This window comes from Hippopotamus amphibius, chromosome 12 (assembly GCF_030028045.1).
Source record: "Hippopotamus amphibius kiboko isolate mHipAmp2 chromosome 12, mHipAmp2.hap2, whole genome shotgun sequence".
Classification (NCBI taxonomy): Eukaryota; Metazoa; Chordata; class Mammalia; order Artiodactyla; family Hippopotamidae; genus Hippopotamus; species Hippopotamus amphibius.
Window position 1 is genome coordinate 13,862,054 of NC_080197.1, and position 144,179 is coordinate 14,006,232.

Genomic DNA, 144,179 nt, shown 5'->3' on the forward strand with positions numbered 1-144,179 from the left:
AATGGCCTCTGCTGGCATGGAGAGGGAGAGGGAGGTACCGGAGACTGGGGAAACTTCATACGTGTTCCCAGTAGGAGTGTTTCCTGTCTTCATACTCAGCCTGTGGCCGGGGCACAGAAATGAGGATTAACAAGCCTTCCTAGGGAAGCCATGGATTCCTCTCCTAGTTCAGTGTCTCACAAAGGGCTAAGGAGCGCCCTGCGACCCCAGAGCCCTCAAAGTCCACAGGGGACAGCCTGTGCTTTGCATCATTGAGCCAGTGGCACCAGCAGCAATGTGTGAATTCCCACCGGTTATAACAAGGGTTATAACTCGCATTGTACAGATGAGGAAACACTCTTAGCAATTCAAAGTATGGTGTGCTACGGTCACAGTAAGTGACAGTGGTGGGATTCAAACGCACATATTTAGTAACAGTTAACTTCATTGAGCAGTTACTAAGTTCTTTGCGTGCATTATCCCATCCTACAGAGGAGGCAGCTGAGGCACAGAGAAATTCAGTCTCGCTCAAGGTCACACAGCTAATGAATGGCCGAGCCAGGAAAATGTGATGTGACACAGATGTGTCCAACACTGAAAAGGACACAGGCCCACATCTCCTGGAAAGCTGTGACCAGTCCACGGGCCACAGAATGGAGTGACCTGAGCCTGGCCTAGTGAGTGCCCTGTACAGGCGTGCTCTTGTTAAATGAGCTGAGCTGGCCGAGGGGAGGTGGGAGCACCGGCTCTAGTGAGGCTGTAATCTCTGCTGTAACTGAGGACGTCAGGCTGAATCCTGATCCTGGTTCCAGTACAATTTCCTTTACAAAAACAGGCAGCTGGTTTGTGGGCCACGGTTTGCCAGTTTGATTTTTTTTGTAATATTACATTAAAATATTTGTGTTAGTTACTGAGTTTCAGGGGCCCCCTGGAGTTTGTGCCCTAGGCAAGTGCTTCTCTTGCTTCGCCTAACCTTGCCATCACTGACTGACAGAGCCCCTGACTGTGAGCACCCTCATCCTTACTAGGGCCTTACCCCACCCTCTTTTTGGGACCTGGGTATCTCCTCTCCTGTCCTGAATTCAGGGCCCTGCAACTCCCCAGGACTGAATTCCCCTTTCCCTGAACCCAGTGGAGTGGCTCTACTTCGCCACCAGAGGTCGTAAGTTACCATCAATCTCAGTGCAAGGAAGTCAAAAAAGTTCCCTCTTCTTCCATCCTCTCCTCCACTTCCCTCCTCCCCTTCCCCTCCTCTGTCCTCCTCTCCTCCCCCTTCCTTGTTCTCCTTCCTCTCCTTCCCTCTTTTCTTTCTGTCTCCCTCCTTCCCTACTCCCTTGAACTTGTTCATTTATTCACTCAACACCTTAGCTGAGTGTTCATGTGTGGTGGGCACCATACCTATCACTCAGGATCCTAGTGAGCAAGACACACCAGATGTGGGGACGTCTGGTTCCCTCAGGCCTTGATTTTGTCATCTGTTCCCTCACTCATTCACTAGGCATTTACCAAGCACGTAGGCTGTGTCTGGCTCTGTGCCGGATCCTGAAGAAGCTACAGTGACAAGGAAGTCCCTGTACCACCCTGGAGCCCCCCTCACCTCTCCCAGTACCGCTCATCAGTGGTTTCCCCATTGCTCCCCCTTTTCTGCCCTGGCCCCCAGCATTCTTCCTCACTCAGCAGCCAGAGACACCCTTGTAAAGCCAGAGGATGCGACTTCCCTCTTGAGAAGTGTGATGGCTTCCATCCCGTGTCTCCTTGCTCACCAGCTGTATGGCTTGGGACCCCCTTACTGCACCTCTGAGCCTCAGTGTCCTCATCTGTAATATGGGCTAACAATAGTGCCTACCTCATGGAGCTGCTGAGAGCACTCGCCTGGGTCAGAATCCCCAGGAAGCACACTCAGTGATGCAGTTTAGCCTGTACGGTAATTCCTAAGGTGTCAGCCTCCACAGAAGGGAAGGGAAGGAAGTGAGGGAGAGCAGAGGCAGAAGTGGGGCTGAGAGGCAGACCAGACAACAGCCTCAGCTGGCCCCGCCAGGTTGCGGGGTGTGGCGTATGTGTCTGCAGCTACAGTGGCTCCACAGAGATGTCCCAAGGTGGGCCTAGATGGCCAGGCCTTCATAATCCCACATCACCCAGATATGAGCAGGCTACACCTGAAAGGGTTTGGGCTTGAATGAGGCCTCTCTGCTCATAACTCAGTCCCTGAAGGGGAGACAGATGGAGGCTGCCTGCTGACCACACCTGGTCTAAGCAGTCGCTCCTTGAAGGGAAACTGGGTCGCACATCAACACTCCCATAAGCATTAATGAAATAATGCACATAGAGTGCTACCACAGTGCTTGGCACATCATAACAATTAGCTGTGTTGTTGTTATACAATTTATATTGCTACTATTTTTAGAGATCAACAAACAGGCGATTGTAATATAGCATCATTTGTTCCAGTTTATAAGGTGAGGGTACACAGGTACAGATTGTCTGGCCTCAACCCTAATCTATCTGAATCAGAATGTTTGGGGCCAGGCTGAGAATTTTCATTTCTAACAAGTTCCCAGGTGATGCTGAGCCTGCTGTACTGAGACCACTGCCCTAAGGGAAATCAAGGTGTTTCATGGGAAGATCAGGAAATGGATGCTGGGAGGGCAGACTCAATAGTTATTTGCTCTACCCCTTTTACAGATGAGGAAGCCGAGGCTCATAGATGCTAAGCACCTGCCCAGAGTCATCAGCCTGTGTGGTAGGGACTGTGCCAGACATTGTCTGTTGCCTACTAAAAGCCACCCCCACCCCGCTTCCTTTTGGACAGAGCCTCAGTTTGTCCAGGTATTTATTAAGTGCAGATGGCTTCATCTCAGGGAAGCTCAGGTTGGTCCCTGATATAGGGTGGGCATGTGACATTTCTCTGGCCAATAAGACAAGAAAAAAATCTGGAAAGTTTGATTTTGGAGAAGATATTGCTTCTTGTGGAAGGTGAGAGCGGTATGAGAATTCTCTCTAAGCTCTGACTCCAACACACCCCCATCAACAATGCCTGCTTTTAAATGCAGTGGTGATAACTGGAGGTTCAGCAGCCATCTTGAGACCATGAGGCCACCCTTGAGGCAAAGAGTCAATAAAAGGGAGACAATGGAGTAGAGAGAAGGGCAGAGTGTGAGTCCATCTTTGGTGACATCAGACCTCAAACCTCTTTTTCTTGACTTATACATGCATAAATAAACATCTTTAAAGCTGAAGCTGCAGTTAATCAGGTTTTCTATCATTTGAAGCCAAAAACATTCCTAACCAAAAGATGCAGATCCCAGTCCCTCAAAGCCCTACGTGTTTCATGGCATCTTGTGCCTTTCTGGGTCAGGTTGGGGCATAGGGGGCAGCACAGGCCTCTCTATTTAGATCAAAGGGAGGGAGTAATGACAGACGGACTCCAGCCCCTTCTCTCCAGGAACCACGGGTAAGACCCCTAGACTGAGATTCAGTCTACTCAAGGCCTGCCCAGTCACTACCAGCAACTTCCTCTTTGAATTTGGGAAAAATCCCAGACATCTCTGGTCCTCAGTTTCCCCATCTGTAAAAGGAAGGATCTGATCTGGATCGGACTGATTGCTGTACCTGTAGACGTGTTTGTTGGTTCCATGTGGTGTTTGTTTTTTGGTTGGCAGTATTAAACAGTTGGAATGGTTTCATACAAACATCCAGATATCTGACTTCCAACACTTTCCCTTTTGGGGGCGGGGGTGCTTGTACTCGCCAATTCACCCCAGTCCCCACCCTGCCCTATTGCCCCTTGGAAGAGGCCGGCCTCTGGTCACCATTTATCATCCTGCTCCTCTTCTCATGTTACAGTTAAGAGGAGAGTGAAATATTTCTTACTCTCAGACCTTCTCACCCTCATGCTACTCATCCCTATAGACATTTAATTTGCAAGCCCCAGAGAAGATGGTTGGTATCTTTTCCAGGGTTGCACAAACATCTCAAAATGCAGCCTGTCCAAAACCAAACTTCTGGTTCCAACCCTCTCTTCCCACCCAGCTTCCCCATCATAGGAAATGACTCCCTTTGACTCCTCTCACCCCCACCCCAACCCCCCAAACCCAGTGGCAAATCCTGTTAGCGTTACTTCCAAAATATAGTCAGGAAGCTGGGAGAGTGGCCTCCCTTGGGGGAGGAATAGAGACTTGGAACGGGCTTCTGGGAGGAGGGCTAAGTTCCATTTCTCGAGCTTGGCACTGGTTACTTGGGTGGATTTGTTGTAAAACTTCATCCAACTGCATGCACACTTGTGATAAATGAATCTTTCTGTATGTCTGTTACATGTAATAAAGAGCTTATGATACAGGATTAGAACCTACCGTTAGGTACCCCTCACAGCCAGCCCTCTGGCTTAGGCCATGTGATCTCTGGCTTGAACCATTCCAGCTGTCTCCTCACCAGACTCCCTGCTCCTGCCTCATCCCCCGTGGTCTGTTGGTCTGTTGGTCTGTTTTCCACACAGCCGCCTGGGGAATCCTGTTTGAGATCAGTTCAGATCATATCACTCATTCCTCTGTCCAGAACACTCCAGCGTTGCCACCTCCCGCAGGGCCAACTCCCCACCTGCCCCCACCCTAACACTGGTACCACCTGACCCCCTTTTCTGACTTTGGGTCAGCTACATGGTTCTTCCAATAGGCAGTCATGCTCCCATCTCAGGGCCATTGTACTTGCTCTTCCCTTTGTCTGTCACTGTTCCTCACACATCCTCACGTGGCTACCGCTTTTACTTCCTTCAAGCCTCTGCCAAACACCACTTTGTCTTCCATGAGGACCCTGTGTAGAAGCTAACACTCCCAGCCCAGCCCTCCCCATCGCCTCGCCAGCTTTGTCTCCATCCCATTCATGAGCACCTGCTACCACTTATGTGCACTTGCTCATTTGCCTCTTGTCTGCTCTGGGGGCAGAGGGTCTTGTTTGCTCTGCTGCCTCAGCCCTCATTTCTGTATGGTGCTTGGAAGGTAGTGGGTGCTCAGTAAACATTTACTGAATTGAATTGAATTCCCTCATACAAGCCCAGCCTGCTTGTTGGGAAAAGAAAAAAATCAAGGAGCCACGTGAGCTTTCCTCCCACTATGCCAAGCACATGCGTGTGCGCGCGCGCACACACACACACACACACAAACACACACACACACACACACACACGCGCGCGCCACCTACCCACAGTCTTCCCTGCTGGAGGCAAAGCAGAGTAGGGTCCTGGCCGGCAACTTGGAACGAAAAACAGTCAGAACCCTGGGGGTTTGGTGCTGATCAAAGGCCTCCTGATGTTCGTAAACCTTTGCTTTCTGCCCGAGATAGAGGGGGTTAGGGGATGGCCCAGAATCCAGAGTGAGTTGTAGCTCCAGGCCAGGGGAGTCCAGGGCCTGCCCCTTTCCCTGTAGTGAGGAAAGGCCCTGAGAGGTCAAGTTGCTTGACCCCCTCCTTCCAGGGTATCTCAAGGGGTGACTTATCCCAACCCCAGCCTCAGCCCCACCTGCTGGGACTTGCTCCAAAGCCAATATTGCTCTTGGAACTGCAGAGGCCTCGACCAAGATGTCACACTGAAAGATGCTGACCGTGGTACAGGGCTCAGTGAGGAGAGTGGGGGAGGCACTGAGAGTCCCTTCTGTGCAGGCGAAGTGGAAAACTGGTGCCCATACTCCCCTCAGACTCTCTCCCCCTCCCTGCTTTATGTTTCTCCATAGTGCTAAACTCCATGTGACATGCTATATGTTTCACTCATGCATCTTGTTATAGAGCTGCCAAAATAAAAGCTCTATGAGAACAGAGACTTTTGTTTCATATGATCACCACTGTAGCCCCAGCACCCAGAAAGTTGCCTGGTACGTGATATACACTCAATTCATATTCATTGAATAAATGATATGCATGATTTTGGTCAATGTTCATAGTAATAAAATACAATGATTTAAAGCATGTTCAACTGTTCAGTAGTTGATTGAACCCCTGCTATGTCCCAGGCACTGGGACTGTGGCAGGATACAATCTGGAATCCTTGTTCTCATGGGGCTTCATCGAGGAGGGCATGATTTCAAATGGTGAATCATGCTGTGAAGGAAACAACTCGGGATTTTATACAAAGGGAGTGTTGTCGAGTTGAGGAAGCCTACCTTTCCTTGGATTAGGTAGTCACAGAGGCCCCTCTGAGGAGGTGACGTCGGAATTGAGACCTGAGTGAGGAGAAGGAACTGACCACTATGAAGGGATGGCAGGGAAGGAGGGGGAGGAGAGATCCAGGCAGAGGGAGCAGTCAGTGCAAGAATTTGGCATGTTCAAGAAGCAGGAAGAAGGTCACAGAGAGGGTGGCACCCAGTGGTTTAGGGGAAGGCGGGTAGGACGTGGAGTTGAAGTACCAGGCAGGACTCAACCATTCATGTAAGTGCCCAGCTTAGTGCGTGACACATAACAAGCCCCTTAGGAACTTAGCTGATGGCTATAATCAGTATGTACACACACACACACACTTTACAGAGGTTGTTATTTGCCTATTAAAAAGGAGTGTAATGATGTGTATCATTAGAATTTCAGCTCTGTTGTGCACTGGCTCTGGGACCTTGGACAAATGTCTTACTTTTGCTGAGCCTTAGTTTTCTCATCTGTCCAATGGGCATACCAACGGGAATGAAAATAAATGGTAGTCAAACCATCCTCTGACTGTGGAAGTTCCTTAAGAATTCCCTCCCGCACACACACACACACACACACACACACAAAAGATAAAACACACAAGAGAAAAAAGAAAAAGAGAATTCCCTCCCATACTCTACTTTCTTTTCAGTGTGAAAGGGGGAAGAAACAAAGGCAGGAAGCTATTATTGGGTCCAGCCTTGGAGCCCCCTTGCCCCCTGTAGAGTTCTAAGTTGTCTGGCTAGAGGCCTCATGTCTGCAGACTCTCCTTCCTATAAGAAGCTCTTCTCCAGGTGAGAAAAGTAATAGTGGTGGTAACAGTTACCTATTGCTGTGTGACAAACTGCTCCAAAACGTAATGGCATAAAACAAACATTTATTATGTTTGCAGATTATGTGGGTCAGAACTTTGGACAGGGCAACCCAGGGATGTTTTTGATCTACCACGTCTGGAGCCTCAGCTGAAGGGCGAGGGGCTGTTATTATCTGAAGGCTCCTTCACTTATATGCTAGTTATTGCTGGCGGCTTCTTGGAAACCTTGGTTTCTCTCCATGTGGTTTTTCTGTCTGGTTTAGTTTGAACTCACATATGGCAGCTGGGTTTCAAGGGTGAGAGTCCCAAAGAGCGAGGGAACCAGGCAGAAGCTGTACCCACTTTATGGCTTAACCTTGGAAATCACATCACATCCATTCTGCCATGTTTTATTGGTTGGTGTATTACAAGCCCCCACCCACTTTCCAGAGGTGGGGACATAGACCCCAACTCTCAGTGGGATGTGTTAATCACATTGTAAGAGGAGCATATGGGATGCACACATAGGATGGAAGATATATATTGGTGCTGTCCTTGGAAAATCTGCCACAAGCAGAATACTAATGGCCAATTGTTGAACACTTACTGTGTGCAAGCACTGTGCTATAGCCTTGCCTATTAATTCTCCCAACATGCCTGTGAGTTATATACAATTTTTGTCCTCATTTCAGATAAGGAAACTGAGGCCCAGTGGAATTAAACGTCTTGCCCAGGGTTGCACAACATGCAAGTGGTACAGCCAGAATTTGAATATAGCTTTGTTTAAAGCAGGGTGACAGACTCAATAAGGTAATGAAAACGGATTATTGTTAGGATTAAATAAATTAATACATATAAAGCACTGCAAACAGTGCCTTGCACATAGTAAATACAGTATATGTGCTTGCTGATATTAATGCTGTTATTATTACTACATTTGAATTACCAGATTGAAACCTCTGCTCTAATAGAAAATATTTGTACTTTTAATCTCTCATCTGGTTCCAGAAACAAGGGGCCAGTCCAGGGGTGCTGGGTGCAATATACCTTGGTCCCAGCTGCCTCCATTCAGGCTTTGAGGAATGGACTTGAGTTTCTATGATGTCGGCTGGTCCAAATCCCCAGGACTAGTTTTTCCAGTTTAGAGCACCCCATCCTCCCACACCCAGGCCTCAAATGTCAAAAGTGCTCCCTGCAGGGCCTCACCGTCCATCCAAGGCTGTCTGACACTAGCCTGGCTATAACCTTTGATGAAGCCGACTATTGGGCTGGCTGAAGGTCAGGTCTCCAACCTGAAAGGACATGGGAGAAAGTTTCATCACAGCCTGCAAAGGGTCCGTTGGGAAATAACTTGCCCTAGGGGTTTATGGGAATCATGGCAGCATGACCTGGATGAGAAGTGAGCACTGCATCTTTTCCTGGGCCTTTCTCTTGCCATCTCTTGGCTTCCCAAATTTCAGATCTTTGCATCCAATTTTTGGAATTTTGCCATAACCGTGCACTCTCTTTACTAAGGTTACTTAGTATTTTCCTTTGAGTTGCTTCACATTGTAAACTTCAATAGATTTAGCTTAAACGGAGGCCTGTTGTAAAATCATGGGCTTTAGTTAAAAAAAAAAAAAAAAAAGAAATCACTTGCCCCGAGTCAAAAGTAATTAGAAGAATAAATAAAATAAAAAGAAACCAACGCTGTTAAATCTCAGCAAGATGTCGAAGTCTCTGGCCCTGAAGTCTTCTCTGGCAGTTACAAAGGGAATTACCAAGTGATGAGGTGATAAAGGGACACTGACACCTAGCTGAGACCCTCTCCATGGTATAATGAAGAGTTAAAGAAGACTGACACAGGGAATAACTTTCACTCTGTGGGATTAAGTGTTATTTAAATACTGTCTAGTACAACATAAAACAATCGATCTGTGTTTCCTCATGGGTCTGCCTCTCACGTGTTGAGAAATATTCCACCATCTCATTCGGTCTCAACAGCTCCTTTCTGTCCCTCCCTCAGAGATCTGAAGACACGTCCACACAAAAACCTGCACACAAATGTTCATAGCAGTGTTATTCATAATAGCCCCAAAGTGGAAGCAACTCACATATCCAGCAAGTGATGCATGGATAAATACAATGTGGTATATTCACACAATGGAACATTATTTGCCCATAAAAAGGAGAGAAGTACTGATGCATGCTACAATGTGGGTGAACTTTGAACAAAATCATCTAAGTGAAAGAAACCAGACACAAGGGACCACATATTGTATGATTCCATTTATACAAAATGTCCAGAATAGGCAAATCTAGAGAGACAGAAATTAGATCAGTGGTTATCTAGGGCTTTGGAGGTCGGGGGGAGATTGGGTGTTGATTGAGGCTGTTAATGGGTGTGGGGTTTCTTTTCAGGATGATGAAAAATTTCTGTAATCGATTATAGTAATGATTGCACAACTTTGTGAGTATAGTAAAAACTATTGACCTGCTGGCTTTAAATGGATGAATTGTGTGCTATGTGTCAGTTATATCTAAGTAAATCTGTTATTAACATAATGAAAGCAGACTGTCACTCTGCTTAAATCCCTGCAATGGCTGCCCTTGTCATTCAGTGTAGAATGCAACGTCCTTGCTCAGCCTTTCAAGATCCTGTGTCTTCTAGTTGCTGGCTGCCCTCCTGATTGCACCTCTGCACCCAGCTCCTTGATGACTCTAAGCCAGGTCTTGCTTGCCCTTGCCTCGGAGCCATTGCACTTGGCTTTTCCTTCCTCTTGGAATGCTTCCTTCACATACCCAGAGGGTCCACTTGCTCACTTGCCTTGGGTCTCTGCTTTACTTAAGGCATTTGGTCACCTGGCCATCCAGGGCTTCTCTGACCACCTTATCTGACATGGTACCCCCCGCCCCAATCACAGTGCAGCGCCCTCTCCTGCTTCATTTTCCTCCATAGCACTTGTCATCGTCTCATCTTTATGCTGTAATACATTTTACTCATTTGTTTATCACTTGTCTCCTCCAGCTCCACCCCCACCCTGACCATGTAGGCAGAGGTTTTAAATTTTTGGTCTTATTCGTGATTGTGTGCATAGCCTGGTATGTAGTTGCCATGCAGTCAATATTCATCAAATAAAAGGAATAATGAAAGGTATGTATGATTAGCCTCAAGTTTACTGGTGAGGAAAACCAGGTCTGGTATTCAAATATTAATTTAGTAAACACTGACAGAGCACCTACCACAGACCATGTCTGGGACCTGGAGATATTAAGTGGCAAAATTTGGTAGAACTCAGGAGGGCCATGAGAAACGGATTGAAGTCTCTAGATGTGAAGTGATAGAAGCCAACTCAGATTTTGCATAAGGGAAATGATTCCACTAGAATCTGAGAAAAGATGGATTAGCTTTTAGGGATGTGGGGAGTTGGAAAGCAGTGGAGTTGTTCCAAAAGTGACTCTCAGCCCCAGCTGCTGAGAGCTCTTAAAAATCCTGATGTTCAGGCTATATCCCAGACACTTAAATCAGACTCTCTAAGGGCAGTGCCTGGACATCAGCATTTTTAAAGCTTCCCAGGTGATTCCAAGTGCAGCCAAGGTTGAGAACCACTGTGTTAGATGGTTAGAGGAGTGTTGATGGCCCTTGTTATCTGATGGTACTGAGTATTAGGAAACAGCTTCTTGAGGGAATACACTCAAATTGTTGACAAGTCATAATATTTGAAGAGATTAGGTGCTATTTTACTTTAGTGTTCACTGTAAAAGTCATATTTCTCATATCTAATAAACACAGGTAGCAAAACATATCTAATAAAATGTATACTCTGAGACATTACTATGTCATGGTTAGGCATGGAGACTCTGGAGCTAGACTGCTGGGATTTGAATCCTCCTTAATAGCCACATGTCCTTGGATAAGTTGTTCAAGCTCTCTGTACCTCAGTTTCCTCCTCTGAAAAATGGGAATATATTAGGATCTACCTCATAAGGTCATTTGTATGTTCAATGAGTTAAATCATATAACGTTTTTAGAACAAGGCATGGCACATATTAAGTACGCAATGAATGTTGGCTGTTATTATTCATTAATAAATAAGATAGGAAGCCAACATTCCTTTGAGAATTTGATTTAATTCTCTTGAACCATATAAACTGCAATTATAAATTTTAGTAAATCTGATTCTTTTGAATGGTTCAAGTGTATTAAACAGTAGACCGAGTATATACAAATTCATTGTGGATGAAACTAATGAATACTCTTATACCAAGATAGTTTACACATGTGCTGACCCCATGGAATTTACTTTATTTCTAATTCATATTTTTAGAAAGTCACAGTTTTTAAAAATTCATAGATAGAACTATAGAAATTACATAATCTGAACACCAGAGAGAAAATGGACTGAAAAAATGAACAGAATCTGTGGGATTATAACAAATGGTCTAACACTTGTGTCATTGGAGTTCTGAGAAGAGAGGAAAAAGAAGGAACATAAAAAGTATTCAAAGAAACAACGGCTGAAAACTTTCTCAAATTTGGCAAAAGAATAAACCTACAGGCTCAAGAGGCTGAGTTAATTCCAAACAAGATAACTAAAAGACCAAGGCATACTGTCAATCTTCTGGAAACTAAAGACAACGAAAGCAGTGAGAGAGAAATGACATCTTACCTCTAGAGGAAAAACAATTCAGATGATAGTGAATTCCTCACCAAAATTCATGAAGTCCAGAAAAAAGTGGCATAACATTTTTCAAGTGCTGAAAGAAAAGAACTGTCAGCTCAGAATCCTATATCCAGTGAAAATATCCTTTAGGAATGAAGGGCAAGTCAAGACCTTCTCAGATGAAGAAAAACTAAGGCAGTTCGTTGCTATTGGACCTACTCTAAAGGGATGACTAAAGAAAGTTCTCTAAACTGAAAGGAGATGATAAACAAAGGAATATTTGAATATCAGGAAGGAAGAAAGAACACAGCAAGCAAAAATATAGGTAACTGCAATAAACTCTTTTTCCTCTTGGGTTTTCTAAATTATGTTTAATGGTTGAGGCCAAACTTATGACATTGTCTGATGTGGTTCTAAATGTATGAGGAGGAAATACAAGACAATAATATTATAAGAGGGTAAAATAAAGGAACATAAAAGGAGATAAGGTTTCTATACTTTACTGAAATTGGTACCAGTAGACTGTGCTGTTATGTACATACAATGTAATACCTAGAATAAGCACTAAAAAATCCATACTAATAAATGCACTCAAAATCACTGTATGAAAATCAAAATGGAATTCTAAAAAATGTTCAAATAATCCAGAGAAAGACAGGAAAAAGAAAACAGAGAAATAAGAGAGATAGAAGTAGGGATAGAGAAATGGATAAAGAACATGTAGAAAACAGAACGGCAGGTTTAAGCCCTAATATATCAACAATTATGTAAATGGTCTAAAAACACTAATTAAAAGACAGAGCCTAGCAGAGCAGAGTTTTTTAAAAGCATGACCCAACTGTATGCTATCTATAAGAAATTCTTCAAATATAATCATATATGCATATTTAAAGTAAAAGAATAGAAAAAATCTATATGGCAAATGTTAGTCAAAAGAAATCTTAAGTGTCTATATTGATATCAAATAAGGTAGACTTCAGAACAAAGAAAGTTACGAGAGACATGGAGGAACATAATATAATAATGAAGGAGTCAATACACGAAAAGGTTTAGCAATCTTAAATGTGTATATGCCAAACAACAGAGCTACAAAATATATAAAGCAAAAACTGACAGAACTGAAAAGAGAAATAGACAAACCTACATTTTTAGTTTACTTCAACGCTCTTGTCTCAATAATTGATAGAACAACTAAACAGAGAATCAGCAAGGCTATAGAAGAACATGACAATACCATCAAACAACAGAATCTAGTTGACGTAGAACAGTCTACCCAGCAACAGTAAAATACACATTCTTCCAAGTAACCGTGGAACACATAGAAAGATAGTTATGCTGGACCATAATGCAGGCCTCAACAAAGTTAAGAGAATTGAAATCATACAGAGTTATGGTTCTTTGACTATAGTGGAATCAAATAAGAAATCAATAACAGAAAGATCATAGGAAAATCTCCAAACACTTAGAAACTAAACACCTCACTTCTAAATAATCCATGGGTCAAAGAAGACATCTCAAGGGAAAATAAAAAATACATTGAACTGAATGATAATGAAAATTCACCACATAAAATTTGTGGGGCACAGCTAAACCAGTGCAGAGAGGGAGAATTTTTATCATTAAATGTATATATTTGAAAAGATGAAAAAATCTCAAATTAATAATCTCAGCTCCCACTTCAGTGTCCTAGAAAAAGAAGAGTGAGCCGAAGGATGGAAAAAAGAAAGATAAGACTAGAAATTAATGAAACTGAAAACAGAAAAACAACCTCCAAAAATTGGTTCTTTGAAAAGAGGACTAAATTTAAATATCTCTAGTAAGACTGACAAAAAGAGAGAGAAAAGACACAAGTTGCCAAATGAATGAATCAGTAATAGATGACTGAATCAAGGATTTCACCATAGAACCTGCAGACATCAAAAGGGAGTACTAGAAACTCTACATGCAAACTTTTAACAATTTAGATGAAATAGACTAACTCTTCAGAAAATATAAACTATCACAATGCACTCAATATAAAGTAGATAATTCAAATAGCCCTGTAACTGTTAAGAAAATTGAATATAAAATCTTCAAAAAAAAATCTCTAGGCCTCGATAGTTTTACTGGGAAAAAATACCAAACGCTTAAACAAGAATTGACACCAATTCCATACAATCTCTTCTAGAAAATAGAAGGGAACAATTGCCAATTCATTTATGAGGCTAGTATCATCCAGACACCAAAACCAGACAAAGGCAATAAAAAAAGAAAAACTACAGACAATATCCCTCGTGATTATAGATGTAAAAATCTTGAATAAAATACTAGCAAATAGAATTTAACAAAATATAAAAATAATTATACATCATGATGAAGTGGCATATTCCCCAGGGATACAAAGCTGGTTCATTACTTGCATACCAGTCACTGTAATCCATCATATTAACAGGCTAAAGAAGAAAAATCACTTGATCATATTAATCAATGCCCCCCCAAAAGCATTTGATAAAATTCAACACTCATCCATGATAAAAACTCTCAGAAAAATAAAAATAGATGGAAAATTTCTCAATTTGATAAGGCGCATTTACAAAACACCTACAGCTAACATTATAGTTAATAGTGAAAGACTGAATGCTTTCTCCCTGAGATTGTGAGTCATGCAGGAATGTCCATTCTCAAACTCTTATTCAGCCATAGTGCTCAAAGTTCCAGCCAGTGCAATAAGGCAAAAAGAGTATAAAAGACATACAGATCTGAAAGGAAGAAATAGACCAGTTCTTATTTGTAGATGACATGATTGTCTATATAGAAAGTCTCAGGATTTGACAAAACAAAACAAAACAAAGCAAAACTCGAACTAATAAATGAATTGAGCAAGATTTTAGGATAAAAGATAAACATACAAAATTCAATTTTATTTCTGTATACTAGCAGTGAACATATGGATCCTGAAAAAAATAAAATAGCTCCTACATTGCTCAAAAATGCAATACTTATGTACAAATCTAACAAAACATGTATAGGACTTTTAGGCTGAAAACTATAAAATGCTGATCAAAGAAATCAAAGAAGATCTAACTAAATGGAGAGACATACCATGTTCACGGATTAGAAGAGCCAACAAAGTAAATATGTCAATTATCTCCAACTCGATATGCAGGTTTAATTTTTGTAGATATAGATAAGATTATTCTAAAAATTAACATAGAAATGCAACGAAACTAGAATAGCTGAAACAATTTTGAAAAAGAATAAAATGGGAGGAATCACTCTCCCTATTTTCAAGACTTATTATACAGTTACAGTCATCAAGACTGTGTGGTATTGGTAGAGGGAGAGACAATTAGATCAACAGAACAGAATAGAGAACCCAGAGACAGATCCACCAAATATGCCCAATTGACTTTTGACAAAAGTGCAAAAGCAATTCAATGGAATAAAGATAACTTTTTAAACAAATGATGCTACAGCAATTGGTCCATGATAGGCCAAAAAAAAAAAAAAAAAAAGGAACCTCAATCTAAGCCTTGTACTTGATATAAAAATTAACTCATGGACTTAAATATAAAGCATAAAACTATAAACTGTCAAACTTCTAGAAAAAAATGTGAGAAAATCTTCAGGATATAGGGCTGTGCAAAGACTTTGACACCAAAAGCATGATGCAAAAAAGGGAAAGTTTGATAAAATTGACTCCACCAAAATTACAAATGTTTGCTCTTTGAAAGGTCTGTTAGGAGGATGAAAAGCCAAGCTATAAACTGGGAGAAAATTTTTGCAAACAACGTTCTGTCAGAGGACTGGTATCTAGATTATATAAACTACTCTCAAAACTCAACAGCAGAAAAAACAGTCCAATGAGAAAATGGGCAAACAACAGGAAGAGAAAATTTCCCCCAAAGAGGATATACAGATGGCAAAGAAGCACGTGAAAAGATGGTAAACATCATTAACAATTAAGAAAATGCAAATTAAAATTACGAGATCTCTACACCCCTATCAGAATGGCTGTAATAAAATGTTGGCAGATGTTGGCGAGGACGTGGAGAAACTGGTTCCCTCATACACTGCTAACAGATATGTAAAATAGGGCTAACACTTTGGAAAATCACTTGGGGAGTTTCTTAACAAACTAAGGGTGCAACTACCATACAACCCAGGATTGTACTCCTGTGCATTTATCCAAGAGGAATAAAAAGATGCCTCCAGGCTCCGACCTACAGATGACTGACCCACGATGGGAGAAAATAAGGAAAACAATATCAACAGCAATAACTGCCAACAGACCTCTTGTCTAGTAGAGACCATTATTATCATCACCCCCACTTTGTGGATGAGAAAACCGAGATCCAGAGGCAGTTGTCAAGGCCACACAGCTAGTATGTGGCAGAGCCAGTATCTGAACCCAGTTAATACCATTGAGTGTTTTAATGCTCAGGTTGTCAGCGTGGCCCTTTTCACAGGTAAGGAAAGGTTAGGCCAGTTGTCGCAGACTACATAGCTGGAAAGTCAGGAGGTTTAAACTCCAGGCTACTCTGCCTTCTGGGCTGAAGTCCGGCTCCGTAGTTATTGTGTCGAACTTTTCCTAACTTTCCTGGGGCTCTTTCGCCAAGTCCCAGGGAGCGGGCACCACCCTTTTCTTCTGGGAGGCGTAGGGAGAGGGCGGGTCGCCAAGCGCAGTCCCCTCCCCAGACCCTCCCGCAGGCTATAAGCCGGAGCCTGGGGCCAGGCGCGGGCAGTCCCGGGCTGGTCCGCTCCGCGGGGCGATCGCGCAGATGGCGGCGCTGGCGACAGTGGCCAAGAAGGTGTGGAGCGCGCGGCGGCTGCTGGTGCTGCTGTTCACGCCGCTCGCGCTGCTACCGGTGGTCTTCGCCCTCCCGCCCAAGGTAACGCCTCCTCTGCCTGTGCGGCCCCCATTCCGCGCCACGGGCAGGATCTCCTCCCGAGCGTCTGAGGCGGGACACTGCTGAGGTCCCAGTCTAGACAGATTCCACCAGACCCCCCTCGACCGTTCCCCCTTTACCCTGCCTTGCACTGCTGCGAACGCCCCTTACCGCAGTTCCCCTTTCCCAGCCGCTCCTTGGAGCCCAGGTCCCACCTAGCCTTCTGGATTTTCTCACGTCTACGGGAGTGATTTCTCCTTGCTGAGCTCTAACTATGCGCTTGGCGCCGTGTTGCACATTTCACTTGATAATCACAAGGAACACGTGATGAATGCCAAGCTGTGTAACATGGGGCAAGTCACTTAACCTCTCTGAACTCATTTGGAAACATGGGGGAAATGATAATGCCAATCCACTGGTTCATGGTGAATATTAAATGAGGCAATGTATATAAATCTCTTAGAACTGAGCCCGGTACACAGTAAGTGCCTAGGAACGCACAGGCTGGTCTTATTTCCAGGTGCCTTATATGATGGAGATGGCCAAGATTTAATAAATGCTTGCTGGGAGCAAGGTGCAGTGCTAGACTTTGCCTTATGTGCATCGTCTTGTTTAATCCAGGCTGAAAGTGCCCCTCGGGGGGAAGGATTATTCACCCCACTTTCCAGAGGAGAAAAATGAGGCTCAGAGAGAAGTGACTTGCTCACAGTCACACAGCAGGCAGCTGACTGCGATTCAGTCCCTGGCTTACAGAATCCAGAACGTGGCCTGTTTCTAGGCTCTCAAAGAAAGTAATGCCTAGAAGATCGAAGGCTGCAGATTGAGATCGAGAGTGTCATGACAGAAGTCACCACCAATGGGAACTGCAAAGAGATGGTACCACAGGTCCCCATTGGGTCCCTCACCTGTGCCCAAACCATTTGCGGCATTATGGGAGGGCACTTGGCAGGAAGTTGTTTCACTATCCGTCAATGAGATATTAAATTTTCATAAAAGTGAAAGTAAAGAGAATGTGTAATTTAGTGGTGGATTACTCAGCACCGCCAGCAGAGACCAGGGGATGTGGGAGAGGTGTTCAGAGAGGGCTGCCTGGAGGAAGGAGCCCTCCTTGGGCCCGGGGGAGTGAGGAAGTGATACCAAGAAGATGGTGTCAGAAGACCAAGGGCAAGTTCTTTGGTGTGGAATTATCCAAGGAATTAGACTTTCTTGACATGCAAGAGAAAAACAATAAGTGTAAGGATTAGGTTGCTTATTCAAAAACCAGCCCACCCCAGGCCACTTGCTGACTTCAGGACCTTGGACCAGTCTCCTTTCTTCTTTGGGTCTCCATTTCCTTGTCTATAAAATGGGGCAATCGCCATGGTAGCTTCTGAGATTTGATGTGAGGAGCTGAGCTAGGAAGTTGCCTTGCTTTGTGAAGCATCACTGGTGGAAAGCTGGATGGGTCTGGGAGGTCCCAGGCAGAGCTCTGGGGAAGAAGTGATGAAACATGTAGGGTCTCTCTCCTTAGCAGGGGTTTCTGAAAGCTGCTCTCCGCTCTAGCAAGATTTGTGAACTCAGGGCAGGTCCAAGCGTTATGGGACCTGAAGCATGTACTGTCTGAGGGGCTCTCTTTAAGAAAAAGCATACCAATTTACAAATACAAAATTCAGTACAGAGCTTGGGAGTGGCTCTGAAGTCTAAACTTCATTAGCGTCACAGCGAATCCACCTCCACATGATCCCCAGTGTGCACAGGTAACAGAGAATGCCTGACCCCCTGCGATGGTGGTGAGCCTGATAAACAAGGCGTTTCATTGAGTGCTTCACTTTTCTTACGTGGCCAGGCGCCATGCTAAGAGTTTCTCGGGCATTGTCGTATATAATGTCCACATAATAATGGAGGCAGCTGCTATTAGCATCCCTATGGTACACGTGAGGAAATGGAAGCTCATCAAGGTTAGGTGACTTGCCCAAGGTCACACAGCCTGTACAAAGCCAGAAGGCAGTGTCTGTACTTCTAACCACTGCACTTTATACTCTTTCTTTCATTGTAATTGAATTAGAACCTCCCCTGTCTCCCTGCAGATCCCCGGTGGGGACTCTTGGTGCGGCCCTAGATATCACTGTCTTTTAAAGTGGCTGATAAACCAGGGCCTCCTCCCAGGAGGCAGGTCTGACTTCTTGGGACATCTTATCCTCCCTCCAAATCTCTATCAGCACACGCAAAGCCCCCTCCTCCATGTAATATTCATATATGTATCATAGTATATTACTATATACTTGGATACTAATAACTGAGGTGTTTCTTAATCTAATGTACAGTGTACAAAGCATCCTTAGAGAATAGTGAACAGAGAAAATTGCTGTTTTTATTGATCTGTGTCATACATTTAAAGCAGAGTGGGTGTGCTCTGCACACAGTTTCAAGACAATTCCTGTAATCTTAACCAGTTTTAATCCTGTGATAACCTCCCCAAACAAAGGCTGACAATCTAAAAAACATTGTGCTTTCTGTGCAAATGAAACTTCAGGACAGGTGTCCTCTGTGTCCACCCCCACTCCCAACATCAAATTGCTGCTTCTAAGTCGCTCTCACCTAGAAATTCTGGAACCAATAATGCCGGTCATAGGGTACATGTGGGTTCCCAAAAACTCTTGCAAAATTGTAGATATCAGAAAAGATGTTTGAGATCCTTGGCATTCATCATTTGCCCCTCGTTGGGTTCTGGTTTTCCAGCTTGATAAGATTTCCAGGCCATTGCTGCTCTGATGTTCTAGAAGTCCGTGTGGTCGAAAGGGTTGGTTCTCATGCACCTGTCCCCTGGCGACTGGTGAGGGAGGCTGCAGGGAGGCTGGGGTTAATCTGAAGGGTAGAGCCAGGGGGTAGGGGGTGGCGGGGGATGGGAACAATTCTTACATTATGTCCTCCTGGCTTGGAACTCTGTGAGCAGGGGAGAAAAGGAGTGGGATGCCTTTCTGGAATGCAGTGGCTGCAATTTCCAGGGCCACTGGGGATCATGGCTCTTGCAACAAAGAGTGCCAGAGACTGAGGAAGTCAGGACACTGCCAGAGGGACCACCTCAAAGTTTTCTAAGAATGGCCATCCTGGGAGGTGGATGTTAGAGGACTGGCCTTGGGTAGCTGGGGGGACAGATGAGACTATTAAATCAGGCTTGCAAATAAGCGCCAGCCCCATGTGTTTGCAGAGAAATCTTGCCTCCTTCCCCTCCTTACACCCACTGAAAGCAAATTTAGCTGGACTGACCATCTTGTCAAGATGAATTCTTACTGTGGGTACTCACAGGTGACTCTTTCTAAGGATGTTTTGAGGAGGAGGAGTTTGGGGGAGGGGGTGCTCTGGGCAGGACTGCTACAGAGTGTTGTGCAGGCTGTGCACTACACAAGGAGACCTGAGGAGGCAAAATGAGACTGAACCTACCTGCACGCCACATGCTGAATCGTGCACCCTGGTGCAGTGCTGGATCCACCTGAGGAAGAGCCCCTTTTCCCAGTTTGCACAAAGGCGTTAGGTCTGGCTTGCAGCAGACTTGGTCTGGGTGATAGTACCTGTTAGGTCAGAGGCCCACTTTTTTTGCATTTGCCTAATTCTAGGATGGGGGAAATTCAGGTGGGTGACCAGGAAAATGGTCATTTCATTCCCAGTTTTGAGGCTTTGGAATCAGAACTGGATTCTCATTCCACATCCTTGTTCTGTGACCTTGGGCAAGTCATTTGACTTCTCTGGGCCTCAGTTTCTTCGTTGATAACATACCCATAATATCACCTTCCTCCCTGGTTATTATTTGGGCTCAGTGAAATCATATATTGTACTTACATTTTTATTCAATGCTCAACGTATGTTTTAACTCTCCTATTTTGCAGATGAGGAAACTGAGACTCAGAAGTAAGATGATTGAAACAGCATGGGCCTTGGAGCTGGGAAGACCTGGGTTTGGGTCTTGGTTTGAAACTGTGAGACAGGGAGCTTGGGTTGGAGACTTCACATTTCTGAGCCTTGGTTTCCTCATTTATGAAGTGGGGAGGACTCATGTGCTCCTAAAGGACTACTATGGAACTTAATTAAGAGAAGATACAGAAATTGTCCAGTGCTGTGTCAAACATGGTGGGAGTTTATAATAATTGCTAAAATTTTTTTCCCATTTGTCCCACACTGTTTTACATGCCTTTCACATTTTAGTTCGTTTACTCTTCACATCAGCCTTAAGAAGTAGGAATAATGATTATCCCCATTTCTACAAATGAGGAAAGTGAGGTCCAGAGAAGGAAGTGAGTTGCCTGAAGCCTCACAGTGAGCTTGAGTGGCAGGGCAGGGGTGAGTGCCTCCATCTCCCTCTTCTTGTCCAGTGATTCCCCCATCTCAGGCTCCCAGTCATCAATGTTTTATTCTATTGGCATTTCATTTAATCTCTGAAGCCTAACTTCTAGATTAGGGATGTGGGGAAGCAGAGGTCAAGCTCCCTTATTTCTGTTCAGATTATAGTAAGCCCTCAAGAAAAGATAAGAACAGCTAATATTTATTGATTACTCACAGAAGCTCTGGCCCCCTCTCTCCCTCTGTGCCAGCCACACTGGCCTTCTTGGTATTCCTTAAATAATCCCAAGATTGCTCTCACCCCAGGGCCTTTGCACTCACTGTTCCCTCTGTCTGAATTGCTCTTCCCCCAGATGTCTGCAAACCTTGCTCCCTTACTTCATTCATCTTAGTTCAAAGATGAACCTCCTCAAAGGCCTTCCCTGGCCACCCTATCTAACATAGAAAATGAAAAATCCTTTATACTCTCTTCCCTGCCTTATCTTGCTTCGTGGTCTTTATTGCTATCTGGCAATATATTATGTATTTAAGGAATGGGCAAGTCAGAGTAAACAGAGTTAGGACTAGCTAGTTCAAATAATTTCAGTGGGCTCTTGCACATAGGGGCTGTTCCTAGTTGTCGGGTCCCTGGCCCTGGATGATTAGGGCAGGCAGATAGTGGCCTGGAGTCAGAGAGCCCAATAAAGGAGGTGATTGGGGTGTGCGCTCCAGATTGGCTGGTTTACATTTGAAAAACTGATGCACAGGTGAGTTGTTTACTATCTCGAGGAATTAGCTAGCCCTGGGAGAGGCAGACCCTTCAGGGTTAGCAAGGCCCCAAGATGCCAGAGCATCAAATTCAGAAACTAGAAAACATGGTTGTTACAATCTCCCATACTCTTCTCTCTCTCTCTTTTTTAATGCTCAAATCACATAGTTTATTAAAGGAATTTTTTTAAATAAATTTATTTATTTATTTATTGTTGGCTGCATTGGGTTTTCGTTGCTGCACACAGACTCCTCATTGCAGTGGCTTCTCTTGTTGCAGAGCATGGGCTCTAGGTGTGTGGGCTTCAGTAATCGTGGCTTGCGGGCTCTAGAGCACAGGCTCAGTAATTGTGGCGCGTGGCCTTAGTTGCTCTGCAGCATGTGGAATCTTCCCGGACCAGGGATCAAACCCATGTCGCCTGCATTGGCAGATGGATTCTTAACCACTACACCACTTGGGAAGTACCTCCCATGCTCTTATCTTCTCTCACTGTGGTCCAGCCTCATAGGCCTTCTTTTGGTTCTTTAAACCTGCCAAACTTGTTCCTGCCTCAGGGCCTCCGCACTTGCTATTTTCTCTGCCTGGAGTGCTCTTACCCCTGATCTTCCACAGCTGGATCTGTCTGGTCATTCAGGTCTTGGCCCCAAAGGCACCTCCTCCAAGGAGTCCTCCTTGATTACCCTTTCTCAAGAACATTTGCCCTCCTCACCATACAAAACACTCTCTAAAACAGCTTCCCATTTTATTTCCTTCATGGCATTCATCCCAATCTGAAGTGTTCATTCTTTGCTCACTGTCTACCTCCCCTACTGGGCTGTGAGTGATGTAAGGGTGAGGCCTGTGTCTGTCCTGTTCCCCACAGCATCCCCAGTGCCTAGGACAGTGTCTGACACATAGTAGGTACTCAGTAAACACGTGAATGAATGAATTTACATTTGAACCCAGGTATCTCTGATTTCAAAAGATGTGCGCTTTCTAAAACCCCAGACTGCTACTAATTTGTGGAAGATTTGAGCTGAAATCAGTGTTTCCAGCCCTTTCATTTTTCAATTGGAAAGACTGAGGCTCAGAGGGCACATGGAGGGACTTCCCAGTCCCTCCCAGCCAGGCGGTCCCAGAACCCTCATCTGTGCCCCCACCCCCCATGCTCTCCCACCAGGTTTGACCTGTTGCCCACACAGACCCCTTGGCCTCGGAACCGCTCCTCTGAGGCCCAGCCAACTTTCCACTTTCCCGGAGTTCCTGCCAGGTGTGTAAACAGGCCGATATGATTCCTGGTGATGCGGCAGCGAGCAAGATCGTGTTTCCTGACCCAGCTCGGCAGGACAACGCCCTCTGGACTGATGAGCAGCATTTTCAGACACCCCTAGACCTTGAAGACATAAAGTCAGCACCCTAGCTAGGCTGGACCTGGCTGGGGCCTTGGAACAAGTGCCCGAACCGCTCTCTTCAGCTGAGATGCACCAGGGATGACAGAGATACACAAGGCTGTGCCATCTCTGGCAAGCCTTGATTTTCTCGTCTGAGAAGTGGGCATAAAGAAACCCACCTCCATGGAAGACTTGACAGTGCCTGATGCGTAGTAGGTACTTGATAAAGAATTGCGGCTGTTGCTATTATCTGCAAAATAGGGATTTTTTCAGGCTCTCAGCTCTATCTACTTGTCCGTGAAATTCACAGGGGGAAGGACAGCCAATGGGAAGGAGCCCGTGCTGGGCAAGGGGTGGGGGCAGGCAGGAGGACTGATACACAGGACAGAACAGTGATCCCCAGCCTGATAAAGACATTGAAAAAGGGCTGGGGAGGCCAGCATGCCCCTGCCAGCCAGCCCAGTGGCCCCCCTGCCCAGTCCCTTTTACTCTACTCTCCTGCTGGGTCCTCTCTCAGTCTGGGCTGAGAGAAGGATTTGATTTCAGCCGTGTTAAGCTCTCCTACAGGCATGTGCTGGTCCCTGGGAGCTCAGGAAGTGAATTCAAGTTTGTCGATGTCCTGGGCCACATGGCTTATTCATGCCCTCTCCTCTGTCCCCCAAGAGGCCTCCTAAGAGCCATAGCCAACACCTCTCTAGCATTTATGAAGTGCCAGGCACAGTTCAAAGCACTCAAGAGATGCTTGCTAGCTTCTTTATGCTCACCCTGGCTCTGTGGCACAGGTGCTCTCATTATCCACATTCACAGGTGAGGAAACTGAGGCACAGAATGGTTTAGTCACTTGCCCAAGCTTCTAAGGTTTGGAAGTGGCAGAGCTGGGATTGCAACACTGGCATTCAAGCTCCAGAATCTGTGCTTTTAGCTGCTGTGTGATGCAAGGACGATGGACCCATTTTACAGATGAGGCTAAGGCTCAGAGAGGTGAAGATACTTGCCACCTCACAGCCATGGAATGAGTAGTAAGGCTGGCATTCATGCCTACATCTGCCTGCATGGTTCAGCGGAGGAAAGGGGGGAAGCAGTGATTGTGCTGGGTAGGGTGAGGGACATTAAGAAAGGTTTCCCAGAGGAGAGACCTGTCATTCTGACACTGGAGTGGAAGTTTGGAGGTCTCGGAGGGCTCTGAAGACAGGAACTAACGTGGCTGGTCAAACATGATAGGTAGGAGCCTGGGTTTGGGTGCTTGGGTTCAAATCCTGGCTTTTTAATATTCTGTATGACCTTGGTCCAGTTACTTAACTTCTCTGTGCTCAGTTTCCTCATCTGTGAACAGGTATGACAGTAATTGGTGATGCTTATAAAGGGCTCAACAAATGTTGGCTGCCTTCATGGATAAGTCACTTCCTGTGTCCTGGGCTCTGGGAAATCCTTTAAATCAGGGTTCTCAAGCATTTTGCTCCCCTGGAGACATTTGGCAAGGCCTAGAGACATTTCTGATTGTCACAACTTGATGGAGATGCTACCAGCATTTAGGGATGCTACTAAACATTCTACAATGCACAGGATGGCCCCCACAACAAAGAGTTCTCCAGCTCCAGATGTCAGTGGTGCTGAGATTGGGAACCCCTGCCTTCAATGCGTTAGTTAGTTTGATCCCCAGCAGGCCTGTGAGGCAGGCACAGTTATAGGCCCAGTTTCCGTCTGGGACACTGAGGCCCAGAGAGGGGTAGTACTTGCCTGTGGGGCACACAGCCTGGCTGCAGAAGGCCTCCCAGGGTGGAGGGGATTTGGAAATGGAGGGCATTCCGGGCAAGACAAAAACCCCCCGCTTCCCACCACCCCAGTCCGGCTCCGGGCCCTGCTGTGTGGAACTGACCGGTCCCCTCTGCCCTCTGGGCTCTCAGCAGGCGGGAACAGCCTCCTTTCCCTTGGTCGGGAGAAATAACAAGAGAGGCCCTTGTTTACTGCCACCCACAGCCCCGATTGTCCCCTCGATTTCACATGCCGCTCGCACCTTTCTCTCATGACAAGCCACTTTTCTGGCTGGCTCGGAGGCCTAGAGGCGAGCAGGAGAAGGAAGGAAAAGTCTTCCTGCTCCTTGTAGTCACTTCCTGCCCCTGTTTGGAGCCCCCTTGGATTTCTCTGGAAAGGGCTGGGACTCAGCAGAACGTCTCCTGGTGGCTGAGCAGGGCATTTTATAGCACAGAGCCCCCAAACCAGAAGTGTAGGCACTTTCCTGAGACATGAGTCCTGGGAATGTGGTGTGCCGACATCTGGGACTGGAATGTGGGGTCCAGGCCCAGGGGAGCCAGCAGAGGCCTGATGCAGGGCTCTGCCCGCAGCTCAGCTCCCAGCTCTGTTTGGGGAAACTGAGGCTGTCCTGAGAGGCCCTTCTTACCCCCGCCAAACTGACCATCAGCCTGGGAGACCTGGCTTCCTTTCCTACTCCTGAGCTGTTTCTTCTGTGGGATCTGGACCTCCTCCAGACCTTGGCTTTCCTCCTCTGGACAAGGGGCCTGCCCAGAATCACTGGGCTGATTTGTCCCCCAGAATCACTTTCTGAGAGGGAGGGGGCAAAATCATGAGAGCATGAACTCTAGCACCAGATTTCCTGGACTCCATGCTGGTTCCCCCACTTCCTGGCTTTGTGACCTTGGGCAAGTTACTTAGCCTCTCTCTGCCTCAGTTTCCTCCTCTGTGAAATGAGGACACTAATAGGACCTATCTCAGAGGGGTGTTGTGACAACTAGTTCAGATACCTAAAATACTCTGGGCTGCTCCTGATCAGAAGAGGTACTAGATGAATACCTGCTGTTACTATGGTTAGTAGTAGTAGTGGTATTGTTATTTGCGTTACGAAGGAGCCTGTGGATCCCATGGAAGTGCTTTCAGGGGATGCGACTTGCTTCTGCATTCTGTTGGCTTCTTCCCTTTACTCTCTGTGTAGGTTCTCTGAGCCTTCATTTCCTCCACTGTAAAATGGAGTAAAGCTCATCTCCTAGAGCTGCTGGGAAGATTAAATGAGATAGCGCTTATTCTGAGAAAGAGCCCAGTGAAATGTCCCTTGCCATTCTTATTCTTGCCCTGAAGCCCAGAGCCCCAGAGGCCTAAGAAGTGAGGGATGATGGGCAGTGGAGGGTCATTGTCAAGAGGGGCTTGGAAACTCCGCAGGTCAGGCCTCAACAGCACGGGTCAGCTTTCCCATCACCCGCTGCGTCGGCTCCCACGATGCCGGGGGCAGGGTCAGCTGGGCCAGGGTGGAGGTGGGATGATGGTAAACGGTAGAGAATTGAAAATGTCAGGGGCAGGGAAGACCTCAGTGCCCAGGAGAAGTTGCGCTAAGTGGTGGGCACACAGGTTGTGGCCTCAGATGATCCAGGACAGATCCCTTGCTCTGTGGGGGAGAGCCAGGCACTTCCCTTGCCAGCCTCAGTTTCCTCATCTGTGTCATGCACCGCTTGCCTCATGGGGCCCTGGGGAGGAGCCAGGGAAACCAAGCACTTTGTAAACAGTGAAGTAGCCTGCAAATAGCGAAGTGCATGCAGGGATCCTGCCCATCTTGTTCACCAGTGTACCCCTCGCACTTGGCAAACAGGGTGCTTGATAAATATGTCCAGAATGAATGTGGAATCAAAACAAATATTTCTTTAGTGTTTCCTGTGTGCCAGGCACTGTCCACAAGTGATTATTACATTTAGTTTAAAAGTATTCATTGGGTGCCTACTATACGCCAGCTACTATTCTATGGGAACGTGGCAATGAACCAAATAGTCACAAATTCTTATACTTACGGAGCTGACATTCTAGAGGGATAGACATTAAACAAACGAACAAAAAGCAAACAGGTAAATAAGATCTATAGTACGTCAGATGATGGTAAGTGCTATGGAGAATAAAATCAGACGGCAGGGAGCCTGGAATGAGGGTAAGTACAGTTTTAGACTCAGGAAGATATCAAGAAGGGAACATTTAAACAAATACCTGAAGGAGAGGACGTTGGAGCAAGACTTGAAGGAGATGAAGGAATGAGCCCTGAGTGCATATAAAGGAAGAGCATTCCAGGTGAGGGGACAGCAAGTGCAGAGTTCATGGGGTGGGAGCATGGCGAGTGTTCAAGAAACATCAGATGATCTTCCTGGGGCCTCGTGACAGCACTGCCAGGAGACTGACCCCTGACCCCCGGATCACAGAGAAACTAAGTTGAAGAGCTTCGATGGGATTTAAAGGCAGATCCCCCCATAATGCCTTCAAGCTGGATTTCGCTTCAACCAGAGATAGGCTTCCTGTTAGTACAGGTCTCCAAAGGTGTGGAACGGGCTGTCAGGAGCAGGGGATAAGCCCTGAGGGGGCTTTAAATACACCCCAACCCATGTTGGCAATTGAAGGGCCCTTTGGACAGATGGGGAGACTGAGGCCCACAGAGAGGAAGGAGCTGCCCAAGGTCACACAGTCAGTTGGCCTCTTTTTCGGAAGAACCTGTTCTGCCCTCCTCTGGCTGAGCCAGGCTGCTAGGGGCTCCTGGGTCCCATGCAGCTGCCACCCCACCCCCACCCGCCTGTCTGGCTCATGAATGATTAGTGAGGCCTGGGCAGCAGTGGGGTGTGAGCTGCCCCAGGAACTCTTTTAATGAATGGCTCAAAGAACTTGAACTTGTGACAACACCTGCTAATAAGTCCAGGGGTCTAACACAGTCCTTTCCAGGGGAAGGGGTAGGAGGATAGGGTGGCTGCCTCAGAGGTCTCTTGGGGCAAATCACTCCCTCCGCTCTCTCCTCTATCCCCCATTGAATCTTGGGCCCAGATGGACACAGGTGGCTCCTAACTGCTTTCTCAGGATGTTTTCAGGCTGAGGAGAAGTAGGAGGCAGCGCTGGCTGGAAACCAGAGACCGGACCTCTGGGCTGTCTCAACTGTTTCCTCCAGGTCACCCTCAGCTAGTTTCAGGCTTAACCCTCCATGTCTCAGTCTCCTCCTCCAGAAGGTGGGCACTCTAGGATCAGCCGCACTTTCCCCAAGACTGAACAGACCCAGAGAGGATGTGGAAGGGCCTGTAAAGTGCTTTTCTGTTGAATATCTGTCCTTCCGTTTCCAGAAACTACTGGAGTGCGGGAGGGGCAAAAGTCACACTCAATGTGAAGGGCTTAGCCCAGTACGTGCACATGGTGAGTCTCAGCAAACGCTGGCTGTTACCGTCACTACTGTGACTCTCCTCACTGAGCCCAGGACTAGGGCCCAGGGGATCAGGACCAGGACCCTGGGCTCAGACCACCCCTTGCTAGTGATGCACACACAGAGGAAGAAGTTGCTGAACCTCTGTGTGCCTCCAGTTTCTCATTTCTAAACGGGGTTGTGAAATGAGCAGGTGAACTCATTCTGGCAAGGCTTGGTGCCTGGTCATCGTAAGCCCTCCATGAACAGTAGCTTTACTTCACACCTGCTGTTCACACTGAGGCAGTGTGAACTCGGGCCAGTCACTCAAGCTCTCTGCACCACACATTAACCGGGAACAGCAGTTGTAGCTTCCTTGTGGGGCTGTGGGTAGAGTTGAACGAGGGAGTCCACAGGAACCGTGCCTGGCACGTAGAAGGTGCTCAATGCGGGCAGCCATCTTGAGTAGCAGTGCTGCTGCTCTGAGACCACAAGGGACGTTGCTCCGGAGACCTCAGAGAGAGATGCTGCCAGCATTGCAGGGCTTCCAAAGAATGGCCATGTCCACCCATGTTCCCTTTGATCTTCTTCCCAGCTCTCTCAAGATAATGCAATAAGCATCATGATTTACAGATGAGGACATGGAGGCTCAAAAAGGCCACTGGTCCATCCAAAGCTTGAAGCTTGTAGTTGGTAGACCAGGATTTGCACCCAGAACTCTGTGAATCCCGGTGGCCTTGCCACCCTGAGCCTCAGCTGGCCTTACTTATCTCCCTCTTTTCAAGTGGAGGCTCATGCCTCGGTGCCTCTTGGCCTCAGCAGAGAGGGTTTCTCCTGGGTTGTCTCTCATCTTGCTGGGTCCTTTGCCTGGGCCTGCTGTGTGTGCTCCAAACCCCTTTCCTTTTGGGGTCAATATCTACCTAGCATCATTGCCTTCATCACCACATGTCAGACTAGAAGTACCTTAGGGATCATTGAGATGAAACTTCTAATATAAAGAGGGCAAGGAATGTGCAAAAGTAACAGATGGCATCAGTAGGAGGTAACATTTTAAATATATATATATATTACTTACTCTGCCATGCACTGCTTCTGGTACTCAACCTACATTCACTTTATTTACTCCTCATTGTAATAACTCTATGAGGTTGAAATTCTTATCACCATCATCATCATCCCCATTTTACAGATAAGGAAACTGAGGCACAGAGTTAAGTCACTAGTTCTAGGAAGCGGTGGAGGCAGGATTTGAGCCCAGGCATTCTGGCACTGAAAGCCAAGCTCATGACTCAGGTTCCTCTGCTTGGCACTGGGTCCTGACTTAAGCCCCCATCTCCTAGCTCCCTGTCCACTGCTCCTTCTGCTAACCCCAAAGGCTCCTACTTCTCAGGGACTGGCCATTTTCCCGGTGCTGTACCACTGTGACTCTGTGATGCCATCGTTCCTATGTTATCTGTGAGCAAACTGAGCTCCGAGACTGCCCAAGGTCACTCACGCCAGTCATGGGTGCCTGAGCCGCCCTGTTTCAAGCCCTGAGGTTCCAGGGGTTTTGACCATTGTGTAGGCCCAGCCTTGGGCTAGGGGTGATGAGGGAATACTGAGAGGTTTAAGACATGGCCTTGGCCTTTCTAGAGTTCATTGTTCAGGGCTTCCCACAGCCCTGGCCCTGGACACTCCTGGGGAATGGGCCTCTAGTGGGTAGCAGGAGGGCACCACTGTAGGCAGCTGGCCCTGGTCCTGCTCCCCAAAGGGCCTGGCATGGAGCCTTTGGTGCCCGCTGAGAGCCTGATCACAGCCCAGTGCCTTGACAAAAATGCAACCCAGCAGGGAGATGGGGCGCAGGAGGGAGGGTGGTGGTGGACGCGGTTTCCGGACAGCTCCTGCCCTGGGCTTGGAGAACACACCATTTCTCTTTCTTTCTTTTCTTGAGTGAGGAGGGCAGACTTGGGGGCAATGGGGGAAAAGTTGCCTTGTGTCTGCCTGGAAATCATTCCCCAGCTCAAAAATTAACCGCCTGACATGGCATTTTTTTCTTTCTCTCCTGTCACCTCTGCGTGTTTTGCATGCAGACTTTAATCCCTGTGGTTATGGATTGGCTGAGCCTGAGAAGCTGGGATTTCTTTGGCGGGGGGGATTATAAGGCTTCCTGTAAGAATTGTCTGGGTTGAGTTGGTATGAATCAGGCTGCTCAGGGACTATGCGGACCCCTGGCCCAATTCTTGCTCCCAGTTAGGGCCAGGACTAGGGAGAGCCAGGCGAGGCACCCAGGGAACAAAGTTGAAGGAGGGACTCACTGTCACAGTCATGCACCTGCCTCACCCTGGTCCAAGCCTGGATCCCAGCTCCTGCTGCCTGAGAAATCTCAGGGCACAATGGTCTTTCCATGAAACAAGGTAAAATAAGTCCTTATCTCTGACTGGCTGTGTGACCTCAGGCAAGCCACTTTCCTTCTCTGGGCTGTCATTACACTAGGGGTTAAATTAGACCAGAGTTTCTCAGCCTCAGCAATGATGACATTGATCCTGTTGGGAACAAATAATTTTATGTTGTGGGAGGCTGCCCTGGGCACTGGAGGACATTCAGCAGCATCCCTTGGCTCTACCCACTAGCACCATCCCCTTCAATCACCCAAAAATGTCCCCTTTGTCCCCTGAAAGTCAAAATCATCCCCTATTGAGAACCACTAGATTAAGTAATCTCAGGTTCATTCTGGCTCTGATTATTTTAGGATTTATTTAAAGGTTTAAAAACAGTATATTTGAAGCTCAGCTTTAAGAAATTAAACTTGTATTAAGAATAAAGTGACATTAATATATGATTTTAATAACTATTACAACATAACAATAGCTCATATTTATTGAGCATTCCCATGTATCTGTCACTCAGTCAGTGGCTATTTGATATGAAATAAATCACTCTCCGAGGTAGGTACTATTATTATGTGCCTGTAGCACACAAGGAAACTGAGGGTGAGGGCAGTTAAATAACTAGATCACACAGCTAGAGTATGGAAGGATTGCGTTGATAGTTCAGGCTTATCTAATTCCAAAGCCCACACTATTTCTACTGTGTATGTTTATTGTAGGAAGATTAGAAAATACAGATTATAAAAAGGAAATATAGTGCTTTCTGATGACAAAATTAGTAGGCGGAAGGCACTTCAGGTTTAAGTTGGTGGAGTCCGGAGTTTTCTATTCCATTCACCTTTCTGAAGCAGACTGAAAACAGTAACGAAAAGCAACAAACGTAGAAGAAAATGCATCTCTGATGAAAGAAGGGCAACCACAACCCCACCCTTGGTTTGTGAAGAAGAGCTGCCAATGATGGTGGGTTTTGGACCAAACTGCAGAAGGGAGTAAAGAGCTTCTGGAGCTCGTGGGTGGGAAGCAGACTTCTCCAGGAATATTCTTCAACTTTATGAGCCCTTCCTAATCCTGGCAAAGCCTAAAGCATGTACAGGGGAAGGGAGAGTTGCTGAGATGTATGTGACAGTTCAGAGTTCAGATGAACTGGATGAAGAGGCTCGAAGACCCTTGGCAGGAAGCAGGATTTAAAGTGGCAGATGAGAGAAAGGATGGATAACGATCAGCCATGTGGCTGTAAGGGCTCTAATTTTCTCTCCCAGTAAGTCAAAGAGACTTACTCAAGGAGATACGGAAGAACTGTGACATTCTTGGGTCCTTACACCTAATCTCCACACTAAGTCTATTGCTTAGAGTAGAGATATATTTCAGGGCAGTGCTAATGAGAAAGGGTTCTGGGATAATCCACAGGGCTTCTGCGTAGACACACCTGATGCTCCAACTTCCTCCCAGCCCCTCTCCACACTTTCCTTTAACAAAGAACTGTGATAAGTAGCCAACATGGGACCTACAAAAAGACAGTGTGAGAAATAAGAAGAAAGGGAACATCAAATGAAAAGTAAACAAAGAATAAATACGGGAAGAGTTGTGTAATGAAGTAGGAGAAACTACTGAAGAGACATTTCTCTGTGAAGTACATAAAAAAATTAAAGAAATGATGGCCTTCCTAAAATCTCAAGATAAGAAATAAAATGGTCAAAGAAGAGAGAATAAAAAGTAGACAGAGATTTAAAAAGCAGTGTTCTGGAAGTGGGTAGAAAAGTGAAGCCACGCTCATGTGACCGAGAAACTGGAATTCTAAATTTCATTTAATTTTAATGAATTCAAACTTGCATAGCCACAGGTAGCCCCAAACTACTATATTTGGACAGCCCAGTTCTAGAGATTTCCTTGGCATTCTTTTCCCTTCTGAAAAAGAAAGCTGACCACTTTCCATTTTAGCCATCCCCCAATCACATCCACATCAAGTTCTTCCAAATTCTGGCCTCTGGGATCAATCAGCCTTCATAGTTGGGACAGCCTTCTGGCTTCTGGCCCCTGTCTTCTCGGGCTGCAGTCTCCTTCGGGCTTGTCCACCCCTGGAGGTTTTAGCTGAGTCACTCCAGCTTCTGCTAGGAGAGGGCACAGGCTGGGGATGTGAGAGATGTTTCACCTGGAGCCATGACTCCATCTACCTTGGGCCACCTCAGCAAGATTCCCCTTCCTGGAGCGGTGCCTCTGGATGGAACAAAGTGGCAAACGGGCAGACTGCTGGGCTTTTGAGATGACCCATAAAGTGAGCCTGTAAGGTCAGACACCTCCCCCACCTCTGCACTCCAAAAGTTAAAATTCAGAGAAACAGGGCCTTGGGATCATGTGACTCTAGGCTTCTACCCTAATCTGCCCTCAAGGAATCAAAGGAAGATTCCATTCTGCAGACACGCAGACTGACTCTCCATGTGGCCAGGTGGCTGGTCTGAGTTCACCAAACAGAGGTAGAGGTGGGTCAGATGTGCTGTGCGCTAGAGTAAACTCATGGCTTCACTGGACCCCACTCCCTGATCCACTATTCAGACCGGGAACCATGAGATCTGCCCTTGTGTTCTATGTGGTCCTGAAGAGATCATTCCTCCTGTGACCTCAGTTTCTGTACCTGTAAAGTGGGGATTTTAAAACGGAGCAGGGATTTTTCACAGAGCATCCTGATTCCTAGTAATCCATGAACAACTTGGCATTAGATTCAGAATTGTGTATGTGTGAGCACTTTTCTAGGACTTTCCACAATTAAAACCATTTAGATGAGAGGTCATAAATTGGTGACCATGGATCTGATGCCTTTTGCAGATGTGTTTTTGGCCCACACTTTCCTTTTAATGAGGAAATCATTCAAAATGGTGAGATTTCACATAAAAGCACAATTTTAAGCTTCTCTTGAAAAAGGAGATCTGGCCTCACAGGCCCCACGTTTCCCCATGGCAACAGTCAGGAGCTGAGCAGCAGTTGCTGTTTTCAAGGGGCCTATATTCCCCATTTCACCACAGTCCCCACTCCTCCCTATTGCACCTATGACACTAAAGCCCAGTGCCAGCTGCAATTTATCATCAAACTTGGGCTTTTTTCTCCTGCTAAAAGAATGGTTTTCTGTACCCACAGCACTGTCAGAAGTGCAAATCAGACTCGAGAAAACAATGTGATTTTTCTTATGCCAGCCCACTTCACTCATTAAATTGTCCTTGCATTTGAGTTTGTCATGCCTGATTTAGAGCACTTAATTATTCATTTAACAAATGTCCATTGAAGCCCTGATGATAGAGGTGAACAAACACAGACAAGGGCCCTGTTTGCATGGAGCTTACAGTCTGGTGGGAAGAGGGCTAATGATAAGTGAACAAACAAATACTTCGGCCATTGGTAAGTGCTTGACAAGAACAAGACTGGATGGTGGAGATCAGACCATAGACAATAACGTGGTCAGTGAAGAGACGACCTTTGAGATGAGGCTGAACAACAAGAAAGAGCAAGCTGGGCAGAGATCAAGGTTGAGGGTCAGGCAGAGGAAACAGCAGGTGCAAGGACCTGGAGGTGGGAATGGGCTTGGTGTGCTGGATCTCTGAGAGCCCACTGCTTAGTGTCCGTAGGCCAGCTCTCTAGTCCCTGCCTCCATGCCTCCTGGGAGGCTTTTGCTCTCCGAAAGTCAGTTCTGTCCTCGAGGCCTGCAGGGGTGGAGGGGTGGGGCCAAGCGGCAGCAGTACTTATTAATTCCTCACCAGATGTCTGGCATCTGGCTGGCAGTTCTGAATCCAGGTTGCCCACAGGAAGCTCAGCTGGGGTAGGGAAGCTATTTGGGGTCACCTTGGCCCTGCTCCAATCCCTAACCAGCAAGGTAATGAAACACTCTCGACCCACCCACTGCCCAAGCCCTGTGGAGGCCAAGGATCGACTTCCCAAGTCCTGCCATTTCCCTCGGGTCACCTCCCTGGCTGACACGTGCTGTATCTGGAATCATTCCTCGACAAAGGATTGATGCTGACATCCTGGCAAGAGCGCCCAGAGAGGGAGGAGAAAGCGGGAGGGAGTGAGAGAAACAGAGAGAAAGAGGGGAAAGAGGGAGAGGGAGAATCCAGGCCTGGGACTCAGAGCCTTTGAAAGGCCACCCTTGCAGCCAGAATTTACCAACACTTCTCCTCCACACCCACCCCATCCCTGGTATTTAATGTTCAGAATTAATACATTGGACTAAAGGACTGGCAGGATGTCACCCCCGAAGCAGAAGTACTCAAATATTTACAGCAGCTTTACTCATAATAATGCCAACGGGAAACACTTGTTTCCATCAGCAAGACGATTTACAAAGAAAGAGGGGTATATTGACAGAATGCAATACTACACAGCAATAAAAAAGAATGAACTGATGATACATGTGACCTCATGGATGAAACCACAGGCATTATACTGAGCAGAAAATACAAAAGTATACCCTGTATGATTCCATTTAAGTAGCATCCAAGAACAGGAGAAACCAATCTAGAGCAATGGAAATCACAGCAGTGTTTTGAAGAGGGCATGAGGATTGACCTGAAAGGGGTTTAGGGGAACATTTGGGGGGATGGAAATGTTCTATATCTTTTTTATTTTGAACTATAGTTGATTTACAGTGTTGTGTTAGTCTCTGGTGTACAGCAAAGTGATTCAGTTATACATATACTTGTATATTCTTTTTCAGGTTCTTCTCCATTATAGTTTGTTGTAAGATATTGACTATAGCTCCCTGTGCTATACGGTAGGGCCTCTATTTTATATATAAGAGTTTGTATCTGTTAATCCCAAACTCCTAATTTATCCCTCCCCACCTTTCCCCTTTGGTAACAGTAAGTTTGTTTTCTGTCTGTGAGTCTGTTTTGTAAATAAGTTCATTTGTATCATTCTTTTAGATTCCCCATATGTGATATTGTATGCTATTTGTCTTTCTCTGTCTGACTTTCTTCACTTAGTATGATAATCTCTAGTCCATTCATGTTGCTGCAGATGGCATTACTTCATTCTTTTTTATGGCTGAGTAATATTCCATTGTATATATATACCACATTTCTTTATTGGAAATGTTCTATATCTTGGTTGGTATGGTGGTTGTATCAGTACCTACATTTGTTGAAACACAAACTGTACACATACAATGGATGCATTTTATTGTATGTAAACTATAGCTCATAAAGCTATTTTTTTAAAGTCAGGTTTATTTTTCTTTCCAGCTATTGCTCTAAAACATATTCAATAGGAGACACTCTTCCTCTATAACCTGGACTAAAACTCCTGCAGACCATGACTTTCCCTGTCACTCCTGAAAAGTAATTAAAATCCTCCAGTTACTTGAATATAGAAACATGATCTCTATTCAGAAAGTAGAATGGTCAGTTCCAGGCAAGGATCAAAACGTGGAACATAGTTTGATGTGACGTCTTTTCCCCTCCCCTACCTGGGTGCTCCACAAGCTGGGAGCCAGAGAGGGAGAGTCTTCTCTCCCAGGCTCCCCCTTAGATTTCTCCTCTTCCTCATGTTCAAGAGCGAGGTATCTGACATCCATTATGAGAGAAGCCAGGAGGGCAAGAGGAGGCTGAGGAGCAGGCGAGTGCTTGCTGGCTCCTCTGCTCGGCTGGCTTCCTCCTCCGGGTGTCTGGCATGTCCTCTGACATGTTCTCTTGTGAGCATCACAGGAGGTGGGGGATTAGAGGGACCCTGCTCCAGGAACACTTCCCTTGTGGGATACATTTTCTCTGATAGGCTGCGCCCATCCGGTGTCTGGTTTTCCGTTGGTCTGCTGCATATGAAGTTTTTGGGGGGTCCTAAGCAGACCTCTTAGACAAGATTTAAAGTGGCCTTGGTGACCCACATCTGGTCCTCAAGGAACACTTGGGATTTTCCTTCTCACATCTTTAGAGTATTGGTCCAGCTAGGGTTACCAGATAAAATACAGGGTGCCCAGTTCACTTTGAATTTCAAATGAACAATGAATAATTTTTTTAGTATAAATATGTCCCAAATGTTACATGGGATATACTTACACTAAAAAATTTATTTATTCACTGCTATTCATCTGGATGCTGATTGGGCATTTGCAAGTAGCCTGCTTAGCTTCTCCCCGTCTCCTGCTTCTGTACTGACATGATGCTAAGCGGAGGCACAGGAGCCAACATGCCTGTTTTATCCATGAGGCTGCCCTGTGACCTTGGCCAGGTTACTCAATCACTTTGTGCTTCAGTTTCCTTATCTGTTAAATGGAGATAATCCCGGGACCCACTTCATAGGGCTGTTGTGACAATCACAACTAAACTGAGATAATGCAGGGACAGTAGTTGGAATGACATCTGACACATAGCACATTCTCAGTAAATGTCGATTCTTAGTCTTACTATTGTGGTGGTGCTGGTGGTTGCTATCATATGAAGAGAGGGAGGACTGTAGCTTCCAGTTAGATTATTCTCTAGAGAAAAAGAGCCAGAGTGGAAGGAAGGATGAGGCTCCTGGATGGGGAAATTGGGAGGGGACATGGTGATTATTAAAAGCGTGCACTTTGGGGACAATGGGGCACAGATGAGAAGTGATGGAGGTACAGAGATAGCAAGGCCAGGCCAGCGAGCTTGAGAGGGCTTCTTTTAGTCTAGGAATGGGAGAGATTCCAGGGATGTTAAAGAATTAGAGGATGCAGGAATTTGCAAGGGCAGCCATGGATCACGAGGAGATGCAGAGTGGTACAGTGCAAACTGTGGAGTCAGACTTCCATGGGTTCAAATCCTGGCTCTGCCCCAGCAACCTTGGGGCAGACTTACCTGACTTACCCTCTTTGCCTCAGTTGTCCCATCAGTAAAATGGAGATAATAATGCCTGCCTCCAAGCATGGCTGTGGAACGGAATGAGTTAATGCATATAAATTACTAGGAAAAGTACCTGGCCAGTAGTAAGCACTTGTTCATTGTTAGCTTTCATTATACTCGGAGCCCTTTAAATGTGTAGGGGAAGAGAGTTTAAAAATTAGAATTTCTGTTTAGATATGCAGTTCATGATCTGCAACTTTACCCTGGGACCAAATTACCTGGGTCACAGCTTTACATGCATGACTAAATAGAGGTCATTTATAATCCCCTCTGAAAAATAATAGGGCCTCTCATTAAATGAATTAATATGTGTAAAATATCTGAAACTTAAGGAAAACTCAAAACATGTTGGTGGCTGTGGTTGTCATTATTACTGTGATTATTCTCCTGCATAGGGATATGAGGCAGGATGGAAAAGGCAACTCTGAACAAGCTTCTCAGAGTTCAGATTTTCCAGGTGGCTTTTCATGCCACTGATCTCAACCATTATAATATTCTCTTTTCTCTTCTTTTCATGCCCTTGTCAGGACAACCCAGGTAGTAGGGTTACCCTGGCCTCACAAAATGAATTGGAAAATGCTCCTTTTTCCTCTGTTCTCTGGAGGGGTTTGTGTAAGATGGGTATTGTTTAGTCCTTCAACGTTTGGTGAATTACCATTGAAGTCAGCAGGGCTTAGAGGTTTTTTGTTGTTGTTGTTTGTGGGGAGTTTTTTTAATGATTGATTCTCTTTAATAGACAATGAAATATTCAGCTTTTCTTTTTCCGATGGTTGAATAAGTTATGTTTTTCAGGAAGTTTTTCCATTTCCTCTGAGTTATCAAATTTATTGGTATAAAGTGATTCATACTATCCATTTAGTGTCCTTTTAGAGCTGTAAGGGTAGATTAGTTCATGCAGGCGGGGCCCCCATGATGGAATTATAGCCTTTATAAGAAGAGAGCTTTTCTCAGCATGCCTGGCACCAAGGAAGGACCAAGTGAGGACATAAGGAGAAGACAGCCATCTGCAAGCCAGGAAGAGTGCTCTCCCCACAACCCAAATCTGCTGGCACCTGGATCTTAGATCTTCCAGTCTCCAGAACTGTGAGAAATAAATATCTGTTGTTTAAGCCACCCAGCCTACGGTATTTGCTTGTAGCAATCTGAGCTGAATAAGACAGACATATATTTTCCAAATGGGAATACCTCTTGGTCTGTCAGGTGGTGTACAAAACAGGGTAGATGTGGCATGACTTCCAAAGCCAGCAGCAAGCTTTGACAGCAAATAATTGTGTGTTTTTAAACAATGGATGCCTTATGGAGCATGGTACCACACATGGTTTGAAGAATGTCAAGTTTGTACCAGAATGTGACCCAGATTCCTTGGGGGCTTTCCATAGATGTCCTTCTGCCTGGAGGCCCACCGCAGTGACAGGAGCCCGTTTACTGGATCACAAGACCTAATGGTTAAATTTTCATGAATTTTGCTAGCTAGTTGTTAAACATAAGTACTATTTAAAATAAAACTTTATTAATTGGGATTAAAAAATTATATCAAAACAAAGGTAATAGATAGTCAAAGCCATCACTTCCTAATTGTTTTACTATTATCTACGGTCTTGAGGTTATTTACATCTCCTGTTATTCACATCTACACGTGCAGTGGAAATACTACAGAGTGTTGTGACACTGCCCATCTCTTTCTAACACTGCTCAGTGATGTAACTTGGTGGCTCGAAATCAGCCATGTGGGGGTATTTACACCAGAAAGCCAGTAAGCACTACAAATTAGGGTTTAGCTTGTTGTTTGGTTGCTTGTCTAGACTTAAGAAGGTGATGGGAAGAGTTAGTCGTGCAGACCACACTTCAAATGTGCTGTCTGGAGCTGTTACATCGTGAACGGCATAAAAAACGAGGAACTCTTCGTCCGGTATTTGAAAACCACCATTTGATTCAGTCAAGAAGACGCTCACACCGTTGGTAAACAAGTGGTGTTCTGACATATTCCTTCATTGAGTCCGTTTTGTCTTAATAATTAATGGGCATGAAAATATAACTAACATTCATAGTGGAACTAAACTCATTGGTCAATGACATGAGTGGCTTCTTCGCTGAACTGGATAGGAATCAAGAATTTTTACACACACACACGCAAACATACACACCCACAATTTTTCAGAGAGCTAGTTGTTAAAAATTTACCAGCACACCACTTGAGGGATATTTGGTGGGTAGAGTCTGATAAGGTCATTTGAGTTTGAGAAGAACTAGCCATTGAGAAGGTCCTATGATTGGCACGGTCAGATTTGCTGGTAGAAGTGCTGTGACTATGTCTCAGTCATTTTCCTAGTCTCCACTCCCAGTCGTGTTCTTAGCACGTGGTCAGGAATAGTGTTTGCTGAATGGATGATAGTGAGCATGTTGTAAGCTCTGTCTCCGAGTTGCAGAAGCATGTATTAGTCATTCAACAAATATTTTGGGTTCCTACAACGTGCCAGGCACTGTTCCTGGCTTCAGGGATACAACCCCTGCCCTCCTGGAGCTTACATTCTAGTGGAGGAGAAAACCAATAAGATATGAAATCTGCTTTCAGGTTAATTTTATGTCTCCTTGACTAGACTAAGAGATGCCTGGTTAGTTGGTGAAACATTATTTCTGAGTGTGTCTTGTGTGGATGCCTCTGGAAGAGATTGCATTTGAATCAGTAGACTGAGATCTGCCCTCACCAAAGTGGTGGGCATCACCCATCAGCTGAGGGCTTGAATAGAACAAAGGGTGGAGGGAGGGCACATTCCCCTCTGCTTGATCTGAGCCATCCATTTTCTCCTGCCCTCAGACATCAGTGGTCCTGGTTCCTGGGCTTTTGGACTTAGATTGGAACTTACACCATCAGCCCCCTGCTTCTCAAGGCTTTGACCTTGGACTGAATTACACCACCAGCTCTCCTGGTTCTCCTGCTCACAGATGGAAGATCGTGAGACTTCCTGGCCTCCATAACCGCAGGAGCCAAATCCTGTCATAAGTCTCCTCTTATATGTATCTAGATATGTCCTATCCATTCTCTTTCTCTGGAGAACACTGACCAATACAGGTGGTAGAAACTGGGCATATGAAGAAAACTGAAACATGATAAGGGGATGGAGACAAGGGGTATCACGCCTCTGCCATACAAGGAGCCAAGATATGGGCTTCTGCTTAAAACCTGGCCCTATCTCTGGGAAGCAGTGTGTCTTGAGAAAGGTCACTTGACCTCTCTGAGCTATGAAAACTGTCTCTAGCTGATATTCAGGTCCATTGCAGACTCTCAAGTTTCCAGCACTAAGAAGACCTTGTTGCCAAATTTGCTTTTTTGTGGTCTGACCTTTGGATACATCCATTCCCCAGGTGGTCTCTGAAACTCCATGAGCAGAATGTGGACATTCCAGAAGCTTCTGTAAACAGGGTGCTGTTTATTGTGCTGCCACTTTCCTGCATCTTTTTTCTGTACTGGGAGTACCTGGGATGGGTCTGCCCCTCTGTTTGCCTCTGTGGAACCCTGTGATGATGCTCTTTGGCTCCAAGCACCCATTGAGGCAAAGAAGGCCTTTTCTATAATGAACCAGTACAGGGTCTCAGCTGCCTGCAGGACCCCATACTGGGGTTCTAGAAACATGTCTGACACCTATCTGTCGTCTGACCTTTATCCTTCCTGGTCTCAGTGTTCACATCCGTAAAGCTGGGGGCTTGGCGATTGCCTGACTGTCCTCCATTGAATTCTTGAATCAGGGAAGTATTAGGGTCTGCCAGGGTGGGTGGGAGGGAGGGAGGGAACAGTGGGGCCCAGTGGAGAGTTCCTCATCCCACTTCTTCCAGAAAAACTCCTTTTTAAGTGAATTTTTCTTTCAGGGTTTGTCTGTTTGATGTTGTGATTCAGTATACAATTTTGCTTGGACAAAGGGCTGAAAGTTAAAAATACTTATAAATCTGTGATTATCTAAGTTCTCTCACCCCTGATATGTAGGGATCTGCCTGGTGTAGAAACCAAAAATATGTTAAGAAGTCAAAACTTAGGTAATTTTTAGTCGTTGGATTTGATTCGATATTATTGCTTTTACTTTTGATTTTTAAAGTGTGTGTCCAATAATCTAACCTCTTGGAATATTCATTTCAAGTGGTGTTGATTTGTTTTACAATGATTCTTCCCTGACTCCAGCAACTCAAAAGTGTGAGAACTAATAAATGAATTCAGCAAAATAGCAGGATACAAAAGACAACACACAAAAATCAGCTGCATTTCTATACACTAATAATGAACAATCTAAAAAGGAAATTAAGAACATAATTCATTTACAATAGCATCAGGATAAAATACTTAGGAGTTATCCAAGGAGGTGAAAGACATGGAAAATATAAAACATTACTAAAAGAAATTAAATAAGACAGAAATACAGATCTTCCTCGACTTGCGATGGGGTTACATCCCAATTAACCCACTGTAAATTGAAAATATCGTTAAGTCGAAAATACCTTTGACACACCTAACCTACTCATCATCGTAGTTTAGCCTAGCCTACCTTAAATATGCTCACTTACATTAGCCTACATTGGGCAAAATCATCTAACACAAAGCCTATTTTATAATAAAGTGTTGAATATCTCATGTAATTTATTGAATGCTGTACTGAAAGTGAGGAGCGGAATGGTTGTCTGGGTACAGAATGGTTGTAAGTGAATCGGTTGTTTGCCCTCGTGGTGGTGTGGTTGACTGGGAGCTGAGGCTTGCTGCCACTGCCCAGCATCGGGAGACAGGATCAGACCGCATATTGCTGGCTTGGAAAAAGATCAAAATTCAAGATTCTATTGAGCGCATATCACTTTTGCACCATTGTAAAGTTTAAAAAATTGTGGAGCTGAACCATCATAAGTAGGGGACTGACTGTAGATGGATATATATCTTGTGTTCATAGATTGGAAAACTTAATATTGTTAAGATATTGATGCTACCCAAAGTGATCTAAAGAGTTGATGCAATCCCTATCAAAATCCAATGGCTTTTTTTTTGCAGAAATAGAAAAACCCATCTTAAAATTCATGTGGAATCTCAGGGGACCCCAGATAGCCAGAACAATCTAGAAAAAGCACAAAGCTGGAGGACTCACACTTCCTGATTTCAAAACTTACTACAAAGCGGCAGTAATCAAAACAGTGTGATACTGGCATAAAGACAGACATAGACCAATGGAACAGAATAGAAAGCCCAGAAATAAACCCTCATATGTATGGTCAAATGATTTTTGACAAGGGTTCCAAGGACCATTCAATAGGGGAAAGGATAATCTTTTCACCAAATCGTGCTGGGAAAACTGGATATTCGTAGTAGAAGAATGAAGTTAGACCTTTACCTAGCATCACATACAAAAATTAACTCAAAATGTATTCATGATGTAAATGTAAGACCTAAAACTATAAAAATCTAATAAGGAAGCAGAGGACAAAAACTTCAGGACATTGGATTTGGCAATGACTCCTTGGATGTGACCCCAAAGGTACCAGGCAACAACAGCAGCAAAAAGACAAATTGGAAAATAGGATTTGTTGTACAAAAATTCCCTCTGCAAGAGAGTTTTTGTAGGTCTGTAAATTGCATGAGAGAATGTAAGCACTGGTACAAAGGCTAAGGCACTTGGGAAATAGAAATTCTTTAATGTCGTGCATGTTAAGCAGAGTCTCAGGATGTGTTTTCAAGGTTTAGAAATGGACATGGGTGTGTCTCACAGTCTTCCCTCTCTCCGTAAATGACAACCTCATTCTTCCTACTGCTGAGGCCAACAACTGGAATTACCTTTGGCTTCTCTCTTTGCCTTACACATAACAGATCCTTGGCAAAGATGTGACATTATACCTTAGAAATAGATCCAGAATTTGACCACTTCTCATTACCTGCACTGCTCCCAGCAGGCCCTACCCACAAGTATCTTTTGCCTGGATTATTGCCAAAGCCATCTCATTGGTCTCCCTGGACCATTTGGCCCTGCCCCATCTAAAGATGGATTAGCTAATCGTAGTGTCCGCACATAGCTTGATGCCCATCCTGTGTAGCTGAGGACACATTCTATTAGGATGGTGGTTGTTAGGATGGAATTCAGTTCCGTGTCCTATGGACACTGAATAAAGTCAACAAAACCTACTCCGAGTAAGAAGGAAGAAGAAGAAAATGGCACCAGACAGCACCAAATCCAAAACGTGGCCTGTGTGCGCTGGAACATGTGAGATCATTGCCTTGAGAGAACATAAGAAAGCAAGGTCAGGGCAGTGGGCACCTTCATTCTAACACTGACTACGTGAATGAGACACTATTTATCATGGATCCTGCGGGACACTGGTGTATCAGAAGTTGTCGCCATTATTGCCCTCTTGTTTCATGAGCAGATGAACAATTTCATGGGTTTCAGCAAATGTGCAAACCCATGTAACCACCACCCCAGTCGAGGTCTAGAACATTTCTGTCACCCAAATAGTTTCCTCTGTGCTCCTTTGCAGCTCCCCACCCCCCAACGCACAAACTTCCTAACCCCAGCCTCGATCTGCTTTGTTTTGAATCTTTGAAATTGCACTGTCAACCTGTCCCAGGTTCCAGTAATCAGCTGATAACAGCTGTGGGGTACTTGGTTAAGAGAGTTGACTCTGGAGGCAGATTGCCTTGTTTGTACAACCATCACCTTGCTAGCGACCTCCTGGCATCTCAGTTTCCTAATCCATCAAGTGGTCGTAATATTTGTACCTACTTCACTGGGATTTTGTGAGGAATAAACAATACCTGGTACCTAATGGCCCAATAAATTATTATTACTATTTATAGAGTGTGTACCAGGTGTTGGACATTGTGCTAAATGCTGTGATTGGATGTGGCAGTTGCTACTGGTGCGCCGTCCACATCCCTGTTGGCACTTACCGTTCTGCACATGCCAGTAGCTGCTTACTGAACCCTGGATGCTCTGCATGAGCGTGTTCTCTGACTGCTGCCCAGGGCAGGCCGAAGTTCTGGGCAGCTAATGCTCCCGCCGTCAGCCCTCAACCAGCGATGACCAAGAGCTGGCAGATAAATAGCCAGCTTCCTTGCCTCCCAGGGGGCTACTCTGAAGCATGATCTACACTGTCTTCTGGGGTCCCCATCAAGACTGAGCCCCACCTGCCCACAGAGTAACCTTCTTGTTAATACACTGTGTTGGCTTTCTTCTCTGTTTCACTTTCTCACTGCCCTTCCAGAACTTCCTGGGATTCCCTGGCAAGCAAACTACTTTCACTCACATGCTCATCCCAGGGTCTGCTTCTAAGACAATAAGGTTTTTCATTTGATCCTCAAACAGTCCTATAAAATGGACAGATACAGCTTCCCCACTTTATAGTTGAGTAAAATGAGGCTCAGATAGGTGACACCACCTGCTCGAGGTCTGAGCCTTGGGCACTTACCCTCTCCACTGCCTCCCCGAGGAACATCCCTGATGGGCCCTGCTCCAGGACCTCTTCTCCCTCTGCCACCCAAGCTCTGCTGACCCTCCGGGGCCTGCATCTCCCCCCTGCAGGAAGGTCGCTGCCTGTTTGTCATCCTGCTCATGGCGGTATACTGGTGCACGGAGGCTCTGCCCCTCTCGGTGACGGCCCTGCTGCCCATCATCCTCTTCCCCTTCTTGGGCATCCTGCCCTCCAACAAAGTCTGTTCCCAGTACTTCCTGGACACCAACTTCCTCTTCCTCAGCGGTCTGATCATGGCCAGCGCCATCGAGGAGTGGAACTTGCACCGGAGAATTGCCCTCAAGGTCCTGATGCTCACTGGAGTCCAGCCAGCCAGGTAAGGCCAGGTAATGGGTCCAGCTCAGAGGTGGGGAGGCAGACGGACCACATCTCTTGGGGCCCAAACCCACTCTTCCTGCTCTGGTCATCCAGGGCAGCAAACTCATCATGTCCCACCATCCACTTATTTATTCATTTCTCAAATATTTAGTGAGCCCCCTCTGTGTGCCAAACACGGTGCTAGGCTTTTGGGCAGTTCTCAAAAGTACGTAAGAATCACATGGGAATCAGTTGAAATGTTTATTCCCAGACCTCACCCCCAGGGTTTCGTGTCCAGTAGTTTTAGTAGGGGGCTGTGTTAGCGGTTTGATTCAGACTGCTTGGGGCTGAATTGCACCTTTCCTGCTCTGGGGAGTGACTTACCCTCTCTCTGCCTGTAAAATGATGATACAATAGCTTGTGCCTGCACAGTAAATGCTGGCTGTTATCATCCTGGTTTTCAATTTACCAGCCAAGGTGAAAGGGTGGGTGGGGAGTGGATGGAAAGATGGCCTTGGAGAGACAGGAGGTGGGGTCCATTCCTACAGGGCCTCGGGACCCCGGCTAGAATTCAAACTTTTATTTTAAGAGAATTGAATGGCCTTTAAAATAAGGTTATTGTTCTTTTTTCTTCAATTTGTTCAATCTTAAGAGGTCCTTCCTGGTAACGTTTTTTAAAATAAAGCACAACACATAGGATTTAAAACAAAAACGAAAACAAAAACAAAAACCTCAACAATTACAGCAAAATGCACTTACCTAAATAATTTTTTAAAACCGCACAAACTTGTGAGAGAATACTGTATGTGCTTCTTTGTTAACACAATAAATGATGAGATCTAGAGACAGCCTGATAACTGCAGTCTTGAGGCAGTTCTGAGTATCAGTGATATTCCAGAATGTCTCAACTATTATAATGTGATATGAAGGTGTCTGTGCTCTTAATAGGTGACTAAGTCCCCTTCTAATAATACTGAACTTTGTTGCCTATGTTTATCACTGAGGGAAATATTTAATTTCTATTAGATGTTAGTAAAATAGAGAAGCATTTCCCCCCATCATTTCCACCCTGAATTATATCCATGGCCCCCTGGTTATTTTTTTTAATTAAATTTAATTATTATTAATTAATTAATTTTTATTTTTGACTGTGTTGGATCTTCACTGCTACACGCAGGCTTTCTCTAGTTGCTACGAGCAGGGGCTACTCTTCATTGTGGTGCACGGGCTCCTCGCTGTGGTGGCTTCTCTTGTTGTGGAGCATGGGCTCTAGGTGCACAGGCTTCAGTAGTTGTGGCACATGGGCTCAGCAGTTGTGGCACACGGGCTTAGTTGCTCCGTGGCATGTGGGATCTTCCTGGACCAGGGCTCAACCCCGTGTCCCCTGCATTGGTAGGTGGATTCTTAACCACCTGCCCCCCAGTTGTGAATGTCTGCTTTAAAGAGTTCTAAGTTGGAGAGTGACATGATGAGATTTGTATTTTTAAAAAATTCCTCTTGGCTGTGGGGAGTAGATGAGGGTGAGAAGCTGGATGCAGCCTAGTAGGAGACTGTTCTGGGGGTGCAGACGAGAGATGATGACAGCTTGGACTAGGGTGGTGGCAGTGGAGATAGACAGAATGGATAGGTTTGAGGGCTCTTATGTGATGGAGATTGGGGTGGCAATGAGGGAGAGGAAGGTTCTGAATAACTCGTGATTTTCTAACATCTGCTCTGGGCCAGGCATTCTGCTAGGCTCTGTAGCTGTCTCCTCATGGAGGAACTGTCCTGTGGGAGAGATTCCGTCTGTAGAACTGATCCCAACACAAAGCAGAATTTGATACCCAAAGGACACATGATGCTATAGGAGCCCACATGAGAGGTATGAGGTAACTTCTTCTTGGAGGAGGTTACATTTGACCTTAAAGAATGGATGAGGCTGCTATCAAACATGTTTTAAATTTATGACAATGAAAATAGTATGACACTAGTTCAGAAATGGATTTTTTAAACACAGAATAAATAATCTGGAAGAAATCTAAATCAATGGGGGAGGGAAGGATTCAAGAAATGGTGGGTGTTGGAATAATCAGTGTATTCTTTAGGAAAAAAATCAACTTAGTTCTGACTTTGTTCTATACAACTAAGTAAATTCCAGGTGGATTAAGAGTTCAATGCAAAGAAAAAAAATCACTAAGCTTAGATTCCTGTTGGTGGGAGGGACCAACCAATGGCAGGCAGGCAGGACATCAAGGTGTGTTTGGGAGCTGGCAAGAAATTCAGCAGAGCCTGAGCAGAGGTACCTGGGAGGAGTGGGAAGAGAAGGGGGAGAAGAAGCTGGGGAGGCCGTTTACGGTAAAATAGTGGAGAGTCTTGGTGCCAAACCAAGGCACCTTTATCCTGCAACAGGAACCATCACGGATTTGGGGGCAAAGGAGAGAAAATTTTAGGGTTGGTGTGTCTTCAGAACTATTTTACCTTGGGCACCTGAGGTCAGTTCACTTGTATACATTGAGTCTGTTTCCCTAGATCTAGAATAAGCACGGTGAATGGATTTGTTTTCCGCTTGGTCACTAGCTCGTCCTCTCTGGGCCTTAACTTTCCATGTGTAAACAAGTGGGATGCAAATGGGGACCAGAGGCCCTGGTTCTCGGTCTGCCTCTAACTCCCTCTGTGCCCAGGCTCATCCTGGGGATGATGGTGACCACCTCCTTTCTGTCCATGTGGCTGAGCAACACCGCCTCCACCGCCATGATGCTGCCCATTGCCAGCGCCATCCTGAAGAGTCTCTTTGGCCACGAGGCTCATAAGGACCTCAACTGGGAGAGTGAAGAGAATGCAGGTGAGCCTGGGAGGGGACTGGGAGCAACTCCACCAAGGTGGAGGAGTGGGAATGGGGACATCCAAGGAGTGTCGGGGAAGGCCAAGGGGATGCACTTATTGAGTACCTACTGTGTGCCACGTTTAATAATAATAATAGCTAAGAATTAACTAAGTCAAACCATGGTACCTTTTTAAAACATCTGTGTTTATTGAGCATATACTATGTACTAAGCAATGAGTTAAACACTTCACATACATTAACTCCTTGGCCTCTCAAAACAGCCTTATGAAGTAGGTAGTATGCAAACTGAAACAACGATGAGATTTATTTCAATGAGATTGGCAAAAATAAGAAAGCTGGATAGTGCCCAGTGTTGACAGGTATGGGAGCCATTAGAACTCTGTGCAATGCTAGGCAGTGCAGACAGTCAGCCTTTCTTAAGGGCATTCTGCAAATATTTAATCAAATCAAGTGTGCATATCCCCTGGAACCCAGAAGTTTGGCCCTGAATGCAAGTACTAAAGGCCTTCTGACACAGGTCCATGAGGAGACGTGTGTGACCATGATTATGCAGCATCCCCTGTGGAATGCTGGTTAGGGTTAGGTTTGTGGTGTGGCCACCATCGCCAGGAAAGGAGGAGATACTGTGTGGCGGGTGCACATAACTGAGCACCATGCTGCTTTTAGGAGCAAAGAATTAGAGGGACATATAGTTATATGAATAAATCCCATAAGACCTAGTTGTGATTGGAAATGCCAGAATGAGATATAGAACACAATACCATCATGTAAATTAAAAATACTCACAAAAGACAAAATGTTTTGCAAGAACATAAACAAAAGAAAAGCTACACATTAAATGCATCAGAATGGTTGCTCTGGGAAGGATGGGATTGGGAAATGGGAATAAAAGGGACCAAATTAATAAATAAATAAAACAAAAGAGTGGCCTCATGCAAAAGATAGTGAGAATGTGCCGTGAACTGAGGGACTGGCTTCACTCAAATGTCTGAAGTTGTGTTCTAAAGAAAACAAAACACAAGTAGCTGCCATGTTTTTAAAATGACTAAATGAGGGCTCAGAGAGGGGAACTGACTTCCCCAAGTCACACAGCACACAAATGGCAGAGCCCGACTTTGCACCCAGGCAGTCTGGCTGCAGACCTCACTCTCTTGCCCATGAAATCAACTGCATCAGTGAGAATTCTTTTGGCTGCAGGTAAAAGGATGCCTATCTGCAAGTGACTTAAAGAACAAGGGTTTATTTTCCTCGAATGTCAAAAAGTGAGAGAAGGGCAGTCCCAGGGTCATTTCAGAGGCACAAGGATGTCAGAACAGTTCACTGGCATCTCTGTGATTCCCTTGGTCTTTCCCTCATGGTTGCAAAATGGCTGCCACATCCTGTCTGCTTTAAATGTCTTTCTTTTTATTTACACACATGTATTTTAAATGGAAGTTATAATTGGTATATATGTGGGCAGAGATTGCAGTATTGATTATCCCTTTGATCTTTTAGTAACAGAACCTCCACCTGGGCACATGACTATGCAGAGAAAAGGCTGAATGTCTCAACTTCCCTTGCAAGTAGATGTGGTCATGTGACCAAGATTACCCAATGGGGTATGAGTGGGAACAGTGTGTGCAGCTTCCGGGTCCTGCCTTTCCCTCTACCTACTTCTGCTGGTTGAGATGTGAATAGGATGGTGTGGATGAGAGATGCTACCTAGGACCCAAAGATGGAAAGTGTGTGCTGAGAGATGGGATGGTGGATCTGTTCCAGTAACTTTGGATCATTTACTTCAATGAACACAGCTTTTTCCATGAAACCATGGGCTTTGTGTGCTAGTTATATTTTTTCAAATATGCATTAAAATAAATATATATCTGTTAAAAATCTAAATATTGATCCATGTACCAAGTTAATCTCACTTACTGTGGTATGGGTATTTTCCCATCGTGCAGTAAAGGGTCTTGCTTATTTTGTTTCCACGACAGCCCTGAAAGCTAGAAATGATTAAAAGTAATTTACAGGTGAGGTTCAAAGAGGTATGTCCAGAATCAATCACGTTGTTGGTAAAGTAGCAGAGCTAGGATCTGTGCAAGATCAAAGTCTTCCCTGTGGAAGAGAAGAGAGCTTCTACAGCAGGGGTGGGCAAGTTTTTCTGTAAATGACAGGACAGTGAAGTATTTTATGTTTTTATGGTCATTTGCACACAACTACTCAAACTCTGCCCTTGCAGGGAGAAAGCGTCTGCAGAGAGTATGTAACTGAGTGGGTGTGGCTGTGTGCCAATGAAATTTTACTTGTGGGTACTGAAATTAAAATTTTATATAATTTTTACATCACAAAATTTTATTCTTCTACTGATTTTTTCCATCCATTTAAAAATGTTAAAACCATAGCTGGCAGGCAGCAGGCTGGATTCAGCCTATGGACCACAGTCTGCAGATTCCTAGTATTCCCTAGTAGAAGCCTAATATTTGCTTTGTCAGTTTTCATACTGTTTCCCCTGAGTCTTGGGGCTCCAAGAGAATGCCTCATAGTCACCTTGGGGTGGCAGCAAGCAGTTAACTCTGCTCTGGCTCTCATTTCAACCCAGCTGCCCCCACTTTATGTACTTTATACCCTGAGCTTCAAAGCAACAATCACCGATGTTTACTGAGCACTTACTTTATGCAAGGTCTCATCTTAGGGCCTTACATCTGAATGACGTGGAGCTAGCACTGACCTTATGTAGCGGAACGGAAATGAAGGAAGAAATTTAAAAAGTGGTTAAAGTAGTCCCCAAGGTCACGTAGTTTCAAAACAGCAGCTCTGGTATTTCAAATCCAGGCTAGTTGACTTTAGAGCCTGTACTCTTAACCTTGTGGTTCTGCCTCCCACAGAAGATTTTTTTCTAAGAGTTTAGTGGCAAAAAAGAAAAGTGTGAAAGCCAATTCCCTCATTACATGAAACAAGATGAAAAGCCTGAGACTCGGGAAGGGGAAGGAACTTGCCCAAGGTCACACACAGCATCCGATGCATAGGCAGAATCCAAAGTCTTTTCGCTTCCATCGCAGGATGGCAGGAGGCAGGAGACCCTGGGGGCTGGGGCTGACACCTACTTTCATAGGCGGCAGGATCAGAGAGCGGGGATTGGTTAATGATCAGCCCTAAGACCTAAAACAGGCAATTCCCCTGCAAAGAGAGATGTTCCCTTTCATCCAGTTTCTATGCTCTGTCCTGGTGGCAGGAGGTGAGGACAGGGGTGGAGAGCGTGGAGACTGTTCATGGGCCAGAACAGGGGCGAGGAGGCTCCTGGAGTCTTTAAGTCTCTGAGGGACACCCAGAGCAACAACAATAAGGATGATGTGACCTATCATTTCCTGAAGACCTGCCCTGTGCCGGACCCTGTGCTAAATGTTTCATACCCATCAGCTCATTTAATCTTCATAGCAGTACTATGAAGGAGACGATTCCTATTCTACAGATGAGACTGAGGGTCAGAGAGGCAAAATGTTTTGCCCAAAGCAACATGGTGGGTTAGTTTCTTGAGCTTTGTCTGAATCTGAAATCTGTGTTTATAAGCCAGAACGAGATAGAGCCTGGGGCAGGGCAGGGCTCATTGGACAAAACCCTGGGTGTCCTCAGCCTTGGAGGGCAGCCCTGCTGCTTCTCTTCAGCTCTTTTACACACTCTGCTCCTGCACTGCCTGGGGAACCAGGGCCACATGGGTGGTGGCTTCTCCAGCATCCTTCTGTGTGCATGTTCTCATTAGATCCTCCACTTCAGCCCTGCAGGGGTGGCCCTAACATCATGCCCATTTTACAGAGGAGGAAACTGACACACAGAGTGGTGAAGTATTTGCCCAAAGTACCTCAGCCAGGAAGGGGCCCACCTGGCTTTTGAATCTAAACCCTACCACTCTTCCCCCTCCTTTTCTCTGCCCAAAGAAGGCTGGCTTGCCACCCACGTCTTTCCTTTAGGAATGCCCAAGGTGCCATCATTCCAAAAGCAATCTTGTAGGCTGAGTTAAGCATTGCCCTCCTCTTTCCTCTTCATTCATGAGGCTGGGAGAGGGGGCTCTTCCTGAGTCTCATCTCTCATCTATAAAATGAGGACAAAGCCTCCCATTTGTATATATCATTGTAAGGCTTACATGAGAAATGAGAGCCTGGCACATAGACTGGCTAATACATGGCAGTTATACAATTGCTATTATATAAAAACCAATATAAGAGTTCCGGGAATTGGAAAGAGTGGATAATAAGAGCCTACACCTTGATTCAGGTTGAAGTTTCCTATGACTCCTAATTGAGAAGGATTTATTTGTTTATTACCTGTCTCCTCCATGGTCTCCAAGTTCCATGGGAGCTTGTGTCAATCTTTCTCATTGCTGTGAGCTATAGTGTTGTTCATCTAGAACACTGTTTGGCACGTAGTAAGTGATCGGTAAATGTGCGGAATAAACAAACCAGTCACTGAACTGTTCTACGCCTCAGTTTCCTCATACATAAAATGAGAATATTAATCCCTACTGCCCAGGGTGTTGTGAGTACTAAATAAATTAATGGATGTAAACCTGCCTAACCTGAGGGCCTTTGACTCTCCCTGGGGTGCTCTTTACCTAATTTGATACAAGAGCTCTTTCCTGAGGGCCTTCTGTGTGCCAGACTTCAAGAATATTTCAGCCATACTGGGGAAGTTCAATTAGAGTTAGCTTTTCCAGGTCAGAGCCAGGTGGGTGCCTTTGGAGGTGGGGCGAGATTCAGGGATGGGGCATCAGTAATCCTGGGAACAAGCCCAACTCTGCTGTTAACCCAGTGAGTCATCTTGATCCCACTCTTACCCCATCTCTCCAGGCCTCGGTTTCCCCAGGTGTAAAGAGGAAGGTCATGAGCCCAGCCCTGCTCTCCCAGGCTGTTCCGAGGCAGCTGTAAGATTACAAATGTGAAAGTTCTCAGTCCCCTGCCCATTACAAACTCGGGGGTTGTTATTATTTGAATAAGATCGTACATAAGCACCAAGCTCCTAACCAGCTGGCGATTTCTGGACCCAGGAAAGTCAAAACCTTTGGAGACTTTGGTCTGTTTTTGTGTGGTCACTTGGGTCACAGTGGCCATGGGAAGCACTGGGATGACCTGGGATAAGTGGTTAAGAGTAGCTGAGTTACTAGGGACTGAGTAGCACCTTGGTTTTCCAATTTTTTTTCAACTTCGTCTTCATTGGTTTTATCATCATCATTATTAGAAAAAAATAATGCTTGGTATCAAATTTTTTCACATTACTAATTTGCATAAAGAAAAAGTGAAACTCCCTCCTTCCTAATCCAAATTGCTACACATAATGACTGTTTACAGTCGTGTGTGTGTGAATAGCCTTCTCTGCCTTGTCTATAGCACACACAGTTTTGTATCGGGGCGCTCCAGCTCCGATACAGGCAGCAACCAGTTTCCATGGATGAGAAAAGGGGCCAGGTGGGGACTGTGGCAAACTGGTGAGCACACACTCGCACTAAGGTCATAGGCAGCCACTGGAGGCTTCAGTTTCCCTTCTGTAACTTCAGGGGAGTCTTCTCAATCCTGGCTGCACAAAAGAATCACCTGCAGAGCTTTAAAAAGTACTGAGGCCCCTCTAAACCAGAACCTCCAGGGTGGGGCCTGGGCCTTCTCAGCAAATTCAAATGTTCATCCAGGGCTGAGGAGGGTGGCCTGTTGTTATACCTGAGATGCTGGTGAGCTCTGTGGACACCTGATGCTGCGTGACAGCCATTCCTGACCCTGGTGAGAAGCGTACAGGGTGAGCTAGAGATGGGTGGGAGGTAGGAAGTCACTGGGTCAGAGTTCTTCCTGTCTGGCCATCCCCTGGGGAATGACTTTGCCCACCAGCATCAGTGTCCTATTAACAGCCCTTCACTTCCTGCTTCAGTGCCCTGGCCTCCAGCCTCGCGTGTTGCATCTGTGTTACCATCACGGGAGCCCTCAGGCCCTTGTCCCCATGGTCCAGGGTGAGCTGATCTGAATTTAGCCTTCAGACCCCTGCTGGTGATCAGCAGGGCCAGCCTTAAGCGCAGTAAAAACGACCCAGTCAGCCACCATGGAATCCAACAGGAAAAGAACAGCCCAGAGAGGAGAAGGGAAGGGACTTCCCTAAGCCCCAGAGTGAGACGGGGAAAGAGCCGAGGCTGGAGCCTAGACCGTTTCTCCCAGTCCACATGGCCAAAGACCTCCAGGAATGCATCTGTAGTTAAACAGGTTGTGTTTGTTTTCATTGCCACAATGAGGGCAAGCACACACCACAGGCAACAGCCACGACCAACTCAGTTAGAGGGTGTGAGAAAGCACTCTCATAGGATGTTGGTTGGAGCCTTTGGGGAGGGGAGGGGAGCCAAAGAAGGAGGGTTTGCTCTAGATTGGGTGCTGTCGGAAACTGGGGAAGATTCTGTGAGACGGTAAGAAGTAGCCATTTATTTAGCAAGAGGAGGGGAGTGGCAAGTGGCTTTTGTGGGTGGCAAGTGGCTTTGCACTTAAATGAGGTTACAAGGTGTCCTTGCTCTGGCTCATTTTATCAGCCTCAGAGTGACTTTGTCTGAAGTCAGTGATGTGTAAGATTATTTAGGTCCAACAAGAGAACAATGTGTTGTATCTGGGTCAGACTAGTTTCAGACTTCAGGGGCCACTTTTTTATTCTTTCTTTTTTTTTTTTTTTAAATATCTTCCCATTTTGAGCCAGAATCTCTTGAATCACTTTTTTTTTTTAATTTATTTATTTTATTGGCTGTGTTGGGTCTTTTTTGCTGTGTGCGGGCTTTCTTTTTAGTTGTGGTGAGTGGGGGCTACTCTTCATTGTGGTGCGTGGGCTCCTCATTGCCGTGGCTTCTCGTTGCGGAGCACGGGCTCTAGGCGCGTGGGCTTCAGTAGTTGCAGCACATGGGCTCAACAGTTGTGGTTCACGGGCTCTAAAGCGCAGGCTCAGTAGTTGTGGTGCACAGGCTTAGTTGCTCTGCGGCATGCGGATCTTCCTGGAGCAGGGATTGAACCTGTGTCCCCTGCATTGGCAGGCGGATTCTCAACCACTGTGCCACCTAGGAAGCCCTTTTTTATTCTTTCTTAATAGTAACCCACATTTATTAAATCCTCACTAGTGCTCAGATCCCTGTTAAATTTTTTAAGTCAGGGGCTGGGAAACTTGGGCCCACCAAATCTAGCCTGCTGCCTGTTTTTCATGCAGCCTGTGAGCTAAACATAGTTTTTTATGTTTTCAAATAGTTGACTAAGTCAAAAGGAAAAGAATATTTTGTGACATGTGAGGATTATATAAAATTCAAATTTCAGTGTCCAAAAATATAGGTTTAGCCACACTTATTTCTGTATTGTCTCTGGCTGCTTTCATGGAGATCTCAGCAGTTACAACAGAGATTATATGGCCTCCAAAGCCTAAAATATTTACTATCTGGCCTTTCACAGAAGAAGTTTGCTGGTCCCTGCTTTAAATGACATTTTAGTTGTTCAGGCTGCCATGACAAAAATACCATAGACTGGGTATTTATTTCTCCCAGTTCTGGAGGCCGCAAAGTCCAAGATCAAGGCACCAGCAGATCCAGTATCTGTTGAGGGCCTGTTTCCCGGTTCACAGACAGCCATCTTCTCACTGTGTCCTCAGATGGTGGAAAAGGCGAGGGAGCTCTGTGGGCACTAATCCCATTCATGAGGGCTCTTCTCTTATGACCTAATCACCTCCGCCAAACTCCACCTCTTAATACCATCACCCTGGGGGTTAGGTTTCAACATATGAATTTAGGGAGGGGGGATGAAAACATCTGTCTATAGCAAATAAGTCAACTCTTTAATCCTCTTAATAATCCTAGGGGAACTATTACTTCCATTCTATGAATTAAAGAGGTTCAAGGAGGTCAAGGGGTTTATCTAAGCCAGAGTTTCTTAACTTCGGCACTGACATTTTAGGTGGGATAATTCTTTCTTGTGGGGCTGACTTATGTCCTGTAAGATGTTTTGCAACATCCCCGACCTCTGACCACTAGATACCAGTAGCAACCCCCCTCCCCCCACCCCAGTTGCGGCAACCAAAAATGTCTCCAGACATTGTCCAATGTCCCTTGGAGGCAGAATCAACCCCATCTAGGAACCACAGTGATCGAAGGTCACAAGGCAAGTGATGGAGCTAGGACTTGAACCCTGAACCCTGGTGTTCAGCTACCAGTCACACTTCCAATGCCCAGGGATGGATTTTTTTGCTCTTGGTGATGCTTTCAGCTGCGGGGACTTTTAATCCCTTCAGTTGTCTCCAAGACACTCTCAAAGACGCCTACAGGGAGACTGACCTATCAAGCAAGGGATTCTTTAGAAACGAAGTCAGATCCTGTCCTGACTCTCCTCTGCTCAAACACTCCCCTGGCTCCGCTCCCATCTGGCTCAGAGGAGAAGCTGAAGTCCTTACTGTGAGCTCCAAGACCTCTGCGTGATCCAGACCACTTCCTACCACCTTATCCCCTGCCACTTTTCCCACCTCTCCCTCATGCCCCTCCAGCCCCACTGGTCTCCCTTCCACTTCCCAACACGCCAGACACACTCTCATCTCAGGGCCTTTGCACTTGCTGTTCTTGTTGCCCAAACCCCTCTTCCCACAACTCTTCATATGATTGGCTCCTTTTGATCCTTTAGGTCTCAGCTCCAATGCCATCAGCTCATATGCCTTCTCTGTTGACCTGGTCAACAGAGCTCTGTTGAGGTCAACCTGCTCCTCCTCCCCACTCTGCAGTCAGTTTCCATCACAACCTGAAATTTTCTTTATTTGATTATTGGCTGTCTCCCTTTCTAGAATATAACTTTCATGGGAGCAAGGACACTGTCCTGTATGATTCACTGTGTACCCTAAGCTCATAGTCAATAGTACATAGTAGGTGCTCAATAAATGCTTTTTGAATGAATTGCAGGTTAGGGTCATCCATCCCATTGCTGATCCATTATTACTCAGAGCTAGTTTTTCCCAAACATCCCTTTGACAATGGCAGCTCAGGTTAGCCTAGGATTGAGTTACGGGTTGTCAAGCAGCCTTGCAGCTAACTCCCTGCCCACAGCCCTGAAGCCCTCCTCAAATAGGGATGGATGGGATGGGAGGATGGAATTTTGAGTGTCTATTTTTTTTTCATCCGATGACTAGTATAGACTGGGACCTGAGGAAGCACTCTTGATTAACTATGCAAGAATGGGACGCTCCTGTCCCATTTACTACATCACACTAAAGACATCGTGCTCTTTCCTCCTAGCTGCTGTGCGGAAAAACGGCCTGCACACTGTGCCCACGGAGATGCAATTTATTGCCAGCACAGAAGAGTGAGTTCCTGATGAAATTCATAGAGGAGCCAGTGCTTCATCCACGGAGATGATGAACGAGAATTCAATGCTACAAGCAATCCCCCGCCCGCACCCCAATTTTCCTCCAAATGACATAATGCCCAAGTTTCCACCACTTATCCCTTTGGCTCCAGACTCCTTGAAAACAGCAAATATGGGAAGGACGGGGGAGCACATTAAATCCCTGGAGGTCTGCTGAGGTGGAGGGTCTGGAAGGAGGGACCAGAAGAGCAGGAGGCACAGACCAGCAGACAGTCATGGAGGAGAGGGTGGACCAGGCCAAGTGGCTCTAAAGACAGAAATAAGCCGAGACAATAACAACCCTTCACACTTGTGTGACTTAGGAAGCATCTTGACATCAACAGCCCATTCTATCTTTGGTATCTTTTGTATATGGCAGGGTGGATAAGGTCTGGGGGGTTGGAACCACACCGACTTGACTTTAAACCCTGGCTTTGCCGCGTACCGGCTCTGAGACTTGGACAATTCACTTTACCTCTCTGAACCAGTTAGTTTCAACCTACCAACTGGACACAGTATCAGAACCCACCTTCTAGGGTCGTTTTGTGATTAAGTGAGATCACGTAGATAAAGCAGGTTGCTGGGCCTTCCATGCACAGATGGTAATGCTTATTATTTATGGCATTGTTACTTTGATTTAAGAGTGATGAAACAAACAGCAGGAAGTAAAGTGACTTGTTCAAGGCGTTGCTGGGCATCAGTCAGGTCTGTTTCATTCATTCAACAAACATTTATAGAGAGCTTGCCGCGAGCCAGGTGCTGTCAGGGATAAGGCAACAAACGCAAAAACCCTGCCCCTGTGGAAAAACAGATTCACAGGTAAAATCCATAGTGTGTCAGAAGGTTGGTGAGTGCTATGCAGGAGAACAAAGCAGGAAAGAGGAGTAGAGAGGGGGCTGGAGGTAGGGAAAGGGCAGTTTTTAAATGGGTGGTCCCAGAAGGCCTCACTAAGAAGGTCATTTTTTAAAAATTTGACCTTGTTTTAGATCATAATTTTAAAGAATTACTATTATACACTTTATGATGATAGTGCAATTGAATTTTTTTTTTGGATCCCTTTTTCTTTTTTATTGAGGTATAATTGACATACAACAGTATGTTAGTTTCAGGTGTACATTATAATGATTTTCTAGTTGTATATACTGGAAAACGATCACCTCAGTAAGTCACTTAAAATCAATCACTGTACATAGTTAGAAATTTTTTTCTTTTTCTTTTTTTTAATTTTTATTGGAGTATAGTTGCTTTACAATGTTGTGTTAGTTTCTACTGTACAGCAAAGTGAATCAGCTATATGTATACGTATATTCCCTTTTTTTTGGATTTCCTTCTCATTTAGGTCACCACAGAGCATTGAGTAGAGTTCCCTGTGCTATACAGTAGGTTCTCATTAGTTACCTGTTTTATACATAGTAGTGTATATATGTCAATCCCAATCAAGAAGGTCATTCTTGAGCAAACACCTGTAGAAGGTGAAGGGTCATGGGGAACCTGTGAGAAGAGTGTTCTTGGCAGAGGGACCAGCAGGTGCAAAGGTCTTGAGAGTTCAAAGCAGCCAGGAAGCCAGTGTGGCTGGAGCTGGGTGAGTGGAAGGTAGGAGGTTGGGTCAGAGAGATGGCTTGTGTGGCAGGAGGGCAATGGTAGAGGGACAGAGCATTTGGGACCTCATAGGCCATTGATGTAGCTTTGACTTTGAATGAGATGGGAACTGGTGGAGGGTTCTAGCAGAGGAGGGACATCATTTTACATCAGTTTATCTTGGCCTGTTCTCCTTTCTGGCACAGTGTTTGGAGGCTTTGAGTCCAGCTTTGAGATATGGGTTCTGTGGTTGACCCAGCCACTCACTACCATGCAACCTGGGAATGTGTTTTAACCATCTGCCCAGCAGAGCGTGTGCTGAGTCTTTTGGAAAAGAGCTGATCCCCACTCTCTGGAACTCCATGTCCATTGGATGCAGACCCCACCGTCAATCTGGGCCTCAGCTTCCCATCCAAACAAGGAAGGGGGTGCACGAGATGAGCCCAAGGGCCCTTTCTGCTCCCTCGTTCTCCTGTGAGGCTCAGTCTGGTTGGGGCCCCAGGTCTGAGGGAGGCCACGGGTTCCTGACCAGGCCTCTTACCCTGAAATGTCAGACCACGGCATCTTTCTCCAGGTGCTTCCAGTCCTTGTCTTCCTTCTAGACCCCAGAGCACATCCCTGCTGCCCTCTGGAGAAGGGGCCCCTCATGTGGTAATTAAGGCCTGAAGACATTTGAAGTATCTTTTGTTCTTTAAAATAGTTTTTTTTGATTTGTTACACAGGGACAATTCCTAATTTCATTCACATATAAACATTTTATAATTGCATAGGTAAAAAGGGAAAAAAACCTCTTAAACAGAAAGAAAAAAGTACGCAGCATCTCACTCCTAAAGACAGATTAAACCAGTTAAATGAATGCCATTCTAGACAGTTTCTTGCTATCTCTCTATATACGTTTAAGTGCATTTCTTTATTTAAAAAAATTGATCACGCTACATATGCCACTTGATAATGTACTATCTCACTTAATGGAGCATAGGGATATCTTTTTGCCTCAATAAATTTGTGTTAACATCATCTTTTAATTATACAAAAATTATTTATTTTTTCCCTAAACTCCTCAACTGTACCAGGAAAATAACCCATAAAATACAAATAAAAAATAAAAGAGGAAAAAAATCCATAATTCCATCCTTAAGAAAGGCACCAAAACAACTTTGTGTATACTATTCTAGACTTTTCTTAATACTCACATATTCATGAAATATGTGCATAGTTTTAAAATAAAACAACTAAGTAGTGCTGTTACTTACCTTTTCACTTTATATAATGGACATCTTCTTAATAAACACCCATCTGAATCACTATTTGTAATAGCTGCATTAGCATTCCACTCAGAAAGAGGATCATCTTTATTTAGCCAATCCCTTTGTGATGGGTATTTAGGTTGTTTTCCATTTAAATTATATTTAATATCAATTTTTACTTTAGGATAATTTCTTAGAGTAGAACACTTAAGCTGAAGGGTTGCACATTTTTAGAGGTGTTTGGTACCTCTGTCAGTTGCCTTCTAGAAAGTTCTCTTAGCTCTCCTGTCCTGGGCAGTGTGTTTCCCCACGAGGCCAGGAATTCCGAATGGCTTCTGAATGGCTTCTCCTTCGGTCTGTTTAAAGCAAAGACTGCCCTGAGGAGGTGGAGGCTGCAATGGATCTCCAGGCTCACTCTAAGAAGGAGGAGGAATATCGCAGGAACATCTGGAAGGGCTTTCTCATCTCCATCCCCTACTCGGCCAGCATCGGGGGCACCGCCACCCTCACGGGCACAGCCCCCAACCTCATCCTCCTTGGCCAGCTCAAGAGGTAAAAGCAAGTGCCACCCCGCTCCCTGGCACTGGGGTTTCTGCTCCTTCTACTCCTCTGCTCCTCCTTCATCCAACATTCAGGGATATATATTGAATGTCTTCTGTTGGCCAGATTCTGGGGACCCAGCGATGCACAAAACACGGCAAAATCCCTGCTCTGGGGAACTTCTGTTCTGGTGGGAGAGACAAGCAATACATGAAAAAGCCAAAGAATATATAATATGTTGGTGTGATGAGTTATGAAATAAAATAAGGCAGGATAAGGGGGTAGAGGTGACAAGGGTGGGTGCTGTTTTATGTAGGTTGGCCAGGGATGTGCTATCTCTCTGATATGGTGACATCTGAGCAAAGACCTAGTAGTGAGGGGGTGAACTTTGTGGACACAGGAGGAAAGAGCATCCCAGACAGAGGGAATAGCTTGTACAAAGGTGGGACAGTCCCAGGGAACAGCACAAAGACTGGCCAGGCTGGGGTGCAGAAGGGGATAAGGTAAAAGAGTCCAGACTAAGGCAACCATTGTAGGGACCCAGCTCTTCCTTCAAGTGAGATGGGGAGTCAGTGGAGAGCTGACAGCAGAGGGGTCACATGATATGACATCTGCTTCTAAAACCAACCCCAATGGAAAGTGTTGGTGTGGCTGTGATGTCCTGTGAGAAGCTTTGCACCAGGCACATGGGCCAGCAGTGGAGGGGACTCTGCCAACAGGTAAAATGTCCGCATCATGGAACCTGTTCAAACTGAGGTTAGGTGGCCATCTGTCAGGGCGTGAGAGTCAAAGAGAAGGATTCTCTGACGGCTTGAGGTTTCAATTCCATTATTCCAAATATCTCAGCTAGAAGATTTTAAAAATCCTTGTATTTCAAGATTCTAAGTATTTTCAGATTCCAGGATTCTGAGAGGCAGGGTTTCTAAGATTTCACTGCAGTGGAGATGCCTCATATATTCATTTAATCTATGAATGTAAGCATTTTGACAATCAAACAGCAACAAAATTATTTGATATTCAACATGGCCACATGTGCTGGCCAACTTCTCTATCTGGTATTCAACCAAAGAATCAAGGACTTACTAAGATGATGGAGGGAAAGCTGGCTGGGTTGGCCTTCCGGAGAGTGGATTTGGTGTACATAAATCAGTACTATGCTTATGGGTAGTCAAAATTATTTTCATGAGAAAACTTAAGCCCATGTCTTACTTCATGAGCCAATTTTAAAACCTTAACCCTGTTCTCAGGTTCTCAAATCCTTTGATTTTAAGATTGTGATTAAAAAAAAAAAAACAGTGATTCTCAGCCATGGGTGCATTTTAGAGTCTCCAGGGAAGGTGAAAAAAATATGCTTGGGTCTCAGTTGCAGAGATTCTGATTCAGGAGGTATGGGATGGGGGCCAGGCACTGGTATTTTCCCAGTTGATTTCAGCCCACTGCAAACCTTTGGTGTCTTTTCATCTCCATTTTTTTGAGCAAGACCTGGCTGTGAGACTGAAAACCCAGAAGCCAAGATGGTCCTACCTCAGATGTGGGGACGATCTGGGCTGACCCTTTAGTCTCCTCAGTTAACAGGAAGTGCCGGCAAAGGGGCAGTCGACTGGCAGGATGAAGCAGAGTGTTCAGTATCAGTTCTGGCTGGAGCGCATCCCCAGGGCTGGACAGGAAAGATGTGAGCTCTGGGGGCCTCAGGGACTGGTCCCGAGTTGGGGGATGGGGAGAATGGGAGGGCATTTGCTATCAGAGGGTTTTTAGGCTGCCCGCTTGCTCTGATTCGTGAGCAAGGCTTTGTTCCAACTAGGAAAGAAATTAGGGAGAAAATGCTGGAGCTGTAAATGAAAACATCAAACATTAAGGATTTTGAGTAAAGTACATGCAAATTACATGCAAATCACATACAATATTTAATTGCGCAAGCTTGGACCTTCTGGTCATTAAGGAGGGCATTTGAAAGGAATATGGAGTTAACATGGGGCTCTGATTCCCCATTGGGGAAGCTGGGGAGAAAGGGAAATGGCTGCCCTGAATGTTCTCCTTGGCCTTTGATCTCCAAATACAATTTATTAGTTTATTCTGATCATGCACGATATAGGCACTCAATTATAGAACACTCAGAAAATACAGGAAAAAAATGGAAAGACCTTCAGTCCGTCAGTGCTAATATTTAACATACTTCCTTTAGTTCTCCTCTGTACATGTACGTGCATCCATCGGTGTGGCTGACCTTGGCAGGCTCTCACCTCCCTCTTTTCTCCAGTTTCTTCCCGCAGTGCGACGTGGTGAATTTCGGCTCCTGGTTCATCTTTGCCTTCCCTCTCATGCTGCTGTTCCTGTTGGTGGGCTGGCTCTGGATCTCCTTCCTGTATGGAGGGATAACCCTGAGGTATCCTGGTGTTTAACTTGAACTTTGCAGCAGGATAAACTGTGCTCACTAGCACGTGCCCTTCCTAAGTCATTGCAGTTTCATGTCGGATGTGGTGCCTGTAGTTGTCCTTGCTTCCCAGGGTCGTGGAGATTACAGGTGGTGTGGGCACTTGCCCACTAAGCCCAGGCCCTCAGTGAATGTCACCCACCATCAATAATTACTAATCGTGTTGTTCCTTAAGTAAGGTACACACTCACACCAGAGGAGAAAGTGTGCAGCGTTTCCCATTTCACGGGGCCTCAGTACAGGAGGTAACTCAGGGCAGCATGAGGACAAAGTGTCAAATAACCTTGACTCAGACAGTGACAAAAATATTCCTTGATTGGCTCTTGTAGAATAGATCTGCTTATATTGGGGAGAAAGTCTCAGGAGGGTAAGGAAAAACTTTAGCTCTCTAACATTTCCAAATCAGCCTTTTAAAAAAGGAAGAGCAAGCCTCAGGCCCAGTAGTATCTAGCAAGATGGAATAATATTGCTCTGCTTTCATGTCTGTATTTCTATGGGTACTTTCTATATATGACAAGAGGTTCTTATTTTCTATTTATAGGAGTGACAAAAAGTTTTCTATTTAAATACATGCCTTTAATTAAAATGCTGAGTCTAGTTGGAGGAAAATATTAAGGAAATATGAGCCCTGTGGTATGTGGCTATAGGAACATTTGTGAAGGTAGGTTATGAATGCCTGGAGTTTGGGAAATACTAAAATAGGGGCTGCAGTTCAGGGCTGGGGTAGCAGGCATGTCATAAAGTCATTCTCTGACTCAGTCCCCTCACCTCTCTGCGCCTTAATTTTTCTTATCTATAAAATGGGACAGTAAGAGCTATTCTGGACCAAAGAGATGTAAAAACACCTTGAGACTAGAAAGGCGCAGAACGTGGTGTTCCTTGACCCCCCAGAGGAGAAATTCAGGATTCAAAGCCCAGCTTAGCCAAGAGAAGCAAGCCCAGACATTGGACTCAGAGAAACCAGAGTTCACATCATGGTTCTGCATGACCTTGAGCAACTCTGTCACCTCCCTGAGGCTTTACTTCTTTAATTTTTTCCGTTGTAGATGGGGGATAAAAATGAGCTACAGCTAAAGCCTAAATGAGGGAGAGCATGAAAACTGCCCAGTGCTAAGCCTGAAGCAGAGCCCCTTTCTCCCATCTGCCTATTCTGTGGACATCTGCAGTACTTGGTCTTGGAGGAGGCTGTGATGGAGGAAATGCAGGTGGAGTGAAGCCCAGTGAGAGAGGTGTTTCTGGGTGGGGATGAGGAAAGTTTCCGGCCAATCCCATGACACCACCTTCCCTCAGCAAGCATCCACGGAGCATCTGCTATATCCCTGATGCTGACTCTGGTGCTGAGGAGGCAGCCTTGGGCAAGTCTGAGAGCCTTCCTGCCCGTGGGGAGCTTGCACTCGAGGTGGGGGAGACAGACAGTGAACAGCTAACCGAAGCAGAAATACCAGTTGTGATTAGTGCTGAAAGGGAAACAGATAGTGAGATCTGAGGGTGGGTGCAGGAGGGCTCTCACCTAACTGCGAGGGCAGGAGAGCTTCCTCGGGAAAGCGAGTTTTGAGCAGGAATAGGAGGAGTGAATAGATTAACTCAGTAAAGGGAGGGAAGGAGATGGGGTAATGAAGAGCATCCCGGGCAGATAGGACAAAGAGTGCAAAGGCCTCAGAGCCAGAGGTAGCAAGGGGTGTTCTGGAACCGAAAGGTTAAAGTGACCGAGTTCAAGGAGTGAGGGAGATTTGTGGGAGATGAGGCCAGAATGAGGCAAAATGATCAACTGGGCATGATTTTGCCTCCCCTCTCCTTCCTACCCCGACCAGGGGACTTTTGGCAACGTCTGGAGACATTTTGGTTGTTACAGCTGAGGAAGTACTCCTGGGGTCCATGGGGTGGAGGCCAGAAATGCTGTGAAACAGTCTACAATAAACAAGTCAACCCCCTAATGAAAGAATTATCCCACCCCACAACAAAGAGTGATCCTGCCCCAGTATGTCAAGAGTTCCAAGACAGAGAAACCCTGGGTGAGATCATTGAGGGCCTTTTGGGAGTTGGATCTTCATACAAAAGAACCGTTGTGAGTTTTTAAAAAAATGTATGAGAGTGTCTGTTTCCATGCAGCAAAGTGGATTTTTGCCAATCTGATAAGAGAAAAATAATTTGCATTTACTTTAGGAGTAATTTTGAGGAACTTTTCATATTGGGTGGTAATATGAAAACTTTTCACATATTCATGGGGGACCCTAGTATTTCCTTTCCTATGAATTGTTAAACTATGTGTTTATATCCTTTGTACATTTAAAAAATGGATTGCTGCTCTTGGTTTTATTGATTTCTAGTATTCTTTCTGTATTGAAAGACTAGTACTTATTTTGAGTATGAGTTGCAAATATTTTTTCCTGATTTTTTACTTTGCTTACAGTGCTTTATTCCATGCAGAACTTTTTAGAAACATTTTATGTAGATGAATTTATCAATCTTTTCTCATGTGGCTTCTGAATTTTCTTTTTTTTTTTAAGAAATTTTATTGAGATACAATTGACATACAATAAACTGCACATATTTAAAGCGTACAATTTGATCTATTTTTTTCTTATTAGTAATGTGTATATGGCAATCTCAATCTTCCATTTCATCCTACCCCAACCTGAATTTTCAATTAGAGTTAGAAAGGTCTTCCCATTATAGGCATTATAAAAGAATAACATGTTTTCTTAGTATTTTTATATTTTTTACTTTTAAATTTTTATCTGTTTGGAGCTTGTCCTTAAGGTGCAGTGTAAGGATCCAATCTTGGGGTACAGGTTTGGATCCAACTGTTTCTGGTTTTTTTTTGTTTGTTTGCAGACAGTCATCCAGTTGTCCTGATACCATTTACTGACACACAAACATTTTTAATTTTAACGAAGTCTATTTATCTATTTTGGTTGTTTGTGCTTTTCGTGTCGTATCCAAGAAATGTTTGCCTAACCTGAGGCCATGAAAATTTACCCCTATGTTTTTTTCTAAAAATGTTGTAGGTCTAGCTCTTCTATTGAGGTCTTTGATCCATTTTGAGTTAAGTTTGTATATGGTATGAGGTAAGGCTCCACATTCATCCTTTTGCGTGTGGCTGTCCAGTTGTCTTAGCGCCATTTGATGAAAGACTATTCTTTCCCCATTGAATGGTGTTGATGCCCTTATCAAAAATCAGTTGACCATAGAAGTGTGGGCTTGTTTCTGGACTCTCAACTCAATTCCATTGATCTATATGTCTAACATCATTGACTGAATAGGTCATCTTTTCTACACCAAACTGGGATAACAACTTTACCATAGATTAAATCCCCATTTATGGTTTTGCCTATTTCTGGACTTTCTATTTTATTTCCTTGGTTTGTCTGTTTATCCGTGAGTCTGTTTGACCCCCTAAAAGATTTTAAGCCTGGGAGCCATATGATCAGATTCACATTTTTAAAAGACCATCTAGGCTATAGGTGGGCAAAATGGCCTTTAGAAAGGGAACACAGAGGCAGGCAACACTCAGCAGGCTGTTGCAGAGTCGCCAAAACAGAGCTAATGAAGCCTGGCCAGATGGTAGTGGGGTAGGTGAGACGTTAGTTATAACAGCAGTGGCCACTCCTAACCTCCCCACTTTCTGTTTCAGAGGCTGGAGGAAGAAGAAATCTGAGATTAGAACTGATGCTGAAAATAGGGCTCGAGCCACAGTTCGGGAGGAATTCCAGACCCTGGGGCCCATCAAGTATGTGGCACAAGTGTCCTCGGGGTGGGGAGAGAGCTGGGCACTAGACTTTCAGGAGACCTACCTCTTGGCTTAACCCCTGACCCCCTTGGGGACTGAGTCCCAAGAGAATTTCAGGACCAATGGCCTGGGAGCCTAGAGGTGGAGGGTTAGGGAGATGACTTACAGTCAGCCTCTTACCCTGGCGCTGGGGTAGGTACTCTGAGGACCAGTAAGTCTGTCAGGAGGGGGAAACTGTCACCTTCCTGCCAAGTGCACACTTTCCCTCCTGGTTCATGGGATACCTGACATTGCCTTGGGTGGCTTCCAGAACCTTGTTTAATGCATAGTTCTCATGTAGTGAAAATAACTATGAGTCAGCAGGCCTGCACACAAGGTCTGACTCTGCCACTAACTTCCTGTGTGGCCTTGGGCAAGGCACTAACCCTCTCTGGGCCCTGCTCCCTGATCTTGAAATGGGCACGTTAGGTAGATATTTGCTCTGACATTGGGGATTCTCTTTCTGCCTCTGTTTAGCCCTCTCTCCATGTCTGTCCCTCTCTTTATCTATCCCCCTTAGTATATATGAGTGTTTCTCTCCCATTGCCTCTCTGTTTCTGTCTCTTTCTTTTCTCTCTGCTTTTCTGGCTCTGTCTTTGTCTCACTTTCTCTTTCTGGATTGCCCCTAGGACACTGGGGCATCCCTGGTGGCAGTGATGTGAACAGTTTGTGGGGAGGGGTACCTGATGCTCAGGAAGGATCCTGGGGAACATGGAAGCCCCAGGAAAGGAATCACCTACACACAGGACGCCACTCCCCTCACTCTCGGGACCGCCTAAGGAGTAAATTACTTCTTCCAGCTCTCAGAGGTGGGACCTTGGCCCAGTCACACCCAGTGGGCCCCTGCCTACCCAGTGGAGGTGGACTGAGGCCTTCCTGGGCTGTGGTCCAGCCACAGCCCACAGTCACCATGGTGTCTGCATCTCTGTGCCACAGGTTTGCTGAACAGGCCGTGTTCATCCTTTTCTGCATATTTGCCATCCTCCTCTTCTCCCGGGACCCGAAGTTCATCCCTGGCTGGGCCAGCTTCTTCACCCCTGGGTAAGACTCTGGGGACCCATGGGATGGCATTCAACAGGGAAGACTCGGGGCTGAGCTGCCCAGGAGAACTGGCCTAGGTTTCTACCTCTTGTCCTGTGTGATTATTAACAGTTCCTTCTTTTGCTCTCAGAAGAGTTTAGGTTTGGATGATAAAACATTTTGGGTCTCATGTGTTAAGAGCTTCACCTTTAGAATCAGACAAAAGTGGGTTCGAATGCCAGCTCTGCCGCTTACAAACTGTGCAACGCTGAGCACATCTTTCATTTATTCATTCAGTCAGTCAACTTTTATTGAGCACCTATTTTGTGGTAAACATTGTACCATCTGCAGGGGACATAAATGAAGACAAATAGACAACAAAATAACTGCAAATTGTAATGAGTGCTATGAAAGAAAGAGTGAGAGCTTATATTATAAAAGAATGGAGAAAGGGGGCATTGACTTTATATAGTTCTGGAAAGAACCAAAGTTTAGGAAGAGTGAAAACTAGAGATACACTGGGAATATCTACTAAAAGCCTGAGATGGAAACCAGCTGTTGAAAAATTGGAAGAAGCCCAGTGTAACCAGGGCCTGGTGGAAAGGGAGGAAAATCGGCCAACATGTGACTGGAAGGGCAGGTGAGGGCCAGACCATGGAGGGTCTTATTGGACATGCTAAGCATTTTGGTTTTTTGTTGTTGTTGTTGTGAGAGCAGTGGCAAGCTATTGGAGGGTTTTAAGGTATTTAACCTCTCTGTGCCTCGGCGTCCTCATCTGTAAAATGGTATTGTAATAGTCCACTTCTCGTTGGATTTTTCTAAGGATTAGTGAGTTAATACACGTCAGGTGATTAGAATGGCACCTAGAAACAGCTCAGTCAAATGTTAGCTATATTTATTAGGGAATGGATTGTGGGGGCAAAATACAGGTGGGGAGAACAGTTAGGAGCTATACCACAACCTAGATGACCTCAGGGGTCGTCAAACCAAGGCTCATGGACCAAATCTGGACCAATGCCTGTTTTTTGCTTTTATTTTTTAATTAATTAATTAATTAATTATTTGCGTTGGGTCTTTGTTGCCGCGCGTGGGCTTTTCTCTAGTTGCGATGAGCGGGGGCTATTCTTCGTTGTGGTGAACGGGCTTCTCTACGCAGTGGCTTCTCTTGTGGCAGAGCACGGGCTCTAGGTGCATGGGTTTCAATAGTTGCAGCACGTGCTCAGTAGTTGTGGCTCACGGGCTCTAGAGTGCAGGCTCAGGAGTTGTGGTGCATGGGCAACTGCTCCGTGACATGTGGGATCATCCTGGGCCAGGGATCAAACCTGTGCCGCCTGCATTGGCAGGTGGATTCTTAACCGCTGCCCCACCAGGGACGTCCCCACCACCTATTTCTGAGTTTTTTGAAATGTTTTTAAGTGGCTAGGGGAAAATCAAAAGACAATAATGTTTTGTGGCACAGGAACATTGTATGAAATTCAAATTTCAGTATCTACAAATAAAGTTTTATTGGAACACACTCACACCTATTCATTTACACACTGTCCATGGCTGTTTCCATATTGTGTGCCCTTTATAGGAGATATTTGCGGAGCCCTGGTCAAGGACGAAGGCTTTGATGGCTTGAATGAAAATGGTGGCAATGGAGATGGAGTGGTCAAGATATATTTCAAAGTTGGAAATGATAGGACTTGCTGCTGGGTGGGATTTGGGGGCGTGAGGGAAAGGAGTACCCGCATAGGTGGTTAGTTGGAGAAGAACATTTCTTTAGGGGGTTGAGGGTGGCTTATCAACAGTTCCATTTGGGAGTTGTTTTAGACGTGTCAAGTCTAGTATGCCTTCCTTTTTTTAGATTTTTTTTTTAAAGAGTTTTTTTTTGATGTGGACCATTTTTAGTCTTTATTGAAGTTATTACAATATTGCTTCTGTTTTATGTTTTGGTTTTTTGGCCGTGAGGCATGTAGGATCTTAGCTCCCTGACCAGGAATCAAACTCTCACCCCCTGCATTGGAAGGAGAAGTCTTAACCACGGGGCCCCTAGGGAGGTGCCACAGTACGCCTTTCAAATACTGCAAAGGGTAGTTGGGTATGCAAGCCTGAAGCTCAGAGGAGGTGTCAGGTTGCAGATATAAATCTGCGGGTCACCATATAAATTTCAAATTTAAATCCATAGGAATTGATGGGCTCAGCAAGGGAAAGCATAGAGGAGAGCAGAGAAGACTCTGAGGAACCCCAACATGTAGGAGCTGGGTAGAAAATGATCCCATTAGAGAAATGGAGAAAAAGCGGTCAGTGAGGTAGGTGGAAACCCTGGAGCAATGGACTAGCACAGGCCCAGAGAGGGGAGTGTTTAAGGAAAGGGTGAATGGGAAACTGCGTCAAGTTCTGGTGTGAGTGAGAACACGATTAGATGGGAGCTACGTCCTCTGGATTTGGAGAGCTCTGATGATTTTGGTCAGCACCATCCAATAGGGATGTAATGTGAACCACAAACGTAATTTTGAATTTTTTAGTAGGCACATAAAAAAGTAAAAAAAAAAAAAGATGAAATTAGTTTGAATAATATATTCTTTTTAACACTATATTATTTCAACAAGTAATCCGTATAATAAATTGCTGTTGAGCTATTTTACATTCTTTTTCCCACACTAAATCTTCAAAATCCGGTGTGTGTTTTACACCTGGCACATTTAGTCTTGTCACATTTCAAGTGTCCACTAGGCACACATGGCTTGTGCTACTGTAGTGGATAGAGCAGCTCTACACACTTCACCCTCTGAGCCTCAGACTCCCCCACCCCTGGTGAAATGGGGGATATACGTTCCAGTGTCATGAGAGTCATTATGAGGAAGAAACAATATAATATCATGGGACCAAAGAAGTGGCTTTTATTACCATTCTTTTATTTTTCCAAAATGTAGGTACTTTGGGGTTTTTTCCAAAATTAAAACTGGTGTTGCAAACATTCCAACAATGCAAAGAAAGTGAAAATCATTTAGAACCTCAGTCTCCTATTCTGATATACATCTTTTTTCTGACTTCAAAAGTGCCTGTCTGGGGACTGTTGTATGTCTTGATCGCCTTGGTGGTCACAGGAACGTATGCATTAGTCAAACTCATTGAACTACATCCTTGAAATGGGTGCATTTTATTGCATGTTAATTATACCTCAATAAAACTAATTTTAAAACACATGCAAATTCACTAAAAAGAAGCCTAGCAAACACAAGAATTTTTTTAAACAGAAATGTGATTACAGTAAACATAGTACTTTTTTTTTAACTTTTAATTTTATATTGGAGTATAGTTGATTATACCTAATAGTTTCAAGTGTACAGCAAAGTGATTCAGTTATACATATACATGAAACAGTATTTGTGATCTGCTTTTTTCTTTGTTGTTTAGTTGCAAAAGTTATGCATGCTCACTATAAAAAACTCAAACAATGCTAAATTGAACAAGTAAAAGTTAGTTTTCTTTCATTCCCCAGAGATTATCACAATTAACAGTTTGGTGTGTAACATTTCAGATACACACACACCCCATTTTTTTTTTTAATTTAAATCTTTATTGGAGTATAATTGCTTTACAGTATTGTTGTGTCAGTCTCTGCTGTACAACAAAGTGAAAAAGCCATATGTTTACATATATCCCCATATCCCCTCCCTCTTTTTTTATTAAGGACTTTTATTGAGATACAGTTAACATACAACAAACTGCATATATTTAGAGTTACTATTTGGTATCCCAATCTCCCAGTTCATTCCCCACCAACCCTCCCCTCTTTCCCCACTTGGTGTCCATATGTTTGTTCTCTACATCTGTGTCTCTATTTCTGCCTTGAAACCGATTGATTTGTACCATTTTTCTATATCACACACACCCCATATTAACACATATGCACATACATGTATGGTTCCGTATAACAAAGAATTGGAAAATACAATAATATGATCAGGGACAACGTGCTATTTCTGACCTACTTCATTCTTTTTGAACAGTGCATTGTAGTCTATAGAATGGGCACATCTTAATTTATTTAACCAGTTCCTTTTTGGATTGTGTCCAGTACTGCCAATAAAAACTTCCTTTTTTTTTTTTTTTTAAATTTACAAGATATCTTGGTTGTATTTCCATGTCAAATGTAACAACTGATATTATCTTCTATCCTTTTTTTAAACAGCTGAGGGGTATTTCTTTATATATATTGTAATACACAATGTATTTAAACATGTCCCTACTAAAAATCCTCCATTTTTTTCTAATCTTATCAATAACAAACATCCCGGTACATAACCTGTGGACAAGAGCCCAATTATTTCCCGAGGATAAATTCCTAGAAGAACAACAGCTGTATTAAGGGGTATTCACATGTAAAGTTTTGAAACATACTGCCAGCTGCCCTTCAGAAAGTTTGCTTTCCCACTACTAGCATGTGTTTCTCAACATCCTCATTAGATGTTCTCACCCTTTTCATGTTTTGCCTGTCTGTTAGCATGTGTTTTGATCTGTATTTCTCCATTACAGCGATATTGACCATCTTTTCCAGTTTCTTGGCCGTTTGAATACTCTTCTTCCCAAACATGTGGGCTGAAAGCCCTTTTGTTGGCACTTGGCTCTGTGCTTCATTGAACTTGGAGCCAGAAATATCTGAGTTCAAGGCCATCTCCTCTACAGACTATGGTCTGGCCCTGAGCAAGTTGCTATTGCTCTTTGAGCCTCAGAGTCCTCATTTGAAATGAAGGATGCCTGTCCTCAAAGGCTGTTTCTGAGACCTCTGTGGGCTTAATGTGTCCTAGTGCCACAGGACACGTTGTGGATCCTTGGAAGGTGGTAGTGAGGTTTTGAGGGGCTACGAGGCGGCCTCCATCTGGGCTCTGCTGGTGTGAATGGGCTGCATCTCCCTGTACGAAGCTGCCCATCCCAGGAGGAATGCAAGCAGGAGCTGAGCAAATACACACAGGACTGTTACAGAGCCCCGGTTATGGGGATGCATGCGGTTCCCCGGACCCCAACCTTCTGTGGCTCTCAGATTCTCCCCTCTTTGATCAAGTTCCTTTTCCTAGGGTCCTCGAAATGGGAGGATAAACATTTGTTTGGCTCAAGCAGAGTCTGAACGCCCCAGGGAGCTGTGGATAAAGAGCTTCTGCCTCCCTGGACAGTTGTGTCCCTGCTGAGTGCAATGCAGAACAGAATCCGGTGGCCTCCAACAATGTCCCCTTCACAGTGGGCCTAAATCCCTTCCACAAATCCTCATTTGCAAATCTGCCAAACCTTGGCCTGCTGAGATGCCCAGGGTCACATGCTTTGGGGCCTTGTCATTGTAGGTTTATTTCTGATGCTGTCACTGGCGTGTCCATTGTCACCATCTTGTTCTTCTTCCCGTCCCAAAAGCCATCTCTCAAGTGGTGGTTTGACTTTAAAGGTAAGGTGGGCGAGGCTGGGGTGTTGGTGGCCTGGGACATGGTAATCAGTGGGCTGAAGATGGGCCTCCTGGTACTGACAGCCCTATTGTACTAACCACGTGGTCCTGCTTCTTCCCTTTCCCTGTCTGAGCATTTACCATGTCTGGGTACTCAGTGCTGCCAGAGGTGACAGTCCAGGGCAGAGATTAGCAGTTATAGTCTGTGGGCCAAATCCAGCTGGCTGGCTGTTTTTATACAGCCTGTGAGCTAAGAATAATGGCTTTCACATTTTTTAAATGGTTGAAAAGAATCAAAAGAGAAATATTTCATGACTCATAAACATGGCATGAAATTCAAATTTCAGTGTCTGCAAATCAAAGCTTTAATTTCTTCAATAAGGGGTTTGTGGACATTTATTTTCTTTAGTCACAGAAGTATTATACCTATTCAATAGCCTCAACTTTGCACAGAAAAACTCTGGGCCCAAAGACAGGAGTTGCAAGTCAGTTGCCTAAGGGGACAGAGATGAAAATCTCAAGCTGGGTTTAAACAGATAGGAAATGGGGGGACTGAGGCAAAACTGGCTACAGGCACTGAAATTCAGCTTCAAGGCATCGCTGAGTCCCCCTAATCAAAGCAGCTGTAGGCCGGCCTTCAGATCACCAATTTGTGGCCCCACTGGGATTCCAGCCGGGATCTGCCGAAGAAGGTGCCAACACCTGCCACCTGTGACAGAAGCTGTGTCTGGCCCACCTCCATCCAGGGCAGCTCCAGACCAGGAGTCAGAAAATAGGGATCATAATCTATCTTCTGTTGTTGGGAAAAAATAGCATATTACACAGGAAGCTCCAGTTTCCAGGAGGAGTGGGGGTTTGAGTGTGTGGAGTACAGCATAAGGACCAGTAGGGAGCTCATTTCCCAGGGACGCCCAGGCAGTTTCTGTAGCAGAGCTGGGCCTCGAGGAGGCGAGCCCTGGGTCCACGGGGACGGAGGCTGTGGGCTGTGAGGCCCTGCCACTGAACGGGACTCGGTTATTCTCGTCCTCTCTGCTTCTCTGTCTTGCTACCAACTGGCTTTCCTCACCATCCGCTCTCTGTATCGTTTCTTGGTCTGTTCAGAGTTTCTACTGCTCCTGAGCTTTGGCATCTTTGTAGCTTCTGCCTCATTACAGTTCCAGCTTCCTTATAACTCCCTCGTACAGGCCCCTCCCTCGTAACCCTCCCTCCCTCACAGCACCTACTCCCACTGCTCCTGCTGCTTCCTGCCCCCTGTTTCTGTCTCTCGAAGCATCGGGTCCCACACACTTCCTGCTCCCCCATAGCCGCTACTCACTTAAAGAGTTTACTCCCTCTCCATGTGTGTCTGCTCCCTCAGAACCTCTGCCTCCTCACACTACCTGTGTCCTCATACTTCCTGCTTCCTCAGAACTCAGCCACTCATGCCCCCTCCCCCACACCACACGGCCTCTCTCTGTGTCCACTCTCATCTTTAGCTGTCGCTTCTCTTCACTGAGTTGTCTCTCTGCTTTCTATTGATGCTTCTGAGAATCAGAATCTGCTTGGTCCAGCTCGTTCTCTATGGGCAGATCTTTTCCTACCGTGTCACCTCGTAGCCTTGTAGAGTCCTGGCCAGCCTGTGGCCTGGCTGCTCTTGATCAGGTGCCCAGCCATGGTTCTGTCACCTGTGGGTGGGTTTATAAGGCCCAGAGCTTCCTCTGGGCTGGGACTGTGTGGGGAGGGCACTGTGGCATAGATGTCTGGAATCCCAGCTCTGTTACACATTTGCTGGGTGACCTTGAGTAAGTTCCTATACCCTCTCGGCCTTGCTTTCCCCCTTAGGAAATGAGTGGGGCCCTTAGTCACGTTTCACCCTGGCTTTAGCAGTTCTATAGGACATCTGCAAACCCAAATGCCTCCAGGTAACATTTATGTGTACAGCTGATTGGCTGCAGGAGAATGTGTTTGGTGAAACATGGCTCTCCCTGTCCATCTCTCCTTTCACATTTTTGAAACAGAGGACAGCTTCTGTATTACAACCAGCCCGGTAGCAGCGGATGAGTGTCATTGGCAAGACCTTCAGTGCCAGGACCTGGTGGAATCTGTGGAAAACAGCCAAGCCAATGCCCAAATAAAGGGGGCAGCTCTTACTCAGTCTCCCCTGACTGTCACCATGTAGGAAAGCAGCCGAGTTTTGCCAGATTTGCTGATTTTTTTAAAGGGAGCAAAGAATCTGGAGTTTTATGAACGCTCCCTGATTTTAAACATTGGCAACTAACATTGGAAAACAAACACTATGTGGGGCCCTCCAGTAGTGTTAAAACACATCTCTGGGTTAGAGCTGGCCCATGGAGTGTAGCATCCTGCCTCATCTGAGGGTTCTTTGAACTGGAGTTTTCAGTGTTGTCCAGTGGGTAGGGAGAGGGGATTCCATGCGCACTGCCCGTCCTTTGGCCACCAGTGGACCCATGCAGACTTGGCTGAAATGATATTTCTACTGCTCAACACCCGTGTCTTACATGCAGCCTTAGAGAGGGGTCAGTCAGTTTCCATGGAGAGAAAGTGACTTGATCAAGGTCACACAGCTAGTTAAAAAGAGACAGGAGGTGGAACCCAGACATCCAAGCCAGCCTTGATTTTCTTATCTCACCCACTGTCTTCTGTTCTTTTATGGGTCTGAGTTGCATTTGCAGCTCCCTTTATGGTCGCTCAACAAGTGCTGATGCTCTGCCTGCTATGCACCTGGCACTGTGCTTGTGGTTGGCGATGATGATGGTGATGATGTGGAGGATGGTGAGGAGGAGGAGGAGGAGGAGGAGGAGGGTGTTGCTGATGACGTTGTTGATGAGGAGGAGGAGGATGACCATGATGTGATGATGATAGCTTCCATTTCCTCTCTGCCCAACAAGCTCTTCCTCCAGATATCTGCATGGCTCACGCCATCACTCTATTCATACGCTGTCCTAATGTCACCTCCCCAGAGAAGCCTTCCCTGACTACACCATCTAGAAAAGCACCCCTCCTTTGTCTCTGTCCCTTTCCTGTATTTTCTTTTTCTTCATAGCACATAAAATTTCCCAACATTATACATTTATTGACTTATCACCTGCCTCATTGATTGGAATGTAAGTTTTCCAGTGGGTAGGATTTTCTCTATTTTGGCCACTCCCATAGCCCCAGTGCCTGGAAGAGTGCTTGACACATGGCAGGTCCCCAATATACACTTGTTAAATAAATGACCGAGGACTGCTCTGGGCCACACCCTGTGTTGTGCCCTTTGCACATATGGGCCTTCCCAATTGGTATCTGAGAAGGTACCATTGCTCCCATTTGCAGATGAGGACACTAAGGCACAGAGAGGCAGAGTCACTGGCCCGAGTCACACAGCTGAATGGCAGAGCCAGGATTGAATTCTAGTTCAACCTCAAAGCCTGTGCTTTCAGCCACTGCTCTAGAAGGCAGCTGGCATAACATGGAGCCAGAAGTGAGAAATTCAGACAGAGGCTGCGCTTATAAGAAATAGTAGCAAGGGCATGGTTGGATGGGAAATCATAAAGGAATAACAGCTAACATTAATTGACGTTACCATATGGTGAGCCATCTTATAAGCACTTGCCACTTAACCTGCACTATGTTAAACTCATCCTCAGGGCCTTATCCCTCTCCCTGTCTGACCTTTACCTTCTAGGTCGGTCACTTTACTTTTCAGACCTTGGCTGCCTCTTTAATGAAATACTATTTTATCACCTGAAGGCAGAGGGCTGGGCCGCTGGACATCTCCAGCTGCCTCTTCTAGTTCTGGGCTTAATCATACGCTGCGTTTGGCCCAAGAATCCCCTGGTGGTGTGTGACATCGGAACCGTGTGGGTACATCCTAAGGCTGCAAATTATCCAGAGGAGGGGTTTTATTAAGTAGCTTTGATTGTCTTTATTATGCAATTATAAACTTTTGTTTTAGAAAACCATGCTCTACAATTTTGGGAAATGCTGAAAAGGGGAAACAAAATATCAATGGATACTTAGCCAGGAATTGTCCTGACAGAGGGGGAACCGCAGTGAACAGGCCAGACCCATCCTCCTCCAGTGAGGCTGGCAGCCCGCAGTGAGGAGTTCCAGTTCAGGAGTGTTTACCCTGCAGCAGGCACTGGGCTGTGTGTGTTGAATGTATTATTCGACAAGTATTTACGGAGTGACTCCCAGGTGCCAGGCAGGGACATTGGGATACGAATGTGAACTAAACAGAAATGTCCTTCCACCCACAGCTCCATCGCTGCCTCTTCGGTGCCCATAAGGACCCCCCAGGTACTAATACTGTGTCAGGTGTCAGTGTCAGGTGTCAGTTGAAGATATGGGGGCTCAGAGAGGCAAGGTCACGTTTCAAGGGCATGCAGTGAGCCAAGGTTCAAGAGGATGCTGTCAGTGCAGGGATGGCAAACTATAGCCCGTGGACCAAATTGGGCTGCCACCCGCTTTGTAAATAGAATTTCATGGAAACACTGCCACACCCATGTGTGTCTGTTTTGTCTGTGGCTGCTTTCATGCTACTGTGGCAGCCTTACTGCAACAGAGGCCTGCAAAGCCAAATTAGTCACTCTCCAACCCTCTACAGAAGACATTTGCCGACCCCTTGTTCTAACCACTGCAGACATGGCTGCTTTTGAAGGATTACAAATCATCCCATAGTTCCGTGGACCACACATTCCCAAGGTTTCCATTCTCCTGAATTTCCTTCCTCTTTTTTCCTCTCTGTACACCTTCAGTCACGAAGAGCCCTTTCTCTTGTAAATGAGGATGAGAGTAGCACTTACCCAGAAGGGCTGTTATGAGATTTAAAAGATGTTCTGCGTGTGAACTCCTCAGTTCCAGAAGATTCTCAAGCTGCGTTCTGAGTAGAGCAGACACCCCATCATGACGCTTGTGGGTTTTTTCCTCTAAAACTCCCAAATCGGATGTTGGAGTCAGATTGTGGCTTCCTGGAGACCCCTGAGTGCCCCCCCAAGATGGGCATGCTGGCGCTGGTGTCCCCTCCTCCGACTGAGTGTCCTGAGTGTGTGCTGGGTCCCCTCCCTGCCCAGGGGGGCAGGGTGTCCCCTCCCAGGCTAAGTGTCTTCTCTCTGCCCAGCTCCCAACACAGAGACAGAGCCCTTGCTGACGTGGAAGAAGGCTCAGGACACGGTGCCCTGGAACATCATCCTTCTCCTGGGAGGGGGCTTCGCCATGGCCAAAGGCTGCGAGGTAAGAGCGGCAGGTGGGCTACAGCCGGGGAGGCGAGCGCCAGTCCCGGGGCAGCCACAGGTGCAGGAACAGAGCGAGCTGACTACAGGGGCCCCGCGGGCACCACAGATCCCCCATCTGCCACATGGGGGTCATAGTTCCCACCTCACAGCTCCGTCCTGTGCCTGGCGCTGCCCAGAAAGAGAGGAAAAAGGTGTGATGTGGAATCTCGAGGAGCTCACAGTGAGCACTGTGCTAGTACCACTACAACTAATATCCTGACTAGAGGGTCCTGTGAGCACAGGGGGATGACACCCTAGCGGGCTCACCCTGCACAACATGCTTTACACATATTAACGCATTTAAACATCTACCTCCCAGCAAGCCTATGAGGTAGATGCCATCATTATCCCCATTCTATAGATTAGGAAACTGAGACTCAGGGAGATAAAGTAACTTGCCTAAGGCCACACAGCTATGTACTCAGGATTAGAATCCAGGTAGTTTGGCTCTAGAGCCTATACTCTTGACTACGTTAAGTGTTAGATATTGTGAATATTAATTATTTGGTGTTACTATTAATGTTATTCTAGAGGGCTCTGTGAGCGCAGAGGCAGAGCCAGGACTAGATGGAGGCGAGTGAGGCACTGGCAGAGCAGAATTTGGGAGGCACACGTCCTCAGCTCAGCCAGCCCTGCTCAGAGGAAGTGCAGCCTCAGTGTCCAGCATGTATCATAACATCTTAATCTCACTGAATCCTCACACTGGCCCTTGGGGTTAGGGAATATTTGTATCCCCATTTTCCAGGTAGGAAAACTGAGGCCTGGAAAAAATGAAGCAACTTTCTTAAGGTCATACAGTTGCCCTCTGTTTAGGAGCTGGGGTTCAAACTCTAGTCCATCTGATTTCAGAGTCCAGTCTCCTAATGACTCACTCTTGAGAACTTCCCAAGTGCCCGGCACCTTGGGAAGCACTTTGCAAATATTGACTCTGTTCATCTTCAAAGACACCATTGAAGTAGATGCTATGTCTCCTCATTTCAAAGCTGAGGAAACGGAGGCAACTAGAGGCTAAATAAGTTGCCTACATTTGTGCAGCCAGAAGACGGCAGAGCTGGGATTTGAACCCACAGTTCATGAAGCTGGGCCCCACCCCACCCCTAAATTTCCCTATGTAAGCCGAAGCACTCAAAACCACAGCCAGTTAAGGGTCAATCGGAAATAAAGGTAAAGGAAACCTGAAATTACTTCTCAGATTGCTTACTTTTTAAAATTCAGATTTTAAAAAAATATATTTTATTGAAGAAAAGTTGATTTACAATGTTGTGTTAATTTCTGCTGTACAGCAAATTGATTCAGTTATACATACATACCTATATATATACACACACACACACATATATACACACACACACACATTCTTTTTCATATTCTTTTCCATTATAGTTTATCACAGGATATTGCATGCAGTTCCCTGTGCTATACAGTAGGAGCTTGTTGATCATCCATTCTGTATATAATAGTTTGCATCTGCTAATCCCAAACTCCCAATCCATCCCTCCTCCACGCCTCTACCCCTTGGCCACAAGTCTGTTCCTTATGTCTGTGAGTCTGTTTCTGTTTTGTGAATAAGTTCATTTGGGTCATATTTTAGATTCCATGTATAAGTCATATGGTATTTGTCTTTCTTTTTCTGACATCCTTCACTTAGTATGATCATCTCTAGGTCCACCCATGTCGCTGCAAATGGCAATATAAAATTCACTTTTAATTATCAGTTTCAAATAGTGTTATGGAAGCCCAGGCTTGGGGATCTGAGTACCTGGATTCAAATCTGAGCTCTCCCACTCCTTGCTGGGGCCCTTTAGGCAAGTTCCTTAACCCCTCTGGGCACCAGTTTTCTCAACTATGAATGGGCTCAAAGTTCTTACTCTATGAGGTTGTTGGGAGTAATTAAAGAAGAGAGTAACAGAAGGAATACACAGAAGATAGGAGCCAAGACCTCCCTGTGCGTTCTCTCTAAACCCTCAGTTCGTAGTCATTGTGGGTTTGGCTTCCAGGAGGCAGACTCTGAGGCAGGGATTAGCGAGCAGGCATTAGGTTGCGCACTGTGGAAGTGGGAGGAAGGAAGCAGCAGAGGTGGGGAGACTCTGCCCCAGGAATGGTCTGACCTCAGGGACACCTCCCCGGTCTGAGACAGCCCCTCAGGTGCTGACGGTGAAGGCCGTCTGTCTGCTGCCCGCACTCCCTGCGCAGGGACAAAAGGCCTTCAGAGTCCCGAGAGCGGAAGCATCACTCTATGGACCCCCCACCAAGGCCACACTGAAGGGGGACGGGGTAGGGGGCACACCCAGCTTCTCTACAGAGAGCTACTCTTTTTTTGTGAAATGTATTTTTATTTTATTCATTTCTTTCAATAAATAACACATACAAAGGTATAGACTTCAAAAGGAGCGAAAGGATGAATGAGCAAAAGTACTGTTTTTGTCTCCATTTTTGGAATCCTGAGGACCAGAGATGTTGAGTGACTCATGTTAGGGAACACAGCTCATAGGTAACAGAGCTGGGATTTGAACTTGTGTCTGTCTGACTTCTCACTATTGCCTCCTACTAGGGATGTATCAGGAAAGGCTTCTGGGAGGAAGTGACATGTTAGCCAGGGCTTGAGGAAGCCATGCAATTCGATGGTAGAAAGCATAGGTGGTGGACCCAGACCATCTGGGTTGGAGTCAACCTTTCACCTCTGAGCTGTGTGCCTCCATTTCCTAATCTGTAAAATGGGCATAATAATGGTGCCCATCTCATAGATTTGTTACAATGATTAAGTGAATTCATACATGTGGAGAACTTAGAACATAGCCAGACACAATTGTTTATTATGATTAGATGTTATGGAAAAGGGCAGGTTCCTGCCCTGAGCAACTTGGTGGAAATGGTGCCATTTATCAAGATAATATGACCCTCGCCTCACCCTGAGACTGACCTGCACCCCAGAGGCTTCTCCAAGCCCGGGGAATAGTGGACAAAGCTTGGCTCTCAGTGGGGGCTGGGCGGCAGGACCGCTGAGCATGCTGGGAGCCACTCTGGCTCCTGGCCCAGCCTTGGGCAGCTGGCCGGGGTTTCTGTTCAACAAGGACTTTGTGTGACAGCTGCCCCCTCCCCCAGCCCCTGATCGTACCATCCCCTCCCCAGGCGGCCTGCCGCAGGAGAGACCAGAGTGCTCATGACATGTGCTGCTTCCTAGCTCTGCCCAGTGCCCCTCACCCCAGGTCACAGCCAGGGTGCTGGAGCTTAGAGGCCCTCAGACCGAGCCCAGGGTTAGCCTGGATGTGTGGACTCCCACCTGCTGGTTCTGAAAGGCTGGAAGCAAATCCTAGTGCTTGCTCTGAGCTTGAGTAACTTGTTAAACCCTCTTGATAGCCTCACTGCAGGTTTCTCCCGCTGCAAAACTGCCCATATAATTAGACTCTAGTCTGAAGGCTTGCCTTGGCCTATACACAACAGTCCCTGCCTACCTCCCCATGTCAGCTCTTACCTCTGTCCCCTCGTGGGCTCCCCTCCAGTCCCACTGGCCCCTTAATGTTCCTCAACCACGTGACTCATTTGCACCACAGAACCTTTGCATCTGCTTTCTCTCTACCGAATGCTCTTCCCTGAGATCTCTGAGTCCTCACCCTCAGGTCTCAGCTCTGTCACATCCTCGGAGAGAACCCTCTCCAACCACCATATCTAAAGTAGCTCCCCTACACACTCTCCCTCTTATCACCCTGCTTATTTCCTTTATACTGTATCTACCCCCAATGTACCCTGTTCATTTGTTTGTTTGTGGGTGTCTCTCTTACTAGAATGTAAGCCCCACAAGGGCAGGGACCATATCTGTCTTATCCATTGCTATTCTAGGCACCTAGAAAAGCCCTGGTACTTAACATGTTCGCTCAGTAAGTGTTTGTTGGACATAACCTACAAAATGGGCTGTTTTGAGGGTCATGACATAGTGGATGGCAAGTACCTAGCGGAAGGCTGATACAGACCAGGTGCTAAAACCAGCAACCACTGTCAACCTTACCACTTTTATTGTTATTATAATTTTACTTTCTCATAGATAAAAAATTGGTCTTATTCTGGCACCTTCATGTATATCTCATTTAATCTCTACCCACAATAAATTCATCTACAAATATATTCAGGTGATACAAGCTTGGTATTAAATCAGGGTGGAACATACCCTACAGGCAAGTAGAAACGTGCGTATTCTCCTGAATCCCTCATTTCCTGCTGGAGAGTTATTGTTGTTGTTGTCGTTGTTTTATTGACAAGGTAGACTAATGAAGTAAGAGCCAGATCCTGGGCTCAAAATTTCAAACTATTTCAATTTTGGGGCAAATCACTACCTCTTTGTGCCTCAGTTTCTTCAACCATTAAATATAGATAATTATACTTCTTACTTCATGGAGCTGTTCCAAAGATTAAGGTAACATTAGCAAAATACTTAGAAGAGTCCCCAGCACAGAGTAAGCACTATAATAAGTGTTAAATTAAGTCGTAATAAGCGCTGTTCAGTACTTACTATACACAGGAACTGATTTTACCTGTACTCAATTAAGCCTCACCACAACCCCTTGAAGAAATCAAGGAAGAGAAACGTTCGTTAATTTCCCCAGTGCCACACAACTTCTAAGTATTCCAATGGTTTGAATGTTCACACATATGCATGAAATCTTCTTCCTTTCCTTTAATCAAATTCACTGTCTCTCTCTGCCTAAGAATTCTTATACAGAGCTGTACACACACAGCTGAGCCTATTGTGTTTTATGAGGCTTTTAAAGAGATTTTCAAGGGTTTTCTATAGAGATTTCAACTTTTAAAATTCCACTTCCACTATATCACCCTCCTTTAAGATCTGACCCTGCTATATATCAGAGAGATCAGGAAGAGGGTTCCCTGGTGGAAATGGGAATGGAGGACAAAGAGGGGTACCATCCTGCCAGCCCAGCCTCCTCCTCCCATCCTGCAACGTGGCCTCAGGTACCTCTTGGCATCTCTGGGGGCTGTACAGAGCAGTCTGACAACCACAGCATGGGGCAGTTTCTGAGCGTTCCGCCACCTCTGGCATCTCTCGATGCCACTAATGGCAGCTGGCATGTGTTGGGCACTTACCTGCTGCCCAAGCACTTTTCTAAGTGCTTTACAGATTAGCTCCTTTTCTCCCAATAATAACACTTTGGGACAGCACTATTACATCTCAGTTCACAGATAAGGAAATGAGGCACAGAGAGGTTAAGTTACTTGCCCAGGATGACACAGCTAGAATGGATTAAGATGGGGGGACAAACTTCATCTGATTCCAGAGCCCTTTCTCCTCACTCACTGGGCGTGCTGCCTCTGACCTTGCCCGTTGCTGGTCCTGGAAAACCATGTGGCTCTGTGTTTCCAAGGAAACAGAGCTTCCGATTCCTCAGGGAAAGGGAAAGGGCAGGTGAAGCCCATTCAAGTCCCCTAGAGAGCAGCTGGGGGGGTGGTCTCCTCTTTCTTGAAGCTGCCAGACCTCCCTCCAGTTATGGAAGCTGAGCCAAGGCCCTGAGTGGCTCTGGGACGCTGGCTGGAAGCCTGGTACCCGGAGGCCCGGCTGCAGGGAAGCTCTTGGCTCCTCATTCAACCCAGTCATTAATATTCCCTCTCTCCAGCCCCTCTCCATGTAATTGCACGCACTGCTGTCCGTCTCTTTGTCAGAGCTATGGCCTCTGGGAAAAACTAGTGGCCCCATTTTTCCCTGCAGGGCTCCCTGGGCCAGAGGAGGGGCTGAGGTCTTGACTCTGCCATGTGCCATAATTTCTAGCCTACCAAACAGTGCAGATGTGAAAGAAGCACCTTAATTTTAGAAGGCCTCTTCTAGGGAAAAGTGAGCATTTATTATTCATTCCTTGAAGATAACTTTTAAGTCATATTGTAGAGACAAATGTATTCTTTTATTTATGTAAAAACAGAATACTGTATTCTAGACTCCATTATGAAAGTTTAAGTTCTGGATAAGCAGCAAATTTTCTATTAAAACAAAAAAGCATGAATTTTCTCTGATAAACCTAAGTTTGTTGGTACCAAAGGATACTGGGTTGATAAAAGGGCTGTGGTAGGCAGACACTTACTTCTAAATGTTAGGGGTCTAACCCAGCTCTGCCCTGGATCAGCTCCTAAGCCTACAGCTTTGTTGTCTTTGTTAAGAAAATGAGCTACAGGCAGTGCCCTTGTATCCTTATTGCAATATTGCAGTGTGGCACCACCAGGGGGTAGCATCAAGCATAATTTTGCATCCGTTTTTTCTGCTTTAGGGTCTTAATGAAGGTGCGTTGGATTCCGGGTTATTAAGGATACATTAGAAGTCAGGAGGACGAGGTGGGGGAGAGTATCATTATTAAATACTCGTAAGTAGAGTAATTCCTGGAGAAGTCAGCAGAGAGAGAACGTGGAGATAATTCTGCAGCATTGATGGCAGGGGGAGTGTGGAGCCAGGGAGGGGACAATCTACCTAGTCTTTTCTCTGTCCTGGGGGGCTTGGTCAGCTCTGAGCACTGCTCTTCATTAAGAGGTGCAGTGACAGCCTGGTGTATCCAGTGGAGGGTGCCCGGTGACAGGGAACTTTGCAGGAAAATGTTAGTTTACTGATGTACACGGCCCTGAGTGCAAAATACATCTTAGTCACTATTTTGGGGACCTTGGGCAAGTCACAAAAACTTTGCCAAGTTAGGATTCCTTCTCTGTAACACAAGGAGGAATGTTTACCTTGCTGGACGGTTGGGAAGAGTCAGGGAGGTAATGCAGGCAGGTGCCTGGCACCCTGTGAAACCTCAATAATGGTGATTCTTATGATAGTAATAATAGTGTTAATAATGTTAGTGTTTGTGTTATCATCCTTGTAACACTCATCATAAATATCTTTATTATTGATAATCCTGTTCATAGTATTCTATTTGGTATATACCTGATACGTATTTTCTATTATATATGATCTATATAATATCTTATACATATTATATATTTATATGTATTGATACATAATAATTATAAAATTAATAATGAATATTTTGTATAAATGTGTTAATATTTTTGTAATTAATAAATCACCATTGGAGGAATGAGAAGGTTTAGGATGGAGGGCCCAATTCCCCTCTCCCACTGAAGTTAGGGGTACCAAAACCGAACGGATTATTTGGAGAACCAAATGGATTGTCTGAGGATCCAGGGGTGTGGACCCTGGGCCTGTAGAGTATGAAGTAGAGAGCAACTCACGAAGCAGAGACGCTGATTGAGGTCCAGGCTTGAGTATGTGACCTTGGGCAGGTCACTTACCCTCTCTGAAGCTCAGTCAACCTGTGTGTGAGAGGGTGGCATTGCTGTGGCCGCTCCCAACCCTCCCCCCGGGGCCCAGGCGCGGGGGTGGCAGCTGGCCGAGGGCTGGGGCGTGAAGAGGGGTCCTTGCTTGCTCCCTCCGCAGGAGTCGGGGCTCTCCGCGTGGATTGGCGGGCAGCTGCACCCCCTGGAGAAGGTGCCGCCAGTGCTGGCCGTGCTGCTCATCACCGTGGTCGTCGCCTTCTTCACCGAGTTTGCCAGCAACACAGCCACTATCATCATCTTTCTGCCCGTCCTGGCGGAGCTGGTGAGGGTCCTTATAGGGTCTTGGGGAGGGAGGGAAACACCCCTCCCCAGCACAGGTGCAGAAATCTCTTCCTCTCTCCTGGGAGCTCCACTGGGAGCCACAATGGTCATTGCTCTCATCCGAAATGCATGAAAGTGTCAGAACCATGATTTTAAAATAATTTTTTTTTCTTTAAGAAATGCACGTACAGTAAATAGTTTCAAAGTGCACCAAATTCTCTCCTTTGGGAAAAGTAACCCATGGTGACATGGACAGTTTTCTAGGAAAACAGAAATTGCCAAATATGGATTAAGAAGAAGTAGAAAATCTGAGTAGATGAATAACTATAGGAGAAATTCTAATGGTAGGCAAAACTCTAGCCTCCCTCTAAAGCAGGGTTTCTCAGCACTGTTGACATTTCGGGCCAGAGAATTCTGTTAAGGGAGGCCAACCTGTGCACTGAAGGATGTTTAGCAGCATCCCTGGTCTCTACCTGCTACATACCAAAAGCTTCCCCCCTAAATTGTGACAATCCAATATGTCTCTAGACATTGCCAGATGTCTCCTGGGGAGACAAAAGTATCCACAGTTGAGAATCACTGCTCTAAAAATCACCAGCCCCAGAGGGATGTCTGAGGTGAGAGCTAGCAAACCTTCAAAGAACAGATGGTCCCCACTTGTGTTCCAGAGCACAGAAAGACCGAGAAAGCCATTCAATCCAGGTATAATCCAAGGTTAGCAAAACCCTGACACCAAAACCAGAGGAGAGCAAAGGAAAAGAAAGTCATAACTCAATCTCACATACCAACAAAAATGCAAATAGCAAAATGGATCGAGGATCATATGAAAAGAACAGGATATCAAGATCAAGTTGAATTTCTACTAGAAATTTCAAAACTGATTAATAGAAACTATCAATATAGTTTTATATTTAAATAAAGACCAAACTACATGATTATCTCAATATAGTCCAAAATGATAAAATTAAATCAATGTTGCAAGTATATATTTTGTATGAAAACAGTGATACACTATCTGAATCACTTTTTGCTCTGTTTATTTACTTGGGCATCAATTTATAATGGAGCTCACACTGTATTAGCACATACAGATACCCTTTATTCCTTCTCAGTGACTGAAGGATATTCCACTATGAATCCATAGTTGTCGATTTATTTAAGCAATCTTCTACTGATGAACAAGAGGTTGTTTCCAGCCTCTGCTGTTTCCCAGCAATGCTGCCTTGGCCTCTCCTTATCCGAGCACCTTTGTTATATATCTAGATCTCCAGAACTGAGATCCCTGGATGAAAGAGCACGTGCATTTACGATTTTGTTGACATGGACAAATTGCCCTCCCAAGTGTGGCTGCGCCATTTACACTCCCACCAGCAGTGTGGGGTAGGGGGTCCCCATAGCCTTGCTAAGTGTGATTGGATTTCATCACACCTTGCCCCAGGATCTGATGAGTCTGGCAGCTGAGAGAGATGGAGGTGCTCTGGGGGAGGGGAGGGAGAGCAGACCCAATCAGGTCTGCAGGGGCAGCTTTTGCTGAAGAAGATACGAGCGCATGATTCATTCTTCTAAACGTTGCCTATCATCAACATCAAAACATTTTACATGCAAGGGGGCGATCTTAATGCTTTTTGAGAAATGTATATGCTTTTGGTTACAAAAATTCCCGAGGGAGCAAAAACGCTTCTCTTAAACAAAATACAGTCAGAGTGATCCACATGAGTTACAGGCCGGCACGTCATTTGGGGGAGGTGATGGGCCAGTGGCCCGCTGACTGAGCCAACCCACAGACGCCTTTGATCTGGTCTTAGAAACTGTGCCGACAGGTGCTATCTTGAGCTCTCTTTATGTCTGAAATCCAGAGGCCACAACAAAATGTACCCAGAGGCCAGCTGTTTGGACTGTTTGGCTGCGAGAAGGACCAGGCAGGGGACTTGAGGTTTTAGAGCCGTGATTCTCAAGATGTGGTCCCTGGACCAGCAGCATCAGCATCACCTGTGGGCTTGTTAGAAATGCAAATTATTGCCCCGCCCTCCGCTAATCCCCCCCCTCCCCTCCCCATCCAACCCCCCAGACCTGCTGACTCAGCAACTCTGCAAGAGGTGGGGCCCGTGTGCTGGGTTTTAACAAGCCCTTCAGGTGATTCTGATATGCTCTGAAGTTGGAAGAGGGAGTGTTCTGGAATAATCTCCCCAGCCCATCTTCCCCAATGAACCTGCACGTGGCCTTGGAAGGCTGCTAACCCAGGAATGTTCTCTCCATGTCTCCCTCCATCTGGTTCTCTTCTTGTCTCTCTGTCTCTACTTCTGCCTGTGTGTCTGTATTTCTGGCCATATTTCTCTCTGTGTGTCTTTAAATCCCCCGTCCGGTTTGTTTCTCTCATTCTCTCTCACTCTGCCCATCTCTCTCCACGCATCTGGGTCTCTTTTCCTATCTCTCCACCTGTCTCCGTGTCACTCTCTTCCCACCTGACTCCATCTCCGTGTGGTTTGTCTTGCTGCCTCCCGGCCCTGCTGCACCCAGGCCATCCGTCTGAGGGTGCACCCCCTGTATCTGATGATCCCAGGCACGGTCGGCTGCTCCTACGCCTTCATGCTCCCAGTCTCGACGCCCCCCAACTCAATCGCCTTCGCCTCTGGACACTTGCTGGTCAAAGACATGGTGAGTCTGGGCATTTTCTAGCAGAGGCACGAGGAGGTGGGTGGATGCCGGGGTGGGCAAGGCATCAAGGCAGGACTTCTGCTCCCCCAACATCCCCCAGTTTCTGAAGAGGTCATTCTGAATGGGGCCAGAAATATACCTTTTAGCAAATACTCTGGGATGGTTCTTATGCTTAGGCAATTTCAGGAAGCACTGCCTCAGCGACTACTTTCCAAAGTTTGCATCAGAGACGAGGGACTTCCCCTCTCTCTGGGCACCACCCTGTCTTCCGACTGGCTTGGTCAAGAGCTACATTCTCAGTGGGGTCTCTAGGAAAAGAGCAGTGGACCACACCTGGGACGTAGGGCCAGGCCTCAGTGCCCAGCCTGCCGGAGGAGAGACAGAAGCCGAGGGTCGTGGCAGTGGCAGGGGGATCCCCAGCTTTCAGCAGGGCTCTCCCCCTAGCTCCCCTGCTGAACCGCCTCCTGCCTCCTCCTCCGCCTGCTCCCTACTGCCCTTCCCCCTCCACTGGCTGCCTGGGGTGTTTGCTCCGTGGGTGCTCAGGGACTGCAAATCTTAAGCTGGTGCCACCGAGAAGGGGGATCTGCTTAACCAGTCCTCAACCAGTGCAGGCTCTACAGGCACAGAGATCCCAGCGGGACAGATGGAGAGAGAACAAGAGTGAGAGGCAGAAAGAGATCACAGAGCAGAGAGACAGCAGGGACCCAGGGAGACAGACGTCCATCCACTTGTTTGTTCATTCACTGCACAAGTATTTGCTGAGCACATTCCATGTTCTGGACACGGGGGTTACGCAGTGTAGGGAGACCCAGGTCTGTCTCCAAGGAGGTTGCCTTCTGTGAAGGAGACAGTAAATGAAAAGCAGGGGGGATATTTAATGATCAAAGCAGATTTTCAAGTTGTGTGATCCTGGGTGAGCCAACTTCTCTGAGCTTCATTTTCCTCTTCTGTAAAATGGGAATAATCATCATAACCACAACAACGACAGCCCTCACAGGTTGCTTTCAGGGTACGCGGCACAGCTGTATGACAACTGCTGGTGCAGTGCCTGGCACCTAGAAACCACTCGGTGAAAGGGGACATTGCAGCTCCTTAAGGGTCAGCCTAAGGCTTGTAGAGATGGAAGGGTCTTGGATATCGACCGACCTGGGTTTGTGTCCCGGCTGCATCCCTTCCTAGCTGTGCAATCTTGGGTGAATGACTTTCTGACTCTGAGCCTGGGCTTTCCCATCTGTATAATGGGCCTCGAGCAGACCCCTCCCTCACTCTGGGCTCCATTGCAGGTGCGGACAGGATTCCTGATGAACCTGATGGGCGTCCTGCTGCTCAGCTTGGCCATGAATACTTGGGCACAGACCATCTTCCAGCTGGGCACCTTCCCGGACTGGGCCAACATCCACTTAGCCAATGTCACAACACTGCCATCCACTTTGGCCAATGACACATTTCGGACCCTCTGAGCCCCCCTTGGGGATTCTCTTTGGGCTGGGCCCTCCCAGAAGGTCTTGCCACCATCTGCTGCTAGGACCCTCCAGGATGATCAAGCAATTCTTCTCTGTGATCCAGTACGCAGCAAGCAAGGGTGACTTCCAGTGGTCCACTTGGGTCCACAGTCTCATTATCTAGGATACCTTCTCCTCTGTCATGCAGTTCAGGGCGCAGCCACCTCCCAGATCTGCTGCTTGAGAAACAAGCTCCTTTATCTCTGAGCTGTTCTGTGGTTAGGATGCAAGAAAACCCAATTTCAGTAACAATAAGCAAATCTGGAATGGCGTTTGTCTTGAATAGGTGGGGTGGGAAGCACAGCTAGCATCCCTCACCGACTGCGTGAGGTTACCATCTGGAGAGACCATCTTGCCTTTAGGGATCACCTTCCTTCATGACACTTTGGGGCTGCTGTGTCCCAGTCTAGCTGTTCCAGCTGTTCACAGCCCATGTGTGCTCTGTTCGGTGGGGGCCCATTCTCTGCTAGTTGTTTGAATATCACCCCTGCCGATACCCAGCAGCCAGGGGTATTTTCAGTCCCTGGAGACAGGGGGAGGAACAGATGACATCCTGAGGACGTGGACATCGTGCAAAGCCTCCTTGCCGCTTCTCTGGGCTCCCAAACACACAAGGGGAATTCTAGACCTTTCTACCCAAGCTTATTAGGATTTTCCTGTTCAATCTGATTCGGTATGGCCACAATTCTTGGGTCAGGCCAAGTCTGGACCCTCTCATAGGTGACCTCTCATAGGTGACCCATGGCCCCCCCTCCGGCCAGACCCCTCCCGCACATGGCCTGCAGAGGCCTTCGTGGCTGCTGGCTGCTTCTTGTTCCAGGGGCTGGTCTTTACCTCCTCACCCCCACCCCATGTGGTAAGCATGTTTGATTAGCAAAGGCCACACTTTTCAAGGGTGAGAGAAAAGTCAAAAGATAAATCGGGGCCTTGTAAAAGGTCAAACGTCTCAGGCAGGGAAATACCATAATCCTCTTCTACAGATGAGGACAGCCTCCCCTGAGCCAGTGGCTAGCAGGGCCTGTCCTAGAGAATTGGATCCCTCCTTGTTTCAAGCAGGAACATCTCGGCATCCCCAGTGAATAGCATAGTTTGGACCTAGTGGACGCTCAGGAAGTGTCTGTGGATTCAGTGGCCAGGTGTTAGCCCAGCATCAGAAAGGCATCGGCTGAGGGGCCCAGAAAGCTCACATCCCCACTTCGTACACCTCTGAGGGCTGAGGTTCCCCGAGGAGCTTGGGCTGGGAAGCAGTACCCAGAGACTGAGCTTGTTCTTGGAACAGCACAAGTGAGTCATGGATGCTTCCCTGGGAGCAGCGGGGAGGAGGGAGAATGGGCTCCCATCCTTTCCGTGGGCGTATTTCAAGATTCAGTCACAGTTACAGCCCGTTGGGGTTGGGAGGTGCACTCCTGTAGGATGGGGTGGGGGGAAATTCATTCACAGAGGAATCCCAAGGGGCTTATCACCAGATGAATCATGATTTCAAATACTTCTGATTGAAAATGCTATAAAATAAAGAATGTTAATCAACACTGGGCCTGGAGATTATTTGCCTTTGTGGCCATAAAAGAGCTTCAAAGCCCTAAATTCTGGAACTGGGGGTTTCACAGAATTGACCTCCCTGACCTCATGTCCTTTCTGCTCTCTCCTCTCCACTGCACTCCAGACACATACTCAAACTCTCCTGCCTCAGGGCCTTTGCACAAGTTGTTCCCTTTGCCTAAAACACTGTGCTCCCAAATATATGCTCATTTTCTCACTTTACTTAGGTCTCTGCTCAAATGTCACCTCCCCAAAGAGGGTTCCCTGACCATCGGGTCTAAAATATCACCCTCATTACTTTTTATCCCCTTATCCTGCTATGTTTTTCTTCTTAGTATTTAGTCAGGACACTGTATTATTTATTTTCTTCTTTGTTAACTTTCTCTCCCTCTAGAATATAAACCTATGAGAATACAAACTTTATTTTCTTCAGTGTTGTAACTCCACTACCTAGAACAGTTTCCAGCACGTAGTAGGTGCTCAGTAAACATTTGATAAATAAATCTATACCAGAATTTATGAGAAGGCAATCTCACTCTTCTATCTGGGATCTGTTTGGCTCATTTTTTAATTCACTCATTCTTCCATTTATTCATTCAACAGTACTTATTTAGAACCTGTTATGTGCTAGTTCACTGTCCCCAGCCACATAGAACTTAGCCCAGGAGACAGGCTGTAGGCAGGTAAACAAATAAATAAAGTGACTCTGGGTTATAACATGGGCTAAGAAGAAAGTGAAACTGGCCAATGTGGCAAGCCTACTCAGAGGCTATGTTAGCCAGGGTGGTCAGGGAGGACTTCTCTGAGGAGGCGGCACTGGGCTGAGACCAATAGGAGTCAGTCATGTGCTCATGGTGGTGTGGGAGGAAGGGGGATGGCAGGGGTGATACAGAGTTGTTAGAAATATACCAGGGACTCATCTGGAGTACACAAGGAATACCCAGAAGTCAGAAGAGACAAAAACAAAACACTTAGTTACCTGAGGCTGCGTAACAAATCACCCCAAAGTTCAGGGCCTTAAAACACAACAATTTGTTGGCTCCCGTTTCTTCATTTGGTCAGAGTTCTGCAGGCATAGTTTTGTCTCTGCTGTACATGGTATGGCTGGGGCCACTGGGCCAGGGTTTTAGCCGGAGCTGGAGTGTCCATGATGGCTGTGTACCCTTCAGGGTCATGTGGCTTCTCCAGGAATCCAGCCTGGACCTCTGTACATGACAGTGGACTTCTCAGAAGGCAAAAGCAGAAGCTACAAGGCCCCTGAAGGTGTGGGCTTGGGAGTCCAAGAGTGTTGATTCTGCCCCACTATATTGGTCAAAGCAGGTCACAGGGTTAGCCCTGTTCAAGGGGAGGGAAATAACTCCATTCCTTGATGGGAGGAGTGTCATCCACATACAGGGCAAAGATGGCTGGTCACCAACTTTGGAAGCCTTCCACCCTAACAGCCAAGAGAAAATTGGATGAAAGATACGAATATGCCATTCTGAAAAGGGATATGTAATTGGCCAGTGAATTTATAAGAGATGCTCAAACCACTTGCAATCAGGCAAATGCAAGTTAAATCAAGATTCAACAACACTCCAATCAGACTGCAAAAACTAGAAAAGTGGACAGTGAGTGATGGTGAAACACGAGGACACAGAAACCCTGGTTTTCTGTTGGCGAAACAACAAACTATTCCCATCAGCCTGGGAAGCAACTTGGCAGTAATCGGGGGATTCATTATCTGCACTCCTGATGGCCCATCCTGTTCTTGGGCTTACGTCCCAGCAAAATTATCCCATGTGTCCCTAAGGAGACAATGTAGGAGGCTATTCATGCTACTGTTGTCTGAGGTACCAAAAAGCTGGAGGCCACTGAGGTGACCATCACTGGGGAAGGGGGGTGCATTTAAAAACAACACATGGAGGAAGCACACTGTGGAAACATGGCCACACGTAGAAGCAATGAAACATGGAGTGATAGGATGGACATGGACAGATTCCAGCATGAACGTCAAATAGAAATACAGTCACGTGGACAGAGGAATGGAAGCTGTGATGGTACATGGGGGGAAAAAAGTGAATAAAAGTTATTGAGCGAGGAGTTCAATAAGCCATGTCGGACACCTGGCTCCACCCATAACATCTGTATGACCTTAAGCAGGCCCTTTACTGTTTGGACTTTGATTTCCCCATCTGAGAGATGATGGTCTACTGACCAGGTGTGGGCAGATGGTCATTTACGGAAACCACAAAGGAAAGTATAGACCCTGGTAATGGAAGGAGGGCTAGTCATGGAGAAGCACCTCTCAGCCCGGGTCTGCAGGACAGCTGCTGACCTGGAGCTGGAAACTTTCGTCTGAGGACACATCCAGCCCTTGATGATTCCATAGGGATGTAGCGGCCCTGGGTCTTCCTCCCCTTTCTCTCTCAGCTCTCCTGCTGGGGCTCCCCAATGGCCAAACCCAGCTGTATTGGTCAGCCTTCTCCAGAGAAACAGAAACAAAAAGATGTGTATATAAATGGAAAGAGTTGCAGTTCAAGTCCAAAGGCAGCCTACTGGCAGAATTCCCTCCTGCTCAGGCAAAGTCAGCCTTCTGTTCTATTCAGGCCTTCAGCTGATTAAATGCGGCCCACCACATTATGGAGGGCAATCTGCTTTATTCGAACTCCATTGATTTAAATGTAAATCTCATCTGGAAACACCCTCACAGAAAGATCCAGAATAATGTTTGGTCAAATATCTGGATACTGTGGCCCAACCAAGTTAACACATAAAATTAACCATCACACCAACAGAAGCCAGAAGGTAAGGGAGTCCTTTGATGCAGCCCATCCAGGTCCTCCTTTATAATTTTTTATATTGATTACATGCTAAAAGGATAATATTTTGGATGTATTAGGTTGAATAAAATATTTTATTAAAATTTCACTTTTTATGTGACTACTAGAAATTTTTAAATTATATATGTGACTCACATCATTTCTATTGGAGGGCACTGCCTAGTTAATAAGATTCTAGCCACTTCTCCACATTCTCAGACCAGCTGGATGGTGGCAACATTCTACACCTACAAGCTGTAAAATTCAATGACACTAATATTCGATGGACCTCTGATTATGATTCTAGATCTGAAGGCTTACCACTTCCTCTTCCTGTTCTGTCTTATGGCTCTGAATCCTCCACCCAGAAATTCCCCTCAGCAAAGCTCTTTCTATTTTTGGTGATTCAAACACCCCTTCCGGATGTTGTGGGCCTAGGCTCAGGCCAGCCTTATATAGGCAGAAGTGACTGCCTACATGTGCTGAGAAAAGCCCAGAATATCTTCTGCCCCTTCCCTCCCTATGCTCACATCCTCCCAGATCTTATGCGTCCACTAGAGGCCCTGGGGAAATGACCAGCATGGTTCTTAACCGAGCAGCTCCCTGGTGCCAGTGCGGTAACTAGGCAAATACTGGTGTTTTCCAGGACTCTTTCCTCCGACCAGCACAATACCCTGAAGCTTCCTATATGATATGACCCAGACCAGGGATCTGGTCCAGTGGTCATCATAGAGGCCTGTACAATCTGGTCTGAGAAGTCTGGGGCTCACTCAGGCCAAGCTATCAGCCAGGTTGGAAGGAGCAAGCCTGGAACATTTATATATTGTTTACTGGATACTGTACATACATTATCACATTGAATTTTCAATGCTAAGAAGTAGGTACTAGTATTCTCATTAGAGCAGAGTACATCCAAGTTCAGAGAGGGACAGTGTCTTTCCCAAGGTCACACAGCACAGTAAGTGACATAGCTGGCGCTGGAGTGCAGATCTGCCAACTTCAGCTCAGGGACCCTGCAGATCAGAGGAACAGCTAGACTGCTCCCTGTATCTGTCCTAGCATCTGAGGCCTCCGTCAGAACTTGTAAATTGGTGGCCTTCATGCTGGCTTTGGCCCAAAGACCTACCGAGATTGGCCTGCACCATGGTCTTTCATTTTTCAGAAATGCTGGCTTTTACAACTTAGAGACTTTTACATAAAAATGAGAATGACTGGCATCTTTGGAAAAACTAGCCACCCAGGTAACGCTGGGCCTCATTTTAAAGAGGCTTCAACCCTCAGCTGGAGTGGAGTAGAAGCTGCCCTTTTTGAAGCGTCTCCACGTGGCAGTTCACTGCTGTTTCCACCTGGCCCCCTCTGCTCGTTACCTTAGGTGGCCCCTGCAGGTGCCTGCGTTTCCTGCTCTTGATCTCCTCTGTGTCCAGTTCTTTGCAGATCTGACAGCGGCCTGGCTTCCTAGAGGGGCTTGTGATCCAGGAAGTGTGTTAAGCCCTCTGAGGACTATAGGTGCCTCATCCAAGTGTGTGACTGTGAGAATACCACTTCCCTTTTCTGGGCCATGGGACCCTCCTTCAGGCCTGAGCAAGTAACCAGGCAATGTCCTTAGAAGGGAAATGACACAGAATCTGGAATACTGCCTCACTGCGCCCCCGGCCTCAGGCTATCCTATAGGGTGTGGTGCTGGGGGCTCAGGAGAGGCCTCCTGGAGGAGGTGGTCCTGCTGGCAGTGATGGGGCCCAGAGACACTGGGGTGTGGGGGGAGAAGTGTCTGCTTTCCAGGAAGGGATTGGCTTTCAGAACAGCCCAGAAGTGTACCTGCAGGGCAGTGACTGCGGCGGAGCCCACAAACAGGGCGTTCACATTCATTGAGTGCCTGCTCTTGGCAGTGCCAGGTGTATCCCAGGGTCGAGATGAATCTTGTGAATTCTTCCCTCTCCCCCAGTAGGGCCCAGTGACTGACCAGTAAACTCTGAACAAGGATGCTGACAATAAATCCTGGCTCACCTCTTACTAACTGAGAGGCTGGGTTAAGGGACTTAAGTCTCTGGATCTCAGTTTTCCGAACTGAAAATGGAAATAACAGTCCCTACCACAAAGGGTTGTTGGAAGAAAAGATTCAGTGAATGTGAATAGAAGCTATGTAGAAGCACGCCTGATACTTAGCAAGTGCTCCATAAATGTTAACTGTTCTTGTCATTACTCTCTTTTAAGAGGAGGAAACTGAGACAGAGAGGTGAGGTCACCCAGCCCAAGGTCACACAGCTAGGGAGGGACAGAGCTGTGACTGGAAGCCAGGTCCATGTTGGGATAAAGACAGGAATGGAGCTGAGAGGGAGACCAGAGTCACTGATGATTGGAAAGGGTCGTAGCAGAGGTCCAATTTTTTCCTGTGGGTTTGTACCCGCTGAGAGTTAGGGATCAGGCTCCTCTGGGGACACGTAACTGTGCAGGGGGAGGGAACACCAAGCTGAGCTGAGTTCTAGCCCAGCCCTACCGCTAATGAGCTGTATGGCTTCTCTGAGCCTCGGTTTTCTCCTCTGTGAAATGGGACTAATTCTACCTTCCTGCGACCTGGATTAGAGATGTTGCTTGGAAAAGGCCTTTTCTCTCCTCCCATAGCTTTCACCAGCTCCTGCCTGCTGGAAGAGGATGAGGCAGCTTGCCCAACCCCCTGGGAGGTGCACCCAGGCAGGGCGGGACAAGGCCACCAGGGGCACTTAATTAAGGGCAGAAAAGCAGAAGTGCCAGGGTTTCCCAAGTCCTGGAGGCCGCAATTCCCCCCGCCACACTTCCTCTCCACCTGCTGTCGCTGCCTGAGCCCGCCTGCCCGGATCTACTGCTCTTCAGCAAGCATGAGGACCCCCCGCGGGATAGCTGAGCATCTCATCAGGACCGGGTAGGTCTGGGGACTTTGGACCCTGGGGGCCAAGGCAAGAAAATAGTCAGTGCTCAGGCCTGATGGATATGAGTCTAGGTCTCAGTCTCTACTGTTCCCTGGCTGTGTGACCTTAGGTAAATCCTTACCTCTTTGAGTCTCAGTTTCCCCATCTGTGAAATGGGAATAGTAATAATGTTTGTGGGAGTGTTGTGAGAACTGAATGAGAAAATGCACACTTAGGGCTTACCATCATGCTCAGCTCAGAGTAAGCACTCAAAGAATGACAACTGGTTCCTTTTCATTAACAACATTCAGCACAGACCTTGGCACCCTGTATGACTTAGAACTGGTTTTCCATTCCAATATCATTTAAATTATTAGCTACCATTTTAACAGCTACCATGTTTCAAATATGAATTATACAGTAGAAGGGAGTTTAGTCCCAAATTAAAACGTCATCGGGGCTGAGAAGACCATAATTCATCATCTGTAACCTCAAGTGGGTCCTCAATCCTGCCCAGCACATACATAACTTCCCTGGTTCATTTACTCTCTCACTTTCCTGGGCACCTATTTTATACCTTTTTCTTCATCTTCAAATTTCCATCATCTCCTCCAGCATCCTCACCATCAGTGCTTATCTGCTTTCCTGCTACCCTGAACAAACAGAAGCAAACATGCTACAGTCCACAAATATTTATGGAGTACCGACTATACATCAGACACTATTCTAGGTACTTGGTATATATCAGTGATCAAAAGAGACCAAGTTCCCACCCTCGTGGAACTGATGCTCTAGTGACAGGTAATAGCTGAAATGGTACTTGCTATGTGCCAGTCACAAAATGACCCTCTGAGGTACCACTTTTATTGCACCATTTCACAGATGAGAAAACTGAGGCACGATAATGTTTAAAAAAAAAACAAACTCAACCAAGGTCACATAGATGGTGAGTGGTGAAGCAGGGATTTGAACCCAAGCAGTCTGGAGGTCACATCCTTAAGCATTGCTCTGTTCTGTGTGGAATAGATGTTACTGATACCTAAGTGCCCACACGCTGCCTGTCTGCTCAGCATCACCTGTACTCATTTCCTGTGCCTTCCCACCTGCCATTAAGGATGACTGGCCCCTGCTCCTTTCTAAGACCAGCCCCAGCTTCTATGCTCTCAACCCCACCCCTCCACCCATTGAAGGCTATCACTCCAGCAGGCCTCCCCTTCATCACCGACTTCCCTCTTGATTGGATCCCCCATCTGCAAACATGCTAGAGTTCCTCCATCTCAAATGAACTTGATCCCATTTCCTGCATCAGCTACTACACCATTTCTCTGCACCTTTACTGCAAAAATGATCTGAAACCATTGTCTGCACCCACGTGTCATGTTCATCTCCATCCAGTCTGCCCTGGGTCCACTCTAGTTAGCTTTTGGCCCAACATGCCTCCAAGCTTCCCTTGTCCAGGATTCCAGTGATTAAACCCAGTGGTCATTGCTCAGCCCTCATCTTTCTTGACCCATCAGCAGCACTTGACACATTTGCTCACTCCCTTCTTCTTGAAACATTTCACTGACTTGGGTTCCCAAGCTCCACAGTGTTTGGTTCTCGATCTCCTTTGCTGGTTCCTCCTCATCTCCCAACCTGTGAACCCTGGAGTGCCACAAGGCTCTATCCTCAGAGCTCTCGCCTTCCCATCAACACACCATCTAAAGGAATCTCATCTGCCCCATGGCTTTAAATACCACCTATCAATCCATGACTCCCAACTTTATATCTTCAGCCTGCTCTCTCCTCTGAATTCCACATTGTTTCCCTTTACACACTCAGCAGCTCTGCCAAGTGGCTAGATTGGCATCTCAAATTTCCAAATGCCAGCTGAATTCCTCCTCTCCCCCTCCACTCAAACCTGTTTCAACCACAGATTTCCCAGCTCAGGAAACACCACCTCAGTGCTTATAGCTGCTCAGACACAAAAACTCATTGTCATCCTGACTCACCCCTCTTTCTCTCACACCCACAGCCCATCAGTTTGCCAATCGTGTTGGCTCTTCCAGGAAAAAGGATCCAGAACCCAACCTCTTCTTAGTATTCCTCTGCTGTCAGTCTTCCGTGGAAGCTCTATGAAGCCAGGAATTCTCTTCTGTTTTATTCCTTCCTGTGTCTCCAATGGTAGCACATAGTAGTTGCTTAATAAATATTTGTTAAACGAATAAATAAGAGTACAATAGAGGAGAAAATTTCCTCAGAGATCAACTGGTCCACTCTTCCCATCCTCTAAATTATAGAGGAGACATTGAGGTCTATAAAGAAGGGATGTCCAGGGTCACACAGTTAGTTGGCCAAGACTATGAATTCAAGTGAAATGTCATCTCTCCCTATTTCTCTCTCTCTCATACTCTCTCTCTCATTGTGCGTCTTTCTCCATGATTCTTTCATTCCCTTGCACCAGTTGCCCTCACAAGACACAAGCAGCCCATATATTCATCCTCACATCCTCAGGAACTGCATGGAAACTGGGTTCTTCCCAGACAACTCAGTGAGAATAATCCTGGGGAAGGCTCTGATTGGCTCAGCTTGGGTCATGTGGGTTTGGGGTGGGTTACTCTGATTGGCCCACCTGAGAGGAGTGCCCACCCCTGTGGCTGAAGGGGTGGAGCTTGTTGGCAGTTGAAGAGTTTGTCTGGCGGGGCGTTGGGGAGACACAACCCCCAACCCTGCTGATAGAGGTTCCCCCAATTTCCTTGTGTGCAGGTGCAGATTCTGGTACCTGGGGCTCTGCAAGGCCCTTGCCCCGCTGAAGGCCGCCTGGGTTGCCTTCTCCCAGCCCATCCCAGCCAGCTGTGACCAGCTGCTGGCCCAGCTCCTCCTGTGTGGTTCCCTGGCCGTTGCTGCCGGGGGGCTGACCTACTACTGGCTGGTGTCCTCGCTGCTTTATCCTCTAGGGCCCTCGGCCGTGGTGGCCACTGTCTGTGGCCTCCTGGCCTTCCTGGGCCTGGGCCTGGTGCCCCCCGCCCGCTGTCTGTTTGCCCTCAGCGTGCCCACCCTGGGCACTGAGCAGGGCCGCCGCCTCCTCCTGTCCTGGAGCACCGCCACCCTGGCCGTCGCCGTGGTGCCCAACGTCTTGGCCAACATGCACGCGGCTGGACAGGTGCTGAGGTGTGTCGCGGAGGGCTCCCTGGAGAGTCTGCTCAACACCACTCACCAGCTGCACACGGCATCCCGGGCTCTGGGCCCTGACGGCCACGTGGGCAGCCAGGGCCTGACCCTCCAGGCCCAGGGCAATGGCTCCACCTTCCAGCTCCACATGCTCCGGATCACTCAGCATGTCCTGGAGGACTTCTCCGGCCTGGAGTCTTTGGCCCGGGGGGCAGCACTGGGGACCCAGCGGGCAGTCACAGGGCTCTTTATGCTGGGCCTCCTGGTGGACTCGGCCTGGTACCTCCATCGCTACCTGACCGACCTGCGGTTTGATAACATGTATGCTACCCGGCAGCTGGCTCGGCAGCTGGCAGAGGGTGGGGCCACACACCTGGTGGCCTCCCCACCGGCCTGGCTTCTCTGGGCGGCCCGGCCGAGGCTGTCCCCTGCGGAGCTGCTGAGTTGTCTCCTAAGGCTGGGGCTGCTCGCCCTGCTCCTGGTGGCCACAGCTGTGACGGTGGCCGTGGACCATGTGGTCTTTCTCCTGGCGCAGGCGGCCGTGGACTGGGCTCAGCAGCTGCCCACTCTGCCTGTCATGCTCACCATCAAATACGACGTAAGTGTGGTGATGGGAAGGCGGGCATAGAGTCATTTCCTTGAGGGAAAGGATAGGGTTTGTTAAACCCTTGACTCAAAATTGAATTCTTCTTGCCTTCAAGTCGTAGTCCTTGGATCCTCTGTGGGGTCCAGGGCCTTTGGCAGAAGAGCTCATTTAATTCTCATGACCGCCTGAGGCATGGATTCTGTTTTCACCCCTTATCACAGGTGAGGATACTGATACCCAGAGACATTTAAATAATTTGCCCCCAAGGTCACTCTTCACATGTGGCAGCATATCCCGGTCTCGTTTTTCTCGCTTGTACCAACAAGATCAATCCTCCTTACCCTGCAATGTTACTGTGAGTCTTAAAGTGTGGTAGTCTCTAGAAGTACCTAGTCAGCTACATGCCACATAGGAAATGTTTAATAAATAGTGACTATTATTAATAGCTCATATCTGTAGATGATAGACTGGAGGAAGCCTTAGGAATAGTCTAGATCAGGAGTCCACCAAGTACAGCCCATGGGCCAGTCCTGCCAGCTTCCTGTTTTTGTAAATTGAGTTTTATTGAACTCAAATTAGCCATGCCTTTGTTTACATATTGTCTATGACTACTCTACGGAGTTGAACCATTGCAACAGGGGTTGCATACAATGGCCTGCAAAGCCTAAAATATTTACTGTTTTAATGGTGGTATATAAAATACTTATCACCTATTTACTATTGGAAAAATTTACTATCTCATCAAGTTTTGTGGTTTTTGATCTTTGGCCACAAATCTTTTGCTTTTTAATAGTGAGATCTCACACAAAATCCACTGAGAAAAATATGCCAGTGTCAGACCCTGAGCTAATAATATCACTAGCTAATATTTATTGAGTACTTATTATATACTAGGAAAGTGTTCTTCAAACTGCATAAAATCAATTTAATCAGTTTAGAGGGTCATAGTCGCTATTTTTTTTTAATGGACTAGAATAGACTAGAAATTTATTAGCATATATTATAGGTGATGGGGTGTATTGCTCTATGAAAATTTCCTTCATAAAATGCATTTCTTACTGTCAGACACGTTTCTTTACTGTCGTAAGTAAAGAAACATGTCAGGCAAGGTGCTAAGTGTGATACCCAATTTTCTGTATTTCATCAAACCTAAGATGCCTTTTTCTGCAAGTCGCATCATCATTCTGTGCATCATTAGATAAGAAAAGCCCGCCCCTTAAACCATGACACGATGCCTTCTTATCATTTCAAATTTTAATTGTATTCGTATAAAAAATTTACTGATTATTTAACATAGATTTTATCATCTTTCTTGTGGCTAGATAATAAGAAAAATAGTGAAGTAATTTTGTGAAGGTTTTCCTAAAACATCCTCCCATGCAAGCCTGACTCTTTGGAACGATCGGTTGAGTTAGTATCTGTGGCTTTTCACCTAGTGCTCTTCTCTGTGCCTTCGAGAGAGAGCACTGGTGATGTTCCACTATGGTTTCCAGCATTTTCTTCCAAACTGTGGACCCCCCACTCCTCAAGTTTCACTGCTGGCACCCTCTGATCAGAGAGCATGAAATGGCACAACTGCTAAAAGCACATTGAAGACACACACCTTGATCTTGGTAATAACGGCTACTTTGTGCACTGAGGCCAAATAGAAATACAGAGACAGATTTTGGAGGAAGAGAGAGATAGCTTTATTTTTCTGCCACACAGACGGGAAGATACAGCAGGCTAGCGCCTCAAGAACTGTGCCCCTCCTCCTCGGGAGTCGGCGAAGATTTTATACATGGGGCTCGCAGTCCGGGGTATGTGACAAGCATCAGGTGGTGAAGGTCTTGCATTCTTTTTCCTTCGCATTATTTCAAAGCAGTCATAGCTGGTGTCAGGCCGCTCAGAAATTGGGGTCCCACAGCCTGTTAATTGTCCGTTTGCCTCGGTTTATCGGCTGGAGAACTGCTTTCTGAAATGCAAAAAAAGAACTACAGGGGGTGACCTGTTACCATGGTCGTAGGGAATGCAGGTTCCAAGTCTTTAGGGAGTAAGAGGCAGGATGTAACTCACACAGAATTAAGGGTGATAGGTGCTGCATGTAATTTACATGGTATCAGGGAGTTAGCTTTGAGAAATACAAATCTAGTTACTACAGATCAGTGGCATTTAAAGTAAAACAAAGAGGCCAGGTTATCTTTCTCCTCTAGCCTGTTCACTGTTCTCTTTGTTTTCCTTGCTCTCAAGAGGAAAAAGAACAATCACTTCTATTTGTACTGCAAAATCTCAAAGATATGAAAATGTGAAAAAAACATGAATCCCAGAGTTGATGAAATAAATAGCTCATTTAATTGCCCTAGGCAGGTTTACTTTTGTGGACTCCTTTCTCCATAAAATAATATTAATGACTGCATTGGTAAAATGAAGAATATATTAATGTTATATGGTAAAATATAATCTTCAACTTAAAAGTGTATTTTGAAATTCTGATTCTAAAAGAAAATAAAACATTTTTGTAGGTCCCTAAAAGTACTGTGGGTCACTAGCACTGCACTTAATGGGGAAGTTTTTCATGGACAGAACCAGGATTCAACCCAAGAAGTCCGGCACCAAAGTTCAACCAGTTAACCTCCGACCTCCCTGCCTCTCTAGACCCCATCCTTCTTACTCCAACATGCCCCATGGAAATTGGAGGACCTAGTGCTTAGGAGCAGAATACTGGGACCCACCCTGGCTGGGACTGACCCCTGGATGGGCCACATGTAACCCACAGTGTGATCTTAAGTTCCCATCTTTTAAATGAGGCTCCTCATGGGCTCAACCTCATAAAATTGTTCTTATTTGATGGACTAGAATGCCTGAAGTATTCACTAAGGGCTCAGCAAAGAGTAAATGCCCATAAGCCTGAATGGGTTTTCTCTAAAGTATTCTCTGCAAAGAGAATAATGATAATAAAAATAGCATCTGTATGGTGCTTTTCATTCGGCAAAATCCTGCTTCTGATTCCTGATCTCATTTGACCCTTCTCAAAATGGGCAGATTTTGCGCCCATTTTGCAGATGAGGGCAGGGAAAGTTGGACCCGTCTAGCGCCACAAGCACCTGGATGCGGTGGGGGTCAGGGGATAGCTCGGATGCCTGTCTGTTGAGTTGGCCTTTTTCTCCTTTTTGAAGGCTGCGTACACTGTCCTGGCCTTCATCTCCTTCCTCTTCAACCAGCCACCACCGGAGAGCCCCTTCCTCTCTGCCCACAACTCCTTCCAGTGGGAGCTGCGCTTCACTGCCCCCGGCTGCCCGCTGTTGCCCGCCCAGCGCCCGCACACAGCTGCCCCCCTGGCTGCGGGCGCCCTGCAGCTCGTCGCTTGCTCCACGATCCTCCTGGAGACCTACGCCCGCCGCCTGCGGCATAGCATTGCTGCCTCCTTCTTCACCACCCAGGAGGCAAGGAGGGTGCGCCACCTTCATGCCCGGCTCCAGCGAAGATACGACAGGCATCGAGGCCAGCAGCTGGCCCCGGGCACCCTGTCCTGCTCCTGATACCCGGGAGAGGCAGCAAGCACCCAGCACGGCTAGACAGACCTGCTGGACACCTGGAAGGACAGAGAACTATGGCGCCGAGAGGAAAGAGCTTGGCGTTGCCCAGACCTGAGCTGTAACCTTGGCCCTTCTGCTGCCTCCCTGTGTGACCTTGGGTAGGTTGCATCACCTCTCTGAGCCTTGGTTTCTATATCTGCATAAGGACTGTATAACAACAATTAATGTGACCTACATTGCACACAGGAATTGGTAAGGGCAGAATGAGATATCGGGCAGGAAAGGCCTGGATAAATAGAAAAGTACAAGGCAAGGTGAAGACAAGCTTCCTCCGGGCCAGAGGAGGGGAGTGTCTGTTCAGGCTCCCATCTGCACTGGCTGCTGTACCGGGTAGATGGAGACTTTGCAACCTGCCTGTGTCTAAATGCTCCTAAATTTATTTATATGTCTCTGAATCTTCTGAACTTATTTATAGTCATTAACATTGTCTTGATTTTTATAAATAAATGCATTTATTAGATTCTAAATTAGATTGTTCTTCCTTTGCTTCAAATTCCTTCAGGGGTTTCCCATCTAGGGTTGCCAGGTTTAGCAAATAAAAATACAGGACACCTGGCTTAATTTGAACTTCAGATAAACAACCAATATGGGTTTGGTATACGTACGTCTCAAGGATACGTATACAAATCCCGTATTTGTTGTTTATCTGAAATTCAAATTGAGGGGTAATCCATATTTTCTGGCAACTCCAGCCCTGCCGAAGTTATAATAAAATCGCAGCTCCTTACTCTCTGGGCTCGGCATTCCCTGTTTTTCCCTCCAGGTCATTCTCGGCCCTTCTCTCACCTGCTCTCTTTCCCAGGAGTCTGACCCCCGTGATGCTATCACCCTGGCTCCCTTGACCTCTGACTTCTGGTTGGGCTCAGCCAATGGGAGGCACTGGCAGGTGATCTAAAGTGGGAGGGGGGAGCGGTCATGATGTTAATCCCTGTGGCCTTCTGGGCTCTTATTTGGCAGAGGCCATGTTCCACGCTCTGGGTGACCCCGCTCCCATGGCTACAGTTCTTCCTGCGTTTCGGAGAGGCACAGCTCCCATCTACCAGGTACAGGTCTCTGGGGGCGTCACCATCCTTCCTTTAACCAAGTCCCCACCTCTGTGCCTTCATTAAATTCTCTTTAGTTATCCCTTTGAGACTGCAAGCTCTTTCCTGTCTTGGTCACAAAGCCTTGACCGAGCCAGCCTCCCCCTCCCTCGCTATGTCCTGGCTGCATGGGCTTAAGCTCCTCAGAGGCAATGCCCTCACTGTTCCCACATCCTGGGAACAGCCTTCCTTCAAGTCTAGGCCTGTCTGTCTTCTTTGCATTATTTGGACATTAGCTCAAATGTCACCTCCTCAGAGAAGCCTTCCCTGACTGCTCTATCTTAAATTGTCTCATCCGATCTAGTTCAGCTCTATCACAGGAGTCAGCAAGCTCCAATCTGTGGGCCAAATAGGGCCTGTTTCCATGAATAGGGTTTTATTGGACCATGGCTACACCCATTCATTTAAGTACTGTCTCCGACTTCTTTTGCTATGATGGGAAATTTGGGTAGTTGAGACATGGCCTAGAAAACCTGAAATATTTACTATCTGGATCTTTAAATAAAACGTTTGCTGACCCCTGAGCTATCATATCAATTTGTTTTATCATCTTTATACATGACTTTATCAATATCCTTTATTATCTTACACAGGCGTTTGTATGTTTAGCTGTCTCTTTGTTTACTTGTGGGTGTGTTTCCTGTCATCCCCACAGGCATGGAAACTCCTGCCTGGTCCTCCACAGTTTTCCTAGCATCTAAAGCAGAACCTGAGCAAGGGCTCAGTAACAACGAGTTGAACGGCCAGACTTCTGGAGGTAGAGTTGCATTCTCTCTGGTCTCAGTTCCTTCCTGAAGATTTGGGGCTTGCAGAAGGCAATGATCTGGTGCAGGAAGCAGCTTGCATTGGGCTGAGTTTGGGGCCAAAGGGGAAGATACATAGCAGTAAGAAATACAGCCCCAGTCAAGTTTTAAACAGCCAGTATGTTTAGGAGAATCACATCAGGCCCCTGGCAGCACATCAAGCTTGCCTCCCAAAGCCAGCTCCCTCGGGACCACAAGGGCGGTAGACAGAATAATGCCCCCTAAAGCTGTCCACGCCCTAACCCTCAGAACCTGTATGTCACCTGACATGGCCAAAGAGATTTTACAGATGTGATTGTCAAGGATCTTTTTTATTTTTAATTTTATTGGAGCATAGTTGCTTTACAATGTTGTGTTAGTTTCTGCTGTACAGCAAAGTGAATCAGCTATACATATATATATATCCCTTCTTTTTTGGATTTCTTTCCCATTGAGGTCACCACAAAGCATTGAGTAGAAGTCTCTGTGCTATACAGTATGTTCTCATTAGTTATCTATTTTATACGTAGTAGGGTATATATGTCAATCCCAATCTCCCAGTTCATCCCACCCACCCCCCCATCCCACACCTGGTATCCATACATTGGTTCTCTATGTCTGTGTCCCTATTTCTGCTTTACAAATAAGTTCATCTGTATCATTTTTCTAGATTCCATATATAAGGGATATTATACGATATTTGTTTCTCTCTTTCTGACTTACTCTGTATGACAGTCTCTAGGTCCATTCACATCTCTGCAAATTGGACAATTTCACTCCTCAAGGGTCTTGAGATGGGGAGATTATTCTGGATTATGGTCGGGGATGGGGGGACAATGAAATCACAATGGTCTTTATAAGAGGGAGGAAAGAAGGCCAGAGTCGAAAGGAGGGGATGTGATGACCAGAACAGAGGGTGGAGTGATGTCATTGTGAGGAAGGGGACATGAACTAAGGAAAGTGGGCAGCCTGTCCTGAGCCGGCAGAGTAGGAGTAAGTGGGGTTATGGAGTCCCCGGGGCCAAACACTCCTCCTCCTCTGCTTCCCTCCAAATTCTGGCTAGAGTGGATCTGGGGAACCACGAATCCTGATTAATTATTGTAAAACCCTGAGTTGTCATTTTTGTTGTTGTTTTTAACAATAGGGATTAAAAAAACAAAATAGGAATTGGCAATCTTTTCATCATCACCCCTATACTTCTAAAAAGTTTTCTTGCTTACTGGGTCAACTTCTAGGCCTTTCTTTGTGTGCAATCTGAATAATGGGTAGATAAGGAACCAAAAAGAAATGTGAAACTCTAAGTTGATCTAATTTAAAGAGAACTAATGTGGGCTGAATTGGGTGCCCTATCTGCCAGGGTTTATTTACAGATAAAAGAAATTTCTTTGGATATTTTAAGACAGGAGAAATTTAATACAGGGAGTAAGTCCTTATAATTGGTTGGGAGGGCTGGAGGAGGGGACCTCCAGGAATGAGGACCCAGAACTGCCTTAACCAGGGAGCTCAGCTCTGGGATAGCCAGGAAGATAAGAAACAGGAAGCACCATTCAAACAGCTGGCTCTCAGGATGCACTGTCTTAGCTGTGTCCACAGATGAGAAAGATGCCTCTATACCCAGAACCAGGCTGCACATAAGAGACTTGCCCCAGAAAACAAGGATTCCCATGCTCATCCTCTCAACTCACCCAAAAATTACTCCCCTAATACTGAGATCCCCACACCTCCAGCAGGGCTGCCATAGGGCACATCTCTAGGGGAAGCAGTTCCCAGCATGGTCCATGTGAATGACACATTCTCAGTGGAAGGGCTGAGCATCCCTGCAGCCTGCATGGCTATGCATGGTGATCTGACTTTCAGAACACTGCTTGCCAACAGAAATGGAAGCAACGAAACGGCCTCTACTTCCATCTTTCAAATTGCACACAAGTGGGACCCAAATCATACTGGAATCCTAGCTGCAAGGGGGTCTAGGAACCATTTTTTAGTTTTTCAAAGATTGAAAAATTGTAGTTCGGGAAGACATGCCAAAATAATGACTTTGAAACTTTTTTGACCTCGACTCACACAGGAAATACCTGTTTCTCTGCAACACCATACACACACGCACACACTCACACAACTATAATAAAAGTTTAATGAAAAACAGTCTTACTTTGCGAATGCACCTTGATATTTCATATGCTGTCCTATTTCATTTAATCATATCTGGTCCTAGTCTAGTCTAGTCCATCTATTCCATTCTGGTCTAGTCTAGTTCATTGAACATTACTTTTAAGGACTTAGCCAATTGAAAAAACCCCTTTGAAAAGGAGGGTTGATTGGATATTAGGAATGAGAGTGAATTGGGTATCATACATGCCCTAGAGATGGATACTTTTGAGATGTGAGGCAGGCAGTTTAGAGATAAGAGGAAAAGAGAGAGTATCCATAAAGTTGCTGCCTGGAATATGAAATACAGAGACACAGAGATGGGGAAAGAGGGTACTTGAACAGTTTTGTGGTGTATTACTGCCCTTAGGGTTTTCTTCAGAAACTCCAGTAAAAATAAAATTCTCTCCACTGTTGATCTATGTTGCTGCCAAAGTGTTTATTTGAATTCCAGGACTCAACGGGGACCCAGCAGCCTGGGCTCCCTGCAGTCACATGTCATTACAGGGGGAGGACACACAGGTGGAGCTTCAACCCGGGGCATCTGATTGTCCTTTAATAGAACTGACATCCAAAGGCACATCTCAGTGATCTTGGGTTTTCAAAAGGATGGAGAACAGAAATGCTACCACCCGCCCCTTCCACCCCCACGCCCCCAGCTCTGAGGTATTTTTAAGCTGTGAGTCACCAGCTGCACTGAGCAGGGCCACACGCCAGCCACTTCCCCACACACTCCCTGAAGGTGTTTGTCCTCATGCCTGAGGGGCACCCCTGGCCTCCCACAAGACCCAGCCCCTATCACATATCCTATTCCCACAAAGCTGCCTTGTTGTTTGCTTAGGCAGTGACTCATCCACACATTTTTTTTTTTAATTGCCCAAGTAATACCTGAATCTTTGTCCTTATATAAGTTAGAGCATTGCAGATAATAATAGCTAGTGTTTGCTGGGTGCTTATGATGTGTGAGGAGTATGCTAGCAAATGCTTAACAACTGGTTCTAAAAAAAAAAAGCCCTCATTTGTAGTGTTTGCTGATTTCCATGGTGTAAATACTCCCACTATGCGATTTCAAGAGACCCACATGTTGTCGCTGGAAGTGGACTTAGGAAGAGATGCCCGTGATTGGCTCTCATGAGCTGGTGTGGGCTGGCTCCAGCACACCATCAGATGTGCCCAACCTCTGTAAAACCCTCTGTGTACATCATCTTATTTAAACCTCACAGACGTCTATGAGATGGATGGTATTATCGTTATCCTTTTAGAGGCAAAGAAACTGAGATTCAGAGAGGTTAACTATTTTTCCCAAAGTCACACAGCTAATGAGGATTTAAACCCAGAGGGTCTGGCTCCCACAGCCTATGATCTTAACTAGTCTCTCAAATTAGGGTAAAGCCTTCTTTGACCACCACACTCAAACCTATCTGCCTTCTTGCCCCTGCAGACATAACCACTATTATCAGTTGGGTGGGTACTATTCAGATATTTTTCTATGTGTATACGTATATATAAATATAGAATTACATACTATCGTGAGTTTTAAGTCACATGATACTATATGTACAGTTCTGCAGCTTGTTTCTTCATTCACCAGTATGCTTTGGCCCTACCTCATTCTTTGTCCTTGCTGAATGGCTTTGATATGTCATGAGTTGTTTAGCAGTTTAGTCTTGTTGGATGTTTAGATAGTTTCTAGTTTTTGTTATCATAAACAATGCTGCAATGGACATCCTTGCTCATGGCCCATTGTATACGTCAGAGGGTTTCTTTAAAATAGATAATAAATTACATGGGAATTTTCTTGCTGAATTTACTTATTAAATGATGAGGAGGTTTTAGTTTTTAGGTGCATGTTAGCTGGTGTGACAGACAGACATCCTAGATGGCCCCCAAAGACCCCACATCCTAGAATTTACACCCTTGTGTGATCCCTTCCCCTTGAATGGGCAGAACCTGAACTTGCTTCTAGGTAATAGAATATGGTAAAAGTGGTAGGATGTCATTTCTGTGGTCCATAAGATTGCAACTTCCACCTTGCCAACAGGCTCTTTTTATTGCCTTCTTCTTGGTTTGCATTCTTTGATAAAGAAGCTGCCATGTTAGAGAGGCCCCCATGGAAGGAACTGGGGATGACCTCTGGCAACAGCCAGCTAGAAACTGAGGCTCTCAGTCCAACTGGCCCCAATTCTGCCAACAGCCTTTTAAGTAAGGTTGGAAGCAGATCCTTCCCCAGTTGGGCGTTCAGGTGAGACCCCAGCCATGACCCATATGTTGATTGCAGCCGGACAGAGATTAGAAGCAGAGGACCCACCTAAGCCGTATCCAGACTCCAGACCCATAGAAACTGAGAAATAAGAAATGTGTGCTGTTTTAAGCAACTTCATTTGTGATAATCTGTTATACAACGGTACTGCTGGGATTCCCCCAAAAGCCCTCTGACATAAGCAAAGGCACCTTCCTCATGTCCATTTTGCAGATGAGAAACCTGAGGTTTTGAGAGGATTCTGGAATTTTCCCAGAGTCATAAATGTTAATGTTGACCTTTCTTCTACCCAAGGAAGTTTCCCCAACTTCAAAACAAGTGAGATGGGGAAGGCGGTGCAAACTTCCCTTGACTCTGATGGTAGAGAGAGCCCTGGGGTCTCCAGCTGGAGATGGTGAACTGTCCAAGGATTTGGAAACTTGGCAGTAACAGACGCCCTCTGCTGGATGCCACAGGACCATCCTCAGGATGAGCGCCAGCAGGAAAAGGTACCAGGTAAGAAGGCCAAGTCTTCTGCTGCCCCACCTCACTGCCCACCTGGAAATGCCAAGGCGACCCTAGAAATGAGTTCGAGTGCTGGGTTCCAATCTCTGATCAAGCACTTGTTGGTTTTATGACCTCAACACATTCCTCAGCTGTTCTGGGTCTCAGCTTCCCGAGTGTGAAGTGGGGGTGTCCTGATGCCTAAGTCCTGGGGCTGACTTGTCCTAGGTCCCATTAAGGAAAAGGAAAACAAAAGGAAATCTCCCTGGAGGCAGATTCCCTGAATTCTGATCGTTTTTCTGTTCCAGATTCACCTTGTTGTAGGGTGGATGTTCTTGGTTATCTATTGCTGCGGAGCAAAGTGCTCCAAAACTTAAGGACCTAAAACAATAATTTACTATTATCTTTTCACAGCTCTGTGGGTTGGCTGGGCTCAGCTGGGTGGTTCTCACTTGGCGTTTCTCACATGAGTGAAGGCAGAGACTGGAGTCATTTGAAGACTTGACGGGGCTGGCCATCCACGATGGCTTCTCCACTCATAGTGTCTGGGGCTCAGTGCTCCTTCACATGGCCTGAACAGAACATCCCAATTGCCTTAAATAGCAACTTGGGGCGCTGAGGCAGGAAGCAGAAGCTGTCAAGCCAGTGAAGGGCTACACCTGGAACTGGTCAGTGTGCTTCCACCAAAGGAGTTTCAGCTTCCCACCCAGGTTCAAGCAAGTGGAGGAATAGACCCTATGATTGGGAGTGGCAAGGTGACCTTGCAAGAGCACACATGGGTGCATCCTTGGTGCACTTTGGAAAACGCAACCTGCTCCAGGGGAGCAGGAGGATCCAGACAAAGACTTCGGCTCTCAAAGATCAGGAGCCTTTCTGAATTCAGCTGGGGGGCTGTCTGCCTGTTTGCATCCTCCAGATGCCACTCCAGGAGGGAGGGGAAGGAGGAATGGGAAATGGCAACATTATTTTGAGTCAGTCTGAGCGGATTCCAATCCCAGCCCACTTACCGAGGACCGGGTGACTTTGTGGCATCCTGTCACCTCTCAGGGGCTCTGTCTCTTCACTGTTCATCTGAAGGAAGTCAAGGGGGTGGAAGCAGCCTATGAAATGGCAAGACCACCCAGCCGTGCCCAGGTCTCAGATGAGAGCTTCTTCATGCACCAATAAAAAGGAGCAAGAGGAAGAGGGCTCCCTCTTGGTAACACCATTACCACCATCTGGCTGCAGATGGCCCCTGTATGTACCTCCAATGACTCTCCTTGGAGGCAGTCCATGGGGGCAGCCACAGGGGTGGACATCCGGCACTAGCCCCCAGGCACCTGGGGGCAGTTACCTGACCTGCTTCCTGCTACCGCTGGAGCTTCACCTGAAGTGTTTGGAACAGACCTTATCTGGGAGCCCTTCTGTGAAAGTGGTCATATCTCCTCTACTCAAGATTGGGAGTACAGTGAGGTGAGTAAGGCACCTGAAGCACAAAATTTAAGGAGGCACTCACTCTCAGGGTTGTGTATGGGTAGGGTCTCTCTGTCTCTGCCTCTCTCTCTGCCCTACCCCTCCCTTCCACTAGAGCTGGTTATATAAGAATATAACCTTCCCAGAATCCCCCATCAATAATCCTTCATGATTCATTAACTAGAATTAGTCTCTTGCTTATTCCCAGCCCGATTAGTGGTAGAAGAAATGGGAATCCAGGACTAGCTGAAATGTTTTCCAAAGGATGGGTCACAACTGTGGGTCAGGAACCAAATTAGCAGATTGCAACCAGTATTTCTAAAAAATTGAAATAGAATAGAAAATACCAGCACACATTGCTCATAGCAAGCCTAAGCACAGCTTTGTAAAAGTTGTTTCAGCTCTATGTGTGTGCCTGTGTGTGCATGTGTGTGTGTGTGTGCTGAGACACTATATAAAATTTATTCCCTGTGGGTACTGGGCAAAAAGACAACTGGTAGCTTAAGTGAATTATTTGGGATGGAATTGACAATGGACAAGCTGCTTAAATGTCACCTTCTTGGGGATGCATTCCCTGAATTCTGTACCCCACCCTCACCCCAGACTAAATATGGCTCTCCAATACACACTGCCATCATACCTTCAAAACTCTTGTGACAGGTGTAATTATCTGCTTGTTGGCTGACTTCCTCCCTTACTAGACCATAAGTGCTGGAAGGCCAGGGACCAAGTCTTTTGTGTTCATGGTGGCCCCCTAACTGTAATGTCTTCATAAGGACAGGGACTGGTGGGGGGTTTAGAACCAGACTGTTCTGGTTCCAACACCTATTTTATCCCTATTGTCTATTAACACCAAGAAGATCACTTCATCTCTCTAAACCTCAATTTCCACATCTGTAAAATGGGAGCAATCATGCCCACTTTGCCTAATTCGGAGTTGACTATTCATAACGACAACCCAGACCAGTCCCTAACATAGTAGAAGAACATCAGTGAACATGTTAAATTATTAAATGGGTTTTCCTTCCCATTTTGATAGTCTTTGCTTCTTGATAATTGAGGACAATCTGATTCATGTGTGTTCTGTTATTTATTGTTACTTACAACCACCCTGAACTTAGTGGCATAAATCAACCACCCATGTTATAATTCTCATGGATTGTATGTCAGAAATTTGAACAGTGCAGAGTGGGGATGGCTTGTCTTTGCTTCGTGAGGTCTCAGGCCTCAGCTGGGAGTGACTCAAATAGCGGGGGGCTGAAGGCTTCTTCACTTACATGCCTGTTGTCTGGGGTGGGATGTCACGTCTGGACTGTTGACTAAAGTACATGTGACTGCTTATGTGGCTTGGGCTTCTCACAGCGTATGGGTTCAGAGAATAGCATCCATCCTCGAAGTAATCATCCAAGGATGAGCATTCGCAGAGAAGCAAGTGGATGCCAGGAGGCCTTTCATGACCTGTCCGCACAGTCACACAGCATTGCTTCTGCCATGCTCTATTTGTCGGAACAGGCACAAGTCTGCCTAGATTCTAAGGGAGGGGACATAGATCTCGCCTCTCACAGGAGGAATGGCAATTTGGACCATTATTGAAAATCTCTACAGTGTGTCTAGGCCCACAGTAATATTTGTTGAATGAATGAATGACTGTGTGGGTGAACAGGTCAAGGACTCTCTTGTTCACTTCTGCATCCCCAGGATCTAGCATGGAGCAGGTGCTCAGTGAATGTTTGTTGAATGACTAAGTGAATGGAGACTCCGCTTCCCCACGAGCCAGGCATCACCCCCACTCTCGCCCTAGGGATCACATGCCCAGGACTGAAGGCATCTAGGCTGGGCACCGAGCTGAGGAAACAGTGGTCTTGGGAGTAGCTGACCTGACTCTCAAACACCAGGCTACCGATAGCTCCTACCCTACTTTTTGCCCCATTATTAATATTTTACATTATGGTACATTTATCACAATTAGTGAACTAATATTAATATGTTACTATTTCATAAAGATATACTATATTCAGATTCCCTTAGTTTTTACCTAAAGTCCTTTTTCTATTCCAGGATCCCACACTACACTGAGTTGTCATATCTCCTTAGGGTCTTCTTGGTTTCTCAGATTTTTCTTGTTTTTGATCATCTGGACAGTTTTGAGACATACTGTAAAGGCAGACTTCCCCTCAGTCAGGATTTCTCTGATGTTTTTCTTATAATTAGGCTGAGGTCATGAGTTTTTCAAGAAAGACCACAGAGGTAAACTGCCGTTTTCATCACGTCACATCAACAGGACTTACCACTGTTGATGTAATCTTGATCACCTGGTTGAGGTGGTGGTTGCCAGGTGTGTCTACTCTTTTCTCTGCTTTCCATACTTCCTCTTTGGAAGGAAGTCATTAGGCACAGCCCACACTAAGAGGTGAGAGTCATGTTCTACCTTCCCAAGAGAGGAGAACCTACATGAATTATTTGAAATCCTCCCACACATGAGATTCCTCTATCCCCGCCCCCCACACACTTTTATTTACTTATTCAGTTCTTTATACCAGCATGGAATCATGCATACCTACTTTATACTTTGGGCTATAATCTAATACTACTTTATTTTGTTACTTTGTTACTTTATTTTGTTATTTTGTTATTCAGATTGTTCTAGCTCTTTTATTTGACTTCCGTATCTCTCGACATATCCCCATCTACATGGGGTTTTTTAAAATCTTATTTTCTACCACTACAAGCTGTTTCAAGCTCATCATGAATAGTCTTGCTCCAGGAGTCAGACATTTATCCAAAGAGGTCTGCTTCATTTTACTAAAGAATGGTATTAGCAACCAAGTTCTGGGTGGTAGGCGTGATCATTGTTACTGGAGAGATCGCTGTTTTTAAGCCACTTTAAATCAGCTATTCTGTTACTTGTGACTGAAATCTTATAAACTGATTTGTCACAAGTATCAGGGTGAATGCCACGTACAATACGGCTCAGGAGTAGAACATAAAAGCGCAAGTAAATGTCTCTGTAAAGTGGCCTAAGATAACATCATTAAGTGTCCTTCAGCTCCTGACTGGTATGTACAGGATCCAGAAGTGCCCATACCCTGTGAGATGTGGGGGAGAACAAAAGGTGGCTGAGGCACACTTTACCATGGGCCTCACAGCAGGGAGGGGGGTGGAGGGATGGTGGGTCTAAGGTCTACAGTATGGACTATCAGGTGGAGATCAAATGGGATCCTCAGCAAGCCCTCATAGGGCCTGCAGCACCTTCGAGAGCTGAAATAGGGGCCTTATAAGCAGGGGATTATCACTGAACTCTGGAAGCAATCACAATGCATTTCTCATCCTGAAAGAAAAGACCAGAAGTTAAACCAGTGATCAGTGCCCAACAGTGGTAGACATTTTTCTTATTTTTCCCTAATGCCTTTGTAGACTGAATCCTACCATGTTCCAGTAGATTCAAGTTCCTTATAAGTTCATTTCTAGATATTCTGTGAAGGTTAGTTTTTCCTTCCCAACTAGGCTGAGACAGGGGACATGGCAGATGCTCAGTGAACTTTCGGACTAAATAAACCAATTCAGGAATTAAACAAAGCAATGAAGAATGATCTGCCCCAGTGAGGGTGGGATAGTGGAGAAGCATCTGAGTAGCCAGGACACATGCCCTGGGACATTGAATACGAAAGCCATGAGGTGACTCCATCCAACTCCAATCTGGAATTCAGCACCACGAGCCTTGGACAGCTCCCCAGCATTATGTTAAGAGAAGATTTCTTCTCTGCCATAAATTAAAGCTAATCTTCTAGGTCAGACTTTCTCTGCAAATCCAATCTTATTTTTCCAGCTGATGCTGCCGTACTCTAACCCCAATAACTAGAGTAGAATCAATCTCTTCTGTGTCTTATTTTCTTATTGGACCCTATCCCAAATTTGTTTCTGCTTTGCATCAAAGTTAACTATAACATTGTTGCATAATGGTTATACGCTTGGGCTCTAGCGTCAGAGAGCCTGTGTTTAAATCACAACTTTGTCACTTCCTGGTGGTGTGACACTGGGAAAGTTTTCTTCTTTAACTGCTCTGAGCCTTTATTTAATAGGTTCATTTAACAAATATTTATTGAGTTCCTCTCATATACAAGATACTTGTCTGGGTATAGGGTATGTAGCTGTGATTCTTATGTAGCCTGCTTCTGTTGGGATGAGAAAGATAACAAATAAATATTCAAAGAAATCTATAAAATGATTTCAGAATGGTAAGTGCTGTGAAGAAAATTAAAGGAGTTGTAATTCAAGGGAAGTGACTTTAGGGTACTTGAGGAAGACATCTCTGAGGAGACAGATCTGATTGAAGACTAGAAACGATGATATGAAACCAGTCATGTGATGACCCAGTATAAGAGGGTTCCAGGTAAAGAAGGAGCTTGCCATATCTATTAGCTTTTCAGGACTGCTATAACAAATTACCATACACTGAGTGGCTTAAAACAAAAGCTTATTGTCTTCATTTTGGGAGGCTATGAGTCTGAAATCCAGGTGTCAGCAGAGCCACGTTCCCTCTGAAGGCTCTTGGGAAGCATCTTTCCTTGCCTCTTCCTAGCTTTTTCCTTGGCTTATAGCTGCATCACTCCAATCTCTGCCTCCATCTTCACATGCCCTTCCTCCCTGTGAATATCTCCTCTGTGTCTCTGTGGCTGAATCACCCTCTTCTTTTTCTTAAAAAAATATTATCCATTGGATTTAGGGCCACCTTAATCCAGTATGACCTCATCTTAATTATATCCACAAAGACCCTATTTCCAAATAAGGTGACATTCTGAGGTTCTAGTGGACATGAATTTTGGGAGGATACTATTCAATCTAGTGTACCATGCAAGCCAAATAGAAAGAGGGAGGCTATGGTTGAAGCATCATGAAGAGGTAGAGGGCATTCTAGGGCTTGCATAAAATGTTTGGATTCCTTTTAAGTGCAAAAGAATGCCATCAAAGGGTGTAAGCAAAGCAGTGGCTTATATTTTTTAAGAGATCACTTGATACTGTATGATACATAGAGAGAGGAGCAAGAATGTATCAGAGACACCCACTGGGAAACAATTGTAGTTGTCCAAACAAAAGATTATGGATGAGGACTTCCCTGGTGGTGCAGTGGTTAAGAATCTGCCTACCAATGCAGGGGACATGAGTTCGATCCCTGGCCGGGGAAGATCCCACATGCTGCGGAGCAACTAAGCCCATGCGCCACAACTACTGAGCCTGTGCTCTAGAGCCCGTGGGCCACAACTACTGAAGCCCATGCGCCTAGAGCCCATGCTCTGCAACAAGAGAAGCCACTGCAATAAGAAGACTGCCCACCACAGGAAGAGTAGCCTCCACTCACCACAACTAGAGAAAAGCCCATGCACAGCAACAAAGACCCAATGCATCTAATAAATAAATAAATATTTTTTAAAAAAGATTATGGATGAATGAAAGTGTTGGTAGAGAACATGGTGGTGAAAGGTAGATTAATTTGATGTACATTTTGAAGGTAGAATTGAGGAACTTGCCTAAGTATTAGATGTCAGCGGTGAGGGAGAGAGACATATAATAACACCTGAATATTTGGTTTTAGCAAGTGGGTGGATGTTTTAGCAACTGGTTCCCTTACCAAGATGGGGAAGACTAGAGATGGATGAGGTAGGATATGGGAAATTAAAGCATTCCACTTTAGACATATTTAGTCCATTGCCAAGCAGTGCCCCTTGCTGCTGGCAACTGAACAGCTCAATTAAGCAGGAGGGAGAGCTGGCAGGCTTAGAAAGAGAGAAGTCCAGGAACCACTTGCAATTAATATGGCTAAAAGGATTGCTCTGGACCACACTCAGGGAGGACTACTACACCCTGGAGTGAGGAGGAGGCATCCTGGACTTAACTGGCATTTGCTACCTTAGAAAGAGCTGAGTAAGGGACAGTGGGATTGGGGTGGGGGCAGGGAGCATAAAGTTGGGGGTGTTGGGGTTCTGCTTCTACTTGGCCCCATGACATTGGAAATTATTCCTCTCTGGACCTAATTTCCTCATCTATAAAATGGGAATAATTGTACCTGCCTAGAGAGGGCTGTGGGAAATAGAGATAATGAATGTAAGGCACCTGCCATGGTGTTTGGCTCTAAGCACGATGCTTTGCTACTGTTATTGATGAAGATCCCAGAAAATATTGCAGAGAGGTAGTATAGCATGGTGGGTAAGAATGTGGACTCCACAGCCAAGCTGCTAGGCTCAAATCTTAGTAATCCCCCTCCCTTACTAACCTACATATCCTTGAGCATGTTATTTAACAGTTCTGGGACTCAGTTTCTCTGTCTGTAATATGGGGATCCAGTTATACTTTCCCTATAGAATGTTGTGAGTATAGAATTAAATAATACTTGTAAAGCACATAGAGCATTGTCAGGCAATACTAGGTGTTTCATATCCATTAGTCATCATTCATTATAAAGACTGACAATGGGACACTGGCTGGTGCGCCCAAAATACTCCCCTGCCAAGTTCCCCTCATTCTTTTTTTTTTTTTTTTGGTCCATTTATCAGATCTGTAGACAGAGCAAACTTCTCAGACACAAGGAGAAGGGAGAGGAGAGGGATGTATATATACAACTGTCATTACCAATGTATTCAACCCTTGCCACAGTCAAGCACAGCTAAGCACTAAGCACTTTACATGGATTTTTCCCCCATCAATCATGTGAGCCTCCCAAGGACACTGTGAGGTGGGTTCTATCATTATTATTCCATTTCACAGATGAAGAAATAATTTTTAGAGAGCATAATTGCTGGATAGTCAGCAGTAAACAATTCCTCAGCACCTGCTACGTGCAGGTAGGAAGCTAGGCTCCCTGGAAAGCAGCTTTTATGCCTTTTATGAAGCTTAGCATGGTCCCACCTTCAGGAAGCTTCCTCTAGTGAAGAAACAAGTTCTTTCATTCATTCAACTACCATTAAGCACCTTTTCTGTAACACGAACAGAGCTAAAGATTCCTAACAGGCTTGTGCCCGTGACTGGCACAGTCTTAGAGATGGGAGACACCCTTGCAGGAAGGGCATACTCTCAAAGAATTTACAGGTCTTCTTCAGGAGGAAGAAAACTGGGAAAAGTAAGCAGGAGAAAGTGGAAAGATGACAAGGAAATGAGACGTTTAGGAGGACACAGGACCAACCCAAGTCGAGATGGGCAAATACCTTTCTTTCCCCGCAGCTCTGGGCCTCCGTTCTCCATTTGTGAACAGCAGGGCTGAGGCTTCTGCCAGTGAAAACACGATAGGATCCCAGGATTGTGTCGGGAAGCCAGCGGGTCGCCGACTCCTCCCCACTTGCCTAGTGGAGCTGCTCCTGTAGACAAAGAAGGGAAAGAAGGAAAGCCCAGGGCAAAGGCAAGCGAGCAGTGCGCAAAGTACCACTGCTCCTTTTAAGCATCGGTTCCGCGCTGCACCCTGCATCCTTCACCTGGACCCCGCGTGTTCAGGGTTCGGTGCCAGGAGCTGGTGGAAAGAAAGAACTGGTGCTGGGCTGGGGCAACCAGAATCAGCCACGCGGCAACAGTGGAGAGGACAAACTAACTCCAGCAGAGGAGCCTGCCTGGGGTGGTCGCGAAAAGCAGAGAGAAGAAAAAGGCTAGGGAGGCGAAGATCTGTCAGTATGCACCGCGCTTCGTTGACCGAATACCCGAGTTTAGAGTCCTGAGTCTCGCGAACCTGGAGAGGGGAGGTGAGAGCTGAGGGGCTCCAGCAGTCGGTCCTGTAGGAGGCGGCATTAGGGTGCCCGGTCCATTGCTAGAGCGCGACCCCACGATCCAGAACGCGCCCCTGCAGTAAACCCCACCCCGGGAAAGATCGCGCCAACTCCGGCTACAAGCCGTCTTGGAAACTGAGCAGTAAGAGCCTAAGTCCTGATTCCTCGGAGTCCCCAGAGTCCGCGTAGTGGCAGTGAGACCCTGCACGGAGCTGGAGAAACCGGTTCAGCTGGAGACAGCTGCGGGACCCGCAGCTTCCCGCAGGGAGATTCGCCGAGGACACCGTGGCAGCCAGGAGTAATTCCCCAACTCGCTGCTGCTTTAGGGGTGCAGCGCGCACAGGCGCGCATGGAGGAACCCACCGAGCACCCTGAGCTCGCGAACACGTCGGGCCTGGGCCCCATGCCCCGCCCTCCACTGGCTATACAGGCGGTGACCTTGACCCTGGTGCCCCTCGTGTGCGCTGTGGGTGTGGCGGGCAACGCCATGGTGGTCCTGGTGGTAGCCCGGAGCCGCCACATGGTCACACCCACCAACTGTTACCTGGTGAGTCTGGCCACCGCGGACCTGCTGGTTCTCCTGGCGGCTGGAGTACCCACCGTGGCCGAGGCGGCATCCGCTCGGGTTTGGGTCTTCGGCCACGCAGGCTGCCTGGGCATCACCTACCTGCAGTACGTGGGCATCAACGCGTCCACAGGCTCCATCACCGCGTTCACGGTGGAGCGCTACCTCGCGATCTGCCGTCCTCTGAGCGCCCAGGCTCTGTCCACCGTGGCGCGGGCCAAGCGCATCGTGGCGTAGGTGTGGCTGGGCACCGGCGCCTACTGTGTGCTCTGGCTCTTCCTGGTGGACACGCGCGAGACCGCGTACGCCGACGGCGTGCAGGTGCAGTGCGGCTACCGCGTGTCACGCTCTCTCTACCTGCCCATCTACTTCCTGGACTTTGCGCTCTTCTACGCGCTGCCCCTGGGGCTGGCCACGGTGTTCTATGCGCTCATAGCACGCGTCCTCTTTGCCTGGCCGCTGCCTCCTGGCGACCCGGGACTGTCGGGCTCTGTGCACCAGGGCGGCCCCGCTGGCCAAGGGCGCTTCTCCTCCCGCGGCAGGAGGGGTGCGCTCAACTCCCCGAAGCAGGTAAGCAGGTAACCCTCCTCATTCGGACCCCCAAACTGAGCCAACAGCACATTGGTGGATGGAAGCTTGGGCCCTTCTGATGTAAAACCTCAAGTTCAAGTCCAGGTTGTGCCACTTACTAGGCTTGTTTTTGGAGACATCGCTTCCGCCTTTCTGAGCCTCAGTTTCCTCTCCTGTTGTATGAGGTAATGGCACAGAAATGGCATAATTCATTTAGGGTCAATGTCACAAACTAAACGATAAATTCATGTTGGTTTGTTATTAAACTCCCTCAATGAGTACCTAACCCTAGCTGTTATTGTCTTTCCATTGACAGGGAAAGTGAGGTTCAGAGAGGTGATGTGACTTTCCCACGACTATGCTACACCATCTGGCCCTAAAGCTGCCTAAATGGACTGGAACAGTCTGAAAGCCTAAGAAGAGGATGGGTTCTAGGGAGATCGAGAGAAATTCAGTATTTATTGAGCACTTACTGTGTGTCTGATTCTCTGATGGTTCCTGATATTATCACTGTTTGGGAGGTTTAATACCTATTTTTATGGACAAGGAAACAGGCTCAGAGGGGACAAGGGAGTGACAGAGATGACACAGCAAGGGAAATGGGTGCAGGAACCCAAGTGTCCAGACTCCTTGTATCCCCTAGCCCCACTCCAGCAGTGCAGGGTCCCAAGGGTTTTCCAAGAGTGCCAGTGGGAGGAGAGTTCTCTGGGCCCAACTGGTTTTTTTTTTTTTTTTTTCTTTTTTTTTTTTTGAGTATAGTTGCTTTACACTGCTGTGTCAGTTTCTGCTGTACAGCAAAGTGAATCAGCGATACATATACTTATACGCCCTCTTTTTTGGATTTCCTTCCCATTTAGGTCACCACAGAGCACCCAGTAGAGTTCCCCATGCTATGCAGTAGGTTCTCATTAGTTATCCATTTTATACATAGTAGTATATATGTGTGAATCCCAATCTCCCAACTCATCCCACTGCCCCTCCCCCCCGCCCCCAAGCTGGTCTTAATTTTCAGCCTTCTACCCCCACCTGCAGCTCACGGGAGGCAGGAAGACACCTTGTCCTGGCTGAGTCACTCTTGAACCAGACAAGGACCATCTGTGCCATCTCCCTGCCTCCCAGGGTGGGCATACTGTTGGGGATGGGTGTTCTCCCAGCTGCCCCCGAAAGTCCCTTTTGTCCATCCTGCTTGCAGTTACCATAGGTCAAAGCTGCTTTTAGAGGGAAGGGGGCAGGACACAGGCTGAGCAGGTTTGAAATATGAACTTCAGGTTCCAAACAAATGCACCTCCTGCCCTCCCACTGGCTTATTTAATACTGTTTACCATGCTCGGGCTCAACCTGGAGGGATTGGGGTCACGCTCCTGCCTGACTTATGCTTTAGGTGAAACTTCTGATAGTGAAAAGAGTATTCTAGACCTGGGTTCTGGCCCCTAGCTTTGCTAATGTCTTGCTGTGTGGCTTTGTGGCTTTCACCTTGATGAGACTTGATTTCCTCCTCTGGAAAATGAGAATAATTATAGCACCCATCACTACCAATAGGTGGTAGTGAATATTACAAATCTGCATACAGTAAGTATTCAGTATATGGTACCTATTATTGTTGTTTTGTTGGGGCTTTAATTTTTTTTGATACTGGGTGGGGGGAGTTTATGGACTGAGTGTTCCTTTTATGCCTATGAGACACCTTGCAGAATGCGATGTACAATTCCAACAGGGAAGAGGCATTAAAGGAAATCAGAAAGCCCAGTGCAAGGTGGAGAATAACAACAACAATAATAATAATAATAACAACAACAATTAACATTTACTGGGTATTTGCTATGTGCCCGGCACTGGTTTTAGTGCTTACACGTTTACATTTTGAATTTTTACAACTCTGTGACTTGTGAACTGTTATCATCTCAGTCTGACACATGAGGAAACTGAGTCACAGAGAGGCTGCCCCAGGTTACAGAGCTGCGAAGTGACAGAACCAAGATCTGAACCCAGGCAACCTGGCTCCAGAAACCACCCCCTGTCATCCAGTATTTGTCACCCAAATGAACGTAAAATGGAATGGAACAGGATCTGAATTTGGTAAAATCAGGAGTCGAGGCCCTCTAGGGAATTCCTGTGATTTTTGTGGTTCCTGGACAATATTACAGAACAGGAGTTTATTGACTTAGAGCCCAGCCTCTTAGGAAAGGTCACTCATATGATCTAAACTCAGGGACTCTGAGAACATGTTGGAACAGGCTAGCTTCTTCCTTGATAAGAAAATTGTCTCTCCCAAATTCCCCAGAGCTGAGTAAATGAATCCAGGGTTTTCTGGGCAAAACCAGTGCCAGGACTATTTGGGCAATTTAAGCTCTAGTAAGTGAACTCTTGCCACCCATGTTTTGGACTCTGAAGGGGTCACTGAGGACTCCAGGGGTAGGTGCACCTGTGTGCTGCCAGGCTCCCTGGTATTAGGGGTGTCCCAGCTCCATTGACAGATGCCCCCTTGTGGTGCTTTCATTCCGGAATTTAGAAACTATACATCTTTTGAAACACCTTCCCCTATGTACCACCTCTAGGATGCTTTATTTAGTCTATGCTGTCAGGGAAGTGCTGGCCGAGATCTGAAGAGTTAGGAAGTGAAGAGGAGGGAGCAGGGAGAGGCATTAGAGGTGGTCTAGGGCAAAGGCAGGAAGGGGTGCCAGGAGGGAGGGAGCAGTGTGAGAGAAAGAGCCGGAAGTGAGTTATGGCTGGGAATGTTGGGGAGAGAGGAATTGTAGCTGGAGAGAGAGGGACATATCCAAAGCCAAACAGCTGGTTCGTGGTGGAGCCAGGATTCTAAGCAAGCTCTGCCCGGCTCTGAACCTCATGGGGTTGCAATAGTAGTAGTGGTAGAGGTTATGTTAGTAGTAGCAGCAGCAGCAGCAGTAAACCCACAATAAATCAGTAGCATCTATTATGTGCCTGGCACTGTTCTACATTCTCTACTGGCATTAACTCCTTCAATCCTCATGTCCACCTATGATGAAGGGAGTACTGTGTCTCCAACTTATAGAGGAAGGAACTGAGGCTCAGCGAATGAATGAATTTGTTTCCAGCATGTGGTAGCCCATCCAAGGGCTTTCGAGGTGGTTTGAAGCTGGGAGGTTTCCAAAGACTTGGGCAGGGCAGGGAAGGAGGCATAGCAGTTTTCTAGGTGGGGATGGAGTTGAAGGGAGGGCAGGCATGAGGGCACAGCTTGGCAAGGACTGGACATTGCTTTGGGTTACTCCTTTTGCAAGCTCACAGAGAGAGACCCGAGACCCAGGGTTCTCCCTTGGCACCAATGCCTTTCTTTTTTCCTGTCTTATCCGGCAGGTCACCAAGATGCTGGCTGTGGTAGTGGTCCTTTTTGCTCTGCTGTGGCTGCCCTACCGCAACCCTGGTGGTGGTGAATTCCTTCCTGAACTCGCCCTACCTCAACCTTGGCTTCCTTCTCTTCTGCCGCCTTTGCATCTACGTGAACAGCGCTGTCAACCCCATCATCTACGCCCTCATGTCCCAGCACTTCCGGGAGGCCTTCCACAGACTATTTCAGTGCCGGCTGGCCAGGCCCCAGCTTCCGCCCCAGGATGCCACCCCTGTTTATTACAGTGTCGTCAAAGACTGTTCCCAGCACAGACTGGGCTCTTGGAAGAAACGAGGGAGTGGGATGTCCAGGCAGGGAGGGTGTCCTGGCACCTCAGGGCAAGGCCCACCCTCCTAATCCTACTGAGGTGAAGGGGTCTCCGTGCATTTGGGGAAACATGGCTACTGGAGGAGAGAGAGGCGTTCAGGGCTGTTTGGTAGAGATGCACAGGTTGTGCACTGCACAACCCTGGGGGTCACCATTCACATCACAGACAGCCTAGATTTGTCTATTTAGCGAAACAATTTCCCAGTTTAATAACTATACAAATCTTAGAGATGCCCCCAAACATTTATCATACAAATGAATAGCTAATGAGTAAAAACTAACTTTAATCTTAATACTCAAGACCTTTTGCTGAGATCTGATGTCCAGTTTGAGGAAGGTTCAAGGTGTAGATTGTGATTTGTTGGGGTTCTTTTTTGGCAACAGAAAGTATCTCTGGCTAATTAAATAAAAAAGGAATTGATTGGAGGTAGAAAGAACCATAACCAGGATAACTCCAGGGGTCCACATAGCAGAAATTAATGGGCAGTGGCTTCATGGCACCCATATCAGAGTGAATCAGCTCCACCTAGGCCACGAGTAGGATGGGCAGTTTATTGGACTGTCATTCAATGGCTGCCATTGACAGTAGTATAGGTTGTGTACTGCTCAATTCCAGTGGGCACCACTCAGCAGTTTAAATGCATGGATCCTCTGAAGTTGTGCAGAGCACAGCCTATGTGAGTGTCTATGGCAGACCTTAATGGGAATTGGGTAGTTCCCCAAAGGAAAACTGAAGTGCTCGTTATCAGAAAAAGGCAGTACGGGTGTCAGGAGGACCAAACAAAAGCAAAAAACAAACAAACAAAAAAAAAAACAGAAAAAACTGATACAATAGATATCCACCTCAGAAGAGTCCACCCACGTTAACAGCAGCAGGAGCCTTTTGCCAGGGAAACAAATTTCCCCTATCGTCAACAGCCATTGGCCCATGATAATACTGTCACCTAGTGGCCACAGTGTAAACTTCATTGTCCAGTATCTGCTTGTTGGTCAGCCTTTTTACCTACTCTTTTCTTCCTCTCCCCATCCTCCCTCCAGCCAACTCCCTTCCTCTCCCACTCTCTCCCTCACTTCTCCTCTCCCCGCCCCTCCCCCAGACTATCCTGACTAATTCATCGCCTCTGAGCTCCAATCCCTGAGCTCTGTGCTGACAGGATTGAGCCGTGGAGTTGGGGATCTGGGAAGCTACAGAACTCAGACCCCATCCCCCTATCACTTTCCCTGTTTCCCCTCTTGCAATATTTTCCCCTCTATTTTTTAAACCATTCATTCAACAAATGTTTACTGGAGCACCACCTATATGCTAGAATCAACCTGAGATCCACTCTCTCTGCTGTAGATTCAATGCTGGATTTCTACCCTTGCAAGACCCACTTATGTCATTTTGTCCAAATAACTCAGAAGAGAGATGTCCATACACATATCAAAGTAAATATAGAGTCATAATTAATTTTATTCTAATAGAGCTATCAGGAAGACTGTAGGATGGTGTTATGTCCCCTGAAAGATATTGACGTTTTAACCCCCAGTACCTGTGATCTATTCGGAAATAGGGTCTTTTCTTGATCAACTTAAAATGTGGTCATTAGGGTGTACCTTAATCTGATATGAATGTGTCTTTACTAAAAATAAGGCGGGGTGGGGAGGGTAGCAACTTGGATACAGACACAGACACCTACAGAGGGAAGATGAGGTGAAGACACAGAGGGAATGAAATCTACAGGTACAGAGGGAAGACAAGGTGAAGACACAGAGGGAATGAAATCTACAGGTACAGAGGGAAGACAAGGTGAAGACACAGAGGGAATGAAATCTACAAGCCAAGGAACACCTGTCGCTGCCAGAAGCTAGGTGAAGGGCTTGGTGACTCTCCCTCCCTGCCCTCAGGAGGAATCAACCCTGCCAACAACTTGATTTCAGACTTCCAGCCTTCAGAGCTGTGAGACAGTAAATTTCTGTTGTGTAAGCCACCCAGTCTGCGGAATCTTGTTACTTGCAGCCCTTGCAAACTAATGCAGAAGGCAAGATGGCAAAAGGAATGATTTGAGGACAGGCAGAACATATTGCAACACTACAGAAATTTTTAAAAAGGAAAATACTTAACATCAAAGATAAAATTTACCTCTGAGCCTGTACCTAAAAGTGATGATTTATGTAATATTTTTATTCTCGTCTTTTCTTCAATGCTTATCTCAATGAGGATCTGTGTGTATGTGCATATTCTATTCTCTCTCCCTTTACATACACACATATGCATGCATTTGAAATTCAAATTCAACTACTATGCTAAGAATACCCTCGTAGTCCTCTTTCATTTTGGGTATCTTCCACACACAAAATTGAAAAACCATCCATTTTACTTCCTCATAGAAAAATTATATAGATCCACAAGCAAAAGTCCCTCTTCCTTCTAAAGAATCTCATATCCATGAACTACCATTGTTACATTTTGGAGTATATCTTTCTAAATTTTGTCTAAATTTATACAGTCATGTGTATTTAATGTATACAACTTTAAACATGTATATGTAAAAGACAGAACTATGCTTAATGGATTTGTTTGCCTTTTGCTTTATTTCATTCAAGAGTATATCATAGGCATATTTTTTTCTTTTTTAAGCTCTTTATTGGAATATAATTGCTTTACACTTTTGTACCAGATTTTGAGGTACACCAAAGTGAATCAGCTGTATTTATACATAAATTCCCATATCCTCTCCCTCCTGCGACTCCCTCCCACCATCCCTGTCCTGGCCGTCTAAGGCATCACCCATCATCGAGTTGATCTCCCTGTTATACAGCAACTTCCCACTAGCTATCTATTTTACAGTTGGTAGTGTATATATGTCTATGCTACTCTCTCACTTCATCCCAGCTTCCCCTTCACCCCCCGCCCCCCAACCGTGTCCTCCTGTCTATTCTCTGCATCTGCATCCTTATTCTTGCCCTGTCACTGGGTTCATCAGTACCTTTTTTTTTTTTTTTTAGATTCTGTATATATGAGTTAGCATACAGTATTTGTTTTTCTCTTTCTGGCTTACTTCACTCTGTATGACAGACTCTAGGTCTATCCACCTCATTACGTATAGCTCCATTTCATTCCTTTTTATGGCTGAGTAATATTCCATTGTATATATGTGCCACATCTTCCTTATCCATTCATCTGTTGATGGGCATTTAGGTTGCTTCCATGTCCTGGCTATTGTAAATACTCATAGACATTTTTTATTACAACATATAAATAACTTTACTCATTCTTAGTGACTACACAGCATTCTACTGTGTGCATGCACCATAATTTATCTAGTTATTCTCTACCAATGTACATTTATTTTCTTTTTCCTATTATAAACCATGCTACAAGAACATCCTTTGTAAATATAAATGGTATGCTAAAAAGCACATCTTGAGAAATGATTTTTAAAAAGTAAATTTTAGTCTCCCACTACTCTTTAAATTTCTTTTGAAGGAAGCTCCACTGGAGAAAAATGCAGCAGGATCCATGATTTTTATGCCTCCTCTTAGCTGATAGGCGGACCTACAATCACTTAAACCAGTATCTATTTAGCAATTAGAAGGCAAAGTGAATGAATGATAACCTCAACTCTACAACCTTCAATTCAAATCTCATTCTCTTTCCCCTCTGGTTGAAAAAGAAGTGCCAGGAAAAGAGGGCAGGGCATGACATACAATGCCATCCTATCATACTATGTAAAAATGCATATAGTTCCTGCATATAGTTAGAGAATATGTGCTACACACACACTTGTTTAGATAAACGCCTGACCCAAAAAGCAGAGCCTGAACAAGGGTTTGTGTGCAAGTAGTTTATTTGGGAGGTGATTCCAGGAAGGAGGAATGAGAGAGTGAAGAGAATGAACTAAAGAAGGAGAAAGCATAAGGAAGTGTTATTAAGGCCACTGATATAAATAACAGGGATTTGATTGTGCCAGGACCTCTGGAAAGCATCCAGAATACTCCCAGAATAGTCCTCCTGAAGGACAGAAGGCTAAGGCATCTATTTATCGTTGTGTTTTCTAGTGGAACTGGCCACCATTCCCTCCAAGACCCAAGATCTCTATTTCAACGGAGTCTAAACATGTGGGGAAAGAAAAAGCACAAATTCTGCACATGAAAGTGACAGTGAGAGAAGCCAATCCCACTGTCACCCCTTTGTTCATTCACTCCTGGGGATACAACATTCCATACTGGCTACTGGTTTGATATATGTGCCACATCCTGGTGGACAGCACCCAAAATTCTCAGGGCATTGTTCCAAAACTTCTGCCTTAGCTGAGCCTTTAATAAGCCACATCAGAGTTCTTTCAGGTTGGTTGCTTCAGGCCAATGCCATGTATTGTAGGACTAGTGAATTTCATGGTCACATGCCCATCCTCACACCTCCTGGGCTGTATATAACATGTGTCCCTTGGTCTGTGGTGATATTACGCAGGGTCTCATCTCAGTAAATTAGGTGTTTTGTAAGTCCTAAATATTGACATAGAGACACTGTGGTCAAGAAAGCAAACCCACATCCAAAGCCAATGTCAATTTCAGCAAGGGTGGATCAGTGCTTCAAACAGAATTAAAGGGGTCTAAGGTAATCAACTTTCCCCCAAGAAGGCAGTTGTTCTTCTCATTAAATGGTACCTTATCAAGAGCTCGCTGTTGATATCTAGGATATCAGACATTCAGAGGCAGCAGCAGTAGCTAGATTAGCCTTGATGAGAAGCAACTCTGAGCTATAGGCTCATGCATAACTTCTATCCTTGTCCCTGTGCTGTCAGGCTTGCCCATAACCTCTATCCCTGTCGTATGGCTACCCCAAGAGTGGGCTTATTGTACAAGCACTGATGTGGATAAAGATATCCATGAGTTGGTACTTCTGTCCATCTGGTCAGTGTTCTTTTATGAGCATTGAAATGAAACACCATAGGAAGCAGAATGCTAAGGGGGCCCCTCAAGAGCCCCCGACCCTGTGTACGCACACCTTACTCCTGTTATGCAATCAAACACTAATCTAGGTACTGCTGTGAAGGGTTCTGCAGATGTAGTTAAGGTCTCAAATGCGATGACCTTAAGATAGGGAGGTTATCCAGATGGGCCTGACCTAATCACGTTAATTCTTTAAAAGCAGAATTTTCTGCAGCTGTCACAAAAGAAGACGTTAGACATTCTCCTGCTGGCCTGGAAAAAAACAACACCCATGTTATTGTTGTGGGATTTTACAGAGTGAAGCAAGACACTAAGGCTATATGCAGGAAGCAGCATTTATTTGTGCTGACACGGGCTCAGTGGATTTTTATCCAAAGGCTGAGCCCCTAACACAGCCGGGCAGTTTCTTTTATACCTTTTGTTAAGCTCCTATACCTTAGGCTTTCTTTGTCTCCCAAATAAGGTAACAAGGAAGGTAGCGTGTGATTTGATTGGATATTTTTCTTTCATGGCCTCTGGGCCATTTTTTAGAGTTACGAGGGCTACATAGTAACAGAGGTAGGCAGGAAACATGCAAGAGGAGCTGCAGAGTAAGCAGACACATATAGATAACAACTGGGCCCAGCTACATTTCTCTCCAGTTGAGTTACGGCCCCTGGGTCCTAAAGCTCCTAGAGTTCCCACCACACTATGGACTGCCAATGGGGCCATGTGGTAAGGCACTGAGGAGGGTACCTGCTTAACATGCCAGCAGGAAAAGCGGGACCCTGGTCCTACAACCACAAGGAAATGAATTCTGCCATCAACCAGTGAGCTTGGAAGAGAACCCCAAAGACCAGATGAGAATTGTAGCCCCAGCTGACACCTTGATTTCAACCCAAAGCAGAGAATCCAGCCACATGATGACCAGACTTCTAACCCACAACGAGATAATACATTTGTGTTGTCTTAAGCCACTAAGAGTGCAGTACTCTGTTACATAGTCACAGAAAACTAATGCAAACACAAAGGTCTTCACAATTTTAGCCCACTGCCATAAGTTCTTTTACTTGGATATTCTTGCCTTCACCCAATCCTCCAGTCCTGCTCTTTCCAAGCCACTGATAAGCTGGGCAACCCGTACAACACTCCCCACTGTTAGATTTCCTTTCAGCAAGAATTGTTGGATAGAGAATGTTTGAATTCTACATTTTTATACATTCAAAGCATTTATATGGGTTCTCCAAAATAGGTGAGAGCTTTGCTGTGTTGGTTACATTCTTCTGATTGCTCCCCTATGAGATCCATTACATATACTGTAGAAGCCTTTCTCACATTTAAAATGCTCATTGGGTATACTCCCCAGAGTGTGTTCTAATGCTGAGTGGGGAAAACAGTAGGAAGAAGGGGCTATACACTTCTGATGTTCCTAAGAGAAGTTAAGGAGAAAGATAAGAATGTTGGAATCAGCGTCTTGGTGGACATTTCATGGTCTGTAATCTTCTCTTCTCATCTGTAGCCTTCGGTGAATTCACATATACCTTTCCCTTTTGTATTAACTGTTCCTAGCAATCAACCAAGCTGAATAATGAAGCCCCTCTAAGGAGCCCTCTGCTGCGGGCAGCGGCCGCGGTCCCTTATGGGAAATGTAGTCCGGAAAACCGTCTACCGTCCCTTGGGAAACCTGGGAAGGCGGCCGGCGGCCTCTTCTACGCATGTGCCGCCCCGGCTCTCTACCTGGGAAAGTTTTCCGGTTCTCCAGGCTTTTCCTGGGGAGGGTCCTGCGGTGTCGGGAACGCATGGTTCCTTGGTCACCTGGGCTTGATGAACTGGGAGCAGAGCGGGTGCACCCACAAATTAAAAGGCTGGCGAGGAGCTCCGAGCCCTCGGGGGCTGGAGAGGAAGGGGCAGGGCGAGCTGGCTTCGGTCCGCTAAGGGTGGACCCGCGCTCTCCCCGCATCCCTCTCCATGGAAGCCCCGAGGCGAGTTTCCGAGGGTCCGGGAGAAAGGGAGAGAGGGCGGGGCTCCTGACCTGCAGGCCTCCTGCGGGCGTTCCCTGCAGCCCTTTTTTGCCTGAAGATGCTCCGTGAAGGTGCAAGGTTTGTACATCCAAATGGCTAAAATCTGGTCCCAAAAGTTCCGCTGATGCCCATGGATCTGCAGCCTGCTGGGCTGGGTAGAAGAGTACTGCAGGACAGCAGGGAAGGGAAGGAATATTTATTAGAGAAAGAAATATGGTAATCATTATACTAGTTATTTTCTACTAAGCATTTTTTTAAGATTTATTTGATTATTTATTTATTTTATTTTTGGGTGCATTGGGTCTTCATTGCTGCGCTCGGGTTTTCTCTACTTATGGAGAGCGGTGCCTACTCTTCCTTGCAGTGTGCAGGTTTCTCATTGCTGTGGCTTTTCTTGTTTTGGAGCACAGGCTCTAGGCGCATGGGCTTCAGTAGTTGTGGTACGTGGGCTCAGTAGCTGTGGCTTAGTTGCGGCATGTCATGTGGGATCTTCCCGGCCCAGGGCTTGAACTCGAGTCCCCTGCATTGGCTTGCAGATTCTTAATCACTGCGCCACCAGGGAAGCCCTCTACTAAGCATCTGTTAGAGGAAAGATGGGAGCTGTAGTTGAAGGGAATGACCTGGGTGCAGATTTAACTGGAAAATATTTCAGTGGGCTGGGGGTTGGGGGGGGGGGGCGGGGTGTGATGTCTGCACCGTTGCATGAGGTTTTAAGGGCATGACGTTTGTGTTCAGGTCCTGCCACAAAACAGCACTGCATCCCAGGACATGTTATTTAGACTCATTCTGTTTTCTCATCTGTAAAATGAGCCTAGGAATATTTGCCTCATAGGGTTAGTTCTAAGGTAAAGCGAAATCGCGCTTGTGAAAAGCAAGCCCAGAGTATGATACACCCTCGGTATGTATCCCTTACTATCAGTGTTACAAAGATTTTCGGTGTCTCACTCAATCCTCCCAGCCAGGCTGTGAAGTCGGCATTACTGCCCCTGTTGGAGCACATTTTAAAACCTCATTTACAGAGAGCTAAAGTGATTTAGTCTCTGGTGAATGAGTTGATTTTAAAATGAAGTCTGTTTTACTCCCAGTCTCATGATCTTTGTAATATGCGTTCCCCTCTGCCTACCCCCACTGGGTTTTTTCTGGCATGATGACTTGCCCTCTGTGTGCCCTAGAAAGCAATTATACTATGTATTTTGATAATCAAACCACTGGACCTATTTTCCTTAGGTCACAAGGCGTAATCGAGGCTTCTGTGCTCTTTTAGGCTCCTTCGGTATTGTCTCACTCCTCAGCAGCCTTGATTGGATTTTAGAAAAGTTCCAGCTCACCAGGCACTTGAACCTTGGGACCCCCAAGTGCAGATTCCAGCTAATGGGGCTGCTATGCCCAGGTGGAAACAAAACCATCCCAGTGGAGGAAAAAGCAGAAGGCCCCAAGGACAGAAATCACACCTGGAAGAATATATTTCCGAACTGAAACCTCTCCCTAGGATTTTTTTTCTTAAACATTTAAACATTTTTAAAAAATTTTATTTATTTATTTATTGGCTGTGTTGGGTCTTCGTTGCTGTGTGTGGGCTTTCTCTAGTTGCAGTGAGCAGGGGCTACTCTTCGTTGTGGTGCCCGGGCTTCTCATTGCAGTGGCTTCTCTTGTTGTGGAGCACGGGCTATAGGCTCTCGGGCTTCAGTAGTTGTGGCTTGAAGGCTCTAGAGTGCAGGCTCAGTAGTTGTGGTGCATGGGCTTAGTTGCTCCGCAACATGTGGGATCTACCTGGACCAGGGCTCGAACCCATCTTCACTGCGCCACCAGGGAAGTCCCTCTCCCTAGGATTCAAGGTCGAAATGGAATTCCTGAAAGGAGCATATTCAAGAGTTACTGGACCAGAATCTTCCTTTCCAGGGTGAGCAGAATCTGGGTGATCATGCCACATTCAAAGACCATTGATTATTGTGAGTCAGTAAAGCCTCAGTTCAACTTTCAGAAGAAAGATGGGAGTTGCAGTGGAAGGGGAGGGGCAGGGAGCAGATTTGTCAGGAAAAGACACTTCATTGGAGGATTTGTGAGGGTGTGGGTTGGAGGGAAGGGGTACCAGGCATAGCTAAGGAGACTACTTCCTAAACACATACATTCCCTGCAATCTCTACTCTTTCTGATTATTCGAAGTTGCTCAAACCTTGTCCATCACCACACCTGGAATTACTGAATTTCCCCCTTACAGAATTGTATGATGGAGGTAAAGAGAAGGTTTTAAAAACTATTTCATTTTGCCTTATTTTAAAGTTAGGACTTGCAAAGTAAATATCTTATCCAGTCATGTGGTTTGCTAGTGATGGAACAAAGAATTGAATCCAGGTTTCTTGATTTCCCAGGTCGAACTTCTACCACATTTAGGTTAAAAACAAGTCTCTTAACAAAAGATCCTCTTGTGAAAATATACAACTAAGGGAGACAAAACAAAAAGATAAACATCTTAAAGCATTTGCATTGCTTCTTTCTGAGCTTCTCCTGGATTCTCTGATCTCAAGTGGCTAAAAAATATTAGTAGGAAGACAGGTAAATGATATATCAGTATTTTCCCAGGCCAATAAACATTTTAACCCTGGTATCAATTTTGATGCTGAAATAGTGTTCCAAACTTTGTAGATACTAAATTTTGTTGATCCAGTCTCCAATTATTGGAGTCGTAGCTTATTTTTAATTACTTCAAAGTCATAGATGGATAGTAATTCCGTAGAAAACCATTGTTTACATTCTCTCAGTATAAAAAGTTCTGTGTGATCATTTCAGAATTGTAAGTTCTGACAAGTGGCTATTCCCTCAGTATGTTGTTTCCTGTACCTCCTGTGCCAGACTGGTCAAAGGGCTGTTTTCTTGGTAGGTACCTGTAAGAGCTGCTGTGTTACCTGGACCTCTCATGATTCCATTCCTCATTCTTTCTTACCCTGCTCTGGTATCACCATGCTTGGCCCTTTCACAAGAGTATCTGGAAATGAACACATCCCAGGTACTTTTTTTAGGGATTTACTTCCCACATTTTACAGTGGTTCTCAAGAGGTTTATGGCAATTTGTACATTCAGATGAAACAGTAGATGTCTATAAAATTCAGCATCAAAGCAAAGAGTATCAGATCAATACTAGAAAAGTTGACATAAATATACAGAAATCAAATGTTATAGATTTATTTAAATGGTGCCAGACAGGCCCAAACAATAAGAGATAGGCCTCTCATTGCTTATTCGTATGGTTTTCCATATCTGTTATGAATACCATTTCCATTTTATAACTAAATATTTACTTGATGATCTTAAATAAGAGACAGATGCCATCTTGCCATGAATAGCTGTAAAAGAAATGCAGTGGGTTTCCTGTGACTTTCATACCCAGGCAGAGCACAGTAATTAGAGGGGACCAATTCATGGCCATCCAAGAGGACAGCATTCAGATGATTCTCTATAATTCAGAGACAAAAACTAGAATAAATGGGTTGCATGTTCCTCACGTCATGCCCTGTAACTGTTTCTTTCAGCTGTACTTTTAGAATGGGCTGTACAGGGAGTAATTCAGTGTTGCATGCTGTGAGTAAACGTTTCTCACCTGCTCATGTCATTTCAACTCACTTGATACAGTCTTGTATGTGCTGCCCCTAGTCCCATGGATCTGTTCTAAAGTAGTTAACTGTAGTCTAAATATTTTCAAATCCAGTGGGTATTTTCCAGTTCATGCTTTACTACACTCTCTGTTGCATTTGACAGTCTGACCACACCCTTCTTGAAATGCATCTCTGAGAACGTCCGTGACACCACAGACAAAGAAACACTTAGAGAGTTGTCACTTTCCACTATCCCATTCTATCCCATTCCTGTCCCCCCATCCTTTCTATCTATCCCCACCTGTCCCCTGGAGGTAACCAGTTTCATCGGTTTCTGGTCTATCCTTTCTGTATTTCCTTTTATACACATGAGCAGATACATGCTATAATGACATTAAAAAAGAAATTAAATAGGAACATATTTAACTGCCTTTAAGGACCAAATAAACACATACATTTCAAAGATTTCCACTGTTTTAACAAATCTCATTATTACCTTTGTTGTCATTTCAGTCGCCTGAAATAAGAACCAACTATTACACAATTTACTGGACTAAACATTAACCATATTATTTCTTTTTTTAATTAATTAATTAATTTTTGGCTGCATTGGGTCTTCGTTGCTGCACACGGGCTTTCTCTAGTTGCAGCAAGCTGGGGCTACTCTTTGTTGCGGTGCGTGCGCCGGCTTCTCTTGTTGCGGAGCACAGGCTCTAGGCGTGCAGGCTTCAGAAGTTGTGGCTTGTGGGCTTAGTTGCTCCGCAGCATGTGGGATCTTCCCGGACCAGGGATCAAACCCATGTCCCCTGCATTGGCAGGTGGATTCCTAACCACTGCCCCACCAGGGAAGTCCAACCATATTATTTCTAAATACAGATAGTATTTAGTATTATTTCTAAATACAAATAGTATTTAGTATTATTTCTAAATACTAAATACAAATGCAAATACTCTTTCTCACTTAACAATATAACCTGGGAATCACTCCATATTGGTCCATAGAGGTCTTCCTCATTATTTATGCCTTCCAGTATTGCTTTTTTTTAAATAGTTATTTTAAGTGAAATTTTATTTTTATTTATAATATTTATTTTTTTGTCTGCACTGCTCAGCATGTGGAATCTTAGTTCCCTGACCAGGGATCGAACCCATGCCCCCTGCAGTGGAAGTGTGGAGCCCTAACCACTGGACTGCCAGGGAAGTCCCTCCAGTATTGCTTTTGATCACCACTATCTCTTTTCTGTTTTCTGAGCTTCCAAACCAAATATCAAACTGCCTGTTGGACCTCTACTTGTATCCTCCACAGACTCAAGCACAGCATCTGAAACAGCAATGCGTTAGTTTCCTATGCTCATCTCTTTTTTTCATTTTGTTTTGTATTCCTTATCTCAGCATATGATGCTACCAAAAGAATCAGGAATAAAATAATCTGGACATTTTATCTCCCGTGCACAACCAGTTAGTGGCCAACTCCTCTGGCTCCTCAATCAGGTAGGATTAGTTTCCTCCTTCCAACCCCCACTGGAGCTACCTGTGGTCTTGTCTCACTGTGGAGTCCTAGTTTTCTTCCCCTCTAATTTGATCTTTTTTTTTTTTAAATAAATTTATTTATTTATTTATTTATTTATTTATTTATTTATTGGCTGCATTGGGTCTTGTTGCTGCGTGAGGGCTTTCTCTAGTTGTGGTGAGCGGGGGCTACTCTTCATTGCTGTGTGCAGGCTTCTCATTTCAGTGGCTTCTCTTGTTGCAGAGCACAGGCTGTAGGTGCACAGGCTTCAGTAGTTATGGCTCGAGGGCTCTAGAGCATAGGCTCAGTAGTTGTGGCGCATGGCTTAGTTGCTTCACAGCATGTGGCATCTTCCCAGACCAGGGCTCGACCCCGTGTCCCCTGCATTGGCAGGCGGATTCTTAACCACTGTGCCACCAGGGAAGTCCCTCTAATTTGATCTTTAAGCCATTTCCCATTTTTCTAGAATTGGGGACAGCAAACATTTTCTTTAAAGGACCAGATAATAACTAATTTTGGCTTTGCTGGTTGTATGGTCTCTGTCAAGTCAACTCAGCACAGCTACTGTAGTGTGACAGCAGTGTAGGTAATGTGTAACAAATGCACATGGCCGGATTTGGGTCTCATTGGGCTGGATTAGCTGTAGCCTGCCCACCCCCATGCTCTGGAGCGTTGCTTCTAAAATATAAAACTTAATGGTCCCTGCTGACAAATATCTCTTTATGGATTTCCATGATCACAACAGTTGTCTCTAGAATGGAGGATGGGGGTAGCCCAGGGATCCACTGGGCTCCTGTTCACCTCAGATAAAACATATTCTTTCAGAGATTGGTTTCATTCAAGGACCTGACTGCAGACTTCATCCACGAGGAGTGGCAGTACGTGGACTGTGCTCAGAGGCTCCTGTGTGGGGATGTGATGCTGGAGAACTATGGCAACCTCATCTAAGTGGGTAGGTACAGCTTCCCTGTGTCACTCCCAAGAGATGTGTTTCCTGTGTCACAAAAACATGTTGGATTTCATTGTTTAGCCTTGAGTGTCAGGAGAGAAAGATGATTAAACCCTTTTAGGTGGAGTAAGTGTTATGTGTATACTCACTGCCCTTCCCCCACCCTTCCCAGAACATTCTAGTTCTCATGACCTATTGCCAGGCATCTTCATCACACAGCTTCTGAAGCTGTACTTTCTTCATCCTTCAAGTCCCCCAGATCCAAAGAGTTTAGTCCAAGTTCTGTATCATTTCCCATTGACAGAGTATCACGTTAGCAAACCAGATGTGATCTTCAGATGGGAGCGAGGAGAAGAACCATGGACAGTGGAGGAATTCTCAAATCCGAAGTACCCAGGTAAGTGATAACTGAGCAGGTGGAAACCAGTGGAAATGAGAGTCCCTGGGAGGTAGGGATCATAGTTGGCATCTTTGTAATGTTCCTCAGAAATCTCTTTTTCTAGGCCCCTGACCTTGGGAAGTAATTGAGGACAGATGACTGTCTTGCTATAGATACTTAAAAAACATTGTCCCCGAATAAATGTACTCCTTTAATCAAAATTTATAAAGATTTTTGCCGCTAAGTTACCTATCCCCGGTATACAGACCCTCTTTTAGCATACCCTGAACTTTATTTCTGTGGCATTCTTTGTTGCCTACTTGACCCCACCCTCCATTGGCATAGACCTGTTGTATATTCAGATATTCATAAATCAGTCTTTTTTTAAAATTATTTATTTATTGGCTGCATTGGGTCTTTGTTGCTGTGCGTGAGCTTTCTCTAGTTGTGGAGAGCGGGGGCTACTCTTCATTGCGGAGCACAGGCTCTAGGTGCACGGGCTTCAGTAGTTGTGGCTTGTGGGCTCTACAGTGCAGGTTCAGTAGTTGTGGCGCATGGGCTTAGTTGCTCCATGGCATGTGGGATCTTCCCTGCCCAGTGATCGAACCCATGTCCCCTGCATTGGCAGGTGGATTCTTAACCACTGTGCCACCAGAGAAGTCCCCATAAATCAGTCTTAAAAAAATAAATCTTGCTTGCAGGATCTATCTATTTGCATTCCACGTTTCTTTCCATCCTTTAACTGAGAGATCAGTTTCACTCTCCACGCTAAGCCCCACGGGGTGGGGACTAGGGTGAGACACACAAGATGCCTCTGATACAAAACTTAAGAAGACACTCTTTGGATGGTGCAGGTACCCTAGAGGTCATGCCTACCTCACCCTAGTCCCAGCCCTGCTCAGCCCACAATCTTACTTTCCATTCTTTGTGCAAATTCCGAAGTTCCCATGTCACTGGCAAAATTTGAGACTTGCTCCTTCCTTCTGTGTCTCTTTGTAACTCTGACCATCTCTCTGAAGTCTGTGTCTCCTGGTCTCACTGTCTCTCTCTGAGTGCTGCTTTGAGTTTCATCTGCCTGATTCAATACTCTGTCAGACACACTGTTCCTTGTGACTGTTTCCTTTTTTCTGTGTCAGATGTACTCATATTCTTTGCTATTTTCCTCTTCCTTTCATGCTGTTAAACAGACTGGTGTAGGTGGGCTTGGTTTTTTTCTATTTTTTGTTTTTGTTTTCCCTAAAATCAGTAGGAGATGTTTCTCTTAAGAAACTTGACATTTCCTTAATCCTGAAGAGCTGGGCCAGTCCCCCACAACAAGGCATTTGTAGGGAATTCTCATTTCATAGCAAATGTATCATAGATCACACATTATTGTTAATTTTACTTCTTCCTAGAAGTTGATGATGCCTTATAGAAGGACAAGAAAATCCAAGGCCAACATTTGAGGCAAACTGTATTCTTCTGCAATAAAACACTGATTACAGAAAGAGTTACTGTATTTGGGAAAACATTTAATCTGGGTGTGAATATGGTTCCCTCAAGAAAAACACCCTACAAGTATCCATGTGGAAACAATTTGAAAACTAATTCAGAAGTAATCATTGCAAAGAAAAGCTATTTTAGAAAGGTTCCTGATGAATACAGTAGATGTGGGAAAACACTACTCATTTCTAAGCATAAGAAAAGTCATTCTGGAATGAAAAAATACAATATAATCCAGTTAGGAAAGCCAGAAGTCAAAATGAAGATCTTATTCTGCACCAGAAGATTCAGGCTTTGAAACAACCTTTTGGATATGGCAAATGTGGGAAAATCTGCAAGAGGGCAGTCCTCTTCACAGAGAAGAGGGTATATTCTGAAGGAAATCAAATTAATGTAATGAATGTGGGAAAACCTATTCTAAGAAGTCCACCCTCCTTGTACACCAGAGAATTCATACAGGGGAGAAACGCTGTTTGTAATGATTGTAGGAAAACTTTCCATGTAAAGATGAACCTTACTCGACACCAAAGAATTCATACTGGAGAGCGACCCTATGAATGCAGCAAATGTGGGAAAACCTTTGCTGACAAATCAGCCCTCATGTACACCAGAAAATTCAGAGGGGAGAAATCCTATGAGTGTCATGAATGTGGGAAGACCTTTTTTTTGGAAGTCAGCCCGCACCGAACATTTCCGGTCATACACAAGGGAGAAACCTTATGAATGCAAGGAATGTGGGAACACCTTTGGCAAGAAATCTTACCTTGCTGTTCGTCAGTGCACTCACAGAGGAGAGAAACTAAACGAATGTAAAGAATGTGGGAAAATCTTCTGTTCGTCAGCCCTCAATGTGCATCAGAGATCCCACACAGGAGAGAAACCCTGCAAGTGCAGTCAGTGTGGAAAATTTTTATGTATGAAAGCAGCCCTCACACCACATCAGATAACTCATAGATGAGAGAAATCTTACCTATGTAACAAGTGTGGGAAATTTTTCTGCTGTGACTTCAAACCACCACGTAGGTAAGAGAGCGCACACTAGGTGGAATCCTTATGAGTGCAACAGATGTGGACATGCCATCAACAAAAACTCACACATTGAGCATCAGAGAACTATATGGGAAAGACCGTATGCATGTAGCAAGTGTGGGAGAACCTACTGCAGGAAGTCAGCCCTCATTCACCATCAGAGGACACACACAGGAGAGAGACACTACAGGTGGGAAAACCTTCTGCCAGAAGTTCTCCTTCATTGAACACCCTTGAACTCACACTGGGGAGAAGCTGTATGAATGTGCTGAGTGTGGGAAATCCTTCTGCCATAAGTCAGCCTTCAGAGTACATTCGACAATTCACATGGGAGAGAAACAAATGGGGGAAAACCTACCATTGGCTGTGGACTCTCACTGAACATCAGAAAACACACACAGGGGAGAAGCCCTATGGGTGTCACAGATGCAAGAAAACATTTCAAACTTCCTGTTACATCAGAAAAGTCATAAGGAATGAATTCGGAGAAAGCAATGATCCACAAAGCAACAAGTCAAGTACTTTATGCTGTGTTAAAACCCCACAGATAGTCATAGAGGGGTGAAATCCTATAAATGCAATTAAAGTGAAAAATTTTTTTGCTGTAAATCAACCCTCATTATCACATCAGAGAACTCACACAGGAGAGAAATAGAGCATGTTTAATAAATGTGTTGTGACATGCAGTGGATGCCATGAAAATGTTCAACAACTCAAACATTATGCCAAGTGTGCCTCCCTTTTAAAATGATGAAATAGATGTTAAATTAAATTAATCTGTTCCTTTCCACATTGTGGTGTGATGGTATGAGGTTTGAAGATCTAACGTTACTTCATTCCACATCAAAACCAATTACTCCTATGATAATTTAGTAGCTTATAATTTCCCAAATTGTGATGTTTTAAATTCTTAAACAGGTTGGGTTTTGTCTTCTGACTCTGACTCCGTAGCCTTCTAGTAATGGACCCAAATCCCTTTATCTGTGGAGGTGGTAATTAAGAGGACTAACCATGGTACTCCATCCTCCTGGTCCTACAGTGGGTGTACCACTGGTGAGCATTTGATAAAGCTGAACCAATGAAAGCCCTTCCTAAGACCTTTATGGTGGGAGATAGACACAGGATAGCTAATATGTGATCCTGAAGCTCAGCCAAGTCAAGAAAACAGCAATTGCAGTATGGGGAGAAAAAGCAGAGATAAGCAGATTTCAGCAGCACAGAGAATTGTGATGGTGTTTGAATCCAGAAAGTGTTTGTCTCCCCTGGTGTTAATATCCACTGATCCCTGTTCTGTCAGTGGTTTGATTATGTCAACTAATAGGTTTTCATTTCTTTAAAAATTTTTCTAATAAACATGTTCATAGACGTGTTCTTTAGAATTTATTGATACTTATCCAATTCTGAGGGGATAAAGACCTCTGCAGTGCCAATTAGAATTACACTATATGTGTATATACCATTAGGCAGGATTGCTGTTAAGTTAGTAGGAAATGTTTTCCTTTCAAATCCTGATTTCCCTAAGTGTGATTTTTTTCCCCTAAATTCATTCCTGGCCTCTCTACCACATTCTACCCCAGGGAAGATGAAGTGTGTTTATCTAATTGGTAAAATGGCATATGTATACATATATATGTATAAATGTATATGTAAATATATGTGTATGTATTATATATAAGAACATGTACTTATGTATAAGTGTATATATGTTAATATATATATAAAATCTCCCCCAGTTTCTGGCACAGAACTCCTAAATCCCTTGGAATTTCCTGGGAGATAGCAGTGTCTGGTCCACTTCTAATGAGGTGACTCATGGTGATCTCCTGCATTAGGGAATGGTCACCAGCAAGACCAAGCCATAATTAGAAGCTTAGAATTTTTGGCCCACCTCCCATTCTCCAGAAAGGGGAGAGGGGCTGGAAATGGAATTGGTCATGGAACTGGTCATGGATTGGTCATGCCTGCATGATGAAGCTTCCATAAAAACCCTGACAGTACAGGGTTTGGGGAGCTTCCAGGTGGAGGTGCTGGGAGAATGACATCCCCAGAAGCTCCATGCCCCTTCCCACATACTTTGCCCTACGCATCTCTTCCGTGTGAATGTTCATCTGTATCCTTTATCGTATCCTTTTATAATAAACTGGTAAACAGCAAGTAAAGTGTTCACCTGAGTTCCGTGAGTTGCTCTAACAAGTTAATCAAACTCTAGGAGGGGGGCATGGGAACCTCTGATTTGTAGCCAACCTGTCAGAAGCACAGGTGACAACCTGGACTTGGGATTTGAAGTTGGAGATAAGGGGCAGTCTTGTGGAACTTGTACCTTTAACCTGTGGGATCTGACACTATCCCCAGGTAGATATAGTCAGAATTGAGTTAAGTTATAAGACACTAAACCAGTATCACAGAATTGCTTGGTGTGGGAAAAAACCCCACACATCTGGTGTCAGAAGTGTGAATGTGGTGGTGGCATGGGAGTAAAGGAAACACAGAACTGAGATTTTCCTGCACACAGGGGTTAAGACTTCAGTGTATCTTTTGAGGGGACTCACGTCAACCTAAAAACACCCAGTTGGATTCTATCCTCAAACATGTGACAGTGAATTTAAATAATTATTAAAAGCAAAAAAAAAAAAAGTTGTACACACTATGTTAGCATTTAGGTGACATTTTAAGCTTCTCTGTAAGCATTTCTAGCTTTCTCCACTTATCATACCAACAACTCTTCTCATTTGCTTAAACAGTGGAAATATTTTATGTGGTTTTAATTTTAAAAATCCAATAGGAAATTAAAT

The 144,179-nt window shown here is 45.7% G+C and overlaps 3 protein-coding genes and 1 long non-coding RNA gene across 6 annotated transcripts; all 4 read left to right on the plus strand.

The window, feature by feature from the left end:
* The first annotated feature begins 16,418 nt into the window (after nt 1-16,418).
* On the plus strand, nt 16,419-92,059 carry SLC13A3 (solute carrier family 13 member 3). Of its 3 annotated transcripts, none has more exons than XM_057701595.1 (13): nt 16,419-16,448; nt 44,776-45,041; nt 47,683-47,843; nt 57,091-57,157; nt 60,391-60,576; nt 62,822-62,947; nt 66,630-66,725; nt 67,701-67,805; nt 73,109-73,206; nt 78,305-78,417; nt 85,885-86,046; nt 88,563-88,700; nt 89,984-92,059. In XM_057701595.1, exons 2-13 carry the CDS (start codon nt 44,806-44,808, stop codon nt 90,158-90,160), a joined length of 1,665 nt encoding a protein of 554 aa, XP_057557578.1. In that variant the 5' UTR covers nt 16,419-16,448; nt 44,776-44,805; the 3' UTR covers nt 90,161-92,059. The 3 variants fall into 3 exon arrangements, with proteins under 3 accessions (XP_057557578.1, XP_057557580.1, XP_057557581.1); XM_057701597.1 differs by having other exon boundaries at nt 62,822-62,926; XM_057701598.1 differs by lacking the exon at nt 62,822-62,947 and having other exon boundaries at nt 16,420-16,448.
* A 5,335-nt stretch (nt 92,060-97,394) lies between these two features.
* On the plus strand, nt 97,395-104,969 carry OCSTAMP (osteoclast stimulatory transmembrane protein). The gene is given in 5 exon segments (XM_057701081.1): nt 97,395-97,438; nt 100,170-101,172; nt 104,316-104,807; nt 104,809-104,920; nt 104,923-104,969. Coding segments are annotated over 5 exon segments (1,698 nt in total).
* Nucleotides 104,970-121,036: 16,067 nt separating this feature from the next.
* LOC130833904 (thyrotropin-releasing hormone receptor-like) lies at nt 121,037-125,543 on the plus strand. The gene is given in 3 exon segments (XM_057704033.1): nt 121,037-121,822; nt 125,156-125,215; nt 125,217-125,543. Coding segments are annotated over 3 exon segments (1,173 nt in total).
* A 12,755-nt stretch (nt 125,544-138,298) lies between these two features.
* LOC130833391 (uncharacterized) lies at nt 138,299-140,695 on the plus strand. Its single transcript, XR_009048463.1, has 3 exons — nt 138,299-138,500; nt 138,802-138,894; nt 140,271-140,695. It is a non-coding gene; the product is annotated as an uncharacterized LOC130833391 (long non-coding RNA).
* Nucleotides 140,696-144,179: the final 3,484 nt, after the last annotated feature.

Bases quoted from the DNA above. Each gene is read 5' to 3' on its own strand.
- SLC13A3 (XM_057701595.1), top strand. From the start codon at position 44,806: ATGGCGGTATACTGGTGCACGGAGGCTCTGCCCCTCTCGGTGACGGCC. The intron at 60,577-62,821 runs GTAAAAGCAAGT...TCTTTTCTCCAG, and splicing joins CTCCTTGGCCAGCTCAAGAG to TTTCTTCCCGCAGTGCGACG. The intron at 66,726-67,700 runs GTATGTGGCACA...TCTGTGCCACAG, and splicing joins CAGACCCTGGGGCCCATCAA to GTTTGCTGAACAGGCCGTGT.